The 144,179-nt window shown below is 40.0% G+C and overlaps 6 protein-coding genes across 11 annotated transcripts; 2 read left to right on the plus strand and 4 right to left on the minus strand.

Moving 5' to 3' along the window:
- Window positions 1-7,024: 7,024 nt before the first annotated feature.
- LOC131952993 (epididymal secretory glutathione peroxidase) lies at window positions 7,025-18,168 on the minus strand. Its single transcript, XM_059315969.1, has 5 exons — window positions 18,007-18,168; window positions 16,458-16,604; window positions 15,628-15,872; window positions 7,524-7,787; window positions 7,025-7,492 (listed from the first exon to the last, which is right to left on the minus strand). The coding sequence occupies exons 3-5, from the start codon at window positions 15,847-15,849 to the stop codon at window positions 7,472-7,474; spliced, it is 507 nt and encodes a 168-aa protein (XP_059171952.1). The 5' UTR covers window positions 15,850-15,872; window positions 16,458-16,604; window positions 18,007-18,168; the 3' UTR covers window positions 7,025-7,471.
- An 896-nt stretch (window positions 18,169-19,064) lies between these two features.
- LOC131952987 (epididymal secretory glutathione peroxidase-like) lies at window positions 19,065-23,100 on the plus strand. The gene is made up of 4 exons (XM_059315961.1): window positions 19,065-19,214; window positions 20,819-20,965; window positions 21,631-21,875; window positions 22,646-23,100. The coding sequence occupies exons 1-4, from the start codon at window positions 19,145-19,147 to the stop codon at window positions 22,901-22,903; spliced, it is 720 nt and encodes a 239-aa protein (XP_059171944.1). The 5' UTR covers window positions 19,065-19,144; the 3' UTR covers window positions 22,904-23,100.
- A 4,149-nt stretch (window positions 23,101-27,249) lies between these two features.
- LOC131952977 (huntingtin-interacting protein 1) lies at window positions 27,250-81,146 on the minus strand. 3 transcript variants are annotated; one of them, XM_059315943.1, is made up of 31 exons: window positions 80,879-81,146; window positions 71,248-71,311; window positions 66,682-66,824; window positions 66,439-66,495; window positions 64,812-64,892; window positions 64,621-64,697; window positions 64,453-64,514; window positions 63,643-63,783; window positions 59,302-59,359; window positions 58,828-58,903; window positions 58,565-58,699; window positions 58,341-58,384; window positions 57,530-57,695; window positions 57,336-57,414; window positions 57,127-57,215; window positions 56,435-56,503; window positions 54,658-54,702; window positions 46,993-47,212; window positions 46,083-46,268; window positions 44,699-44,788; window positions 42,329-42,415; window positions 41,964-42,137; window positions 41,558-41,736; window positions 39,284-39,373; window positions 39,111-39,173; window positions 37,829-37,929; window positions 37,509-37,738; window positions 36,254-36,315; window positions 34,255-34,368; window positions 32,509-32,577; window positions 27,250-29,947 (listed from the first exon to the last, which is right to left on the minus strand). In XM_059315943.1, the coding sequence occupies exons 1-30, from the start codon at window positions 80,963-80,965 to the stop codon at window positions 32,524-32,526; spliced, it is 3,123 nt and encodes a 1,040-aa protein (XP_059171926.1). In that variant the 5' UTR covers window positions 80,966-81,146; the 3' UTR covers window positions 27,250-29,947; window positions 32,509-32,523. The 3 variants fall into 3 exon arrangements, with proteins under 3 accessions (XP_059171926.1, XP_059171923.1, XP_059171925.1); XM_059315940.1 differs by lacking the exon at window positions 54,658-54,702 and adding an exon at window positions 54,905-55,042; XM_059315942.1 differs by lacking the exons at window positions 32,509-32,577; window positions 54,658-54,702 and adding an exon at window positions 54,905-55,042.
- Window positions 81,147-82,569: 1,423 nt separating this feature from the next.
- On the minus strand, window positions 82,570-93,296 carry LOC131952978 (pescadillo homolog). Its single transcript, XM_059315944.1, has 14 exons — window positions 93,158-93,296; window positions 90,074-90,153; window positions 89,471-89,624; window positions 89,131-89,240; window positions 88,720-88,847; window positions 87,050-87,093; window positions 86,722-86,811; window positions 86,448-86,564; window positions 85,185-85,343; window positions 84,814-84,947; window positions 84,580-84,705; window positions 83,829-84,082; window positions 83,562-83,635; window positions 82,570-83,106 (listed from the first exon to the last, which is right to left on the minus strand). Exons 1-14 carry the CDS (start codon window positions 93,179-93,181, stop codon window positions 82,867-82,869), a joined length of 1,734 nt encoding a protein of 577 aa, XP_059171927.1. The 5' UTR covers window positions 93,182-93,296; the 3' UTR covers window positions 82,570-82,866.
- A 27,721-nt stretch (window positions 93,297-121,017) lies between these two features.
- LOC131952983 (mitogen-activated protein kinase 1) lies at window positions 121,018-133,201 on the plus strand. Of its 2 annotated transcripts, XM_059315951.1 has the most exons (12): window positions 121,018-121,198; window positions 123,367-123,493; window positions 124,268-124,282; window positions 125,422-125,477; window positions 127,502-127,691; window positions 127,909-128,041; window positions 128,129-128,200; window positions 129,316-129,395; window positions 129,476-129,554; window positions 130,996-131,105; window positions 131,677-131,810; window positions 132,063-133,201. In XM_059315951.1, exons 1-11 carry the CDS (start codon window positions 121,065-121,067, stop codon window positions 131,791-131,793), a joined length of 1,113 nt encoding a protein of 370 aa, XP_059171934.1. In that variant the 5' UTR covers window positions 121,018-121,064; the 3' UTR covers window positions 131,794-131,810; window positions 132,063-133,201. The 2 variants fall into 2 exon arrangements, with proteins under 2 accessions (XP_059171934.1, XP_059171935.1); XM_059315952.1 differs by lacking the exon at window positions 124,268-124,282.
- Window positions 133,202-134,711: 1,510 nt separating this feature from the next.
- On the minus strand, window positions 134,712-137,885 carry LOC131952979 (uncharacterized). Of its 3 annotated transcripts, none has more exons than XM_059315947.1 (5): window positions 137,855-137,885; window positions 137,122-137,232; window positions 136,674-136,863; window positions 136,462-136,541; window positions 134,712-136,174 (listed from the first exon to the last, which is right to left on the minus strand). In XM_059315947.1, the coding sequence occupies exons 2-5, from the start codon at window positions 137,198-137,200 to the stop codon at window positions 135,078-135,080; spliced, it is 1,446 nt and encodes a 481-aa protein (XP_059171930.1). In that variant the 5' UTR covers window positions 137,201-137,232; window positions 137,855-137,885; the 3' UTR covers window positions 134,712-135,077. The 3 variants fall into 3 exon arrangements, with proteins under 3 accessions (XP_059171930.1, XP_059171928.1, XP_059171929.1); XM_059315945.1 differs by lacking the exon at window positions 137,855-137,885 and adding an exon at window positions 137,778-137,847; XM_059315946.1 differs by lacking the exon at window positions 137,855-137,885 and adding an exon at window positions 137,831-137,844.
- Window positions 137,886-144,179: the final 6,294 nt, after the last annotated feature.

Genomic DNA, 144,179 nt, shown 5'->3' on the forward strand with positions numbered 1-144,179 from the left:
TATGTTTTGGGGGGGGGGGGGGGGGGGGGGGGTAGGTCATGTATATTTTGCCCAATACATTTTATTTAAGGAGGGGTAAACAATTCAGCTGAAGTTGGTTGGATGTGGACGTTTTTCTAGAACTGACATTAAGACCTACATCATTGATGGTAATATTGTCACTCCTTTCAAATCTACATTAACAACTTGAATTCAGATTGGCCACTACAAACTGCTAATGATCTGATCACTTGTGTCCATGGCTCACTGTGGGGTTCATCTATCATTCAATTATTTTAACCACCCCCACCTTAAAAAACATGACGTCACACTGCTTAAAAGTATTAAAACATCTTCACCATATCAATACTCGTACTTTGCAGATATGTCTACCACATCAATCTCTGTGGTGCATTCGGTTAGCAGTTCAGCTGTTAACCGAAAGGTTGGTGGTTTGAGCCCACCCAGGGACGTTTTTTTTTTGTTTGTTTCAAATCGTGTCCAGACCCATATCTAATGTGTAGGTCACCAAAATAGGACCTGGTCTCACATATCTAATGTGTAGGTCACCAAAATAGGACCTGGTCTCACATATCTAATGTGTAGGTCACCAATCTGGTCTCACATATCTAATGTGTAGGTCACCAAGATAGGACCTGGTCTCACATATCTAATGTGTAGGTCACCAAGATAGGACCTGGTCTCACATATCTAATGTGTAGGTCACCAAAATAGGACCTGGTCTCACATATCTAATGTGTAGGTCACCAAGATAGGACCTGGTCTCACATATCTAATGTGTAGGTCACCAAGATAGGACCTGGTCTCACATATCTAATGTGCAGGTCACCAAGGTAGGACCTGGTCTCACATATCTAATGTGTAGGTCACCAAGGTAGGACCTGGTCTCACATATCTAATGTGTAGGTTACCAAGATAGGACCTGGTCTCACATATCTAATGTGTAGGTCACCAAGATAGGACCTGGTCTCACATATCTAATGTGCAGGTCACCAAGGTAGGACCTGGTCTCACATATCTAATGTGTAGGTCACCAAGGTAGGACCTGGTCTCACATATCTAATGTGTAGGTCACCAAGATAGGACCTGGTCTCACATATCTAATGTGTAGGTTACCAAGGTAGGACCTGGTCTCACATATCTAATGTGTAGGTCACCAAGATAGGACCTGGTCTCACATATCTAATGTGTAGGTCACCAAGATAGGACCTGGTCTCACATATCTAATGTGTAGGTCACCAAGATAGGACCTGGTCTCACATATCTAATGTGCAGGTCACCAAGGTAGGACCTGGTCTCACATATCTAATGTGTAGGTCACCAAGGTAGGACCTGGTCTCACATATCTAATGTGTAGGTCACCAACCTGGTCTCACATATCTAATGTGTAGGTCACCAAGGTAGGACCTGGTCTCACATATCTAATGTGTAGGTCACCAAGGTAGGACCTGGTCTCACATATCTAATGTGTAGGTCACCAAGATAGGACCTGGTCTCACATATCTAATGTGTAGGTCACCAAGATAGGACCTGGTCTCACATATCTAATGTGTAGGTCACCAAGGTAGGACCTGGTCTCACATATCTAATGTGTAGGTCACCAAGATAGGACCTGGTCTCACATATCTAATGTGTAGGTCACCAAGACAGGACCTGGTCTCACATATCTAATGTGTAGGTCACCAACCTGGTCTCACATATCTAATGTGTAGGTCACCAAGGTAGGACCTGGTCTCACATATCTAATGTGTAGGTCACCAAGATAGGACCTGGTCTCACATATCTAATGTGTAGGTCACCAAGATAGGACCTGGTCTCACATATCTAATGTGTAGGTCACCAAGATAGGACCTGGTCTCACATATCTAATGTGTAGGTCACCAAGATAGGACCTGGTCTCACATATCTAATGTGTAGGTCACCAATGTAGGACCTGGTCTCACATATCTAATGTGTAGGTCACCAAGATAGGACCTGGTCTCACATATCTAATGTGTAGGTCACCAAGATAGGACCTGGTCTCACATATCTAATGTGTAGGTCACCAAGGTAGGACCTGGTCTCACATATCTAATGTGTAGGTCACCAACCTGGTCTCACATATCTAATGTGTAGGTCACCAAGATAGGTCTCACATATCTAATGTGTAGGTCACCAAGGTAGGACCTGGTCTCACATATCTAATGTGTAGGTCACCAAGATAGGACCTGGTCTCACATATCTAATGTGTAGGTCACCAACCTGGTCTCACATATCTAATGTGTAGGTCACCAAGGTAGGACCTGGTCTCACATATCCCACTTTGAAGAACTAGAACGCTTGACCTTCGTTTTGTTTTACCGTGGCCTTGGGAATGGCTGTAGACTTTCTTGGGGGGGGGGAGATCTCCCAAAGAGATTCCTGGAAGAAATACTGCCCGCCCCCCCCCCCCCCCTTTTTTTACACCTTTTCTCTTTGTATTTGTTTTAAGGACAAAGTATTTTATTAGCTAAGAAGTGCTTTGATTTATTTAATTAACCAATGACATTGCGCAGTGCGGTGCGCACTGATGCAAGCAAATATTTTGTGTCAACAGTTAGCCGTCATGATGCAGATTGTGTTTGTTACTAATGATACCCAGCACTAAAGTCTAGTTCAAATATTGGATCAGTGCCTTCACTAAAGTCTAGTTCAAATATTGGATCAGTGCCTTCACTAAAGTCTAGTTCAAATATTGGATCAGTGCCTTCACTAAAGTCTAGTTCAAATATTGGATCAGTGCCTTCACTAAAGTCTAGTTCAAATATTGGATCAGTGCCTTCACTAAAGTCTAGTTCGAGTACTTGAATCTGTGGAGTCACTGAGATCAATTCTGATCACATTACGAGAACAGGTAGGTCTAGGTCTAGTTGCTTGACATCTCTAAATAAATCTATCTAGTTATTTATAAGTATTAGGTTATTCCCAGCCCAGGTTCAATTGATCGTTCAGTTTCAAGTTTGAGTCTTGATGTTAAGCGTGGTCAGACATTCAGATGGTATAGGATGGGTGTGGTCAGACATTCAGACATAGAACCGCTGAGATATTTAAAAATCAACTCTGGTTTTATCCTAAAATAGAGCTGGCTAATTGTTCGAGCTGGCTAATTGTTAAAGCTGGCTAATTGTTAAAGCTGGCTAATTGTTAAAGCTGGCTAATTGTTACAGCTGGCTAATTGTTACAGCTGGCTAATTGTTACAGCTGGCTAATTGTTAGGCTGGCTAATTGTTACAGCTGGCTAATTGTTAGGGCTGGCTAATTGTTAGGGCTGGCTAATTGTTCGGGCTGGCTAATTGTTAGGGCTGGCTAATTGTTAAAGCTGGCTAATTGTTAGGGCTGGCTAATTGTTAGGCTGGCTAATTGTTAGGCTGGCTAATTGTTAAAGCTGGCTAATTGTTAAAGCTGGCTAATTGTTAAAGCTGGCTAATTGTTAGGCTGGCTAATTGTTAAAGCTGGCTAATTGTTAGGGCTGGCTAATTGTTAAAGCTGGCTAATTGTTAGGGCTGGCTAATTGTTAAAGCTGGCTAATTGTTAGGGCTGGCTAATTGTTAAAGCTGGCTAATTGTTACAGCTGGCTAATTGTTAGGCTGGCTAATTGTTAAAGCTGGCTAATTGTTAGGCTGGCTAATTGTTACAGCTGGCTAATTGTTAGGGCTGGCTAATTGTTAGGGCTGGCTAATTGTTAGGGCTGGCTAATTGTTAGGGCTGGCTAATTGTTAGGGCTGGCTAATTGTTAGGCTGGCTAATTGTTAAAGCTGGCTAATTGTTAAAGCTGGCTAATTGTTAGGCTGGCTAATTGTTAAAGCTGGCTAATTGTTAGGCTGGCTAATTGTTAGGGCTGGCTAATTGTTAGGGCTGGCTAATTGTTAGAGCTGGCTAATTGTTAGGGCTGGCTAATTGTTAACGATGACAATGTTTGTGTTGAAGACATGACCATCTGCTTACGTGTGACGTCACAGGTATGACCTAAGCCCCTCAGCATGGCCTCCAGTTCCAACGTGACGTCACCACAGCCGAGCGAGGACAAGCGCCAGCCGGCCAGCGACCCAGAGCTGCCCCAGACCTCCATCTCACGAGCCCAGGTTTCGAACCCCAACCACTCCGTCGACGGCGCTGATGGTGACGTCAAGCAGAAGACAGCCCACGCCTCGACCAGCGAGGATGATACCAAGTGAGCTCAGCATGTAGCCTTCAGTGGCTACCTGTAGTGGCTACCTGTGTCCTAGGGGCTACATGAGGCCTATAGTGGCTACATGTAGTATCTGATCTCCCCTGTTGTATGTTTTAAGTGATTGTTTCCGTGTAGCCTGTTGACGTCACACCCCTAAAGGGGGGGGGGGCGCTTCGGAATTTTGTGGCGTAACGAGGGGGAAAAATGGGGCGGGGGGAGTGTGACGACACAGTTTTTCAAATTATAAAACGTCATGTTACAAAATGTATTCTCGCTGATGTGTTGAGCTGTAATTATTTTAGAAAGAAATCCATATTTAAATACAAACAATTAATGCAATTATAAGGTGGGGGGGGGACTGGCTTTGTGTGACGCTAGTGTTGGGGTAGGGGGTCAAAATGTGTCCAAAAAATGCGTGACGTCGTTTATGGTTGACTCCATAGAGTGTGCTTCATGGGATGGTCCCTCCTTCCCCCCCCCCCCCCCCCACCCCTTCACCCGGTATTTGTACACAGTACACGTTGTATGTTGTTTTAGTACATCACAGTACACGTTGTATGTTGTTTTAGTACATCACAGTAAACGTTGTGTGTTGTTTTAGTACATCACAGTAAACGTTGTATGGTGTTTTAGTACATCACAGTAAACGTTGTATGTTGTTTTAGTACATCACAGTAAACGTTGTATTTTGTTTTAGTACATCACAGTAAACGTTGTATTTTGTTTTAGTACATCACAGTAAACGTTGTGTGTTGCTTTAGTACATCACAGTAAACGTTGTATGTTGTTTTAGTACATGACAGTAAACGTTGTATGTTGTTTTAGTACATCACAGTAAACGTTATATGTTGTTTTAGTATATATGTTGTTTTAGTACATGACAGTAAACGTTGTATGTTGTTTTAGTACATCACAGTAAACGTTATATGTTGTTTTAGTATATATGTTGTTTTAGTACATGACAGTAAACGTTGTATGTTGTTTTAGTACATCACAGTAAACGTTATATGTTGTTTTAGTAGATCACAGTACACGTTGTATGTTGTTTTAGTACATCACAGTAAACGTTATATGTTGTTTTAGTAGATCACAGTAAACGTTGTATGTTATTTTAGTACATCACAGTAAACGTTGTATGTTGTTTTAGTACATCACAGTAAACGTTATATGTTGTTTTAGTATATATGTTGTTTTAGTACATGACAGTAAACGTTGTATGTTGTTTTAGTACATCACAGTAAACGTTATATGTTGTTTTAGTAGATCACAGTAAACGTTGTATGTTATTTTAGTACATCACAGTAAACGTTGTATGTTATTTTAGTACATCACAGTAAACGTTATATGTTGTTTTAGTATATATGTTGTTTTAGTACATGACAGTAAACGTTGTATGTTGTTTTAGTACATCACAGTAAACGTTATATGTTGTTTTAGTAGATCACAGTACACGTTGTATGTTATTTTAGTAGATCACAGCACACGTTGTATGTTGTTTTAGTACATCACAGTACACGTTGTATGTTGTTTTAGTAGATCACAGTTGTATGTTGTTTTAGTACATCACAGTAAACGTCGTATGTTGTTTTAGTACATCACAGTAAACGTTGTATGTTGTTTTAGTACATGACAGTAAACGTTATATGTTGTTTTAGTATATATGTTGTTTTAGTACATGACAGTAAACGTTGTATGTTGTTTTAGTACATGACAGTAAACGTTGTATGTTGTTTTAGTACATCACAGTAAACGTTATATGTTGTTTTAGTATATATGTTGTTTTAGTACATGACAGTAAACGTTGTATGTTGTTTTAGTACATGACAGTAAACGTTGTATGTTGTTTTAGTACATCACAGTAAACGTTATATGTTGTTTTAGTAGATCACAGCACACGTTGTATGTTATTTTAGTAGATCACAGCACACGTTGTATGTTATTTTAGTACATCACAGAATAAACAAAACAATGTCTTCCCCCCCCCCCCCCCAGACACCTACACCGCTGTACTGGCTGTATCGACTTTACACTCAAGTGACGCCCGCACCAGCCAGTGTTTATTGATGACAGTTATTAAAAGTTGATTCTTCATACATCGAGTGACTGTCCTGTACGTTTGGAGTGCTGTCCCTTTGTATCGAGATGTAGGGCTGTTGATGTTATTTTGGTGTTTGAGTTTACATTTTGTAAAAATTATGTTAAACATTTCTAACAAGAAGCCATTGAATCCACCAAAAAAGACAGACCGGTATTATATGAGATGTTGTAAATAGCCAATGAATTGAAAATATTTCTTCAACAGCAGATGCTTTGACCGCTATGTCACATGTAGCCTATATGCGACCTAGGACAGAATAGCACATTTAGCTTTGTCTTTAAGTGCACTGAAAAGCTTGAGACATTACACAGATTCTTTCTACGTGTTTTATTTACAACTTTTTAGTTTCTTAGAATTGTAAGAGAAAAATAAAAGGAGGTCGACTTAAGTTTATAAAACAATAAGTACCATCTCTTATTTCATTTCCGATCGCTATTAATTCTAGAATTAAGTTGACGCTTCTCTCTCTCTACAAGAATCATTTCTCCATCGAGAGTTCTAGCATAACCCTGACCTCCATCAAGAGTTCTAGCATAACCTTGACATCCATCACGATTTCTAGCATGACCTTGGCCTCCATAGAAAGTTAGCATAACCTTGACCTCCATCGAGAGTTCTAGCATAAACTTGACCTCCATCGAGAGTTCTAGCATAACCTTGACCTCCATCGAGAGTTCTAGCATAACCTTGACGTAGGTGCTGAATTGATATGGACATTTGAAAGGAACCAACTCCAGTTGGAATGGGTCAAAATTTATTAAACTGTGACTTGTAAAAACCGAGCTTATAATATAAGTATAAGCTTGTTATGTATATTTTATATCATTTTTTATTTAAGCCAAACATAATAAAATTCACAGTTAAAACAAAAATTCACACAAAATACAATTCGTTTAATCTAGCGTAGCTCTATTTATAGTATCCGCCAATCAAAACTTGCAACACAAAAGACCAAACGCACTAAAGGTCAAATGTATCTCGAGTACAGTTCAGACATGGCGGTTTCTGTGGAGAGTTTACACGCCATGTCGTCATCAAGATTTCAGATACTATGAATAGATGTCACGTGACTGTAGCTTTGCTCTAAACAACAGAATGTTTTGTTCTGACCTGTCTGATAAAATTCATTTTTCGTGTTGTCTTAAGTACTGGTATTCGGTGTAGGGAGGGGGGAGGGGTGGGGGTTACCGTGAGGAGCCTGCACGAGCCATCACGCGCTGGTCAACATCCTGCACTAGCCATCACGCGCTGGTCAACATCCTGCAGGAGCCGGGAGAGCCGCCGACGCTGAGCCGTCAAGTCAACGACTGGCTCAAACAGAGCTGTCAGAACTTCCTCAATGTCTAATGGCTCGACTTCCGGTCTGAATCGAAAGAGAGGCACGCCGGTTGGTGATAGAATAAATTTCTCAAAGTTCCAAACGAGGTCACTTATTTTGATTGGCTGCCAGAAGCTCTCTCGTGGGTTGAAGACTCCAGCGGAGGGGGGCGGGCAGGCATCCTGGGGATGGAGGACACATTGCTGTAGTCTGTGTGGTGATGTAGTGTGGGGTATGGTGTGGTGTGTGGTGATCTGGTGTGGTGTGTGGTGATGTAGTGTGGTGTGTGGTGATCTGGTGTGTGGTGATCTGGTGTGGTGTGTGGTGATCTGGTGTGGTGTGTGGTGATCTGGTGTGTGGTGATCTGGTGTGGTGTGTGGTGATCTGGTGTGGTGTGTGGTGATCTGGTGTGGTGTGTGGTAATGTAGTGTGGGGTATGATCTGGTGTGGTGTGTGGTGATCTGGTGTGTGGTGATCTGGTGTGTGGTGATCTGGTGTGGTGTGTGGTGATCTGGTGTGGTGTGTGGTGATCTGGTGTGGTGTGTGGTGATGTAGTGTGGTGTGTGGTGATCTGGTCTGGGTGTGTGGTGATCTGGTGTGGTGTGTGGTGATCTGGTGTGGTATGTGGTGATCTGGTCTGGGTGTGTGGTGATCTGGTGTGTGGTGATCTGGTGTGGTGTGTGGTGATCTGGTGTGGTGTGTGGTGATCTGGTGTGTGGGATCTAGTGTGGTGTGTGGTGATCTGGTGTGTGGTGATCTGGTGTGGTGTGTGGTGATCTGGTGTGGTGTGTGGTGATGTAGTGTGGTGTGTGGTGATCTGGTGTGGTGTGTGGTGATCTGGTGTGTGGTGATCTGGTGTGGTGTGTGGTGATCTGGTGTGGTGTATGGTGATCTGGTGTGTGGTGATGTAGTGTGTGGTGATCTGGTGTGGTGTGTGGTGATCTGGTGTGGTGTGTGGTGATCTGGTGTGGGGTGGTGTGGTATGTGGTGATGTGGTGTGGTGTGTGGTGATCTGGTGTGGTGTGGTGTATGGTGATCTGGTGTGGTGTGTGGTGATCTGGTGTGGGGTGATCTGGTGTGGTGTGTGGTGATCTGGTGTGGTGTGTGGTGATCTGGTGTGGTGTGTGGTGATCTGGTGTGGGGTGGTGTGGTATGTGGTGATCTGGTGTGGTGTGGTGATCTGGTGTGGTGTGGTGTATGGTGATCTGGTGTGGTGTGTGGTGATCTGGTGTGGGGTGGTGTGGTATGTGGTGGTGTGGTGTGGTGTGGTGTATGGTGATCTGGTGTGGTATGTGGTGATCTGGTGTGGTGTGGTGTGTGGTGATCTGGTGTGGTGTGGTGTATGGTGATCTGGTGTGGTGTGTGGTGATCTGGTGTGGGGTGGTGTGGTATGTGGTGATCTGGTGTGGTGATCTGGTGTGAGGTGTGATGTGTTGTGATCTGGTCTGGGTGTGTGGTGATCTGGTGTGGTGTGTGGTGATCTGGTGTGGGGTGGTGTGGTATGTGGTGATCTGGTGTGGTGATCTGGTGTGGGGTGTGATGTGTTGTGATCTGGTCTGGGTGTGTGGTGATCTGGTGTGGTGTGTGGTGATCTAGTGTAGGGTGTGGTGAGTGGTGTGTGGTGATCTGGTGTGGGCTGTGATCTGGTGTGGTGTGTGGTGATCTGGTGTGGTGTGTGGTGATCTGGTGTGGGGTGGTGTGGTATGTGGTGATCTGGTGTGGTGTGTGGTGATCTGGTGTGGGGTGTGATGTGTTGTGATCTGGTCTGGGTGTGTGGTGATCTGGTGTGGGGTGTGGTGATCTAGTGTAGGGTGTGGTGAGTGGTGTGTGGTGATCTGGTGTGGTGTGTGGTGATCTAGTGTAGGGTGTGGTGAGTGGTGTGTGGTGATCTGGTGTAGGGTGTGGTGATCTGGTGTGGTGTGTGGTGATCTGGTGTGGTGTGTGGTGAGTGGTGTGTGGTGATCTGGTGTGGGGTGTGGTGATCTGGTGTGGGGTGGTGTGGTATGTGGTGATCTGGTGTGGTGTGGTGTGTGGTGATCTGGTGTGGTGTGGTGTATGGTGATCTGGTGTTGTATGTGGTGATCTGGTGTGGTGTGTGGTGATCTGGTGTGGTGTATGGTGATCTGGTGTGGTGTGTGGCGATCTGGTGTGGGGTGGTGTGGTATGTGGTGATCTGGTGTGGTGTGTGGTGATCTGGTGTGGGGTGTGATGTGTTGTGATCTGGTCTGGGTGTGTGGTGATCTGGTGTGGTGTGTGGTGATCTAGTGTAGGGTGTGGTGATTGGAGATCTGGTGTGGGGTGTGATCTGGTGTGGTGTGTGGTGATCTGGTGTGGTGTGTGGTGATCTGGTGTGGGGTGGTGTGGTATGTGGTGATCTGGTGTGGTGTGTGGTGATCTGGTGTGGGGTGTGATGTGTTGTAATATGGTCTGGGTGTGTGGTGATCTGGTGTGCTGTGTGGTGATCTAGTGTAGGGTGTGGTGAGTGGTGTGTGGTGATCTGGTGTGGTGTGTGGTGATCTAGTGTAGGGTGTGGTGAGTGGTGTGTGGTGATCTGGTGTAGGGTGTGGTGATCTGGTGTAGGGTGTGGTGATCTGGTGTGGGGTGTGGTGATCTAGTGTGGTGTGTGGTGATCTGGTGTGTGGTGATCTGGTGTGGTGTGTGGTGATCTGGTGTGGTGTGTGGTGATGTAGTGTGGTGTGTGGTGATCTGGTGTGGTGTGTGGTGATCTGGTGTGTGGTGATCTGGTGTGGTGTGTGGTGATCTGGTGTGGTGTATGGTGATCTGGTGTGTGGTGATGTAGTGTGTGGTGATCTGGTGTGGTGTGTGGTGATCTGGTGTGGTGTGTGGTGATCTGGTGTGGGGTGGTGTGGTATGTGGTGATGTGGTGTGGTGTGTGGTGATCTGGTGTGGTGTGGTGTATGGTGATCTGGTGTGGTGTGTGGTGATCTGGTGTGGGGTGATCTGGTGTGGTGTGTGGTGATCTGGTGTGGTGTGTGGTGATCTGGTGTGGTGTGTGGTGATCTGGTGTGGGGTGGTGTGGTATGTGGTGATCTGGTGTGGTGTGGTGTGTGGTGATCTGGTGTGGTGTGGTGTATGGTGATCTGGTGTGGTGTGTGGTGATCTGGTGTGGGGTGGTGTGGTATGTGGTGGTGTGGTGTGGTGTGGTGTATGGTGATCTGGTGTGGTATGTGGTGATCTGGTGTGGTGTGGTGTGTGGTGATCTGGTGTGGTGTGGTGTATGGTGATCTGGTGTGGTGTGTGGTGATCTGGTGTGGGGTGGTGTGGTATGTGGTGATCTGGTGTGGTGATCTGGTGTGAGGTGTGATGTGTTGTGATCTGGTCTGGGTGTGTGGTGATCTGGTGTGGTGTGTGGTGATCTGGTGTGGGGTGGTGTGGTATGTGGTGATCTGGTGTGGTGATCTGGTGTGGGGTGTGATGTGTTGTGATCTGGTCTGGGTGTGTGGTGATCTGGTGTGGTGTGTGGTGATCTAGTGTAGGGTGTGGTGAGTGGTGTGTGGTGATCTGGTGTGGGCTGTGATCTGGTGTGGTGTGTGGTGATCTGGTGTGGTGTGTGGTGATCTGGTGTGGGGTGGTGTGGTATGTGGTGATCTGGTGTGGTGTGTGGTGATCTGGTGTGGGGTGTGATGTGTTATGATCTGGTCTGGGTGTGTGGTGATCTGGTGTGGGGTGTGGTGATCTAGTGTAGGGTGTGGTGAGTGGTGTGTGGTGATCTGGTGTGGTGTGTGGTGATCTAGTGTAGGGTGTGGTGAGTGGTGTGTGGTGATCTGGTGTAGGGTGTGGTGATCTGGTGTGGTGTGTGGTGATCTGGTGTGGTGTGTGGTGAGTGGTGTGTGGTGATCTGGTGTGGGGTGTGGTGATCTGGTGTGGGGTGGTGTGGTATGTGGTGATCTGGTGTGGTGTGGTGTGTGGTGATCTGGTGTGGTGTGGTGTATGGTGATCTGGTGTTGTATGTGGTGATCTGGTGTGGTGTGTGGTGATCTGGTGTGGTGTATGGTGATCTGGTGTGGTGTGTGGCGATCTGGTGTGGGGTGGTGTGGTATGTGGTGATCTGGTGTGGTGTGTGGTGATCTGGTGTGGGGTGTGATGTGTTGTGATCTGGTCTGGGTGTGTGGTGATCTGGTGTGGTGTGTGGTGATCTAGTGTAGGGTGTGGTGATTGGAGATCTGGTGTGGGGTGTGATCTGGTGTGGTGTGTGGTGATCTGGTGTGGTGTGTGGTGATCTGGTGTGGGGTGGTGTGGTATGTGGTGATCTGGTGTGGTGTGTGGTGATCTGGTGTGGGGTGTGATGTGTTGTAATATGGTCTGGGTGTGTGGTGATCTGGTGTGCTGTGTGGTGATCTAGTGTAGGGTGTGGTGAGTGGTGTGTGGTGATCTGGTGTGGTGTGTGGTGATCTAGTGTAGGGTGTGGTGAGTGGTGTGTGGTGATCTGGTGTAGGGTGTGGTGATCTGGTGTAGGGTGTGGTGATCTGGTGTGGGGTGTGGTGATCTGGTGTGGTGTGTGGTGATCTGGTGTAGGGTGTGGTGATCTAGTGTAGGGTGTGGTGAGTGGTGTGTGGTGATCTGGTGTAGGGTGTGGTGATCTGGTGTGGGGTGTGGTGATCTGGTGTAGGGTGTGATCTGGTGTAGGGTGTGGTGATCTGGTGTGGGGTGTGGTGATCTGGTGTAGGGTGTGGTGATCTGGTGTAGGGTGTGGTGATCTGGTGTAGGGTGTGGTGATCTGGTGTGGGGTGTGGTGATCTGGTGTAGGGTGTGGTGATCTGGTGTAGGGTGTGGTGATCTGGTGTGGTGATCTGGTGTAGGGTGTGGTGATCTGGTGTAGGGTGTGGTGAGTGGTGTGTGGTGATCTGGTGTAGGGTGTGGTGATCTGGTGTAGGGTGTGGTGATCTGGTGTAGGGTGTGGTGAGTGGTGTGTGGTGATCTGGTGTGGGGTTTGGTGATCTGGTGTAGGGTGTGGTGATCTGGTGTAGGGTGTGGTGATCTGGTGTAGGGTGTGGTGATCTGGTGTAGGGTGTGGTGATCTGGTGTAGTGTGTGGTGATCTGGTGTAGGGTGTGGTGATCTGGTGTAGGGTGTGGTGATCTGGTGTAGGGTGTGGTGAGTGGTGTGTGGTGATCTGGTGTGGGGTTTGGTGATCTGGTGTAGGGTGTGGTGATCTGGTGTAGGGTGTGGTGATCTGGTGTAGGGTGTGGTGATCTGGTGTAGGGTGTGGTGATCTGGTGTAGGGTGTGGTGATCTGGTGTAGGGTGTGGTGATCTGGTGTAGGGTGTGGTGATCTGGTGTAGGGTGTGGTGATCTGGTGTAGGGTGTGGTGATCTGGTGTAGGGTGTGGTGAGTGGTGTGTGGTGATCTGGTGTGGGGTTTGGTGATCTGGTGTGGGGTGTGGTGATCTGGTGTGGGGTGTGGTGATCTGGTGTAGGGTGTGGTGATCTGGTGTAGGGTGTGGTGATCTGGTGTAGGGTGTGGTGATCTGGTGTAGGGTGTGGTGATCTGGTGTAGGGTGTGGTGATCTGGTGTAGGGTGTGGTGATCTGGTGTAGGGTGTGGTGATCTGGTGTAGGGTGTGGTGATCTGGTGTAGGGTGTGGTGATCTGGTGTGGGGTGTGGTGATCTGGTGTAGGGTGTGGTGATCTGGTGTAGGGTGTGGTGAGTGGTGTGTGGTGATCTGGTGTGGGGTTTGGTGATCTGGTGTAGGGTGTGGTGAGTGGTGTGTGGTGATCTGGTGTGGGGTTTGGTGATCTGGTGTAGGGTGTGGTGATCTGGTGTAGGGTGTGGTGATCTGGTGTAGGGTGTGGTGATCTGGTGTAGGGTGTGGTGATCTGGTGTAGGGTTTGGTGATCTGGTGTAGGGTGTGGTGAGTGGTGTGTGGTGATCTGGTGTGGGGTGTGGTGATCTGGTGTGGTGTGTGGTGATCTGGTGTGGTGTGTGGTGATCTGGTGTAGGGTGTGATCTGGTGTGGGGTGTGGTGATCTGGTGTAGGGTGTGGTGATCTGGTGTAGGGTGTGGTGAGTGGTGTGTGGTGATCTGGTGTGGGGTGTGGTGATCTGGTGTGGTGTGTGGTGATCTGGTGTGGTGTGTGGTGATCTGGTGTAGGGTGTGATCTGGTGTGGGGTGTGGTGATCTGGTGTAGGGTGTGGTGATCTGGTGTAGGGTGTGGTGATCTGGTGTAGGGTGTGGTGATCTGGTGTAGGGTGTGGTGATCTGGTGTAGGGTGTGGTGAGTGGTGTTTGGTGATCTGGTGTGGGGTTTGGTGATCTGGTGTAGGGTGTGGTGAGTGGTGTGTGGTGATCTGGTGTGGGGTTTGGTGATCTGGTGTAGGGTGTGGTGATCTGGTGTAGGGTGTGGTGATCTGGTGTAGGGTGTGGTGATCTGGTGTAGGGTGTGGTGATCTGGTGTAGGGTTTGGTGATCTGGTGTAGGGTGTGGTGAGTGGTGTGTGGTGATCTGGTGTGGGGTGTGGTGATCTGGTGTGGTGTGTGGTGATCTGGTGTGGTGTGTGGTGATCTGGTGTAGGGTGTGATCTGGTGTGGGGTGTGGTGATCTGGTGTGGGGTGTGGTGATCTGGTGTAGGGTGTGGTGAGTGGTGTGTGGTGATCTGGTGTGGGGTGTGGTGATCTGGTGTGGTGTGTGGTGATCTGGTGTGGGGTGTGGTGATCTGGTGTAGGGTGTGGTGAGTGGTGTGTGGTGATCTGGTGTAGGGTGTGGTGATCTGGTGTAGGGTGTGGTGATCTGGTGTGGGGTGTGGTGATCTGGTGTAGGGTGTGGTGATCTGGTGTGGTGTGGTGATCTGGTGTAGGGTGTGGTGATCTGGTGTAGGGTGTGGTGATCTGGTGTGGTTGTGGTGATCTGGTGTGGTGTGTGGTGATCAGGGTTTCTTCCAGACTTTTTTCTCCGGGGGGGGGGGGCGGCACTTGAAATTTTCGGGGGGGGAGGGGCGGTAGACTTTCTTCGGGGGGGGGGGGGGGGCGGACACTGTAAAAAGTATATATTTTCTATATACATTATATAAATTTCATTTCGTTCGGGGGGGGGGGGGCGGAAACTCTGGTGGTGATCTGGTGTGGTGATCTGGTGTGGTGTGTGGTGATCAGGTCGACCCTCAGCCTTTAATTAAGGACGACCCCAGCCTTTAATTAAGGACGACCCCAGCCTTTAATTAAGACGACCCCCAGCCAGCCTTTAATTAAGGACGACCCCAGCCTTTAATTAAGGACAACCCCCACCCAGCTTTTAATTAAGGACGACCCCCAGCCTTTAAGGACGACCCCCAGCCTTTAAGGACGACCCCCAGCCTTTAATTAAGGACGACCCCCAGCCTTTAATTAAGGACGACCCCCAGCCTTTAATTAAGGACGACCCCAGCCTTTAATTAAGGACGACCCCCAGCCTTTAATTAAGGACGACCCCAGCCTTTAAGGACGACCCCCAGCCTTTAAGGACGACCCCCAGCCTTTAAGGACGACCCCAGCCTTTAAGGACGACCCCCAGCCTTTAAGGACGACCCCCAGCCTTTAATTAAGGACGACCCCAGCCTTTAATTAAGACGACCCCCAGCCAGCCTTTAATTAAGGACGACCCCAGCCTTTAATTAAGGACGACCCCAGCCTTTAATTAAGGACGACCCCAGCCTTTAATTAAGGACGACCCCAGCCTTTAATTAAGGACGACCCCAGCCTTTAATTAAGACGACCCCCAGCCAGCCTTTAATTAAGACGACCCCCAGCCTTTAATTAAGGACGACCCCAGCCTTTAATTAAGACGACCCCCAGCCTTTAATTAAGGACGACCCCCAGCCTTTAATTAAGACGACCCCCAGCCAGCCTTTAATTAAGACGACCCCCAGCCTTTAATTAAGGACGACCCCAGCCTTTAATTAAGGACGACCCCCAGCCTTTAAGGACGACCCCAGCCTTTAAGGACGACCCCCAGCCTTTAAGGACGACCCCCAGCCTTTAAGGACGACCCCAGCCTTTAAGGACGACCCCCAGCCTAGACTGAGCAACTGACCTTTAGAAACGTGTATAACGGCATTTGATTGGCCCCGTTGACGTCTGCTTTAGCCATGAGCTGAAGGTCACGGTGTGGGGTGAAGCCACCCCCGGGCCGCACAAAGTGAAGGCCGTTGAGAATCTCCGTGGCGTTGGCCCCAGGCTCCTGGTGGCCGAACTGGTCACATGGGATGGCCAGGACGGTCAGTTTGGTGGCGTGGTGGCCGAGTAGTGCGTTCATCTGGTGGTACTGGTGGGTGTGTTCTAGAACAGAGGTTGGTGGGGTGGGGGGGGGGGGGGGGTGAGATCATTGTTTCGCGTGGAACAAAGGGGTCAGTTTTTAAGACGTGTTTTGCTTATATCTTAGCCATCCTCGTGTTGTGTAGGCTCCTGTGTCAGCTATACTAGTACTTAGTGTGTAGTGGATCTACTACAGACATTGAGCTATACACAGCCGGCGTGTAAACTAATTTGTGCTCAATTTTCCATTAGCTCTTTCCCCGGTCTTCTAATTAATTAGCCTGGCACACACCATAATTGAAATCTGGTAGCAGTTAATTGCAGTTAATTACCTTTTCGCATTTTGTTACGTCATGTTGACACGACTGTGTAGCTATTGAAGCCCCAACCACTACTGAACACACACCTGAACACACACCTGAACACACACCTGAACACACACCAAAAAACACTTGAACACCAAAACACACCACTCAAGACACACATGAACACATCTGAAGACACACATGAACACACATCTGAAGACACATGAACACGCATCAGAAGACACACATGAACACACATCTGAAAACACACATGAACACACACATGAACACACGAACGACCTACTTCAGTAAGTTGCCACATTGATGACCATGGTCAACCTTTGTGACGTCACATCCCCCAAATACATCTCCTGACCTTTGTTGATGTCTTGGACGACAAAGTCACGTGCAGTCGTGTCGTCTGCCGTTGAGCAGGTGGAGTAGTAGTGGCCTGGATCATACGGGGATCACGTGGTGTCACGTCATAGACAAGGGGATAAAAGGTGATTCGTATTCAGTTAATTAAGTACACATGAGTTACATACACATTAACTAAGTACACACGAATTACGTATACTTTAACTAAGTACACACGAATTACGTATACATTAACTAAGTACACACGAATTAAGTACACATTAACTAAGTACATCTACTTATGTAAGGACATGGTGTAAGAGTGAAGCCGAAGTGAACTTTGAACTTATATTTTGCATTCACAAATGTTTACAGTCACTTTTTACCTTCTCGTATACGAAGTATAGAGAAAGTAGTGTAATCGTGCAAAGAAAATATTTTTGCAAATCGCTACGTTTTACACCTCCCTGAGTCGGAAAAATATAATTTTGCTATCTTGTCCATATGTCTGTGTGTATGTGTGTCTGTGAGCACGCAGCTACGTTGATGACATTTCATATGCAAGTATTATATCAAATTTCTAGTTCTGTATCAACTTTTCAGCAATTTCCGCACTTATGAACTTATTTTACTTTCAATTTTTCAATAGTACTTGAGTACTGTTTCGGATAGATAAATGAAATTTCACTTGTAAGTAAAAGATCTAATTCTCTGCCTTTTTTGAAATTTGAAAAAATTCCGTTGACCGGAAATAGTAATTTACGCTATTTCCGATTTCTAATAAAACGCATGTGAATTTACAAAGTACTAATAATATTACGCACTATTATATGCAGATTTTTTTTGGCGTTCACTTAATGCGCAATTCTTTTTTCTAAGAGATTCTATTCTATTTTAAAAAGTTTAAATAATAAAAAATGAATTAAAAATCATGTCAATATCCCGAGGTCCATCCCCTGTAGTGTTATAAAAGAGTATTCGAGAAAGTTTAGGGGAGATCACTCCCGGTTTATTTAGTATCTATCCTTCGGAAACGAAAATAGTGACAAAGATAATTTTTTAAAATGCATTAAAACGTTTAATAACAAGCTTTTATGTGATCATGCACTAAAGAAGATAAAATAAATGATTTTCTTTAATATATATAACAATACACTATTATTTTGAAAGTTTGTTTCCCAATCTAAAAAAATACTGTGTGGTTCGCACACATAGACAAGGGACGTGCAACCGACACTCGCGCGCAGCGCGGGGCGCTCTGCTAGTATTTATTAAGAATTTCGGAGTCAAGGGCCTATATGGCGCATAACAAGTTGACATGTAATACTTAATTGTGTAGAAACTAAGAAGAAGATTAAGCATATGTTCATAAAATAAAATGGTGAAGCAAACACACACCCAACCCCAAGGGAGACTAACATATGGTGAACTAACTGGTCCATAAACAGACAAGCGGCACACGACAGACACACAACAAGCACACAGCCAACCTTTACCTCCGTGTACGTCTGCTACAAGGGTTGCGGCCAACCACAGGATGCCCAGCAGGTCAAGCTGACCTACGCTGCTCCAACCCATCGTTTGATATCACACGACGAATGTATGGCTGGCTTCAGTCGCCTGCTTATATACCCTCACACTCTCTCACACACGCAAACACACATACACAGCATGCGCGCGCACCAGGCGACGAGTGAGTCCTCTAATAAACGACGTCACACTTAGTCCCGCTGGATTGTCACCCACAATACATTGCTCGCCTAAGGTCAAGGCCGTGTATGATAACAACAAAAGTGACCTCAACAATGCTGTTTAATCCCAAATAACGAAACAATATATGCTATTTATAGTATCAGCCGAGAGGTCAAGGCCATTTGGAGACCGTACCAGAGCTAATAAAAAACAAATCAATGTCTGTGGTACAAAACGTGCCACCACAGACAGTCGGTCGATAATAATAAACCAGTCTCTCATTAGCAGAAAAACAACACGCTCATGATCACTAAAGGAAGAAAAGTTTGTGTGTATATATATATATATATATATATATATACACACCAATGTCTTGTCTGAAGCCGCCTCAGGTTGTAAACATAAATAATTTGGAGTTCGCGTCACCAAAAATGTAGTTGATAGTTTTGTGCAGCACTTACATGTGTTAAGAAAGATGAATATCGCCCCCCCCCCCGCGCGATTAATTGATTTGCTGATTCTGCATGGCACCACACCACACAATCCAATCACGGTAGAGTTAATTACTGGCTAGACGTTAATTAGCTGTGATGACACTGATGATGTCAGCTGGGCATTTGTCGAGGGCGTCACTAGTAAGTCTTGGCTGAAATTGTCTAAAACCTACCAGTGCTACTTGCTATCTTGACATCATTCGATCTCTGTCTGTCTGTCTGTATATATGTATGTATGTATGTATGCATGTATGTATGTATGTATGTATGTATGTATGCTCGCCCCAGCATGAAGTACACATATAACTCCAGACGGCCGGATCTCCGCCTCTGAAACGAAAAGTCAGATGTTATAAAAAAAACCACAAGTCCAATTTGTAATTCGGTGTTTGACAGATGATCTGTGCTGTACGCTGTGTCGGATGAGGGACTGACCAGCGGTCACACCATGACAAGTGACAGATGTTCTATCTTGTCGGCATTCCTGCTCGCAGTCTCGTTGGTCACTTCACGTGCAGGTAAACAACGTTCATTGTCTAGGTCAACACAGTACTTTGGCCATGTACTCTAGGCCAACACAGTACTTTGGCCATGTGCTGTAGGCCAACACAGTACTTTGGCCATGTGCTGTAGGCCAACACAGTACTTTGGCCATGTGCTCTAGGTCAACACAGTACTTTGGCCATGTGCTCTAGGCCAACACAGTACTTTGGCCATGTCCTCTAGGTCAACACAGTACTTTGGCCATGTGCTGTAGGCCAACACAGTACTTTGGCCATGTGCTGTAGGCCAACACAGTACTTTGGCCATGTGCTGTAGGCCAACACAGTACTTTGGCCATGTGCTCTAGGTCAACACAGTACTTTGGCCATGTGGTCTAGGTCAACACAGTACTTTGGCCATGTGCTCTAGGCCAACACAGTACTTTGGCCATGTGCTGTAGGCCAACACAGTACTTTGGCCATGTGCTGTAGGCCAACACAGTACTTTGGCCATGTGCTCTAGGCCAACACAGTACTTTGGCCATGTGCTGTAGGCCAACACAGTACTTTCACCATGTGCTCTAGGTCAACACAGTACTTTGGCCATGTGCTCTAGGCCAACACAGTACTTTGGCCATGTGCTCTAGGCCAACACAGTACTTTGGCCATGTGCTCTAGGCCAACACAGTACTTTGGCCATGTGCTCTAGGCCAACACAGTACTTTGGCCATGTGCTCTAGGCCAACACAGTACTTTGGCCATGTGCTCTAGGCCAACACAGTACTTTGGCCATGTGCTGTAGGCCAACATAGTACTTTGGCCATGTGCTCTAGGCTAACACAGTACTTTGGCCATGTGCTCTAGGCCAACACAGTACTTTGGCCATGTGCTCTAGGCCAACACAGTACTTTGGCCATGTGCTGTAGGCCAACATAGTACTTTGGCCATGTGCTCTAGGTCAACACAGTACTTTGGCCATGTGCTGTAGGCCAACATAGTACTTTGGCCATGTGCTCTAGGTCAACACAGTACTTTGGCCATGTGCTGTAGGCCAACATAGTACTTTAGCCATTGGCATGTTGCCGGGAACCACTAACATTGTCATGTTGCAGGGAACCACTAACACTAACATTGTCATGTTGCAGGGAACCACTAACATTGTCATGTTGCAGGGAACCACTAACATTGTCATGTTGCAGGGAACCACTAACATTGTCATGTTGCAGGGAACCACTAACATTGTCATGTTGCAGGGAACCACTAACATTGTCATGTTGCAGGGAACCACTAACATTGTCATGTTGCAGGGAACCACTAACATTGTCATGTTGCAGGGAACCACTAACATTAACACTGTCATGTTGCAGGGAACCACTAACATTGTCATGTTGCAGGGAACCACTAACATTGTCATGTTGCAGGGAACCACTAACATTGTCATGTTGCAGGGAACCACTAACATTGTCATGTTGCAGGGAACCACTAACAGTAACATTGTCATGTTGCAGGGAACCACTAACAGTAACATTGTCATGTTGCAGGGAACCACTAACAGTAACATTGTCATGTTGCAGGGAACCACTAACACTAACATTGTCATGTTGCAGGGAACCACTAACAATAACATTGTCATGTTGCAGGGAACCACTACACAGAATGTACATCGGCTGCAGGTTCCACTGCTCACAACTTCACCTTTTTAGACACGCACGGCAGGACGTTGAGACGTGTGGATGACGTCATCGGAGCGAAGCTTGGTCTAGTGGTCAATGTGGCCTCATTCTGTCGTAAGTTTGATATCCTTCTTGCAGTTTAGATTTTTGTTCGCAGGTTTGACCGTTTAGTCCTGCAGGTTTGACCTTTAGTCCTGCATGTTTGACCTTTAGTCCTACAGGTTTGACCTTTAGTCCTGCATGTTTGACCTTTTTGTCCTGCAGGTTTGACCTTTTAGTCCTGCAGGTTTGACCTTTAGTCCTGCATGTTTGACCTTTTTGTCCTGCAGGTTTGGCCTTTAGTCCTGCAGGTTTGACCTTTTTGTCCTGCAGGTTTGACCTTTAGTCCTGCAGGTTTGACCTTTAGTCCTGCATGTTTGACCTTTTTGTCCTGCAGGTTTGGCCTTTAGTCCTGCAGGTTTGACCTTTTTGTCCTGCAGGTTTGACCTTTTTGTCCTGCATGTTTGACCTTTAGTCCTGCATGTTTGACCTTTAGTCCTGCAGGTTTGACTTTGTCCTGCAGGTTTGACATTTTTGTCCTGCATGTTTGACCGTTTAGTCCTGCAGGTTTGACCTTTAGTCCTGCAGGTTTGACCTTAATGTCCTGCAGGTTTGAACTTTATGCCCTGCATGTTTGACCGTTTAGTCCTGCATGTTTGACCTTTATGTCCTGCAGGTTTGACCTTTAGTCCTGCATGTTTGACCTTTAGTCCTGCATGTTTGACCGTTTTGTCCCGCAGGTTTGACCAGGCAGTACTGGGAGTTGAACCAGATGTTAGAAGCCTTGAGTCAGGACCTGGCCGTCCTGGCCTTTCCCTGCAACCAATTCGGTCACCAGGAGCCCGGGGTCAACGGCACGGAGGTCATGAACACGCTGACCCATGTCCGACCCGGACACGGGTTCGTCCCCCACCCGAGTCTGTTCATCGCCAACAGGGTGGACGTCAACGGGCGACACGAGCTTCCGCTGTTCAGGTTCCTGAAGGTGAGTACTTCAATTAGCTAGCGACTTGTGGCATAGACCAGGGGTCGGCAACCTGCGGCTCGCGAGCGGCATGCGGCTCTTTTGATATCAAGATGCGGCTCTCCAGCTCCTTGAACAAATACTAATAATCTTAATAAAAAAATAAAATATTTGAAATAAAAAAATGTTAGTGGCTCTTTAAAACCAGGGAAATTTTGAAAATTGTAACTTTTGGCTCTTCCGCTTCAAGAGGTTGCCGACCCCTGGCATAGACACATCAGTACTTCCGCCATATTGAAGAGAAAGCATAATACTAAGTACTGGATAAGTTTCCAGGTATTTTTAGATCAGAAGAGTACTCTACCATGCTAAAAATTTGAGGAATTGCCCAGAACCCAGTTCGATGGCAAGGCGTGGTTGCGTCCCTATGCTCCACACAGGAATGATGGCCGTTTTATAAAACAATGTACATGTATAAGTCAGAGGCGTGGCAACCCTTCCCGGGGACAAACTTTTCGATTTGCACCCCTCCTCAACCTTTCAATTTATTTTTCCAACCCATTTCGGCGCCCAGGGACATATGTCCCCCCCCCCTAACTGGTATAAGTTATAACTGATGTATTCTCTACCTCCCCCTCCCCCTAAACTAAGCAGGTAACCTCCACATTCTTACCAAGACTAGTACTCTACTATGCAAAGTTCTTGTGCAATTGATTTTGAAAACCGGTTAAATATCTACATACACACATATGCAATCATGGCTATATTATTACTGTGACCACTCCATCTAGGCATCGTGCCCAGCCCCCAGCAAGACAGCGTACAACAAGACAGAAAGCTCCTGGGACCCCATCAAGTTAAACGACGTGTCGTGGAATTTTGAAAAGTTCATCATCTCCCGCCAGGGAGCGCCCCTCTACAGGTTCCGGCCAGATGTGCGTCCCGCTGACCTCGCCCCGATTGTCGCCATATTAGCGGGGGGCGCTGCTGCTGAGGACCAGAAGCTGGAGCCCCTACTTCGTGACCTTGACCGGAAGTACGATAGTTAGTCGGACAGACATGAAGTGCTCAAGGTTACGAGACTTAAGGTCTTAGATGTGTGAAGACGATTACAGCAAACAGCCCAATGGCATTAACATTCGATGTGCACTAGTCTAGAACCTAAAAGACATGGGCGCTTTCATCAAAATCTGCAAGCAATTGAATGAATTAAGACTAACTCTTTTAAAATAAATTTTTAAGAAAGTACATGTTTCTCGGCTATGCTTACAATTACAATATGATTTACAAGTGTCCACTGTATGTAATGGCGTGATACCATGTCCCTCAAGTTGACTATAAAAAATGAATGAAGTAAGTTCAGCTGTGTTGGTGCCATTTGAACTACAACACAGGCTTGCACTACTTGCAGCTTTAGTGTGTACAACAAGCTTAATTAAAACATAACTTTCTCGAATATTCTTTTACGGGGGTGGCAATTTTTACATAAAAATTAATATATAGGCCTACAACTTTTTAAAACAGAGTCTCGTAAAAAAAAAAAAAGAATTGCGCACCAAGTGAACAGCAAACTATGTGTATATAGTTAGTACTATATAGTTTAATTGTGCGGAACATTAGTATTTTATATATTCATATACGTTTTTTGAGAAATCGGAAATAGCGGGAAGTACTCCTTACGGTCACCGAAAATTACTCAAAATTTTAAAGGAAACATAATTAGATCTTTTACTTTTACGTGAAATTTCGTCTATCAGAAAGGGTACTAAAGTTATAGTCTACTATAAGCCAGGGGTGGGAGCCTGTCTCAGCATGTGAGAGGGGAGACTTAAGGGAGAGAACAAAGTTTAACACCTGCTACACAGAGTGCATCCCCATCAAACTAATGAAACCTGGGGGACAGGGGTAATGTATGGCATCAACCACACAGATCAATCAGAACACACAAGTTGATCTCAATGATAGGCTGTGGAAAAAAAACAATCGTAGTTGCACCAAATCTTTAGAGAAGTGACACCCTCCCATACAAATATATGAAGAACAGAACAATCAGTAGCGTACGCAGGGGGAGCGGCCGCTCCCCCTCTGGCAATTTTCAGCAAAGTGGCGCCTTTTTGGAAACTTTTTAAACTCAAAGTTTTAAACAAAAATTGTTAAAAAATATTTTTGGTCGGCACATCTATGTAAATCACAAGATTTCTTTTCATGCAGCAATTAAGCATTATTGTACTAGTCTAGTAGTGTCTACGTTTACAACACGTATTAACAGCTGCATCAGTTTGCCATTCTAAAAATAACCATTACGATGCATTGAAATTTTTAAATATCCTCTACCGGTAGTACCAATTGGCAAGAGGGGTGTTAAGTTTAAGGCAACTGTATAATTTATTTGCTTACGAATAAATGCATTAGAAAATGTTATACATAAAACTTCACACATAATTACTTTATATATACAGTTTGAATCGTGTGATTAATTTTTTGAAAATTACAATACAGAAAAAAACAACTGATGTGGCACCTCTATTTAAATTTACTTATGGACGAACTGCGTAGCGGTGGAGATATTTTGACACGGTCAACGTCATCACGATGAAGTAGTAGTATTCTTACAGTTTGGGCGATAGTGATTACGATTACAAATTATATGAAACAGTTACAACCCCTCTCCCCCATGGACCCCTCTGTAAAACAAAATATTGTCATAATACCACTGCTACTTATTTAAATCTATTTCTGAATCAGTATACATGTGTAATAAATATGTATGTTTAGAACAGTCATCTAAAAACTGACGCTATGTTCACTCAGAGTTGGTTATCTCCCCCCCCCCCCCCCCACAACCCACCAACACAGTTGTGTAGAGCGACATTAATGTCACACCTAGGTATACATTGGGTGGGATAATTGACCTAAAGTGACCGGACAGTAAAAAGGTGTGTGGTTAATACAGTGATCTAACCCATTCCTATCACTATGTTAAAAAATAATCTTTAAGGAACACAAAGAAGCAGTAGTAAATTAAAAAATATATTATCTGAACTAAAAGACCGATATTTAGTTAAATGTAGGCTGTTATTCCAAATGTTTATCTTTTTTATCGAAAAGCGTGGTTTTATACCAACTCTGATTTCAAAAACTTTCATTATGCTGTAATACTTTAGCATTTATGATGACGATATATTAAATTCTGATTATAGACAAAAACATTTTGTTTATACGAATAGCGTTAAATAATTTCATTACATTCTAAAGTAATTATTTATTTGTTTTGACATTTATAATTAAATGTGTAGATATTATATTTATATTTAGAGAGTAATTATTTCCGCTATTTCACTTGTCTTAAATAATTTCCCAGGAATTATTATGTAAGAATTTTTTTTACAAGAATTACAAAACAGATTGTGTTACGTTCATTGTTTTTAATTGTAGTGTGTGTATATTTTGTTTGCTTTTTTGTTTAGATTGATACAATGTTTGTTTTGTCGGCCTACATTGTGTGTTTTTTCCCCACGTTTTCTTTAACTTGCTTTCTCTGTTTGTCTTTCCAATCAAATCTTGCGATCGAAATTTCTGGCACTTCCCAGTTAGCTAGCGCGCTGAAATTTTCAGGGAAGCTTTCTTTTGGATGACCATAGAATATTCAATTGTTATTATTACTAAATTGATCAATGGAAACATTTTAGACCGCTATATAATCTATATATATAATTCTCCTCTGCGAGCCATTAGAAAAAAAGCGAGCGACGCGTAGCTCGCCTCTCTCTTGCCGCGCGCAGTGAAGCGAACGATCCCACGTCGCGACAGGCTTAGGGGCAGATAATTTAGTTTGAACCGACTTTAAACTTACAGGAGGTAACTATTACCACTGGTGGCCAGTTTGGGGGAGACGATATGGTCGAGTGGTTGGGCACACGATTGCTATCCCACTCGACACGGGTTCAAATCTATGTGTTCTAGTCAGTAACCAGCCCTCGTCCTAACCGCTATCAACTAACCTCTGACAATCATTCACTTGCGATTGAGACCGAAGAAGAAAGGGTCTCTCGTTTTTTACGAGTTGTCTTTTTACGAGTTGTCTTCATTTACCCAAAAAAAGTGAAAAGATAAAATCGATAGCAAGATTTCAATGCAAACAAACAAAGACTAAAAAGTAGAAAATAATAATCATTAAAAAAGTTTTTAAAAAACCCACGTTTTCTGATTGAACTAAAAAGTAGAAAATAAATACTATACATCACAATAATGCAAGCGATCACTCTACTATAAGCGATGAAAAACGTGGGGCGCCGTGATTTTCTTACAGTTTCTAATACTGTTGACTCTCTACAAGCTCCCTAATAAAAGTCAATAGTATTATCTAATCAATAGTAATATAACTTTTACTTCGGCGCCCCACGTTTTTCATCGCTTATAGTAGAGTGATCGCTTGCATTATTGTGATGTATAGTATTTATTTTCTACTTTTTAGTTCAATCAGAAAACGTGGGTTTTTAAAACTTTTTTAATGATTATTATTTTCTTATTTCTTCAGAGTGCTACTTTCAATTTATTTTACATCAAAGCGAAGTAATGACATACAGCTAGTAATTATATATATATATATATATATATATATATATATATATATATAAAATACACGTATATAGTATATAGAACGTGTTAAAAATTCGGCGCCTTATTTTTGCTCTTTTCGCTCCCCCTACAACGAAAACCTGGATACGCCTCTGAGAACAATCGGTGATATTGCCAAACCAAGGCAGATATGGCAGTCTGGTCGCATATAATATTGCCAGAGGGTTCGATATGACACACAATCCTCTGTTGAGTAAATATGAGATGCAACCAAGCAAGCACCACATCCTAATCGATGTGCTTTAATGTAGTTCTTACATGAGGAAAATATGTTTACATCAGAGAGAGAGCGCAATAATAAATACAAAATCATTTCAAGTCTGCTACAAAATTACATTTAACATTAACGGTTTCAGACACACAAAACTTGAAACATGCGTAACTCTCCCTCACACCTGCATTCACCTATCTATAAATAGTTACACTACATTAATTGACAAATAAAAGTCTAAAATTGACATTAATGCAACATGTTCATAAAGTTCTGCACACATTTGTTGCAACATGTCCATAAAGTTATGTCACAGAACGTAAGCCACACCAACAAAATAAAAATCCATTGCTATAGTTGTAGTTTACCAAACTGCATTAACACATAGATCAGTCTGCCACTTATTTCCACACTATTTCATTATTCTGAAAAAACCTTATGCAACAACTTTTAGATCGGTCTGCCACTTTATCTTTATAGGGCTGGTAAGTAGGTCACCAACCAGTTCTACCGCTCAATAAAAACTGCATGAGCCATAGAACTGGTTGGTGACCTACCAGCCCTATAACAATTACAGCAACCTATCTTAAGCTAATTACAAGATCCAAATGGCAAACTGTAGGACGCAGAGAACAGGCTGTACTGTATGTGGCCAAAACACAACAGGCTGTACTGTATGTGGCCAAAACACAACAGGCTGTACTGTATGTGGCCAAAACACAACAGGCTGTACTGTATGTGGCCAAAACACAACAGGCTGTACTGTATGTGGCCAAAACACAACAGGCTGTACTGTATGTGGCCACAACACAACAGGCTGTACTGTATGTGGCCACAACAAAACAGGCTGTACTGTATGTGGCCACAACAAAACAGGCTGTACTGTATGTGGCCACAACAAAACAGGCTGTACTGTATGTGGCCACAACAAAACAGGCTGTACTGTATGTGGCCACAACACAACAGGCTGTACTGTATGTGGCCACAACACAACAGGCTGTACTGTATGTGGCCACAACACAACAGGCTGTACTGTATGTGGCCACAACACAACAGGCTGTATGTGGCCACACATAATGCATCACTTCTTATAAGGAAAGAGAAGGTTTACACTAGAAAAAAAGACATAAATGAAATAAAATGATTTACTTATGACAACCTGCTAACCACCAATCACAATACTATTGCAAAGTGTTGATATGGCAGAAACAAACAAACCCTAACCCTGTAGATGTTACACCTATCTAGATGGTATATAGAGAAATATTGAACAAGAATTCTGTACTCAATATTTAGTATAAATGTAATGTCATATTCAGCAATGTAACATTTAGCAAGACATATTCAGCAATGTCATATTTAGTTATGACATATTGTCTTTATCTTTCGTCCTAGTACAACACTTCACAAATAAAGTAATTTTAACAGACGCAAAATGGGCACATTCACTCCACTATAAACACAATTATTGCTAGGAAATCAATGACTGTAATTCCTTCATAAATATGTGGTACATAAAATAATTTAAACAAAACCAGGCAAATAGCACTATATGCTCATAAAAAAAAAATAAAGCACAATTTTTAAAGCTGAGATATTTATCTAGAGTACCTGCCAAACAATAAGACTTGCTGTAGATCTGAGTGTGATCACTTACAGCAGGCTACAACAACAATTTTTTTTTTTTTTTGGAGCTAAAGCATTCTTTTCCCAGATTAGGTATGTGAGTAAAGCCAACTATTCATAGGCATAAATCTTAGCTACTTGTTAAATCTATTTGGTTATGTATGCTAGAGAAATCTGGCCATATAGACGGTATTTGGTAAGAATAAAAACACTTGGTTATAAAAATCTGGTTTCAATGGGTGATGTACAAGTGGTTAAAGCTGACAAGATGTGATCATGGGCAGATGGGGCTAATCTCAATGGATGCTATTCTCCTCCCCCCCCCTCCCACATCACTGAGTACTAATTGTGGACTAGAATTTTTTCCATGTAGTTACATATAACAGGGCAGTGACAAATAAATATACCTAGCTAGTCAGATTTCATGCCGTGTGTACACGTAGCACAAGGTGAGACCAACGGCAGTCCTTATCTAAACCTTAGCCATGAATCAGATGTTCTTCTAAAACAGGGGTCTCCAAACTATGGCCCGCGGGCCGGATGCGGCCCGCGAAGTCCTCTCATCCGGCCCGCGGAGATCTTTTTGTCCAAGGAAAAATCGTTTGTTGGCGATTGCTGAGGAACTTTCCCCAGAAAAATCAAAGACATACGAGGAAGAAACTGGCCCCCGAACTGAAATTTGATAGTTAAATCGGCCCTCGGACTGAAAAGTTTGGAGACCCCTGTTCTAAAATATTATGGCCCTACATTTTATAATGTTCTTTATGTTGTCAACTCATTTATTGATATCTTGGCACTTCATTCAAATGACTTGCTAAAATGTGCAGAATTTGGAATGGACCAAACCTTTCTTCTAACTCATGACAATTTTTCTATCTGACTTGAAACCTTTCCTCTAAATCATGACAATTTTTCTATCTGACTTAAAACCTTTCTTCTAACTCATGACAATTTTTCTATCTGACTTAAAACCTTTCTTCTAACTCATGACTATTACCAATCTGACTTTTGTACCTGATTGGCCAATAAATGAATGTTTGTATTAGACCCAGCAGCTGTGTCCCAACAAAAGTGTTAGACCCAGCAACTGTGTCCCAACACAAAGTGTTAGACCCAGCAACTGTGTCCCAAGACAAAGTGTTAGACCCAGCAACTGTGTCCCAAGACAAAGTGTTAGACCCAGCAACTGTGTCCCAAGACAAAGTGTTAGACCCAGCAACTTACCATTTGTTTACATGATGAAGACATCTAACAGAAGATGTCAATGATACAATGTTCCCTACAACCAAATACATGAAAACAACCACCGTATGTTGATGAATAAATACTGGTTTAACACAAACTGCCATACAAACTACACGATACACGGTTTAACCTAAAATAACAGTTCAACAACTCCATACATTCTTTATACAAGGTGCTACAAAAACTGGCCTAAGGCTATCCTATACATTTCATGTGGTGCACCTTTGACCCACACCCCCCATAGTGTAGCACATTTGTGTCTATCAGTAAACAAGGTGGACTTATCAGAATGTCCAGTCTGTGATGTATCAAATGGGACACATGCTCGTGAGTTCAATACAAACTTGCTGCTTCTAGTGGCCCATCATCTTTTCTGTCAAATAAAAAGCACAGATTGGTTTCATTACATCAAACATTTTTTTCTCATTATGATAAATACATTCATCTCATTTTTTAATATAAGAGATTTTCACAGTTACATGGGGATTGTAGAAAACCAAGTTACAATTAACTAATTATTACACATTATAGCAATTTTAATTAGGTGTTTCCTATCACTGATAAATGACATCAATTTATATGAGAGAGTTATCTTTTCTTTACAGCTGACTGTGTACGTAATACTCCAGTGTAGACAAGTTCTAGGAATGAAACCACAACATGCATCAAGGCAGTCCTCAAGCACAACTTAGAATACAATGATCAAATACTTGTGTGGACCACTAGTTACATGCTCAACATCTAGCTTGCATAGCTGAACACAATGTACACACAGCACACCCACAAAGCTATTCAACACAGACAGCTGTGTAGCCCACACACTTAACCAGTCAAACAGAAGCAATAGGTTAGCCAACACACACCACAATAAATACATCAGCCAACTATACATGTTTGGCTGAGACCATAATAAATACATCAGCCAACTATACATGTTTGGCTGAGACCATAATAAATACATCAGCCAACTATACATGTTTGGCTGAGACCATAATAAATACATCAGCCAACTATACATGTTTGGCTGAGACCATAATAAATACATCAGCCAACTATACATGTTCGGCTGAGACCATTATAAATACATCAGCCAACTGTACATGTTTGGCTGAGACCATAATAAATACATCAGCCAACTATACATGTTTGGCTGAGACCATTATAAATACATCAGCCAACTATACATGTTTGGCTGAGACCATTATAAATACATCAGCCAACTATACATGTTTGGCTGAGACCATAATAAATACATCAGCCAACTATACATGTTTGGCTGAGATCATAATAAATACATCAGCCAACTATACATGTTTGGCTGATCAATGGGACCACACAAGACGGAGACCACAAACATGTGGTCAAAAAGATGCAGGTCAAAGGTTACCAAACATGTAAACAGAGAGTAGACAAACATAAACTGGAGAACACAGGACCAGGTCAAAGGTTACCAAACATGTAAACATAGAGTAGACAAACATAAACTGGAGAACACAGGACCAGGTCAAAGGTTACCAAACATGTAAACATAGAGGAGACAAACATAAACTAGAGAACACAGGACCAGGTCAAAGGTTACCAAACATGTAAACATAGAGTAGACAAACATAAACTGGAGAACACAGGACCAGGTCAAAGGTTACCAAACATGTAAACATAGAGTAGACAAACATAAACTGGAGAACACAGGACCAGGTCAAAGGTTACCAAACATGTAAACATAGAGTAGACAAACATAAACTGGAGAACACAGGACCAGGTCAAAGGTTACCAAACATGTAAACATAGAGTAGACAAACATAAACTGGAGAACACAGGACCAGGTCAAAGGTTACCAAACATGTAAACATAGAGTAGACAAACATAAACTGGAGAACACAGGACCAGGTCAAAGGTTACCAAACATGTAAACATAGAGTAGACAAACATAAACTGGAGAACACAGGACCAGGTCAAAGGTTACCAAACATGTGAGCAGAGAAAGACATAGATGACAGCCACTGTATCAAACAAAATACTAAGTGCATCACATGCCAACTCATGACCTCCCCAGCTACTGCTGTTTATTAAAGAACCAATCAAGAAACATTTTTTAAAGAAAAAAATGTTAAATATTTGAACAGTTAGTGAAACTATTGTGTTAATTTCTTCAGAACCATATCATTTGACACTAAATAATTAACGAGAACACAAGAAACTAAAGCTGAAAAAATTATATTCTAAGGTCTCAGGGGACACAATGTGGTGTGACAGTGCTGGTGAATCTACAGTGGATTAGCTAGGCCAAAAGTTCTAAATAAGGCCAGTAATTCATACCCAAGGTCATTAAGTCTATACAGCAAGAAAATAACTAAGCTTGATGTTGCACACATGACAATTCCTTGTGATATAAACAATGCAAATGGTTGCTGAGAAAAATCTAAAATTCATCTATTAAACTAGGCTCAGACAACTGAAATCTTATGATCTTGTAATCAGTACAAACAGCCATAGAAAAAATGTTTGCACTTAATTTAACATTAAACATTTTGCACTAAAAATGGCATTTTCTAAAACATGTTAGTCATAAACTGAAAAAAAAACCAACTCGGGTGTTTAGTAACCAAACACATTTTTAACACAACTTCTAGTACTACTCAAAAATAAGCCAGACTGTATTAGGGGATTTAACAGTTAGAAACCAAAGTTTGTGTATCTAATGGTACAATTAACACATAATGTGTCTTCAACTGATATTATCTAGCAGGCAAACAAGTATCAAGGTTTCAACATTTCATTTAAAAAATAAGATACCATCAGAAAGAAAAAAAAACTTTCTTTAGCAAGGCTATGAAACCATTCTTTGAATGCACCATCAACTAAAGCTAGAGTGTAACAAACGATGTAAAAAAAAATGGAGTTACAATAACAAAAATGAACAAGAGAAGTGGTTACATGTGTGTGAGTCAGCTAACTGGCATCCCCAGCACTTGATACATCCAGGCCAGTGATCAGCTCTCCAAACTAACAAGATCAACACTTGATTAGAAGCTGCCTTACACACTTCATCAGCTAATCTTTTACTCATTCTATTCTAGATACTTTGATCAGCCAATCATTTACTCATTCTAATCTAGATGTTTTTGTTACAACAATAAAATATATTAAAAATGTTAAGTGGTCATCACAATATTTGGCTGAAAGTTGATTGAAATCTTGTGCATACGCTGTGTTTACATCTTAGATCCAACCTACTTGTAAAGTTGTGTGACCATCACATACTATACCAACCTACCTGATACAAACAACATACCTGTAAAGTTGATGCTCTACCAACCTACCTGTAAAGTGGATGCTATACCAACCTACCTGATACAAACAACCTACGTGTAAAGTTGTGTGACCATCACATACTATACCAACCTACCTGATACAAACAACCTACCTGTTAAGTTGATGCTCTACCAACCTACCTGTAAAGTGGATGCTATACCAACCTACCTGTAAAGTTGATGCTATACCAACCTACCTGTAAAGTGGATGCTATACCAACCTACCTGATACAAACAACCTACCTGTTAAGTTGATGCTCTACCAACCTACCTGTAAAGTGGATGCTATACCAACCTACTTGTAAAGTTGATGCTATACCAACCTACCTGATACAAACAACCTACGTGTAAAGTTGTGTGACCATCACATACTATACCAACCTACCTGATACAAACAACCTACCTGTTAAGTTGATGCTCTACCAACCTACCTGTAAAGTGGATGCTATACCAACCTACCTGTAAAGTTGATGCTATACCAACCTACCTGTAAAGTGGATGCTATACCAACCTACCTGATACAAACAACCTACCTGTTAAGTTGATGCTCTACCAACCTACCTGTAAAGTGGATGCTATACCAACCTACTTGTAAAGTTGATGCTATACCAACCTACCTGTAAAGTGGATGCTATACCAACCTACCTGATACAAACAACCTACCTGTAAAGTTGATGTTCTACCAACGTACCTTATACAAACAACCTACTTGTAAAGTTGATGCTATACCAACCTACCTGTAAAGTGATGTTCTACCAACGTACCTTATACAAACAACCTACTTGTAAAGTTGATGCTATACCAACCTACCTGTAAAGTTGATGTTCTACCAACGTACCTGATACAAACAACCTACCTGTAAAGTTGATGCTCTACCAACCTACCTGTAAAGTTGTGTGACCACCACATACTATACCAACGTACCTGATACAAACAAGCTACCTGTAAAGTTGATGCTCTACCAACCTACCTGTAAAGTTGTGTGACCACCACATACTATACCAACGTACCTGATACAAACAAGCTACCTGTAAAGTTGATGCTCTACCAACCTACCTGTAAAGTTGTGTGACCACCACATACTATACCAACGTACCTGATACAAACAAGCTACCTGTAAAGTTGATGCTCTACCAACCTACCTGTAAAGTTGTGTGACCACCACATACTATACCAACGTACCTGATACAAACAACCTACCTGTAAAGTTGATGCTCTACCAACCTACCTGTAAAGTTGTGTGACCACCACATACTATACCAACGTACCTGATACAAACAAGCTACCTGTAAAGTTGTGTGACCACCACATACTATACCAACGTACCTGATACAAACAAGCTACCTGTAAAGTTGTTATACCAACGTACCTGATCAACCTCCCAGCCCTCAGCCTCACCAGCTAAACTGTAATGTTGTTTCCTTAACTCTCCCAACTTCTTTCTTTCTTTTTCTAGATTAGATTCAAGCTCCATCACTCTGATCTAGAAAAAAAAGTTTGATTTCTCCACTCTACATGGGTAGCTAATAAACTTTTATCCCAAATGGGAATAACACTAAACTAATAGCTGGTAGCAATGCATTATGTTTACAATAGCTGGAAATGTATCAACTCCTACATCCTACAGCACCCTCAGACAGACATCCCACAGCACCCCCAGACAGACATCCTACAGCACCCCCAGACAGACATCCTACAGCATCCCCAGACAGACATCCTACAGCACCCTCAGACAGACATCCCACAGCACCCCCAGACAGACATCCCACAGCACCCCCAGACAGACATCCTACAGCACCCCCAGACAGACATCCTACAGCACCCCCAGACATCCTACAGCACCCCCAGACAGACATCCTACAGCACCCCCAGACAGACATCCTACAGCACCCCCAGACAGACATCCCACAGCACCCCCAGACAGACATCCTACAGCACCCCCAGACAGACATCCTACAGCATCCCAGACAGACATCCTACAGCATCCCCAGACAGACATCCTACAGCACCCCCAGACAGACATCCTACAGCACCCCAGACAGACATCCTACAGCATCCCAGACAGACATCCTACAGCATCCCCAGACAGACATCCTACAGCACCCCCAGACATCCCACAGCAACCCCAGACAGACATCCTACAGCACCCCCAGACAGACATCCTACAGCGACCCCAGACAGACATCCTACAGCTCCCCCAGACAGACATCCCACAGCACCCCCAGACAGACATCCCACAGCACCCCCAGACAGACATCCCACAGCATCCCAGACAGACATCCTACAGCATCCCCAGACAGACATCCCACAGCAACCCCAGACAGACATCCCACAGCACCCCAGACAGACATCCTACAGCACCCCCAGACAGACATCCTACAGCACCCCCAGACAGACATCCTACAGCAACCCCAGACAGACATCCTACAGCACCCCAGACAGACATCCTACAGCAACCCCAGACAGACATCCTACAGCACCCCCAGACAGACATCCCACAGCACCCCCAGACAGACATCCTACAGCACCCTCAGACAGACATCCTACAGCACCCCCAGACAGACATCCTACAGCACCCCCAGACAGACATCCTACAGCACCCCCAGACAGACATCCTACAGCACCCCCAGACAGACATCCTACAGCACCCCCAGACATCCTACAGCACCCCCAGACAGACATCCTACAGCACCCCCAGACAGACATCCTACAGCACCCCCAGACAGACATCCTACAGCACCCCCAGACAGACATCCTACAGCACCCCCAGACAGACATCCTACAGCACCCCCAGACAGACATCCTACAGCACCCCCAGACAGACATCCTACAGCACCCCCAGACAGACATCCTACAGCACCCCCAGACAGACATCCTACAGCACCCCCAGACAGACATCCTACAGCACCCCCAGACAGACATCCTACAGCACCCCCAGACAGACATCCTACAGCACCCCCAGACAGACATCCTACAGCACCCCCAGACAGACATCCTACAGCACCCCCAGACAGACATCCTACAGCACCCCCAGACAGACATCCTACAGCACCCCCAGACAGACATCCTACAGCACCCCCAGACAGACATCCTACAGCACCCCCAGACAGACATCCTACAGCACCCCCAGACAGACATCCTACAGCACCCCCAGACAGACATCCCACAGCACCCCCAGACAGACATCCTACAGCACCCCCAGACAGACATCCCACAGCACCCCCAGACAGACATCCTACAGCACCCCCAGACAGACATCCCACAGCACCCCCAGACAGACATCCTACAGCACCCCCAGACATCCTACAGCACCCCCAGACATCCTACACATGTAATTTAGCCTGTATGGATGAGTGATCTGATCTAACCTGGCACTGCATCTCTGTCTTCTTGATCTGGTGAAGGGACATTGAGGAGAAGTCCATCAGATCTGAAAGAGACACAAACACAGGGAGATTACATACAAGGTGCTAGCTAGATCTGAAAGAGACACAAACACAGGGTGATTACATACAAGGTGCTAGCTAGACGTTCCCTGTTAACCTATGGTCACTTTCTCTACCACTAAACCATCATTTTCACCTGGTTATATTTTTTTAAAACTTGACCAAATGTTACATTCAGAGTTTCTATCAGGCAAGTCATAAGGGAGCCTTGCCCCCCGCAGAATGTCTACCACCCCAATAACGTCACATAATTAATATAGAAATACTTTAACCACCCCTACCCCCCGGGAGAGACCTATGGCAAACTTTAAAGCAACAGCAAATAGAGACAGATATCAAGGCCCGAAAATGGGGATGTATCGGACACACATTAAGAAAGGAAAAAGAAAACATCGCAAAACATGCTTTGGAATGGAATCCCCAGGGAAAAAGAAGGGTGGGCCAGCCAAGGAAGACATGGGGAAGAACGGTTGAAGAACAGGCGAAAACAGCTGGGCTCACATGGGCACAGATAAAGGGGGCAGCCCAAAACTGAGTCCGATGGAGATGTGTGGTTGCAGCCCCTTGCTCCCCAGGGGCCACAAAGGAATGATGATGACCCCCCGGGGAGAAAAATGTGTGAAAGAAACCCTGGTCGCATTTGTAGATCATACACACTAAAGGTAGACACTACTTCTATTACCAGGGAGGCCTGACACTGGTAAATGTATATATTTTCTATATAAATTGTATTTCGTTCAAGTATTGATGACATCATTATTATTCATTTTGTCGGCATTGGCTTTTTAATCCAATGTTTACTCTAGAATCAATGACGTCATTTTTTTGTGTGTACATTTTCTGGCTTTAGAACTGAAAATATTTTGCTTCATTTTCTGATTGACTAGGGAAGTTTTTATTTTGCTTGCGTTTTCTCTAGAGCGTTCCTGATGGATGGACAGACAGAATAGCGAAACTATCATAGTTATGCAAAAATATATTGAAAAATGTCCTACCTAAACACAAGATAAGAAACAGAGAAAGTTGTGTTAAGTGCCTAGTGTACCAGCACAGAACTACAGCCAGATAAGCTCATTCTTTCAGTGTAAAATGTTTTCTTAAAATGGTGCTTCCTCAAAGTTATCAAAGAAAAAGTTAAAATGATCTATTTAAATAGATGAGAGCTAAAATGACCTACTTTGGTCTTCTACAATCTCAGCAGCAGCCTTGGCTGATGCCACAACATTTCCAGTGGCCTGGTTAACTCCCTTAGAGGCAGAAGACAACTGGGCCAACAGCTTGCTGTCCCTGTCAGCCTTGACCTTAGAAGACACAACAAGCTGTGCCGTACTGGCAGCTATTTCGTGGGCACAAGCCATGATCTCCTCAAACTTGCCCTTGCCACTCACCACTCTATCTGCTGTGTCCCTGGTAGAAAAGAAATTTAAAAAAAAACTTGCAGATGACTTGATGGTACAATCATACAAAGGGGACATGAGCCAAGTTAGGATGACTTACAGTAAAGTGGTAGCTCCCCAACCAACAGCTTTAGCAGCAGACAGCAAGCCTTCTGTCCACCTGTGATTTTTCTTGTAGAAATCTGTGGCTGATGCTGTCCCCTGGGGAGAAGATAACTCATAAGTACAAATGATTCATGTCATTCACTTGATTAACTAGAAATGAGTACAAATAATTCTTGAGACCTAATATTGTTAAATTATATAAAAATAATTATGAAATAATTTACTTGACACACAAATGGTTTGATATATTGAATAATTTCTCCGTGCTACATATCTTTTTTATAGATATAAATTATTAATATCTGTTAGCTCATTTTCTATACTATTTCTTTATGCAAAGGATAAAGAAAATGAATGCAAATCTATTTTCTAAAAGATATTTAAGATATTAAAAAATATGTTAAAAAATAAAATAAATGAAAGTTGTATTAAAAATTAATATTCTCTAAAATCAATATTGGTTAACACAATTTACAACATTCTTTGGCGTTATCTGGTAAAATAATTCCTGCTGTAGACTAGTAACAGTGACTAGGATAAAAATATTTCAGTTGACCAGTGGTTTGACTGAGCTAAATTAGTTCAACTTTTTTAGCAACTAAAAATGCTGGAAATTAAACTGGTCAGGCGAAATTTGAAATATTTCAATGAAAATGTGTACAGCTACAGAAGCTGGAATTAAAATGAGTCTACCAAGGCTAAAAAATATTGTATGTGAAATAGGATTAGCTTTACTACAATGCAATAATTAAAAGTGACATAAGATTATTCAAGCCATGTAATTCTTAATGTTACTCTTTCTAAATCCCAATAGACGGCATACTAAATTTATGAAGTCACATTATTCTATTTTTTAAAATGAAATGCCTCCATCCCTACCACTCATTCTCAACAATTTACCCTAAATATATTTAATTAAATTTTTATTAGCGAAGTATAAAATAAAACAGAACAATTTGCTTCTAAATAATGTGGCTATTGGGTGGCTTAGGAAGAAAGGAATGAGAGGTAAGGAAATACAAACTTACAGCAGTCTGTGGGGAACAAATATCTTTCAATTAGTAACATGGTAACAATTTTTTTAATAATTTTATTTTTCTTTCATGTCAAAGCAACATCAAACTCAAAAGAATATCTTTAAAATCATATGGTTTTCAATAATTTCTGTTTTTGTCTTCTGACTTTGGGTAAAGTAAGGTTTATGATGTTAGTTTCGATCAATTTGACCATCCATCATTATGAGCTGTTAGAATAGAAACAATGACTGTTCTACTCACCCTACCACAAGAAACTATTTCCTTTTGTAGATCTCTGGACTTTTCTACTAGAACCTTGATAGCCTGGAGACAAACAAAATATTTTACAGTGGATAAAAATTTTTTACACTCATCTCTGGTAGATGATATACTTGAATCACATCAGTCTATGAAAAGTGCTGGGTTTATGTTACCTTCATGAGTTCTGTACAAGACCCCAGAATATTCTCATTCACCTCCAGGTTGACACCTGTCTTGTCTTCCCTTGTTTTGTGGAGCATATCCTACAACATAGTTTTAAGTGTAGATCAAAACTAATTTTAACCAGTTAGTTGTGTGCTAGTGCTGTCATTAAACAACTGTAACCAGTTAGTTATGTGCTAGTGCTGTCATTAAACAACTGTAACCAGTTAAGTTAGTTGTGTGCTAGTGCTGTCATTAAACAACTGTAACCAGTTAGTTGTGTGCTAGTGCTGTCATTAGACAACTGTAACCAGTTAGTTGTGTGCTAGTGCTGTCATTAAACAACTGTAACCAGTTAGTTATGTGCTAGTGCTGTCATTAAACAACTGTAACCAGTTAGTTGTGTGCTAGTGCTGTCATTAAACAACTGTAACCTGTTAAGTTAGTTATGTGCTAGTGCTGTCATTAAACAACTGTAACCAGTTAGTTGTGTGCTAGTGCTGTCATTAAACAACTGTAACCAGTTAAGTTAGTTGTGTGCTAGTGCTGTCATTAAACAACTGTAACCTGTTAGTTGTGTGCTAGTGCTGTCATTAAACAACTGTAACCAGTTAGTTATGTGCTAGTGCTGTCATTAAACAACTGTAACCAGTTAGTTGTGTGCTAGTGTTGTCATTAAACAACTGTAACCAGTTACTTATGTGCTAGTTCTGTCATTAAACAACTGTAACCAGTTAGTTGTGTGCTAGTGTTGTCATTAAACAACTGTAACTTGTTAGTTGTGTGCTAGTGTTGTTATTAAACAACTGTAACCTGTTAGTTGTGTGCTAGTGCTGTCATTAAACAACTGTAACCAGTTAGTTGTGTGCTAGTGCTGTCATTAAACAACTGTAACCAGTTAGTTGTGTGCTAGTGCTGTCATTAAACAACTGTAACCTGTTAGTTATGTGCTAGTGCTGTCATTAAACAACTGTAACCAGTTAGTTGTGTGCTAGTGCTGTCATTAAACAACTGTAACCTGTTAAGTTAGTTATGTGCTAGTGCTGTCATTAAACAACTGTAACCAGTTAGTTGTGTGCTAGTGCTGTCATTAAACAACTGTAACCTGTTAGTTGTGTGCTAGTGCTGTCATTAAACAACTGTAACCTGTTAGTTGTGTGCTAGTGCTGTCATTAAACAACTGTAACCAGTTAGTTATGTGCTAGTGCTGTCATTAAACAACTGTAACCAGTTAGTTGTGTGCTAGTGTTGTCATTAAACAACTGTAACCAGTTACTTATGTGCTAGTGCTGTCATTAAACAACTGTAACCAGTTAGTTGTGTGCTAGTGTTGTCATTAAACAACTGTAACTTGTTAGTTGTGTGCTAGTGTTGTTATTAAACAACTGTAACCTGTTAGTTGTGTGCTAGTGCTGTCATTAAACAACTGTAACCAGTTAGTTGTGTGCTAGTGCTGTCATTAAACAACTGTAACCAGTTAGTTGTGTGCTAGTGCTGTCATTAAACAACTGTAACCTGTTAGTTATGTGCTAGTGCTGTCATTAAACAACTGTAACCAGTTAGTTGTGTGCTAGTGCTGTCATTAAACAACTGTAACCTGTTAAGTTAGTTATGTGCTAGTGCTGTCATTAAACAACTGTAACCAGTTAGTTGTGTGCTAGTGCTGTCATTAAACAACTGTAACTTGTTAGTTGTGTGCTAGTGCTGTCATTAAACAACTGTAACCAGTTAGTTGTGTGCTAGTGCTGTCATTAAACAACTGTAACCAGTTAGTTGTGTGCTAGTGCTGTCATTTAACAACTGTAACCTGTTAGTTGTGTGCTAGTGCTGTCATTAAACAACTGTAACCTGTTAGTTGTGTGCTAGTGCTGTCATTAAACAACTGTAACCAGTTAGTTGTGTGCTAGTGCTGTCATTTAACAACTGTAACCAGTTAAGTTAGTTGTGTGCTAGTGCTGTCATTAAACAACTGTAACCTGTTAGTTGTGTGCTAGTGCTGTCATTAAACAACTGTAACCTGTTAGTTGTGTGCTAGTGCTGTCATTAAACAACTGTAACCAGTTAAGTTAGTTGTGTGCTAGTGCTGTCATTAAACAACTGTAACCTGTTAGTTGTGTGCTAGTGCTGTCATTAAACAACTGTAACCAGTTAGTTGTGTGCTAGTGCTGTCATTTAACAACTGTAAACTGTTAAGTTAGTTATGTGCTAGTGCTGTCATTAAACAACTGTAACCAGTTAAGTTAGTTATGTGCTAGTGCTGTCATTAAACAAGTGTAACCAGTTACTTGAATCTTAGCAGCTGCTGCCTCAATAGCCGCAGTCATCCCTTGCATCTCATTCTCCAGCATATCTCCTATCTCTTCAGCCTTCACATCCTCCATCTTAGGCACAAGCTCCTCTGCCAGTTTGATCAGATGCTCCAGACTATCCCTGGCCACTTTGGCAGCACCTTCCACATGACCTTCTATTGAGTGCATACATAAAGGATGCTAAGTTTATTTACATGTAGGATGGTAAGTTTTATCCATCCTTTTTTTACCATGTCTATTCTATCCGTTTAAAAGAGAAATTATTTTTTTAACATTTTATAAAGTAAATAGCAATTTAGAATGGAATAAGATATAAAAGATGATGTATCACAGTTTAGAAAAGAAATGTTAAAACCAAATTTTACAAAGACTTTAATCTGACCTGAGTCCACAGCTTGCAGTAGTGCTATACCCAGTTGACCTGAGTGCCTGCAGGCATTGGACAGCTCCTCTCCTGGTTCTATCTGGGCAGCATGGGAGGTTGCAAACCCATGGACGACACAGTCAGACAGATGGTGAGCAAATTCTGTGATGGAACTTACTAGTGCATCCAGATCTGTACAACGAGATTTGTTTATAGCTGTACCAGAGCAGAGGAACAAGTTTACATCTACAAGGTTTGTGATTTCACTGTCTCTCTCCTATCACATGAAAACTGTAGGGGGGATGATTTGACCAAGGAGACATAAGTGATTACACTCCCATCACATGAAAACTGTGTGGGAGGGGGGGGGGGACAGATGTTACCTGCTGTGTCCAGCCTGTAGGCAGCTGCTGAAGATTCCAGGCAAGACAGACGAGACAAGACAGGAGCTGCTCTAGAGATGAGGTACTCTGTTGAGAGAAACATAACTACAGACTTGGCACATCAACCACAGACATGGCACATCAACCACAGGCATGGCACATCAACCACAGGCATGGCACATCAACCACAGGCATGGCACATCAACCACAGACTTGGCACATCAACCACAGACATGGCACATCAACCACAGACATGGCACATCAACCACAGACATGGCACATCAACCACAGACATGGCACATCAACTACAGACAAGGCACATCAACCACAGACATGGCACATCAACCACAGACATGGCACATCTACTACTGACACTGCACATCAACCACAGACATGGCACATCAACCACAGACATGGCACATCAACTACAGACAAGGCACATCAACCACAGACATGGCACATCTACTACTGACACTGCACATCAACCACAGACATGGCACATCAACCACAGGCATGGCACATCAACCACAGACATGGCACATCAACCACAGACATGGCACATCTACTACTGACACTGCACATCAACCACAGACATGGCACATCAACCACAGACATGGCACATCAACCAGACATGGCACATCAACCAGACATGGCACATCAATCACAGACATGGCACATCAACCACAGACATGGCACATCAACCACAGACATGGCACATCTACTACTGACACTGCACATCAACCACAGACATGGCACATCAACCACAGACATGGCACATCTACTACTGACACTGCACATCAACCACAGACATGGCACATCAACCACAGACATGGCACATCAACCAGACATGGCACATCAATCACAGACATGGCACATCAACTACAGACATGGCACATCAACCACAGACATGGCACATCTACTACTGACACTGCACATCAACCACAGACATGGCACATCAACCACAGACATGGCACATCTACTACTGACACTGCACATCAACCACAGACATGGCACATCAACCACAGACATGGCACATCTACTACTGACACTGCACATCAACCACAGACATGGCACATCAACCACAGACATGGCACATCAACCAGACATGGCACATCAATCACAGACATGGCACATCAACTACAGACATGGCACATCAACCACAGACATGGCACATCTACTACTGACACTGCACATCAACCACAGACATGGCACATCAACCACAGACATGGCACATCAACCAGACATGGCACATCAATCACAGACATGGCACATCAACCACAGACATGGCACATCAACCACAGACATGGCACATCAACCAGAGACATGGCACATCAACCACAGACTTGGCACATCAACCACAGACATGGCACATCAACCACAGACATGGCACATCAACCACAGACATGGCACATCAACCACAGACATGGCACATCTACTACTGACACTGCAAATCAACCACAGACATGGCACATCAACCACAGACATGGCACATCAACCACAGACATGGCACATCAACCACAGACATGGCACATCTACTACTGACACTGCACCAACCACAGACATGGCACATCAACCACAGACATGGCACATCAACCACAGACATGGCACATCAACCACAGACATGGCACATCAACCAGACATGGCACATCAATCACAGACATGGCACATCAACCACAGACATGGCACATCAACCACAGACATGGCACATCAACCACAGACATGGCACATCAACCACAGACATGGCACATCAACCAGACATGGCACATCAACCACTGACACGACACATCAACCACAGACATGGCATATCAACCACAGACATGGCACATCAACCACTGACACGACACATCAACCACAGACATGGCATATCAACCACAGACATGGCACATCAACCACAGACATGGCACATCAACCACAGACATGGCACATCAACCACAGACATGGCACATCAACCACAGACATGGCACATCAACCACAGACATGGCACATCAACCACAGACATGGCACATCAACCACAGACATGGCACATCAACCACAGACATGGCACATCAACTACATACATGGCACATCAACCACAGACATAGCACATCCACCACAGACATGGCACATCTTCTACAGACATGGCACATCAACCACAGACATGGCACATCAACCAGACATGTTATATCAACATAAAAGACCATATGGTCACAAATAAATGGTACACAATGGTTTTTATTTTAATCTGGGGCTGTGCCTGCAGAATATCAATAAGGTGTCTAAAAATTTTGTGGCAACAAGGAGACATACACCAATGTAAAGGGTTGGTCTAAATCTTAACTAGACCAGGTTAGGGGTAATTTATGCAGCTGAAATATTAATTTAAAAACCAACCTGCTGTACAAGTACTTGAGGCATGAGTTGGGTTATCTCCCTGCTCCAGGGCATCTTGGATCATCACACTTGCTTCTTGGACACTACGACCTGTGCAGGTAAGAAAATGTTATATGGTTAGGTTTGATGTATCTGTTTGGGGTATTGCTTGTAAACATGAGTAAGATCAGAGCAGCGTCCCATTTGTTTACATGTTTTATTTTGTATGAAATGTACACTGATACAATAGTAGCATAGGAACTAGTGGGTAGAGACATGTTTGGTAGTTATAAAATGGTACGATAAATTAGTAGCTGCGCCCATTCTAAGCCTGTCACATATGGTATTCATCTAAACAAAGAACCAAAAAAGTTCTATAGTCTTTGTTCCTAATTCACTAAAATTCAAATTGTTTACAAGTTTGTATATTTATTTGTTTGTTTGTCTGTTCCATTATATGAGAGCACCTCCACCATGAGTAAAACTGCAAAATGCATATCTATGTAGAGAATGTTCCCCAAATTTTATTCACAAGTTTATTTAAAGACAATAATGAATTTATTGACATTTTCATTTGTAGAAACGCAACTTTAATTATAAAGTTCAGGGCAAATACTTTATTTTCACAAAAATTTAAAACTTTCACAGTGACGTCACTTGAAATTAATATGAGTCTATCAAAATGAAGCAAAACTTATACTGATAAACTAGAATTAAGGCTAAACCAAAATTAATTAGTTAAAAAGAAAAACAGGAATAAAAACAAATTAGATGATAGTGTAATAGTCACCATGTAGGTGGTATAGGTTCAAAACACATCATGTCAATGTTAAATGTTTTAATTTTCCCTCAAAGAAAATGCAAAGAGGGAAATCACAACACACGCGATTGGTTCTAATTCATTATTATTAGTTTGACATTAGCCTTAATAATTTTTTTATTTATTATTCAAATGAGGTTCGAGCTCAGAAAACATAGAATAAAACTGATGTTTTTAAAAGACAAAAACATGTCAGCTGAGGTGTGACTACTTTTAAGATGTGAATGAAAAAGTTGCCGTTCAGACTTTCACCTGTTTCTATGACCTCAGCATATGAGCAGGTAGTGTGGTCAGACCAATGCTCAACCAATATTGGTTTTTAAAAGACAAAAACATGTCTGGGGTGTGACACCTTTTTAAATGTGGATTCAGGCTTTTATGTGGGAAGGGGGAGAGGAAGATAAAAATCATAAAACAAACGTGACATCATTTATCTGTGATGACCCCTGGTGCCCATACTTCACAAGAAAAAAGTAAATACCAGGCCACTGTCTAACTAGACAGACAGCTACTTGTCATTCACAGATAGAACACTGACAAAAACCCATAACCAGCAACCTGACCATTGCCCAACTGGCCACTCACTTATAATCTGTCTCCTCAGTCTGTCCATAGCTGCCTTAGAACTTTCCTCCAACTCTTTCTTCTGTGTCTCCAGCTGCTCACACCTACTGGTCAGTGTGGTTACCTGCTTGTCCAGCTCTGCTTGCAGCCTGTCTCTGTCTGCCTCTGTCTCTGCCAGTTTGCTCTGAGCTTCTGTTAATCTTTCACCTTTATTCAGAAATGAAAGATTTCTTTTTTTAACTATTTACTGTCCGGGCAAAAAAAATGGCTTTCATTTCCCATAAGGTGAAACAAAATGAATGACACAATGACACATTGTTCAACAATATGTTGAGAAAAATATTTTCAGCAACTTTAAAAATTTCAAACAAAAAGCATTAAACTAAAAATATTCTTAGCTTATTATACCTAATACCATAATAATTTACAAGTAATAATAATATCTAACCTAGAAAACCTTTTTTTTAAAAATCCGCACCTTAATTATATACTTGATATTAAAAATACTTTACAATGCTAGAGACAAGATTCAGCATAGGCAGTAAAGCTAGATTTATATTTGCATCACTATATTAGTTAAATTATAGTCTAATTAAACAACAGGCATTTACAGTCATTTTAAAATTTGTTAATTAAAAATTATATTGCCCAGAATTAAAACACTTTTTTTTAACTTAAATAAAAAACCATCTTAGAAAATTAATAGTTTGTGAATGAACAACAGCAAAAGCATGTTAAGATAATAATTTATATGTGCATCTTCTTAATCCCATTACCAGCTAGACTTCTGTTACTAGATCTACATTTGAATAAATGTACTATACATTATCTGGATGTTACTGGGCAGTAGCATGAAAAAACCTTTATTTAAGGGTTAAACAGTCTCCATTAGGGAGAAAGTTTGTGACAAGAACATTAAAGGAGCACCCACCAAGTCTAGCCTCAATATTGTCCTTCTCTGTCCTGACTTGCTCCAGCTGCATCTTGAGTGTGTCGTTGCTCTCTGTGAGTTCTTGCTCCTTCTCCTGGGCCTGTTCCTTGGTTTCCTGCAGCTCCTGACTCACTGTGTGCAGCTCACTGCTCCTGGCGTCAAGGTCTGACTCCAGCTGACTCTTGGCTTCTTCCAACACACGGATCCTGGCCTCCAGGTCCTAGTACATGCAAGGAATCATCTTCACATCACACACTACAAACTATTCAATCTATTAACTTCACATCACACACTACAAACTATTCAAGGAATCTATCATCTTTACATCACACTACAAACTATTCAATCTATTATCTTTACATCACACACTACAAACTATTCAATCTATCATCTTTACATCACACACTACAAACTATTCAATCTATCATCTTTACATCACACACTACAAACTATTCAATCTATCATCTTCACATCACACACTACAAACTATTCAATCTATCATCTTCACATCACACACTACAAACTATTCAATCTATCATCTTCACATCACACACTACAAACTATTCAATCTATCATCTTCACATCACACACTACAAACTATTCAATCTATCATCTTTACATCACACACTACAAACTATTCAATCTATCATCTTCACATCACACACTACAAACTATTCAATCTATTATCTTCACATCACACACTACAAACTATTCAATCTATTATCTTCACATCACACACTACAAACTATTCAATCTATTATCTTTACATCACACACTACAAACTATTCAATCTATCATCTTTACATCACACACTACAAACTATTCAATCTATCATCTTCACATCACACACTACAAACTATTCAATCTATCATCTTTACATCACACACTACAAACTATTCAATCTATCATCTTTACATCACACACTACAAACTATTCAATCTATCATCTTCACATCACACACTACAAACTATTCAATCTATCATCTTTACATCACACACTACAAACTATTCAATCTATCATCTTCACATCACACACTACAAACTATTCAATCTATCATCTTTACATCACACACTACAAACTATTCAATCTATCATCTTTACATCACACACTACAAACTATTCAATCTATCATCTTCACATCACACACTACAAACTATTCAATCTATCATCTTTACATCACACACTACAAACTATTCAATCTATCATCTTTACATCACACACTACAAACTATTCAATCTATCATCTTCACATCACACACTACAAACTATTCAATCTATCATCTTTACATCACACACTACAAACTATTCAATCTATCATCTTTACATCACACACTACAAACTATTCAATCTATCATCTTCACATCACACACTACAAACTATTCAATCTATCATCTTCACATCACACACTACAAACTATTCAATCTATCATCTTCACATCACACACTACAAACTATTCAATCTATCATCTTCACATCACACACTACAAACTATTTAAGGAATCTGTTATCTTTACATCACACACTACAAACTATTTAAATCAATCTATCATCTTTACATCACACACTACAAACTATTCAAGGAATCTATCATCTTTACATCACACACTACAAACTATTTAAATCAATCTATCATCTTTACATCACACACTACAAACTATTCAAGGAATCTATCATCTTTACATCACACACTACAAACTATTCAATCTATCATCTTTACATCACACTACAAACTATTCAATCTATTATCTTTACATCACACACTACAAACTATTTAAATCAATCTATCATCTTTACATCACACACTACAAACTATTCAATCTATCATATTTACATCACACACTACAAACTATTCAATCTATCATCTTTACATCACACACTACAAACTATTCAAGGAATCTATCATCTTTACATCACACACTACAAACTATTCAAGGAATCTATCATCTTTACATCACACACTACAAACTATTCAATCTATCATCTTTACATCACACACTACAAACTATTCAAGGAATCTATCATCTTTACATCACACTACAAACTATTTAAATCAATCTATCATCTTTACATCACACACTACAAACTATTCAAGGAATCTATCATCTTTACATCACACAATACAACCCATTCAAGGAATCTATTATCTTTACATCACACACTACAAACTATTCAATCTATCATCTTTACATCACACACTACAAACTATTCAATCTATCATCTTTACATCACACACTACAAACTATTCAAGGAATCTATCATCTTTACATCACACAATACAACCCATTCAAGGAATCTATTATCTTTACATCACACACTACAAACTATTCAATGAATCTATCATCTTTACATCACACACTACAAACTATTCAATGAATCTATCATCTTTACATCACACACTTCAAACTATTCAAGGAATCTATCATCTTTACATCACACAATACAAACCATTCAAGGAATCTATTATCTTTACATCACACACTACAAACTATTCAATGAATCTATTATCTGTCAAAATTTTAAAAACATTCATTCACAGCATATTTAAGTTATACTAGAATACCCGTCATCCGTTGGATAACTGTGGGTTTCGGGGGTCATCCATAAAAAAACATCACGTCTGTCACTCAGAGGCATAGCGAGCCTTCCCGGCGCCCGGGGACAAACTTTTCGATTTTAACCCCCCCCCCCCCCAAGATTTCGATTTTCAACCCCCCCCCCCCCACTCAAACTTTCGATTTGAACCCCCCTCAACCTTTCAATTTATTTTTCCAAACCATTTTGGCGCCCCAACATATGTCCCCCCCGCCCCCCCTCCACCTCCCCCCCGCCTCCCCCCCCCCCCCGCCTCCCCTCCCGCCCCCCCCCCCCTCCTCGCTACGCTACTGCAGTGTCACTTATCGTCACAAAAACAGACCCCACATTCAAAAATATGTTTCTTATCTTTTAAAAACACCGAAAACACCGATTTCGGACTATCCCTTCATATACTGACGTCACATGTGACCTACTCAACTCTACTTCACCTGCCCAGTGTCCCGCCAAGTCTCAGACAACATGTTTTTATCGTTTAAAAAACGATTCCAGCCGAGCATGTCTCTGACCACACTATCCTTTCATATGCTTAGGACAAAGAAACAGATGAACTAGGTATTCTAAATGAAATTTTCATAATGAAATTAAATAAAATTTAACACTTCCACCTGATAGGGATTGCTTTCATCAGAACAGAAACACCAAATTTATTGATGTATGTCCATTTTTAAAAAAGTTATGAATTTTTTAAAACTCGAAAAATGTGTTCGCTTTTCGAGCAGTAAAGGGTCTATTTGAGACCCCTACTAACTTCTAAAATTACTAAGTTAGAACTCTCAAATTTCTTGCACACACAGCCAGTAATACAAATAGCAAACCCAATTTTTTTCAAGGTTGTCAGACAGATATAAATGGAAAATTTATTCACTTAAAAATGAGCCAAAGCACAATTTTACCAAAGTACGAAAAGGGAGACAAAAAGTCAATTTACAGTCATTTTTAAAAAATCATATAAAATCAACTAATTAAGCCACATTGATAATATAAATGTTCTAAGAAAGGAAATTCAAAGCATGTTAATATGAAATAAGCAGGTAAAGAATTAATAAAGAAAGTAATTAGCGAGACCAGATTCTGCAAGGTCAGTTTATAAAAAATAGAAATTTCACCCTTTTTCAAAAAATGATTAAAAAATATTAAAGTAAGGTATCTTAATAAATTTTACACCATCTTAAAGCACATGATGTTCTTAATATATAATAAACACAGAAACATAAAATAATCATTCTGCAAAACAATATAAAGCATCCTTCCTTAACGCCCAAAATCAAGAATTTTCATTACCTAACATCTTGCAAAAAGTCTCCTTACTTTTAAGAAAGTAATATAAATTGTGTAGGAAACATGTTAGCATTACTTTGTTATAAAAAATTAAATAACTATACTATTACTTTACTTATATACTTACTAAGAAGAAATTTCATGCCTTTTAAACACTGATGAAGTAAGATAACTAATTAAACTAAAATTCTTTATAAATGATCCTAACTGTTAGCTTTGTGATGTTCATCTAGTTTTGTTACTCTGCTCCCTAATCATGACATGCTTAGCCTAAATTTACTTGTTATCAGTAAATTTATTTCTTCTAGTTAGTTATTGATCAATGTCAACTTCTGGAAATGTCTAGGTCCTAACTTATACAATTATCAGAAATCTTAGAGCAGGTTCAAAAAGACAGGTCAATATCCTGATTGGGAAAGTTCTCTATGAGGTTGGGTAGCATTGTAATTAATAGTCAATATCTTGGTTGAGTTAGTCTTCTTCTTCAAGGTTTGGAGTAGCATTGTAATAAATTATTGTGAACTGGCAGCACACATCAAATTATGGAAACTAGTAAGGGATCTTTCCATTGGTCCAGAGTATAGAAAATGTCTGTGAATAAAAACAATTAATTAGCAATTCCAATATACAGACTTATATAGTAGGTCTGTATATCTTTATACCTACTTAGATATCAATCATGTAACATTACATCATTATAACTAATAAGCAAAGTGAAGAAAATACTAACATCTGACATATGGTTTCCTTCAAAAGTATTCAGTAGTCCTGTTGGTGCTTACACAAACAATACACATTTTTGACAGGCCTTTCAGTTTCCCCTTTCTTTTGCTAATATCTTGCTCTGTAAATAGAATAATATTAAAAGTAAGGCTGCTCAATGCTTTTTTTTAGATATTAAATGCAAACACTTTAGATAGTTCTACTACTAAATATTAACATGAAAGCAATAGTGAATCTAACTAATCTAAGTAGATCTAGAAACAATTTTGGGTTAAACTATTATGGAAGGGGGGCTACATTTTATTTTAATGTCGTCAGTTCAATAAACCTAGAGATAAGAAACATTAACGATCGTAGTATTCTAAAATTTAATGTAATTACTGCAATTATATAGAATAGTTAACTATTAAACTAGGAAAAACAAAATAAACAATGCTCCAATAAATTGAAAGTATGCTGTTAACCCTGCGTAATATAATAGTTGAATCCAACATTACGAGAAGGCAAAAAAAAAAAATGGCCGACAAGCGGCTTGAAATATCGACAATATATTGATAGTTTAATCGGTCGATGTTAGTAATTAATAAAATTCACGAATACAAATTAAATTCTATCACTCTTTTAAACATCTTTTTGATTTAATTGTGCATTCCTTTTTTATTTTGGTAATCGTAAATTAAATACAAAGAACTTTTAAAAAGGTCTAGATAATTTTTTGGTAAATGTTTTTTTAAGCGTGTAGCAATTACCGATAAGTGGACACTAAAATGCAAATGGTTTAAAGCAGCAGTTTATTATAAATAAAATGAATATAGCTAATAATTTATAAAGCACTTAACTTACCTAGACATTGTTTAAAATCCATGGTAATCCGCGAATAAACACAAAATCCTGCTTTGAACTTGAGCGGGGTGTTCCGTGACATTACGCAAAACTAGATTTAAGCCGGCAAAAGTTAGCGCGGGTCATCACGATACGTATGCGTTCGTTTTTATTTCTGCGATCCGATACCATACATAAAGTGTTAATTAAATTATAACATTTTTATAGTAAATTGGACGCCCGATCTGAATATATAATTTTGCCGGCTGTAAAATATTTTTTTCGTGTAAAAAAATAATTTGAAACTTTTAAATCTATTATTTTTAGCATTAAATTATATTTTACAGCGGGCAAAGTCATATCATCTTAAAGGGCGTCCATTCTACTTTCTATATTAGTTTTCAGTGTAATCGTATGTATTATGGTATCGGATCTCCGAGCGTTGGCGCAACCCGACCAAATTTTTTTGCGCGCAGTGCGTTTTTTTCGGCTCATTTAGAATACCTAGATGAACTCTACTTCACCTGCCCTGTATCCTGCCAAGTTCAGATAGGCAACTTTATCATTCACATCTAAAAAAAAAAAATTGAAAAAAAATATCATTGACATATTGGTCTAGAACCTGTGCCACCCACATGAGAGCGGGCTACGCTACCAACTTAGCTATTTACTCGTGACGTCACAAATGAATTTTTATACTATACTTTTGAGTCTGCGCGCATAGATCTAGATCTAACCCTAGTAGTAGATCTAGTAACTTTCAAATTAAATTTAATCTTAAATTAGCCAAACAAAGATTTATATAAAATAATTAAGGCCTGAAATAGATTCTAGATGTATTAAGGCCTGAAATAGATTCTAGATGTAGAATTTACATTAAGTCTAGATCTAGAATTTACAAGGAGTCTAGTAGTGACCTAGATCTAGGCTAGATCTAGAATAGGCTAGATTCATAACTTTCATTCGACAGCTGATCTTTAGATCTAGAGAAATTTATCGTAAAACTAAATGAAAAAGACAGTTGAAAATTGATATAAGTGTTGGAACGTAATAAATACAGCAAACGGACGTATTGTTTAAGTTATAGCCGGCAGAAAATTAGCTTTGTAACGCGTTAAACTTTTGAATGGGTCACAAAGTTTATGATGGAGTCCGCCATTTTTATTGTACCAAAAAAGTAAACACATCAAGGGACGTCACTATCCCCACAAAAATTATTCAAAGTATTAACATTTTTAAAAAAATACGGTTAATTTAACTATGAATAAATCAATAAATTAATTAACGTCTTTAAATAAATGTGTGATTAACAGTCTGTCTTAAAACAAAAATTGTTCTCTACCTACATACTATTTTACAGCTTTCCACGATGAGTGCAACCATGCGAGATAGTCAATCAGGCAAACAAACAAACAAACAAAAAAAGAAATAAATATTCAAACATGTAAACAAACTTGACTTTTAGTAGTATATATAGATTCCACTGTACTAAGAGACGGATATTTGGACAGACTGGTGGAGTATCCTGCATTGGGTCAAGACATCTCTTTTTGCTACACAGTAGCATCAGCTTGATGGATGCCACAAACTAGATTCACTTTTAACCTAACAACTGAATGACCTACCTGTATGAAAAAGCTCACATGACAATTTACTGACCTACCTGACTGACAAAGCTCACCTGACAACTGAATGACCTACCTGTATGAAAAAGCTCACATGAAGAATTGACTGACCTAAAATCTGACATAGCTCACTTGACAATTGACTGACCCACCTGACTGACAAAGCTCACCTGACAATTGACTGACCTACCTGACTGACAAAGCTCACTTGACAATTGACTGACCTACCTGACTGACAAAGCTCACTTGACAATTGACTGACCTACCTGTCTGACATAGCTCACTTGACAATTGACTGACCTACCTGACTGACAAAGCTCACCTGACAATTGACTGACCTACCTGACTGACAAAGCTCACCTGACAATTGACTGACCTAAAATCTGACATAGCTCACTTGACAATTGACTGACCTACCTGACTGACTAAGCTCACTTGACAATTGACTAACCTACCTGACTGACAAAGCTCACCTGACAATTGACTGACCTACCTGACTGACATAGCTCACTTGACAATTTACTAACCTACCTGACTGACAAAGCTCACCTGACAATTGACTGACCTACCTGACTGACAAAGCTCACCTGACAATTGACTGACCTACCTGACTGACAAAGCTCACCTGACACTGCTGCCAGCCATCATAAAATCCTTCGAGACTTGAAGCCTGATAGAAATCAATCAGCTGATCACTTACTCAAGTCAAAGGTCACATGCTACATGCCAAAAACATGTGAGTTACATGCCAGATGGGTCGTCATGCTCCACAAGGGTTGTCACACTACACTCAAACATGTACCTGGCCTGCCCTTCATCAGTGCAACTAGTTTCATGTGTGCACCTGTGTGCTCTACAAGAGTGTCCCTAACCTCTTTTTGTTTCTCCAGCTTGGAGTTGAAGCTGCTAACTTCTGCTAGCTGTTGTGAGATGTCATTGGCTGATTTCTGCAGGTTGTCCTGGACCATTTTTTTCTCATCAACCATCCGGTTCAACTCCAGCTGGTTCTCCTGCACACACGAGGAGTGGGGGTGTCAAACACAGGGGGGGGTCACACACAGGGGGGTCACACAGAGTTGAGAGAGAGAGGGGTCACAAAGGTGAGAGGGGGGTCACTCAAAGGTGAGAGAAAGAAGGGTCACAAACAAGTCAAAGACATGCACAAAATACCAGGGAAGAAAAAGAAAAAAAAAAGAAGTAAAAAAAAAATGAACCAAGTGGTTATTAGTGAAGTTGAAAAGATGTGAAAGTCTACAAGAGCCAATCTATAGTTTATAGTATATGAAACTATTTCAAAGAGCAAACATGCCAATGATATCAATGTTGACATCAAATGTCACAGCTTCAGACATTAATATCTGTCAATGGACATGGTTTTGCCTACACATAACAAAACTGTTTCAGTCATAATCTTTATGACTTTATGTATCATAAAAATTAACTTAACCCATAGACAAAAACCTAATGATTGTGTTCTAAAATTACTATAAACATAGTAAAACGTGGTGCTATATTTTTTTAATAAAAAAAATAATTAAAATGTATGATGAAGTTACAAAAATTGTAATGCTTTTTTTTTACAAATAATAATCTGATAAGTTCCGCATAATTATATTTGATAGCATTTATAATTGTTTCCACAAATCCTTAAAACACTTTAACAAAGTAACATGAAATAGCTAACCCTAACTACGTACAGGTTAAATTTGAACAGCATCAATGTTGGGGTGTACTATGGTAGATGCATGCAAACAAAAAGCACTGTAGCCTACAATGGAGCTGAGATAACTGGACTAGGAAACCAAAATTAACACAAATAAACACCTCAATTAAATTGATCATAATTTTTAAAGATTAAAAGCCTGGGTAGCTGGCCCTTTTAATATTAACTTTTTAATTCTTTCCCTAGATTTTAACAGAGGCAGAATCTGCAACTGTTTCAACAGAAGTGTAAATAGGAGTGTAAAATTATGGAGAAAGTTGTACAGACTGACAGGCCTGATGCAGAGGCGTAGCGATGGGGGGGGGGGGGGGGGGGGCAATGTGTCCTCAGGCGCTGACCTTAGGGGGTGCAAATCAAAAGTCTGAGGGGGGGGGGGGGGGATGCAAATCGAAAAGTTGAGGGGGGGAGGGGTTGCAGATCAAAAGTTTGAGGGGGGTGCCAAATAGAAAGTTTGTCCCCGGGCGCCGAGAAGGGTCGCTACGCCTCTGCCCTGATGTTAAATCAACAAGCTGAGAGATATAACTTAATGACAATACCAATGACAAGTTTTTTTTTTATTTCTATGAGGCAATAGCTAACAATTAGGTTCAAAATAGCATGTTTAGTCTAAAGGCCAAATTAACTTAATTCAAAACCTAGACATTTTGGCTATAACAGATTTAAAGATATCAAAACTTACCTTTAGAATTTGATCTTTCTCTTCAGCTGTTTTCTTTTCAGCAGCCAATTGCTTGGTTAGGCTATCATGCTAAAATCAAGCAGTAAAAGAATTTTCAACTAAACATAGAAGATACCCTTTAACAAAGTAACTGACCATCTAAATTAATTTTTCAGTGTCTGCAAAACAGGGTGCGTGTGTGGTTTGTGATGTACGACAGTGAGGAGATGGTGGGGTGGAATCTGCTTAAAAATGTGACACACTAAAACAAAATTCTCCCAAGCATTAAAATTTTATGGTTTTTCTAAGACTTTTTAGGTGCAAGTTAGACATTTCAAGCCCAGTGTAGAGGGAAAAATGTATTAACAAAAACCTAAAAAATTAAAAATGTGTCAGTGAACATTTTTTTCTCAGTTATTGGTGGGAAAGCTTTTATTTTATTTTGAGATGTCAGTAGAACAAATGTTCTTTTTTATTTTGAGAAGATGTCAGTAGAACAAATGTTTTTTTTATTTTGAGAAGATGTCAGTAGAACAAATGTTTTTATTATTTTGAGAAGATGTCAGTAGAACAAATATTTTTTCTATGCAAATTTTAATGGAACCAAAAAAAAAAAAAATGACTTAAAAAAAAAAGCATCCAGCAGAAGTGTTACTTCACGGAGGCAAAACTTGAAGAAAACAAAAATGTTTATCAGCATCAATTAAGCTTACATTTCGTAACAATGAAACATGCTCCTCTCTAAGCTTGCTGTAGATTTCTTTCATTTTCTGGAACTTTTCTTGATTTGCTTTAGCATGCTCTGAGTAAAAAAAAAAATTAACGTAAATTAATTTGTTATAGCTAGCTTAAAGAATGACACGATCACAAATCACTGACCACCAAAAAAACTGATGTAAACTTAGGATTGTAGAATTCTTACTTTCTGCTTCAGGCAACTTGGATGCAGCCAGGGCATCAGCTTTTAGCTGTTCAATGTCTTTCTTAAGGCCCTCGTTTTCCTGTGTGGTGGGAGAAAACAATGGATGACAACTGAGACAAGTACAACAATAGAGTACCTTCTACCTGGGAGGGAATTGTCTCAGTGCAGAGCAAGCAAATAAAAGTAAGACTAACCTTGAGTGACTTGTTGGCTGAGAGCCTGAGCTCAGAGAGAATCTTCTCCAGCTTGCTGATCTCATCATTGAGCCCTGAGATGATCCTCTGGTCCTCCACCCTTAGACGGTTCAACTCATCTCTCAGCTGCTGGATCTCTCGCCTCAGTCGTTCTATCAGGAAGTCCCTGTTTACACACAATTTTTATTCTATCAGGAAGTCCCTGTTTACACACAATTTTTATTCTATCAGGAAGTCCCTGTTTACACACACAATTTTTATTCTATCAGGAAGTCCCTGTTTACACACACAATTTTTATTCTATCAGGAAGTCCCTGTTTACACACACAATTTTTATTCTATCAGGAAGTCCCTGTTTACACACACAATTTTTATTCTATCAGGAAGTCCCTGTTTACACACACAATTTTTATTCTATCAGGAAGTCCCTGTTTACACACACAATTTTTATTCTATCAGGAAGTCCCTGTTTACACACACAATTTTTATTCTATCAGGAAGTCCCTGTTTACACACACAGGTTTATTCTATCAGCAAGTCCCTGTTTACACACACAATTTGTATTCTATCAGGAAATCTCTGTTTACACACAGTTTTTAGTCTATCATTACTAATTTCACACTACAACAGCAGAGATGACACTGACCCATTATCTACATCCACCCATTGATTACATCCACCCATTGATTACATCCACCCATTGTTTACATCCAGCCTTGATTACATCCACCCATCAAATTCCATCCATCCTTTGATAACCCCTAGCCATTTCCTCCAGCACTTTGATTCCACCCGCCCTTTGATTACTTACCGCTCATCAGGTTCTGGAGGTCGACTAGCCACTTCAGGGACCTGCTGAAAGAGGACAACAAACAAAAAATAAACAAAGGTAAATCCAATTAAATTTTCCCCCTCAACAACTACATTCAATTTATGAATGGTTTTAAGTTTTAGCGAGCAGGATTTGTAATAGTTTTTGTACAACATGAATTGAAGGAAAGTATTGCCAGTTTGTTTTAAGCAATGTGAACTGACCTCAGGTATTGACATGTCAATCAAGTTATCAACAGAATCTGTGTCAGCATCTGGCTCAGGCTCCACCTCTTTCACCACGGCTGCAGGTTTGATGTGTTTTGTAAAGTCTGATGCTATCAGAAAGTTTGGGGGGTTCTGGAACAAATTAGGTGTTTGGCCCAGTTAGGTGGACACAAGTCTTGTCAGCCTAATCATTCTACAAGTACTCAGTGCCTAATGCCATTTCTAAAGACTAAGTTATCAGACTTCTTTTGTGCCCCTACCTCAGGTAGAGCTGGTACTTGGACTAGATGTTTAAAATATTGGAGGTTACTGCACTTGAAGTAGAACTCTTTCAACCTAGAAATCAATTAACAACATTTTCTTCAATTAGAAACAAGTTAGTGTCACACATATAATGGTCCATAGGGCAGGTGAACCAGAGTTTGTACGTTTCATGTTTGAATGGATAGTGTGGTCAGCACTATGCCCAGTCACCTTTTCTTTCACTTACATGAGTCAGGTACCTATCAGAGCTTGGTGGACTGTGACATTGTACAGACGATCTGGAGATCTGAACTTAAGACTTTTGGGTTAGCAATCAAACACTCTATCATTCAACCACACCATCCCATTTCACTATACACTGATTTAATCAATGGTTATTTATAGATACACTTGATTTTTTTGATTAACTTAAGATCTGAATTTAAAAATTTGATTCCATATATTGAAGTACATTTAAGAAATGCCCTTACTTTTTATAACACTGTAGAAACCTATCCCTGTGCCCAGACAGAGTGTCAGGTGGCAGGCCTGAAGAAAAAAACAATGGTTCCATCAAAACAGATTTTACTGCTCTTTTAACACTCAACAAAGCATTTTAGTACATTTTAGTCATTGCCTGAAATACTGTTTGAACCGGTTCAATGTAACTTAAACCAAACCTAAATGAGTGACACACTGTTGTTTTATGTACGCTTAGACCAAACAGAATACAATAAAGAATGTTTTACTACGTACACATAGACCAAACAGAATACATTAAAGCAATATTTTACTATGTAGACATGGACCAAAACTAGTTGAATAAAGCACGGTTTACTGATCTAGGGAAGGTTTGGATATATTAAAAACCATTTGGGGTAGGATAATTTAGCCATCCTAGATACCACTTTATATAAATAAAAAATGGAAAAGAAATTCTCATGCAAAACTAGAGGCAGGAGAGAGAACACTACCCATGCTAAAACAAAACAAAAAATCTAGCCTACAACAGAAATATAAATGAATTGATTAACCTCTTTTTATAATTTTTTAAAAATCTTTAAAAATAACAGAAATTGTAATATTCAATACCTGCTCTTTTTGGTAAATTTCATAAAATGTGTTTTTAAAACTAACCAAAACAAATGTTAAAACTAGTAGATTATTAGGGATTTTAACATTAAAATATTATCACTAATTGTGTTATACATTAAACAGCATATCATGGGTTGTTACTAATTAGTTAACCTATGTAAAATTGTGATTGTAAATAGAAATGTCTTGGGGCTGATAAAATAAAGAGTTTAGTATGTTAGACCAGCACCAAAAGCAGGGGTTTTCTCCAGTTACTTACTAGTAGGGGGCACTGAAATGTACAGAGTGCCAGTTAGTGCAACTGCTTTTACATGTCATGTTTGAATATTATAGGACACAGCACAAAACTCTCTGCTCATGTCTATACAGGGAACAGCTTATGTCAAATCAGTGTACTTTGGTCTAAGTGCACTATGTCAAAGTGTACTTAGGTCTAAGTGCACCATGTCAAAGTGTACTTTGGTCTAAGTGCACCATGTCAAAGTGTACTTTGGTCTAAGTGCACCATGTCAAAGTGTACTTGGGACTAAGTGCACCATGTCAAAGTGTACTTTGGTCTAAGTGCACCATGTCAAAGTGTACTTGGGACTAAGTGCACCATGTTAAAGTGAACTTGGGTCTAAGTGCACCATGTCAAAGTGTACTTTGGTCTAAGTGCACCATGTCAAAGTGAACTTGGGACTAAGTGCACCATGTCAAAGTGAACTTGGGTCTAAGTGCACCATGTCAAAGTGTACTTAGGTCTAAGTGCACCATGTCACAGTGTATTTGGGTCTAAGTGCACCATGTCAAAGTGTACTTGGAACTAAGTGCACTATGTCAAAGTGCACTTGGGTCTAAGTGCATTTTTTTGTCAAAGTGTACTTTGGTAATACAGCAGATGATTATACTTGAAGTATGACAAGACCTACCACCAATAGAGTTGATAATGTATAATCTTATGTTAGTGCCAGTTATCAAAGAAAAAGGGATGCACACCAAGACCATATATCTTCTTTTATTTCATCATTCTTACAAATGTTGGACATTAGAGTTGTTTAAACTTGACACTGTAGTGATGGGAAAACTTGTTTCTAACAGGTTTTTATCTTAAATGTAAAGGGGGGAGTCGTGCGTGGACTATTTTAAAATAAAAAATTATCTGTTTATATACACAAAGAAAGATTTTTTAAACTTCCTTTTGATTTGAGATGTGGTGTGAGGAGGGATGTATAAAATCAGTACAAGTGTGCTTCAGTCTGCTATTTCTATCATATTATGATAACAGTGCTTTATCACTATAAGCTTATCAATCCAAAAAGTGTAGAAAGCAGAAACTACTTTAATTGTCAAGCTGTGGTTTTAAACATCTTTGTATAGTTTTTGTTGCAAGTATTTAAAGATATAAACTAAAAAACATCTAAAATATTAATTCTTTTTATGTGCAACACTTTTGAAACAAGTTTGGTTGCTAAAACAGCATTCCTCTCATGACATGCATCAATCACCCACTCCATCTTACAGATAAACATGGGGAAACTACAAACTGTAACTCACTAGAGTGGAGGTCAATCACCCACTCCATCTTACAGATGACAAACATGGGGAAACTACAAACTGTAACTCACTAGAGTGGAGGTCAATCACCCACTCCATCTTACAGATGACAAACATGGGGAAACTACAAACTGTAACTCACTAGAGTGGAGGTCAATCACCCACTCCATCTTACAGATGACAAACATGGGGAAACTACAAACTGTAACTTACTAGAGTGGAGGTCAATCACCCACTCCATCTTACAGATGACAAACATGGGGAAACTACAAACTGTAACTCACTAGAGTGGAGGTCAATCACCCACTCCATCTTACAGATGACAAACATGGGGAAACTACAAACTGTAACTCACTAGAGTGGAGGTCAATCACCCACTCCATCTTACAGATGACAAACATGGGGAAACTACAAACTGTAACTCACTAGAGTGGAGGTCAATCACCCACTCCATCTTACAGATGACAAACATGGGGAAACTACAAACTGTAACTCACTAGAGTGGAGGTCAATCACCCACTCCATCTTACAGATGACAAACATGGGGAAACTACAAACTGTAACTCACTAGAGTGGAGGTCAATCACCCACTCCATCTTACAGATGACAAACATGGGGAAACTACAAACTGTAACTCACTAGAGTGGAGGTCAATCACCCACTCCATCTTACAGATGACAAACATGGGGAAACTACAAACTGTAACTCACTAGAGTGGAGGTCAATCACCCACTCCATCTTACAGATGACAAACATGGGGAAACTACAAACTGTAACTCACTAGAGTGGAGGTCAATCACCCACTCCATCTTACAGATGACAAACATGGCGAAACTACAAACTGTAACTCACTAGAGTGGAGGTCAATCACCCACTCCATCTTACAGATGACAAACATGGGGAAACTACAAACTGTAACTCACTAGAGTGGAGGTCAATCACCCACTCCATCTTACAGATGACAAACATGGGGAAACTACAAACTGTAACTTACTAGAGTGGAGGTCAATCACCCACTCCATCTTACAGATGACAAACATGGGGAAACTACAAACTGTAACTCACTAGAGTGGAGGTCAATCACCCACTCCATCTTACAGATGACAAACATGGGGAAACTACAAACTGTAACTCACTAGAGTGGAGGTCAATCACCCAATCCATCTTACAGATGACAAACATGGGGAAACTACAAACTGTAACTTACTAGAGTGGAGGTCAATCACCCACTCCATCTTACAGATGACAAACATGGGGAAACTACAAACTGTAACTTACTAGAGTGGAGGTCAATCACCCACTCCATCTTACAGATGACAAACATGGGGAAACTACAAACTGTAACTCACTAGAGTGGAGGTCAATCACCCACTCCATCTTACAGATGACAAACATGGCGAAACTACAAACTGTAACTCACTAGAGTGGAGGTCAATCACCCACTCCATCTTACAGATGACAAACATGGGGAAACTACAAACTGTAACTTACTAGAGTGGAGGTCAATCACCCACTCCATCTTACAGATGACAAACATGGGGAAACTACAAACTGTAACTCACTAGAGTGGAGGTCAATCACCCACTCCATCTTACAGATGACAAACATGGGGAAACTACAAACTGTAACTCACTAGAGTGGAGGTCAATCACCCAATCCATCTTACAGATGACAAACATGGGGAAACTACAAACTGTAACTTACTAGAGTGGAGGTCAATCACCCACTCCATCTTACAGATGACAAACATGGGGAAACTACAAACTGTAACTTACTAGAGTGGAGGTCAATCACCCACTCCATCTTACAGATGACAAACATGGGGAAACTACAAACTGTAACTCACTAGAGTGGAGGTCAATCACCCACTCCATCTTACAGATGACAAACATGGGGAAACTACAAACTGTAACTCACTAGAGTGGAGGTCAATCACCCACTCCATCTTACAGATGACAAACATGGGGAAACTACAAACTGTAACTCACTAGAGTGGAGGTCAATCACCCACTCCATCTTACAGATGACAAACATGGGGAAACTACAAACTGTAACTCACTAGAGTGGAGGTCAATCACCCACTCCATCTTACAGATGACAAACATGGGGAAACTACAAACTGTAACTCACTAGAGTGGAGGTCAATCACCCACTCCATCTTACAGATGACAAACATGGGGAAACTACAAACTGTAACTTACTAGAGTGGAGGTGAAATAGAGATTTGACCAGGTAGTCGTAGAGTTGACAGGAGTCCAGGATACACAGGATGAGAGGAGCCAGCCTGCACTGTCCTGATGAGGTCATGGAGTTGGCGCGAGACATGTCTAGTGACCCAAAAACTGCAGGGAAAACAAAAGTTTGACAACATGTACATACTTACTATGTACCAAATATAATGTGGCACAACATAAATTAACCTTTGTACCAAATACAATATGGCACAACATAAATTAACGTATGTACCAAACACAATATGGCACAACATAAATTAACCTTGAAAAAAGTTTGAAGTAGTGACAAAACAGTTAGTGACAAAACAGTTACATGTCTACATTAAACAATGTAACTGGAAAAATGAGGACCCAACCAGAAATAGTCTCAAAATTATTTGAAAGGCCCCTTAAATATTTTAAAATTTTAATGAACAATGTTACTAAGATTAATATAGTTATAAAACTTTGACTATTTGATTTATGTTGGACTTACTTAAAAAAAAAGTATTTAATTAAAATCTTTATTGTCAAAGTTTAGAAAACCAATTACTATCAACAATAATGATGCAAGGATTAACATCAACTGGTTGATGTCCATCTAGCATCATTGACTTGTTTTAGAACATGGAAAACTTCCATTGCTCCTATCAAGATCATTGTAACATGTCTGGTGATATTTCTCAGCCCAAGGTATCATATGGTCAAAATATGGAGAGGTGTGAGGGGGTGTCTAATATACACAAGTACTTGTCTTCTCTTTAAACATCAACAAACAAAGCTGAATTCTAGACAAACCTGAATGTTGTAGTGAGAGAATCTCATCCATGTAATCTAACATATCTATAGAAAATTCAAAGCTGCAAATAGAACAAAGTGGATCATTATAACATCTTCATAATCAAACCTATCTAAGATTCAAATGAAATAGATTTTAAAATCTGCAAGGTTCTGAATATTACTTACTAGTTATTGACATCTGCCCCACATATTTTGTAATACTGTTCATCAGTCATCATCAGATTGCCAGGAATGCCAGGAAACTGATACAAGACCAAATTTAAAAGTTACAACAACTACTAATGAAGGTAAGCTAACAAAAGGTTTTCAAACTTTTTAAATAAACAATGTGGCAAAAGTTATGACATTGTTTTTACCTTTCTGTGAAATTTAAACTTCTGGATGATAAGCCTGCAGTAGCCTGATATCAACTTCCCATAACCTTCTTTAAGGTGGCCCTGAAAGTTAGTTACATACACAAGCTATACATACATTTTTAACAATTTTAATAGGGCCCTTAATTTAGTTATATACAAGAAGTAACAACAAATGTATAACAACTTTTCATAAACTAGTGGCCCTAGAAATTAGTTTTTTGTACAGTGATCATTAATTAAACTGTTTTTTGTGTAGATGAATTGTACAACATTTTAAAGATCAGCTGTACAGCAACATTTTAAAGATCAACTGTACAGCAACATTTTAAAGATCAACTGTACAACAACATTTTAAAGATCAACTGTACAGCAACATTTTAAAGATCAACTGTACAGCAACATGTTAAAGATCAACTGTACAGCAACATTTTAAAGATCAACTGTACAGCAACATTTTAAAGATCAACTGTACAGTAACATTTTAAAGATCAACTGTACAGCAACATTTTGAAGATCAACTGTACAGCAACATTTTAATGATCAACTGTACAGCAACATTTTAATGATCAACTGTACAGCAACATTTTAAAGATCAACTGTACAGCAACATTTTAAAGATCAACTGTACAGCAACATTTTAAAGATCAACTCTACAGTAACATTTTAAAGATCAACTGTACAGCAACATTTTAAAGAAGGCATAGATTTTTATTGCCATCTGTGGCCTCCAGATTAGAGACTACAGACTGGCCAATATTGAATGGCTGTAAATCATGTCAGTCTTTCTTTCACTTCCCCAGTCTCACATACAATCTTGTATTCAACATTCACTTCTCCAGTCTCACATACAATCTTGTATTCAACATTCACTTCCCCAGTCTCACATACAATCATCCGACACTGTGGTGTCACCAAATCTGTACAGGTGGGGGTGTCACCTAGAGTAAATGTAATAACCCACCCCGTGAACAAAACATTTATTTTATTAAAGATTTGTTAACACTTTCCTAACATGTTAAAGTCTTGAGTTCAGATGAGTTCGACTGTTTCAGAACTTTCATCTGTTTTTTTTTAACAAATTCAACATTGACAGTTGAAAATGCACATTTTAGTATATTTAGATTAGGCTACTTGAACTTTTCTAGATAATGTGGGTCCATACGGTAGATCCTTGGTTCAATAGCATTTGGCAAGTCCAATAGATCTTAACAAGCAATAGAGGTCCTAACAGTTGTACGACAAACAAAGCCATATCAAAACAACATGTCTTTTCACAGAAATTCTTCAGGCAATCCACCAATTTATTTAACTGTGGCTAGTAACTGCAGTCTGGTTATCTCAACCTCTTACAGGGATCAATCAGTATATGTTACCACCACAACTAATGCTTTATCTCAATCTCTTACAGGGATCAATCAGTATGTGTTACCACCACAATGATTGCTTTTAGATTAAAAATTTCTAATCAAATATATTCTAATATGTTTTTAAGAGTGATGGGACAAATGATCTCAAGACAAATTATTCCAGAAAAAAACATCTTTGGACAAAATATCTCAGGATAAAAGATGATATGGATTATTTGTCATGAAACAGTTTTCAGATATCAGCCCATACATTGACTTACCCATAACTTTCCTAAGTCTCGGATTTGATTTGCATATTTCACTGAATCAGGAACAACCTTTAAGTGCAAAAATAAAACATGAGAGAACCTTAGCTTTTATTGAGGCTTGCATAATCACATCTTTAAATATGTTTAAACAGAATATTATATTTAATATGTAACTGTTGTTGACATTTTACATGTAATTGTTCTTGATAAAATAAACCATAAAACACATGGGTGAATGTAAGAAGGTGTACTCACGTTAGCATGGCCATCTCTCATGAGCTTGTGTATAACTTGTAAGAACTTCCAGGCCACTATAGGGTTAGCCTGTACAGGCATCTTGGAGGCGATGGACCAGAACATGTTGCCCCCCTGGTCTTGGAAAGTTCCAAGTATAGCACCTGTAGGGCATGGTTAAGGTTGGCACTTCTCTAAAAACTTTTTAGCCATTACACCCCTACAGAATTGTATTAATTATATAGTTAAGTACAGTAGTTTCTGTAAGTAACTTTGACTATGTACAGAGAGATAATATGTGACTCAGTCTTACTAATTGAGATTTTGAGACTTAAATTAATAAGAAATAATATTAATTTAGAAAATTAGAATATACTATGTTGTAATATTTAGATCTACTATGCTGAATATTAAACATGTATTTTTTAAAAATAAATTCTACTGCAAGCTATCTTCATTTGCAGTCAAATATTAATTCCTTCATACTTTGCAGAGAGTAAACTGTATTAGAGAACCCTTCAACCCCCTTACTATATGATATTACTATCGGCCTGAGTCTTGCAATGTAGGGCTAACAGTTGGAAATGCAGCAAAAAGATGAAAATCTACAACTCCAGTAGCATTTGTTTCTACAGCAATATCCAAAGAACAGGGTTGGCAGTATGCCATCTAGATGATCTAGATATCGAATGCTGATCTAGATATCGAATGCTAGCCTAGATTCAGTCATGCCAATCAATACTTTCTAGTTTTTATAGTAAATAGTAGACACCTAGATCTAATTTTAATAATGTTATTAATTTATGAAATTTAATTATTATTATTAGATCTAAATGTTGATTAATGGAGGCCACTTAGTTGACAAGAATGGTTCTATGATTATATCATATTGTCATATTGTTGACATGAATAAAAAAAATTTTTTTTTTTTATTTGACTTCATAGCAGCCGTAAAATTAATAGTGATTGAAAATGAGATCAATATCACCTAAAAGTATTCTTAGTCTACCTAGCTACTAACTAGATCTAGAAAGTCTAGATAGTAGATCTATATCTAGATCTAGATGTAGATACTAGATAGGCCCAAGATTCTAGCTAGGGCAGGTATTGCTATTCCCCATCATTGGGCATTAAGATTAAGTTATAGAAAGAATCTATTATTTTATAAGTAAGTTAGTTAAAGTAACTAAGATGCTGAGATATTACTTATTATTAGATTTAATAGTAATGTTACTAGATCTACTAACTAGATCTAGGAATCTAGATCTAGAACTAGAGTTAGATTCTTCTAGTCAATCTAGTGATTCTAGTCACCTAGATTTAGATCTAGATTCTAGATTTAGATCTAGAAATCTAGAATCTAGATCTAGACTAGTCACTTCACTAGGCTAGTATTACGTTATTAAACACCTCAACAGCAGCCCACATATTGCAAAGATGTAACAACATCTACAAATGTTCATTAGTAGACCAACTTATCTCTACTTAATTATGCATTTAGATCATTTAGGATTTAGATCTAGGACAAGCTTCGTCAACAATACAAGCATGATTCACCTCTTCCCTTCCACTTTTGACGGTAGGCCTTAGCAGACGTCAGACCTTAAGTTACTTATAGTACTCTCCCCTAGTAGGCCTCGTTTGTATCAGAAAATGAATCCCTGTAGCCTGAGTTGGGTGTAGATCAGATTTTAAAAAAAAAAGGTGTAACAAAGATTTGTGCTACATTAATATCAATAAAACGTTTCATTTCTTTTCGTTGAGCGAAAGACTATTTCAAACGGGCTGGTGATTCATTCCGAATTTATCTATACCTAGCTAGATCTAGATCTAGATCTATATAATGCTTCACAGCTGTCGTGATTATGCTTTGGTGTGCATAAATCAATATCCGATGGTGTCTACTTTTTACGAGAGAGAGAGAGAGAGAGAGAGAGAGAGAGAGAGAGAGAGAAGACCGAGAGCAAACAATGATTGTATCATTCCTTCAAATGATACTATCTGCTTGTACTGGTTTAACAATGGAACCACAGACAATCAACAAGTATCAATGTCCTAGATCAGCTGAGTCTCAAACAATATAGCATAGCCCTAGGCCTAAGCCACAGCAAGCGAGTAGACAAGATCGTGTTAGCTCTAATTGTCATTACATACGTCAACGTTTTTGTGGTTTGCTTTAGTTTTACCATCAAACTTTCAAATGTTTTCTACACGCGACATAAAACTGCTGAATGGGGGATTAACTTTACAACAAATATTCATGTGATGAATAACCGCTCAAGAGATAGATCTAGGCCTAATTAGCCGAAACGTGACGGATGAGATGCGCATGTCCTCAATTGCGCATGTCATCAATAGTTAGGTCAGCGGGACGCCTTCAAATCTCACCCAAGCTGTAGGCCTAGGCCTAAACATTGGGCAGCAGCATTACGGATACATTACAAATTGAAACTTTCTTTTCAATAATAAGAGAGCGATATGGTCTAACGGCAATGGTGGCCGCCGAGTTTGATGAGTTGGGTTCGATTATTATTGTTGACATGGATTAAAAACACGGGTTGTTTTCAGTGTTTCTTCCAGACTTTTTTCTCCGGGGGGGGGGGGGGGGGGGGGGGGGGCACTTGAAATTTTCGGGGGGGGGGGGGGGGGGAGGGCGGTAAACTTTCTTCGGGGGGGGGGGGCGGACACTGTTAAAAGTATATATTTTCTATATAAATTATATAAATTTCATTTCGTTCGGGGGGGGGGGGGGGGGGGTGGTAAAAAATTTTCCTTCGCCCCCCCCCCCCCCCGAACGAAATGAAATTTTTTTCCTTAGATTTTGCCATCAAATCGGCCGTAAAAAAAATATTTTTAAAATTAATCCTGAATCAATGTTATAAAAGTTGCAGATCCAGAGAAGAAAACTGAAAAAGAATTTTTTGAGTTTAAAGCTTCATTTCTATTTATTTTCATCAAGCCTAAGTTACAAACCGAAGTTCACTTTCGTAAGACAAATTGATAGGCTTTACAGTAACTGCGTGATCAATATTCTGATAACCCCACTTTATAGTCATTTGTTCTCACAAATTAGCCAGTTTTAAATAGTTTTTAAAAAAATATGAGTAAAAAAAAACATGACCTAGACGTCTAGTTCTGATATTCTTGTTTTCATTTTCTGTGATAATATTCTAATCAATATAGATCTAGTAACCATTCTAACGATTTTAAACTTAGGTAACTAAGAGGAGGCTGATTTCACGGGTGGGGGGGGGGTGTAGCGTAGGGGTTGGGGGAAAGGAGGGGGTGGTTATCGTCCTTAAGGCCTACTGATAGTGTTTTAAAGCAAATATTTTCAGCATTGGTACTGTCGAAATTCACAAATTACTGAAAAGTAGAAAATAAAACAACTAAATAGCGGCATATGATACGCCGCGGGTCGGCTCGTATACTAATAATCGTTATTTCTGCGTATTATTCAACGATACCGATCTAATTTTAAAATGGACAATTAGTGTTTAATGCAAGCTTGTCATTTGTACATTTTTTTTCTAATCGCTGAGAATATCGAGCAGAACATAATATAAGTAAGCAAAACGTGAATTGCTTAATTTAATATTGTTGTGAACTTACTCAAAATATGATAAACTATAGAACATTATATATTGCGTGCTACTAAAATATTTCATTATTTTTTTAAAAAGCATGCAGGATAAAAACAAAATATACAAAAAAAAAAATAACTTGATCGAGACAACAGCTAACTAAGCCCACCCATTATGCCCGCTGTGTATTTGTATGGCGAGAAATCTAGGAGATGACTCAATGACACATTTCTGCTGAACGGTCAATCGCATCACAACACCCCTTAAAAAACTAACCCACCGTATAATTGAAAATCATTCACATCATCGTAGCCATTTAAAAACAAACGCGTTTTTTTCACAAATTATTTTCTAGGCAATCGATCAAATTTGATAAATAAAATTAGTTTTTAATCGTTTTTAAGTAATCTTGAATAATTATGAAATTTAAAATCTTAGGCGACACCATAGTCACAAGTCATGCGTGACTCGGGTAGCGTACAAAATACACATGAGTGGGTTTGTTGATCTACATGACGAAACAACAAGAGTGTGGAGAAATAGGATGTTGTGAGAGGTTACTAGCCTGCACAATAACACGTGACCCCAACATTCCCACAACAATAACACGTGACCCCAACATTCCCACAACAATAACACGTGACCCCAACATTCCCACAACAATAACACGTGACCCCAACATTCCCACAACAATAACACGTGACCCCAACATTGCCACAACAATAACACGTGACCCCAACATTCCCTGGCCACCACTGACTTTTATATATATATATATATATATTTATATATATATATATATATATATATATATATATATATATATATATATATATATATATATATATACACATATATTTCTACGAATATATATATATATATACACATATATTTCTACGAGCGGCAACGCTATTGAAAAGCGGCCAGACAGAGAATAATGGGGGGCGAGACTGACGGCACATAAGTAGCTGACCAGGGGTCAGAGAGTAGAACAAAAGGATACTCCTGGCATGTTTCTCCTTGACTGGTGTCTCCTGGTTGTTGATAGCCTTGGTCAGGGCCACGGTCTGTGGAGAAAAAAACCTCATTACAGTGGTGTCTCCTGGTTGTTGATAGCCTTGGTCAGGGCCACGGTCTGTGGAGAAAAAAACCTCATTACAGACTTGTACAGTAACATCTACAACAACATCAACAGACATGTACAGTAACATCTACAACAACATCAACAGACATGTACAGTAACATCTACAACAACATCAACAGACATGTACAGTAACATCTACAACAACATCAACAGACATGTACAGTAACATCTACAACAACATCAACAGACATGTACAGTAACATCTACAACAACATCAACAGACATGTACAGTAACATCTACAACAACATCAACAGACATGTACAGTAACATCTACAACAACATCAACAGACATGTACAGTAACATCTACAACAACATCAACAGACATGTACAGTAACATCTACAACAACATCAACAGACATGTACAGTAACATCTACAACAACATCAACAGACATGTACAGTAACATCTACAACAACATCAACAGACATGTACAGTAACATCTACAACAACATCAACAGACATGTACAGTAACATCTACAACAACATCAACAGACATGTACAGTAACATCTACAACAACATCAACAGACATGTACAGTAACATCTACAACAACATCAACAGACATGTACAGTAACATCTACAACAACATCAACAGACATGTACAGTAACATCTACAACAACATCAACAGACATGTACAGTAACATCTACAACAACATCAACAGACATGTACAGTAACATCTACAACAACATCAACAGACATGTACAGTAACATCTACAACAACATCAACAGACATGTACAGTAACATCTACAACAACATCAACAGACATGTACAGTAACATCTACAACAACATCAACAGACATGTACAGTAACATCTACAACAACATCAACAGACATGTACAGTAACATCTACAACAACATCAACAGACATGTACAGTAACATCTACAACAACATCAACAGACATGTACAGTAACATCTACAACAACATCAACAGACATATACAGTAACATCTACAACAGCATCAACAGACATGTACAGTAACATCTACAACAACATCAACAGACATGTACAGTAACATCTACAACAACATCAACAGACATGTACAGTAACATCTACAACAACATCAACAGACATGTACAGTAACATCTACAACAACATCAACAGACATGTACAGTAACATCTACAACAACATCAACAGACATGTACAGTAACATCTACAACAACATCAACAGACATGTACAGTAACATCTACAACAACATCAACAGACATGTACAGTAACATCTACAACAACATCAACAGACATGTACAGTAACATCTACAACAACATCAACAGACATGTACAGTAACATCTACAACAACATAAACAGACATGTACAGTAACATCTACAACAACATCAACAGACATGTACAGTAACATCTACAACAACATCAACAGACATGTACAGTAACATCTACAACAACATCAACAGACATGTACAGTAACATCTACAACAACATCAACAGACTTGTACAGTAACATCTACAACAACATCAACAGACATGTACAGTAACATCTACAACAACATCAACAGACATGTACAGTAACATCTACAACAACATCAACAGACATGTACAGTAACATCTACAACAACATCAACAGACATGTACAGTAACATCTACAACAACATCAACAGACATGTACAGTAACATCTACAACAACATCAACAGACATGTACAGTAACATCTACAACAACATCAACAGACATGTACAGTAACATCTACAACAACATCAACAGACATGTACAGTAACATCTACAACAACATCAACAGACATGTACAGTAACATCTACAACAACATCAACAGACATGTACAGTAACATCTACAACAACATCAACAGACATGTACAGTAACATCTACAACAACATCAACAGACATGTACAGTAACATCTACAACAACATAAACAGACATGTACAGTAACATCTACAACAACATCAACAGACATATACAGTAACATCTACAACAGCATCAACAGACATGTACAGTAACATCTACAACAACATCAACAGACATGTACAGTAACATCTACAACAACATCAACAGACATGTACAGTAACATCTACAACAACATCAACAGACATGTACAGTAACATCTACAACAACATCAACAGACATGTACAGTAACATCTACAACAACATCAACAGACATGTACAGTAACATCTACAACAACATCAACAGACATGTACAGTAACATCTACAACAACATCAACAGACATGTACAGTAACATCTACAACAACATCAACAGACATGTACAGTAACATCTACAACAACATCAACAGACATGTACAGTAACATCTACAACAACATAAACAGACATGTACAGTAACATCTACAACAACATCAACAGACATATACAGTAACATCTACAACAGCATCAACAGACATGTACAGTAACATCTACAACAACATCAACAGACATGTACAGTAACATCTACAACAACATCAACAGACATGTACAGTAACATCTACAACAACATCAACAGACATGTACAGTAACATCTACAACAACATCAACAGACATGTACAGTAACATCTACAACAACATCAACAGACATGTACAGTAACATCTACAACAACATCAACAGACATGTACAGTAACATCTACAACAACATCAACAGACATGTACAGTAACATCTACAACAACATCAACAGACATGTACAGTAACATCTACAACAACATCAACAGACATGTACAGTAACATCTACAACAACATCAACAGACATGTACAGTAACATCTACAACAACATCAACAGACATGTACAGTAACATCTACAACAACATCAACAGACATGTACAGTAACATCTACAACAACATCAACAGACATGTACAGTAACATCTACAACAACATCAACAGACATGTACAGTAACATCTACAACAACATCAACAGACATGTACAGTAACATCTACATCAACATCAACAGACATGTACAGTAACATCTACATCAACATCAACAGACATGTACAGTAACATCTACAACAACATAAACAGACATGTACAGTAACATCTACAACAACATCAACAGACATGTACAGTAACATCTACAACAACATCAACAGACATGTACAGTAACATCTACAACAACATAAACAGACATGTACAGTAACATCTACATCAACATCAACAGACATGTACAGTAACATCTACATCAACATCAACAGACATGTACAGTAACATCTACAACAACATCAACAGACATGTACAGTAACATCTACAACAACATAAACAGACATGTACAGTAACATCTACAACAACATCAACAGACATGTACAGTAACATCTACAACAACATCAACAGACATGTACAGTAACATCTACAACAACATCAACAGACATGTACAGTAACATCTACAACAACATCAACAGACATGTACAGTAACATCTACATCAACATCAACAGACATGTACAGTAACATCTACAACAACATCAACAGACATGTACAGTAACATCTACAACAACATCAACAGACTTGTACAGTAACATCTACAACAACATCAACAGACATGTACAGTAACATCTACAACAACATCAACAGACATGTACAGTAACATCTACAACAACATCAACATACATGTACAGTAACATCTACAACAACATCAACAGACATGTACAGTAACATCTACATCAACATCAACAGACATGTACAGTAACATCTACAACAACATCAACAGACATGTACAGTAACATCTACAACAACATCAACAGACATGTACAGTAACATCTACAACAACATCAACAGACATGTACAGTAACATCTACAACAACATCAACAGACATGTACAGTAACATCTACAACAACATCAACAGACATGTACAGTAACATCTACAACAACATCAACAGACATGTACAGTAACATCTACAACAACATCAACAGACATGTACAGTAACATCTACAACAACATCAACAGACATGTACAGTAACATCTACAACAACATCAACGGACATGTACAGTAACATCTACAACAACATCAACAGACATGTACAGTAACATCTACAACAACATCAACAGACATGTACAGTAACATCTACAACAACATCAACAGACATGTACAGTAACATCTACAACAACATCAACTAGAGTAGCATCTAGAACATCAACATAGTCAGATGTTTTGTTGGGGCCCACACAGAAACCCCATGATGTTTAGGTGGGGCCCACAGAGGAGAGAAATTCCATGATGTTTTGGTGGGGCCCACACAGAAACCCCATGATGTTTAGGTGGGGCCCACAGAGGAGAGAAATTCCATGATGTTTTGTTGGGGCCCACACAGAAACCCCATGATGTTTAGGTGGGGCCCACAGAGGAGAGAAATTCCATGATGTTTTGTTGGGGCCCACACAGAAACCCCATGATGTTTAGGTGGGGCCCACAGAGGAGAGAAATTCCATGATGTTTTGGTGGGGCCCACACAGAAACCCCATGATGTTTTGGTGGAGCCCACACAGAAACCCCATGATGTTTTTTTGGGGCCCACACAGAAACCCCATGATGTTTTGGTGGGGCCCACACAGAAATCCCATGATGTTTTGGTGGAGAGCACCAGATTGTATGAGCTAGCGAGCTACACCTGATGACGTCACGTATACCTGGGCGTTCCTGTACATTTGAGCACTACACACACACACACACACACACACACACATATATATATATATATATATATATATATATATATATATATATATATATATATATATATATATATATATATATATATATATATATATATATATATATATATATATATATATATATATATATATATAAATATATATATATACACACAAGAGAGAGAAAACATGGAACACAGAACTGTTTACTGCCGATGACTTCTCAATGACGGCATATCTTAGTGTTAAGTTACCAGACCAGACGATAAGGTATGCTGGTCATTGTGTAGGAAAAAAAAACAGGATAGATTAGTCTCTTGTTGACGGGACCATACAGGTGAGTTGGGTGGCCGGCACGTCGCTACAGGTGAGTTGGACGGCCGGCTACAGGTGAGTTGGACGGCCGGCTACAGGTGAGTTGGGTGGCCGGCACGTCGCTACAGGTGAGTTGGACGGCCGGCTACAGGTGAGTTGGGTGGCCGGCACGCCGCTACAGGTGAGTTGGGTGGCCGGCACGCCGCTACAGGTGAGTTGGGTGGCCGGCACGCCGCTACAGGTGAGTTGGGTGACCGGCTACAGGTGAGTTGGGTGGCCGGCACGCCGCTACAGGTGAGTTGGGTGGCCGGCTACAGGTGAGTTGGGTGGCCGGCACGCCGCTACAGGTGAGTTGGGTGGCCGGCTACAGGTGAGTTGGGTGGCCGGCACGCCGCTACAGGTGAGTTGGGTGGCCGGCACGACGCTACAGGTGAGTTGGGTGGCCGGCTACAGGTGAGTTGGGTGGCCGGCACGCCGCTACAGGTGAGTTGGGTGGCCGGCACGCCGCTACAGGTGAGTTGGGTGGCCGCTACAGGTGAGTTGGGTGGCCGGCACGTCGCTACAGGTGAGTTGGGTGACCGGCACGCCGCTACAGGTGAGTTGGGTGGCCGCTACAGGTGAGTTGGGTGGCCGGCACGCCGCTACAGGTGAGTTGGGTGGCCGGCACGCCGCTACAGGTGAGTTGGGTGGCCGCTACAGGTGAGTTGGGTGGCCGCTACAGGTGAGTTGGGTGGCCGGCACGCCGCTACAGGTGAGTTGGGTGGCCGGCACGCCGCTACAGGTGAGTTGGGTGACCGGCACGACGCTACAGGTGCGTTGGGTGGCCGCTACAGGTGAGTTGGGTGGCTGGCACGACGCTACAGGTGAGTTGGGTGGCCGGCACGCCGCTACAGGTGAGTTGGGTGACCGGCACGACGCTACAGGTGAGTTGGGTGGCCGGCACGCCGCTACAGGTGAGTTGGGTGACCGCTACAGGTGAGTTGGGTGGCCGGCACGCCGCTACAGGTGAGTTGGGTGGCCGGCACGACGCTACAGGTGAGTTGGGTGGCCGCTACAGGTGAGTTGGGTGGCCGCTACAGGTGAGTTGGGTGGCCGGCACGACGCTACAGGTGAGTTGGGTGGCCGGCAAGCCGCTACAGGTGAGTTGGGTGGCCGGCACGACGCTACAGGTGAGTTGGGTGGCCGGCACGCCGCTACAGGTGAGTTGGGTGGCCGGCACGACGCTACAGGTGAGTTGGGTGGCCGCTACAGGTGAGTTGGGTGGCCGGCACGTCGCTACAGGTGAGTTGGGAGTTGGGTGGCCGCTACAGGTGAGTTGGGTGGCCGGCACGACGCTACAGGTGAGTTGGGTGACCGGCACGACGCTACAGGTGAGTTGGGTGGCCGGCACGCCGCTACAGGTGAGTTGGGTGACCGCTACAGGTGAGTTGGGTGGCCGGCACGCCGCTACAGGTGAGTTGGGTGGCCGGCACGACGCTACAGGTGAGTTGGGTGGCCGCTACAGGTGAGTTGGGTGACCGGCACGACGCTACAGGTGAGTTGGGTGGCCGGCACGACGCTACGGGTGAGTTGGGTGGCCGCTACAGGTGAGTTGGGTGGCCGGCACGACGCTACAGGTGAGTTGGGTGGCCGCTTCAGGTGAGTTGGGTGATCGGCACGCCGCTACAGGTGAGTTGGGTGGCCGGCACGCCGCTACAGGTGAGTTGGGTGGCCGCTACCGGTGAGTTGGGTGGCCGGTGTCATTTTACAGTCTGTATGGTGTCTGTCAATGGTGTCACACTTCAGTCTGTATGGTGTCACACTACAGTCTGTATGGTGTCACACTAAAGTCTGTACGGTGTCACACTACAGTCTGTATGGTGTCTGTCAATGGTGTCACACTACAGTCTGAATGGTGTCACACTACAGTCTGTATGGTGTCTGTCAATGGTGTCACACTTCAGTCTGTATGGTGTCACACTACAGTCTGAATGGTGTCTGTCAATGGTGTCACACTACAGTCTGTATGGTGTCACACTACTAGGAGGTGGGGTCAATTTTTGTGACAACCCGTGACATGGTATTCAAGGAGGGGAGGGGGTGGAATATAATTTCTGAAACCAAAATTTGGTTGTTTCCAGTTTTAAATTTTGTTTTAGCTAGAAAAATTTCCAGACAAAAGTCCAGTGTGTTGAGGGGGAAGGGGCTCGGCTGGTGACGTCATTTGGTTGTTAGACGTTAGCCACGATGGGGAGGTTGAGGTAAAATATTATCCATCGAAAGTATGACGTCATTAACAGACGGCCCTCCTTGAAGTCAGAGGAGATGAAAAATAGACTGCATTAAACTGTAACATGACCGTCAAAAACGTGTTAGAATTTAAATTACACCGCACTCCCTACGGATTTATAATGGGCGAGTGGGGGGGGGGGGCACTTGCTGGCGAGAGCAGCCGGTATGGGCAGCAGACAGCTGGTCGACGAGCAACTGCTGCTTCCGGTGGCCTTGAACTGACTCTAAAATTGTCAGACACAAAGGGCGGTCACATGTCCAGACACCACGACATTTTTGTGTTGAGGAAACAGAGAAATAGCCGTCTGTTTTCTTGAGACATTCTTTGCCCGAGTCTAGTGCGTCCCACTCACTCAGGCTGTCTAGCAGGTCTTCAACACACATGTCTTCACGTGTGTTTGTTTACACACACCTGTCGTCTTTACAGGCGTTTAAACATAATAATACTTATATTCTTTAAGTGTATTTAATTTAAACACATGTGGTCTTTACAATTACATGTGTTTTCATGCTACCTTTCCTTTATTTACTTCAGTAAAAAATATTTCAAACGGCTTAATTTACATAAATGTCAAATTTTTAATTGTTGCAATTTGTCAAACACTGATAAACTCATCATATTATACTAATGGAAACCAATTTTTTTTTGTATTTAAGAACTGAATGATATTTCAATAGTTTTGAAGTTACTATTTAGATTTCAATCCATACAAGCAGAATATGAATGTGTGAAGTGGGGTTTAAGTTGTTTGAACAGACATATTAAGTGGTAGAGACTAGATGAGCAACAAACTAAAATGGACACTTCCGCAATCATGAGCTAGACTATGTAGCCCTACTATAGAATGGCCATAGTTTTAGTTATTCTTATAATTATAGTTTGACTTATAGCCATAGTTTTAGTTATTCTTATAATTATAGTTTGACTTACAGCCATAGTTTTAGTTATTCTTATAATTATAGTTTGACTTACAGCCATAGTTTTGAATGGCATAGGCATAGTTTTATTTTTTCTTAGAGTTTGACTTACAGTAGTTATATTCCTATAGTCCTAGTTGGTTCTAATAAAAACACCAGCAGGACATAACAGTACCACATCAATCACTCAATGTTTTTATCTGTGTTGCTGCCGTTTCATTAGAATAAGGGTAGCAATAGTGATGTTTTAATAGGTTATATGTTTGACTAAGTCAAGACTAGATCTAATTATTATTAATCTACCTAGATCTAAATATTGATTGACTGAACTAGATCTAGAGTCTAGATCTAGATTCTAGCTCTAAAAAAAGTGGTAATCTATCGTTTTAGGTACGTAAAATCGCCTGCGACTAGTAATGTGAAAAACAGGTGACTCCTTAAATTTTAATAATTATTTCACATTTTGAGGAGGGTTTATGTTTTGAAAAATACAAAAAAGTTGTTTTTTTTCATTTATTTACCTGTTTTTAAACAACTGAATTAAAACTTTTCAGTAATAAATGAAGATTAGCGATGTTTCCAACAGATGCAACCATGCTCATTTAATATAGCAGCCATCTTGTTTATTTATTTTTTATTGGAGACTTATAGCGCAAGATTCAGGGGAAGCCACTCTAACTTACAGATGGCCGCTTTTTATATAGCAAATCCTGCTCGCAAACACTGCTGTTTAAAGTTAATTTCTTGCCTATATTTATATATTTAGCCGTTGATTTAGGTTTATTATTCATTTATCTATATATTTGACACAAATATATCACAATATAGTAATTCAATATACTTCTATTAAAGCCTTGACAATGAGGTAACTGTTTCGTACATTACTAGCCGCTGGCGATTTTACAAACTTATCACGATAAATTACCAAAAAAGTGACTTTTAAATTAAAATTCTAACTAACTAAAGTCTTACTAATGGAATGACTCTATTCTAGACTAGAGTCCGTCTAGATTAGTCTAGATCTAGATTCTAGAATAAAGATCTAATCATTCTAATGAGTCGAATGACTATTGAAATCACTTAGTCTGCTTACTCTTGTTAGTTAGACCTTAGTTTAATTAATACAATTATTATTAATTAATTGTTAAACTTAGCTTACTTAGGCTACTAGTAAAGTACTAGTACTTAGGCCTTGGGCCTATTTTAAATGAAAGCCTCTATCTAGGCCCTAGGGCCTATTTGTTTTAAATTAGATTCTCACTCTAGAAATCTAGATACAAATTTAAAAAAAAAACCAGTCTTATAAAAAAAATTTCTTAAAGATCTAGATCTATTAAAATTATTAACAATCATTAGAAAACAACTGTCAAAGAACGAAACCGACTGACCTGTCTTTTTTCGAAGTTTTCTCTTTCAATATCCAATGAAGTTTTTCCTCTCTGACTAACAACTTTAGGAAGATGTATAGATGACATATTGTGCCACTAGATCTAATAATTATAATCCGAAAAAGAAAAAAAAAAAGAAACACAAAACAAGTCCTACGACTCTGTACTCTATAGTCAATAAGATCCTCTGTTATTTAGACACTTGTTTGAGGAAACGATGCCATATTTCTAAGTTTCGTTTATTATGATTTTCCGCAGTTCGCTTACTGCCCCCTACATGAACAAGGGAAGTCACTCTACGCAATGTAGGATGATCGCGTTTTATTATAATTATTACATTCTATGGCCCACATAAAAATTTGTTTTATGTTTAAAAAACTATTGATCGATAGGCCTAATCAATAATTAACATTACTATTTGTGACATTAAAAAGACTAATCATTCAACACGTATTAATATTAGATCTAGTATTCACTATCCAAGAATCAACAAAAGAAATAAATCTAGGCCTGACTTTTTTTTACTGTTAAGTGTTAAAGGTATATTATATACGAGCCGACCCGCGGCGTATGATACGCCGCTATTTTGTTGTTTTATTTTCTACTTTTCAGTAATTCATAATTTGTCAATTCGACAGTACCAACGCTGCCACTGAAAATATTTGCTTTAAAACACTATCAGTAGGTCGTTAAGGACCATAACCCCGAACCCCCCTCTTACCCCTACCCCCCCCCCCCCCCCGTGAAAGTAAATTCCTCTTAGTCACCTCCCCTAAGTTTAAAATCGTTTCAAACTAAATTATCTGCCCTAATAGCCGTCACTAAACCCGGCTCTACGATTGTAAACAATTAGCGTGAACCACAGCTCACCAGACCATGTAGGGGTGGGGGTGGTAGTGAACGCGCTTACAGCTTGGTGTTTTCTATTGTCTCCAAGAAGAGAATTATATATATATTAGATTTTCTATATAAATTCCATTTCGTGCGGGGGGGGGGGGGGGGGGTAGAGTCTCCTCCTTCCCCCCTCCCCCGAAAAGATAATTGGAAGAAATTCTGTTTGGTATACAAATTTTGTGTTATTTATATGAATTTAATTTTACATTTGTAATTAGTAATAAGAAGGCCATTTTCATCATCTATATCGCTTACATATGGTAAATAAAATTGAAGCAAACTATTGCTAAGTCAGAGTTCATAGGTCTAGATCTGGCTCATTTCAAGGAGTCTAAACTAGTCTAAAGGAAAACATTATGTTAAAAGTAGTTTGAAAACAAAGTTTTTGTATGCTTTTATTCACTACCAGCTCTCCCAGTCTTATTTCTTACAAAACCAGTTGTGTAATTATTCTAACACAAATTGGATTTAGTTCAAAGAATAAAATAATGTGAAAAAAAAATTGGGAGAGTTGAGAGAAACTGAGTAAAAATGAGTCTATTTAAAACATTTGACCACGCCTCTAAACATGCTTGCATGTTTGTTTTTCCATGAGGTTATTAAAAAGATTTCTGCTCTAGCATAAATACTCCACCACGCTTTCAGAATTATGCAGTTTAACAATTTTTTTTTCATGGAAAGTTTATTGTGCATTTAAACACTCAAGTCACTGTACATGTTAGTCACAACTGGGGTCCTACTTTACTAAGCACCATTATAGTTGATTTAAAGAACACAAAAACCAGTAACAAAATTAGTGACATTGATAATTTTATTATCATGTGTGTAAGAGGCATTAAAAATCTGAGTGTACAGTAACAATTGACAACAAATGCAGCACTTGAAAATCTAGTTTCATCTTCCAGCTTTATCAGAACCAGTATCTTTATCAGAATATCAGCAATATGTTATACACATTCCAACTTTTTAATTTACCAATAAATTAGAAATAAGACAAACCTGCTAATACTATCTCTGTCATTTTTCAGAATACTTGCTGCTATTTGAACCATATGATTAGCCAGATTCACTATATAAATAACAGACACCCCGTTCTAAACCAATTTCTTCTTTTTATTTTTTTTCTGATTTTTCAATATTTCTTTTTTCTCTTGCAATTTCTTGGCTTCCTGTTGATTCTTCTTGCGAGAGGTCATGATCTTATTGTAGAGACGCTTGTGTTTTTTAGGAATCATCATCTCAGCCAGCCTTCTCTCCTCTGCTTGTTGGTGCTCAAGTAATTTGTGCTTGTCCACTTTTTCTACAGCACCTGCCGTCACAGCCATTTTGGACACCTGTAAATACAAGCAGGACATTTCATGTACACAAGTAAATACAAGCAGGACATTTCATGTACACAAGTAAATACAAGCAGGACATTTTATGTACACAAGCAAATACAAGCAGGACATTTTATGTACACAAGTAAATACAAGCAGGACATTTCATGTACACAAGTAAATACAAGCAGGACATTTCATGTACACAAGTAAATACAAGCAGGACATTTCATGTACACAAGGGTTCATTTTCAGGAGGGAATAATACAAGATATGTTCAAGTATTTTGCTTAAAATATATTTTTAAATATTGAGAAATAATGTATAAACAATAAAAAATTAAATTTGGCAACTAAAGCATCAAAACTGTGTCAACATGATAAACAGATAAACAAACACATCAGTAAACACGTGTCTATCAATGTGCTATGACACAAATCTCAAGAGTTGAGGACTAGGCTGAGGCTCACCTTAACCTTCTTTGACTCGGTGCTGTCTTCTTCAACTCTCTTTCTTTTCTTGCCTGAAATGGTTTCTGTTAACTCTGAAAATGTTATTTTTTGGAAAAAGAAAATAATGCTTGTTCTATAAGGATTGGCAATATTCATGAACATACATTTTGCTTGAAATTTTGTTTTACGGTTACAGTGAAATATTAACTTCCACCACAATCTTCAAAGTGAAGATGTTGACACTGAACTACTGAATGTCTAGCAGCAACTAAAAAAATAACCTACCAGGTTCCTCTTCTGAGCTATCTCCCATATCCTCTTCATCTTCATCAGATGATTCTTCCTCGTCTTCATCCAACTCCTCACCTCTAATCCTCTTTAGGAACTTAACTTTGTCTTCAGGTACATATTCTCCCTCTTTCTCTTCTACAAATGGAGATAAGTGTGGGGGGCATGGGATCCCAGGAAAGTAATCTTTAGCAGGCAGCAGTGTCCGAGCATTTACACAGTCAAACACCCATTGAGGCTGTACATAAGTTCTGGAAAAGTAAAACACCACAACAAACTACATGAAAAGAATATACCACAGAAAAGTAAAACACCACAACAAACTACATGAAAAGAACATACCACAGAAAAGTAAAACACCACAACAAACTACATGAAAAGAATATACCACAGAAAAGTAAAACACCACAACAAACTACATGAAAAGAATATACCACAGAAAAGTAAAACACCACATCAAACTACATGAAAAGAACATACCACAGAAAAGTAAAACACCACAACAAACTACATGAAAAGAATATACCACAGAAAAGTAAAACACCACAACAAACTACATGAAAAGAATATACCACAGAAAAGTAAAACACCACATCAAACTACATGAAAAGAATATACCACAGAAAAGTAAAACAGCACATCAAAGTACATGAAAAGAATATACCACAGAAAAGTAAAACACCACATCAAACTACATGAACATAAGAATGAGAAAGCATTTAAGAAAATTGATAGTGTCAATGTGTACCTATCAAGTCTTTGATCTGTAACTGCTGGTCTGTCCACTATTTGATGGGTTATGCTGTTGTCAGATTCTTCAAAAGTTGAACCAGGACCTATTGTAAAATCCCAGGAGACTGAACCACTGCATGCCCTGAGCAAATCATACAAGAGCCACAAATGAAGCTCATTAAACATTATTTACACATATATCAATTTATCCACATATAATAGAATTGACTAGGATGAAGTAAAATCTTACCTGATGACAAAAGTGAGTTCATCCCTGGGAACTTCTCGATTGAGGAAAAACTTGAGACCTTTGAATAAATTTTGTAACCTCAGGACACTCTTGGCCTCCAGCTTAGATTTCTCAATAAAGTCTGGATCTTCAGCCTGTGGAGGAGGGGAAAACAGGACTAGAAACTAGACTACCATAATCTAAGATAGTGGTGGATGATGCAAGGCCCAATAAGATAAGCACATCAGGTAGATTCAAGGGGCAATAGACATCTACATCCAACATCAGAAAACACAAACATCTGCAACATCAGAAAACACAACCATCTGCAACATCAACACAAACATCTGCAACATCAGAAAACACAAACATCTGCAGGTTTTAACACTCACATTGATGGCATTCATGGCTTCCACCTCTGGATCCTCATCATCATCATCAACAGATTCACCTGTAGTTCTGATTGGCAGGGCTAAACTGGCCAGGTGTTCATCTACCCTGTCTACTTCCAGGCAATGATCTGTATCAAACTGTAAGGGTTGTTCTAATAACTGAAAACAAGAAATATAATTTATCAACTGTAAGGGTTGTTCTAATAACTGAAAACAAGAAATATTTTATCAACTGTAAGTGTTGTTCTAATAACTGAAAACAAGAAATATTTTATCAACTGTAAGTGTTGTTCTAATAACTGCAAACAAGAAATATTTTATCAGTCTGCCCGTTTGAGCAATGATCTGTATCAAACTGTAAGTGTTGTTCTAATAACTGAAAACAAGAAATATTTTATCAACTGTAAGTGTTGTTCTAATAACTGCAAACAAGAAATATTTTATCAGTCTGCCCATTTGAGCAATGATCTGTATCAAACTGTAAGGGTTGTTCTAATAACTGAAAACAAGAAATATTTTATCAGTCTGCCCATTTGAGCAATGATCTGTATCAAACTGTAAGGGTTGTTCTAATAACTGAAAACAAGAAATATTTTATCAACTGTAAGTGTTGTTCTAATAACTGCAAACAAGAAATATTTTATCAGTCTGCCCATTCGAAAAAGTATCATTTACAAGAAATAGGTGTAAAATGAGAGCCACAGTGACCTCCAATGTGTACTTACTAACTTGTGTAGGGTAGACTAGATGACTATCACTGAATAACTTGATATTTATGTGACCAAGAAGATCCCATGTGTACTGACTAACTTGTGTAGGGTAGACTAGATGACTATCACTGAATAACTTGATATTTATGTGACCAAGAAGATCCCATGTGTACTTACTAACTTGTGTAGGGTAGACTAGATGACTATCACTGAATAACTTGATATTTATGTGACCAAGAAGATCCCATGTGTACTTACTTGTGGAGGATAGACTAGAGCAGGGGTCTCCAAACTTTTCAGTCCGAGGGCCGCATTAACTATCAAATTTCAGTTCGGGGGCCAGTTTCTTCCAGGCATGTCTTTGATTTTTCTGGGCAAAGTTCCTCAGCCATAACAACCAAACGATTTTTGCTTGGACAAAAAGATCTCCGCGGGCCGGATGAGGGCACTTTGCGGGCCGCATCCGGCCCGCAGTTTGGAGACCCCTGGACTAGATGACTATCACTGAATAACTTGATATTTATGTGACCAAGAAGATCCCATGTGTACTTACTTGTGGAGGATAGACTAGATGACTATCACTGAATAACTTGATATTTATGTGACCAAGAAGAACACAATAGTACTCAGCAAAAGTCTGCATAATTTTGTAATCAACATCATGAGGAGGCTGAAACAAACAGATCACATTGTCAAGTATTTATCTTGGAGAAATGGTTTAACTATTGCAATGTGGTAACATGAGTGTTAAAATAATTCTGCATATTGTACATTCATCATGTAGAGGACAACAGAGAGTTCACTTATCAATAACATGACCCACATACCTCATAGCCTCTTTTATGGGAAACCACCCATGTAATAGTTTCTCCTTTAATGTCTGCTTGATAATAAATACCTTTAATGGACACAAACACCTGGGAAAAATGAATCTTTATCAAAGAAGGAAGGGATTTTATACAAGACAAAATGTAGTTGAACCTACACCAGAGCAGGGTGGTCAGTTGGTAGGTACTGGCTCAAAAGCTACTTTGTTTCTTGTTGGTTGCTGAGTAAATTTTTAAATGACTAACTTATTGAAAACTAGATATTAAACACACAAACTAGACAAATGAAAATAAGAATCAAAATGACAAAACCTAAATCAAGACTTACCTTTCTAAGTGCCTTAGCTGCTATCACAAAATGATGGAATTCAACTGAAACAACCAAATGTATGGAATTCAACAGAATGAACAGGCACCACATAACAAAAGGAATTCATACACCATATTGTCTAAATTCTACATGTCAAGAGCATTTCTTCTGCGATATATAGCCTTTTTAATAACTTCATCTGCTTCTCAAAAAAGACAATGATCAGACACCTAACAAGTACACATTTTCTTTACGAACATAACAAGGCATCTTGTATTACTTGATACTACCTTGGAAATTTTAAGAATGAATTTCCATCTTAAAACCCCATGGTGTTTAATCTGATGAAATTCAAACAAATACTTTAGATATTAGAAGCAATGATGATGCAGAAAAAGTACTTCTTTTATGAGCTAACTTTTTAGAAATGTTTGCAATTTAACCAACAATTGGAATAATACAGTCACATTTCTGACAATTTAAACAGTGACTAATTTGGTCTGCCCTACCACTTCACAGAGTCAGCAGTAATGTCAGTAGTGGAGTCAACTAAATGTACCCTGTGTAAGCCTCATTGTTTTAAAAAAAACCATAAGTCAGTAGTGGAGTCAACTAAATGTACCCTGTGTTAGCCTCATTGTTTTAAAAAAAACCATAAGTCAGTAGTGGAGTCAACTAAATGTACCCTGTGTTAGCCCCATTGTTTTAAAAAAACCATAAGTCAGTAGTGGAGTCAACTAAATGTACCCTGTGTTAGCCCCATTGTTTTAAAAAAAAAACCATAAGTCAGTAGTGCAGTCAATTAAATGTACCCTGTGTAAGCCTCGTTTTAAAAAAAAAACCATAAGTCAGTAGTGGAGTCAACTAAATGTACCCTGTGTTAGCCCCATTGTTTTAAAAAAAAAACCATAAGTCAGTAGTGCAGTCAATTAAATGTACCCTGTGTAAGCCTCATTGTTTTAAAAAAAAAACCATAAGTCAGTAGTGGAGTCAACTAAATGTACCCTGTGTAAGCCTCATTGTTTTAAAAAAAAAACCATAAGTCAGTAGTGGAGTCAACTAAATGTACCCTGTGTAAGCCTCGTTTTAAAAAAAAAACCATAAGTCAGTAGTGGAGTCAACTAAATGTACCCTGTGTAAGCCTCATTGTTTTAAAAAAAACCATAAGTCAGTAGTGGAGTCAACTAAATGTACCCTGTGTTAGCCCCATTGTTTTAAAAAAACCATAAGTCAGTAGTGGAGTCAACTAAATGTACCCTGTGTTAGCCCCATTGTTTTAAAAAAAAAACCATAAGTCAGTAGTGCAGTCAATTAAATGTACCCTGTGTAAGCCTCGTTTTAAAAAAAAAACCATAAGTCAGTAGTGGAGTCAACTAAATGTACCCTGTGTAAGCCTCATTGTTTTAAAAAAAAACCATAAGTCAGTAGTGGAGTCAATTAAATGTACCCTGTGTAAGCCTCATTGTTTTAAAAAAAAAACCATAAGTCAGTAGTGGAGTCAACTAAATGTACCCTGTGTAAGCCTCATTGTTTTAAAAAAAAAAACCATAAGTCAGTAGTGGAGTCAACTAAATGTACCCTGTGTAAGCCTCATTGTTTTAAAAAAAAAACCATAAGTCAGTAGTGGAGTCAATTAAATGTACCCTGTGTAAGCCTCATTGTTAAAAAAAAACCATAAAGAAATGAACCTGTTCTCTTGCGACAAAGTTGTACCATTTCTACAAAGACCTTCTTAGAGTGGGGAAATGTTGCAAACACACAACAGAGGTTCAAGCAGTCGTCAAGATCTCGCAGGGCATCAATAAATGATGGATATCTACAAATCAAAGCAAAGTACAAGTTCAAACTCAATAAAACAAGTCAACTGACACAAAACACGGCTATGAACACACCTTTCTTTTATAACAGACTTTAAGCTATACACAGGTTTGTTACGACATAAAACAAGGCTATGAACATACTGTTCTTTTATAACAGACTTTAAGCTATACACCGGTTTGTTACGACATAAAACAAGGCTATGAACATACCGTTCTTTTATAACAGACTTTAAGCTATACACAGGTTTATTATGACATAAAACAAGGCTATGAACATACCTTTCTTTTATAACAGACTTTAAGCTATACACTGGTTTGTTGTCACGAAGAAGGCTCTCAGCAAATTTGTTTTTTTTGGCCACAGCTTTCTTCAACTTCCTGACGTAATGCTGTGTACACAGAAAGTTTGGCATGAGATCAGAACATTATTTGCTGGTAATGCTGTGTACACAGAAAGTTTGGCATGAGATCAGAACATTATTTGCTGGTAAGGCTATTTAAAATATAATTAAAAAACATTTGTAAATTGAACATTCTACATCTGTTATGCAATAAAAAGGAAGCCAACAAGCAAAACACATCGTAAATCTACTTGTGTATATTTAAAATCAGAACTTACCTTAGTTTCCCTGAACTTGCTTATAAGTTGATCATGTGAAAGAAACTGGATATCCTTTAGATTATAATAGGTCTTTAACGCAGTGCTGCCCTTGTTTACTTTCTTCCTATGCAGGGGTTCAACTGGGTAAATTCCCTTGAATATGCACAGTGTTCTGCAAAAATGACAAGTTATACAAACGTACCAGATTGTTTTCAAAAACATTAAGATTTTTGCCCTTCCATTGTTTTCATTTCAGATTTTTTTTTAAAAAACTATAGAAACCTATTGTAGTTAGATATTTTGTTAACATGTAAAAGTGAGTCAATGATTTTAAAAACAATATGTACCTATTTATTCCCTTCAATTACTTGGTTCATAATTAAGTCAACATCACACAAAACTAAAAAATATTAGCTTTAAAAACTGTTTAGTTGCTCAAGATCCTAACTTTAAATCAACATTTATCTCTTATTATCTCCAGTCTTCTAGATTTGAAAACATTTGACATGGCTCCGAATCAAGTTACAAGATTGACCTTTACACCCAGATAGAACAAAGAAGTAACAACTGAAGTAGTTTTCATAAAATGAACATATAATCAAATTAATAGTTAAACCACACCTGAAGTCTGCCAAATTAAGCTGAAGCTTTTTGAGAGCTTTATTTCTTGATATGAATGCCGTGGCTGCTCCCCTTTCAAACTGGAATAATTTGAAAACAATATTTATAGTTATTATAAACATGTTTCTACAAATAAAAACAAACCTGACGTTGAGAAAAGTACTGACACACAAATGTGACGTTTAGACAAGTAGGCACAAATTTGATGTGTTTGTATATAGTGTGGTATTGCTAGGAGATATAGTCATGTGAGCAAATAAAGCAATTTTACTAACTTTGGTAGTATAGACTATACTAGATTAAAATATTTGCCTGACAAACTAGTAGGGTCAAATTGGAAACAAGTATATGTTTGTTGTTGGCTGGTAACAAAATTAAACTAAGAATCATAAATAGTCCTATTTGCTCAGAATGCTTGAGATTTATGTGATATTTAGGCCTAATTGTTTGCTTAACAGTATCAGTCTAGTTGAAGTTCCACTTCCGGTTATTGGAAATCGCTCAAAAGTTTATACGAATCTACGATTTTGATAAAATACTTATATATAAAATTTCATCAACCTAGCTGTAATTTAATGGTACTCAAGTAATCGTATTTACAGACACACACACATACACACAGAGACGTACTGACAAGATTGCAAGACTATGTTTTTCCGACTTAGGGAGTGGGAGCTGTTGCAAATCTCGATTATTTTTTTTGCACGATTACAAGACTTACTCTATACTTCGTATATACAAGAAAGTGGGAGATTCAGGGGAAGCCACTCTATTTTACAGATGGCTGCTGTTTATATAATTATATAAATAATTAAATATAGATCTCTAGGCCTATAGCAAATCTTGCTCGCAAACACTTCTGTTTAAAAAGTTAGTTTCTGGCCTATAGTGATTTTTTAGCCATTGATTTTGGTTTATTTATTCAGTTATCTAGGCCTATAATGCCCTACAATAATTTTTAAAAAGTGTGACACAAATATATCACAATACTTAGGCTAATTCCTTAACAATGGGCAACATTTTTTTTACATTTCATTACATTAGGGTTGTCGGCATCCGCCGAGTTCGCGGTAAAAACATGACCCGAAATCGCCCATTACTTTCTGATACCGGACCCACGAGATTTGGTTTTGCATACTAATAAGTTTTTAATTTATGGTAATTAATTAAGTTTAAAAGGTCATTTCCTAAGGTTAATTAAAAAGAAGAGTGGTTATCCCTTAGTTTTAATGGCTTTGCGACCTGATTGCATGCTGTCTCTGCTTTGGTCTTCCCTCTGTATCAAGGTTAGTTTCAAATACGTTGGAATCTCGATTTTTTAAAAGATTCCTCTAGATGAGAGTAGATTACTGATCAGACATATCTTAAGTAATTGGAAATGAAATTTGTTTTTGGATATTTTGACTCCGACATTAGTTATACCCCTCCGAACGTAGTCACTGTATGTAGGTCACGCTGCCACCATTGTTATATTTTTTCATCCCGATCTTCCTGCCTTTAAATTTGATCAACTAATAACAGCATTCTTATGGCATGTGCAAACAAATCTAATTTTTTATTTCAAAATATATTTACATACCCATCTTTAATTTTTTCAGCTCTAGTTCTAGTTTTGCAGAATATGTTTTTCCTAAAAATCCAATTTTGTCAGACTAGACTCTAGACTGACGAGAGTCAGACCTAGATCTAGGTTACCTGTCTGTTGCTATACACTAGCATTGTGCTAACTGTAATTTTAAGTATTCAAGTTCTACTTACCCTTAGATATAGTTATATGCTGAAAATCAGAATCCATACACGATTCACACATAAAAACATTGATCTGATAACTTCATTTCACTTATTACAAAATGGCTTTTATATGGACTCTACTTCACCTGCCCAAAATAACAAGGCAGTTATAGACACATTACAGTGTTCAAGTCATTTACTTTAGATTTCTGACTATGGAGTTCTTTCATTCACTGTATTTATATAAAATATTGCTTTAGAAACATTTTCATATTTGCGCAGCAGTTTTATAACAAAATGGCTTAAAGATGGACTCTACTTCACCTGCCCAAAATAATGAGGCAATTATATGCACATAACAGTGTTCAAGTCATTTACTTTAGATTTCTAACTTTGTAGTTCTTTCATTTGCTGTATTTATATAAAATATGGCTTTAGAAACATTTTCATATTAGCGCAGCACAGTTTTTTGGGGTTATGGGAGGAAGCCAACACAAAAATATAAGTTCTGTATTATTTTTATTAATTTCAACAGCATTTACAAGTTCTATATATCATTCTAGTTAAACTCTGCAAATATGAACAAAATACAACTACAAGTAAAATAACTATGCTCAATTTATTCAGGTATACCATGACTTGTCACAATTGGCCAATGCTAAAGCAAGGGGATTCCACCCCTCACAAAAAAATTCGCAAAAAAAAAACTATTTGAGCTAGACAAAAAATCTTTTTTGTTTTGTTTTCATTTTGTTGAGCTCTACAAGAATATGTAATTTTTATTTTTATATGATGATTAGTGTTTTTTTACCTAAATCCCTAATTACATTACAAGTACAAGACATCTGGATCTAGAATCTAGATTAGATCTAGATTCTAGCCGCGGCCAATTTACGCACAGTGAAAGCGATAAATTGCCAAAACAATTTGGATCAGTTCAGTTCAGTGATGAAAATGATTCAGTAAACTAGAGAATCTAGAACTAGAATCTAGATTTCTAGTCAACAAAACAGTTCGCGTTTACTACTGGAGAAGGCAGGCTGGACAGGCGGAGTTTGATGACACTTAGAAGAGATCTAGAATCTAGATCTGTTAATGATTTAGTCATCCCAGTTTTGTATTAAAAATGTCACCAATAAACAAAGTAGCTCATTATTTACGATGACAGGCAAGGATTTTGTTAATAATACATTTTCAACCGTGTAGGCTACTGTAGGCCGTGTAAGCGGGTAAGCGAGCATCGCTTCCATCCATTTCACGTTAAATTAAAAATAAAATAGTTTACTCAAGCAAACCATATTTAGGATCTGAATAAGTATTGATCTGACAGCTAGGCTTATTCTTTTATTTTACCTTCTTTTTCTTCGTTCCACCCATTCTTTAATTTAGATCTTAAACCTAGATTTCTGGACAACAGTGATAGCGAATGCACAGAGCACGATTGATGAACAACCGAGGTAACAAACGTGCTTCCGCTGAAAATGAAAACAAGAATGTCATCCTAGTTACCAAAAGCTTCTAAACATTGGACAACTGTTTTTACTTTCTCGTATATAGATCTAGAGAAAGTCTTGTAATCGTGCAAAAAAAAAAAAAAAATCGAGATTTTTACAAATCTCGACGTTTTACACCTCACTGATACGGAAAAACATAATTTTGCAAACTTGTCCGTATGTCTGTGTGTCTGTCTGTGTGTAAACACGATAACTTGATTACCGTTACAGTTACAGCTAGGTTGATGAAATTTCATATATAAGTATTTTATCAAAATCGTAGATCCGTTTCAACTTTTGAGCTATTTCCGATAACCGGAAGTGGTACTTTTTCTACTTTGAATTTTTCAAAAGCCTATAATTTTAGTACTATTTCAGATAGATAAATGAAATTTCACATGTAAGTAAAAGATCTAATTTTCTACCTTCTGTTAAATTTTGAGTAATTTCCGTTGACCGGAAGTACTAATTTACGCTATTTCCGATTTCTCAAAAAACGCATGTAAATTTATAAAGTACTAATAATATTGCCCATTATTATGCACTTTTTTTATTTGGCGTTCACTTGATGTGCAATTCTTTTGTCTACGAGATTTAATTCTATTTTTAAAATTTTAAGTATTTAAAATGGATTAAAAATCATGTCTATAGCCCGAATTTCCATCCCCTGTTGTTTTATATAAGAATATTCCAGAAAGTTTAGGGGAGATCACTCCCGGTGTATTTAATCAAATTATTATTGTACCTTCATATTGGTTGATTAGGCATATACAATATACTGTAATATGAACTTTGATTTCAATTAATTATTTTAGCAAACGGTTTTCTAACAGCGTCTTCTTAGATATCTTCGCAGTCACACGGCTGATGGAACTAAGTTAGTTAAATGACTAAAATTAAAAAAAAAATTCACGTCAAGGCTTTTGGTTTCAGCAATCAGCAAGTGAAGTTTCATTAGTTGTTTTTTTAAATATCATAACTCGGGAGTTGTGTGGACGAACCCATGTGCTGTGTTGACTAAAGTAAGAGTAAGATAAGCATTAGGCTCAAGTGGTATTAACCAAATTAATTGGCAATCATCACTTAAGTTTTCTCTGATTATCAAGCTCGGGGATCGGGTCAAGCAAGTCGTCGCGAGCGGCTATAAATAACCTCAGCGTCGTTCTGTGATTACTAGATGAGTTGGACCGTGCGTGGAGCAGCTGTTTATTGAACGAGTCTCTTATTAACGACTTGCACGAATTTCTCTCGTCAAACCTACATCCATGCAGATAAACCACGCTCAGATACCATAACATAACTATCATCTTCCCCCTTCCACTAACTCCTATAAACGTCTGTGTCCTGTGTCTATTTGTCTGAACATCATGTTTAGTTTATGGCTTGGTAATGGTACTTATCGGAACATCACGTTTGTGTCTCGGTTCTTGACTAAACGTCACGTTTGTGTCTATTTGTTCGAACATCACGTTTGTGCCTACTTGTCTAAACGTCACGTTTGTGTCTACTTGACTAAACGTCACGTTTGTGTCTACTTAACTAAACGCCACGTTTGTGTCTACTTGTCTGAACGTCACGTTTGTGTCTATTTGTAGAAACATGTTTATAATAACAACAAGTGATTTTTAAATATGTGGAACATAAAACCATCTAGACTCTAGATGGTTTTATGTTCCAGATATTTAAAAATCTAACTCTAGATTCTTGAGTCTTTAAAATACTAGACCTTCTTGTATGCTGCAGACATGTATTGGGTCGTCGAGTGCATGTCGCACACCACCAGTTAGGTTAATATCCCTTTGAATTAATTTCTCTACATTTTGTTTTAATCTCCTACATAGGCCATGCATTTTTTGAACGTCAATCATTTCTGTAGTTAATTTGGGGCTACTCGATCTGTCTCTAAGGGTGGCCGTTTGGCTACTTAGAGTAACAAAAGTAAATAGTTAAAAAATGTTTGTATGGGGAGGGGGTGTTAGCTGTACATGCAAGTTTTATAACACGCTTAAATATTAATCTTCATGTATAGAGCTTGATCTAGATCTCTGTGCCATGTTTTCAAGAGTCGCCATTGTATGCCGTACAGTTTTGTTGAACATTGCCTAGAAACCAACTTAGTGATGCAGCTGTTACTAAAAATAGCATGTCTCCTGACCTGATGGAAAGTGTACACAGCGGGCTGAGAACAAGAGCGATCTAACCTCACTCATTTTTCTCTGCTATTTATATCACTTTTATTTTCAGACTCCAATTATGAAGAAGTCGTTTGACGGATCGATACCGCGACATGGAACGCTCTGAATATCTCCACAGCGAATCTCGCAGCAACATGCAGAGAATACGGCAGGAATCGATTCGAACAAATAACTTATTGCGTAAAATTGTATTGAAATAAATGTATCACCCAACAGCTATGTGTACGACTAAATAGAGGGGTGTGTGGGGTTGGGTTGGGGTGTCAACAACGGAAAATACAGCTTGACATTCAACGGGCACATTTCAATAACAAAAAGAGAATTATGTACATTAATTGATAGCTTTATATCGGTTTACGAAACTTAATGAGTTAATAGCTATAGATGACATGCAAGTAAATAAATAGCATGAACTAACCCAATGGGCTAATTTTTTCTTCTATTTCTATCATCATAGTTTTTAGTGGCCAGATTTGGCATATCGAGAGAATCATTTAATTGACTCTTAAACAAAGCAATGTCATATTTTCTGCTCCAAAAGAGTTAAATTCTCAAACGAGTCGCCAAAACACCCAAACAAATACTATATTATGATAGTACGTTCAGCCAAGGGACAAATGTGTACATGGGTGGACTGGTCTGCTTGTCTAACGGGAAAAAAATCACGGTGATTTCCTCGGAATGTTGCTGTAATAATCCTATAAGATAAGTGTTCAGATATTTAAATTATAATTTGTTGGTATTTCTCCATTTTACAATGGTCGTTACTTCTTACCAAGGCGTAAAGTTCAGGAATCGATGGACAAAAAAAGGCACACTGAAAATTTTAATTTAGGGTTGGGGGCCCCTTTTAAAATTTCCCTGGCCCCCTGGACACGCCAGTCTACCATGGAGCTCTTGTCACAGAAATTATTGTCAACATCACGTGGGCTGCCGTCCTAAATTGCACGGAGCGTGTGTTTATTTTACATTTTAAAAACAAATATACAAGTTCAAATACAACTGGCTCGCCCCGACCCAATTATCAGCAATTAAAGTCTTGTAGTTGTGTGCTGACTAGGCCCACGTACTGCGGTGATAAACTAGTCTTGTAGTTGTGTGCTGACTAGGCACACGTACTGCGGGGCTCGCCGGAGACGTTCGGGAATTTCTTTTTTAAATGTGATTAGTAGCGTCACAAGGCGGGGGTGGAGGTGGGGTGTGGGCAGCACCACGTGACAGCATCCAAGGGGGCGCCACCAAAAGTCAAATAAATTTAACGAGAAAGTCTACCAGCGAGTTTAAAAACTCAACTGTTATATTGGTTATGTACATCATTAGTCATTTGCCAGGGGGGGGGGCATATCACACACTAGTATAGGCTGCACATCACATCACACACTAGAAAAATCTGCACACCACATCACACACTAGTATAGATATCACATCACACACTAGTAAAGGCCGCACATCACACACAAGTATAGGGTACACATTTCCTGTAGCAAAATATGGGTCATATATAAACGACATAACTCATTTTAAAATATATTCATCCTCGTCCATCCTGAGTAACATTGTCACAAAAATCCAGAATCCCTACCTCAAGAGGACCTCACAGATTAGCCCTGTATTGTCACAAAAATCCAGAACCCCTACCTCAAAAGGACCTCACAGATTAGCCTTGTATTGTCACAAAAATCCAGAACCCCTACCTCAAGAGGACCTCACAGATTAGCCCTGTATTGTCACAAAAATCCAGAACCCCTACCTCAAAAGGACCTCACAGATTAGCCCTGTATTGTCACAAATATCCAGAATCCCTACCTCAAAAGGACCTCACAGATTAGCCTTGTAGTATTGTCACAAAAATCCAGAACCCCTACCTCAAGAGGACCTCACAGATTAGCCCTGTATTGTCACAAAAATCCAGAACCCCTACCTCAAAAGGACCTCACAGATTAGCCTTGTATTGTCACAAAAATCCAGAATCCCTACCTCAAAAGGACCTCACAGATTAGCCTTGTATTGTCACAAAAATCCAGAACCCCTACCTCAAAAGGACCTCACAGATTAGCCTTGTATTGTCACAAAAATCCAGAACCCCTACCTCAAAAGGACCTCACAGATTAGCCCTGTATTGTCACAAAAATCCAGAACCCCTACCTCAAAAGGACCTCACAGATTAGCCTTGTATTGTCATAAAAATCCAGAACCCCCTTGCCTTGTCACACGTCGTTTAAAAAATCTGAAATTCCCCCAATACCCTAAGAGTGTGACGACTCCCCCCCCCCACACGAGTTTCTTCCAGGCAACTCTTCGGGGGGGGGGGGTCCTCCCCACCCCCCAGAGGAAAATATTTCACTTCTGCGTGTCAAGCTCACCTGACATTTACCGGCGCATTGTGGGACACTCCCCCTCCCCTCCCCATGCCATTATTTCCTGTTACGTTGACTCCACCCAGTCAAGCTCAGCAATTATTCCGCCTTCCATAGATACCACTAGTGCATCTCACTACACGAGACCTGGGTAAACTACTTCACGGGACTACTTTTTGGACAACGCCATCATGAAACTCTGTGGTTCCGGGTTCGATTAATTGGTATGTAACGTCAGAAAACAATGGTGATGACGTAATAGATCGAAGACACAAGCATTACCATCCACGGAGACAAACTCTAGAAAGATGCTTCATAAAAAAAAAAAGGAAAAAACACACACCCAACAACTCAATTATCGTTACGGTCACGACGCCTTTGCGAGACTACGTTTGCGTAATATAATCGGTCAGACCTCATCCTCCCTACACTTTGTGTATGGCGGTCATACAGCCATGTTTATTTTAGGCCTATAGAATAAATCACCAGCCAAATATAGGAACAGATGAAAACAACCAATCAATAATGCCCGTCTATGTTCAGTGAAAAAACACGTTGTCAAGCAGCTGAATTATTCGCCTTAGCAACGCGTCACTGATAATTATTTTGTAATTAGCCAATGAGGTAATTTCTGGTTGGTTGGGAAACAGATGTAAACAAATGAATTCTTACTTTTTAAAATAAATAAATAGATACATTAAAAAAATAAATAAATAGATACATAAGAAATAAACACACACACCTCTCCTCTCTCTCTATATATATACATACATATATATATATATATATATATATATATATATATATATATATATATATATATATATATGTAACGAGACTATTTGCCTGTAGTGCCAAATGTTAACGAGTTCTGCTCGACAACGCCAAATGTTACCGAGTCTAACCACTCATTCTACACAACATCGACCACAGTATAGATACTCGAAGATGCAGGTTCGCTATTGATCCTTTTATTACATGAATCAAAGAAATGCTTCACAATAATATAATAAATCAAAAGGAATGCTTCACAATAATAGTCTGAATCAACTGACCCCCAACAGTCCTCACTAGTCTTCACATAACTGAATGCACATGTCTATCGTCCTTCTTAACACAATACGGCTAACCCGTTCAATAACCAACTTGATACTGCCTCACTGACTGACTGATCGAGAGAGAGAGCGAGAGACCGAGAGACTGCGAGCTCAGCCGTCGCCTTCCTATATATCCCCTTCGTATTCGTAATCGTATTCGGTTCTATCATAATCGTAATCGTAATCGATTCTAATCGTTGCATCAGAATGTTAATTACGCCGCTTCTGTCGTACAGTCCGATTTAATAAGCCATCTGCATCCTGTCACATCAAAGTTGACAGACCGTATTGCGTTCTTATCGTATCGCTTCCCAAGATACTACGCCTTGGCTTTCTGATCGTTATCAGCCAACACCTGCGTTATTGCATCAGTCGTGTCAAAGTTGACAGCGCTGTACTGCGTTCTTATGTCTCTGGTAACTTCCCCTAGTTACATCCACCCCTGCCTTTTTTTGTGTGTTATCAACCACAAACAACGCTTGGCAGGTGCAGTCCTTCAAAGTCAATCGCACCACCGTAAAAAAAAATGTATTGTTCCACTCACTGTCAATGTCGTCACATTCGTATAAGATTGACAGTTATCCCTATTTCACATATCAAATGTGTCTACATCATCTTCCTCAGACACAAAACAGTTCTAGAATTCACATCCACCCTTTTTCGTTTGGTGCCTTCACCAGTTCACTTTTATGACTTTTTGAACAGTCTGTTCTCATACCAGCGCGACCATGAAAGAATTGATGGTTGCTGACAAAAAATTTCGTATTCTTTCTGTTTCTCAAACTTCTCCGCGGACCACTTATCTGATGGTCTACTGTCTCTCTGCTTCTGGGAGGAACGGGATCCTCTTCGTTGCCGTTATCCTCCACTTGTGTATCGCTGTTGTTCTGTTGATGGTGACATGGTTCCGGGATGGGTATGTGAATTTCCGTTATAGTTTCCGGTTCCCTAATTGTCTTGGGTTTCCTTGTGTGTAACTGCTCTTCTTGACTATGACAATATTTCTTTAATTGAGCAATATTCGCCCACCGATCCGGTTTGGCGTGATCGATGGGTCTTATCTTAAAGGGGCCACCTGCTACTTTAGGCATCTCCACGACTTGCCATATCTCCTGTCCCCAGAGGTCGTGGATTTTGTTTCTGCCTAACGGGTGGCTACGCAGTAATACCCTGTCGTTCAGTTTGAGTGGCGGGTCCTTTGTCTGTACCGGCGGTTCCCTTCGCCGTGCTTCATGTTCTAGTCTTTCCTGTACTACCCTGTACATTTCTCTAATTCGTCTCATATGTTCATTCACATATTCCAGTGCAGTGTATGAGCCAGTCATACTCTCCTTTTTTCCTAGGAACAAGTCAAGGGGGAGTCGAGCCTCCCGTCCGAACAGCAACATGTGTGGCGAAAGGCCGGTTGTGGCATGGGGGGTGCAGTTGTATAGATATACCAACTCTGGGAGAAAATCAGGCCAACGTTTTTTCTGTTCAGGTTCTAGAGTACGCAGCAAATCATGCATGCTGCGGTTGAACCGCTCGCACTGTCCGTTTCCTTTCGGATTAAATGTGGTTGTTCTAGATTTGTTGATCCCGTAGTGGCTGCACAGTTGGTTAATTACTTCTGACTCAAAGGCCCTTCCTTGGTCAGAGTGTAATTGTCTTGGTATGCCATATTTGATGAACCAATGTTCTATTAAGACCTTTGCCACTGTTTTGGCAGTCTGATCTCGTGTGGGCACCGCCACAGTCCATTTGGTGAATACATCAGTCATTACCAACACATGTTCCGTCCCATCCGATGATTGCTCCAACGACGTAAAGTCCATAGCCACAATCTCTAGTGGTTTTGTCGCTAGTAGGTGTCCTGATGGCTGTCTCATTTTGACAACTGGCATTTTCGCATGCTGACACCTCACACAAGCCTCACAATGGCGTTTGACCTCCATTTCCATATTGGGCCAGTAACACCTCCGTCGTAATATTTTGTGCGTCCTGTCCTGACCCTGGTGTCCTGCCCTGTCATGTGCCAACCTTAGCACTTCTTCTCGTAATTGTCCAGGCACCACCACCTGGTGTATTGTCCCATCAATTTGGTCATGAATTCTCCGCATGAGAACACCATCCTTTATACTGAGACGGTCCCACTGACTCAGTATTTTCTTTGTTTCTCGACCAAATTGTTCTCTTTCCCTTCTTCCTGGGAATTTTTGTTCCTGGACGTGTTTCAACAGCGGCTGTAAGCCACTATCCGTTCTCTGGGCATCTCTTATCTCTTTGTGATTAAGGCAATTAAAATCACTAATGTCCATATGTCCGGGCTCTGTGGATATGTGCTCCACCCCGGTCTGTCCGTTTTGCATCACTTGCACCCCGTGAGGGATATCTGTTGACGCTCTGACCTCACATATTCCTGTCAGCGTTTCTTCCTCATCGCCCGGTCTCTCGTACGGATTCCTTGATAAAGCGTCCGCATTGCCATTGGACCGCCCCGGGCGATATTTTATCTCCAGGTCAAAGAGTGCCAATTCTGCTGCCCATCGCTGTTCGATGGATCCCAACTTTGCTGTCTTTAGGTGACTCAAGGGGTTATTGTCAGTGTATACCACACATTTAGCACCTAATAGATAGTCCCTGAATTTTTCAGTCACAGCCCATTTTAATGTCAAAAGTTCTAGTTTCATGGCGCTGTAATTTGTCATGTTCTTCTCTGATTCCTTCAGAGCTCGACTGGCATACGCAATAACCCTGAAACCTTGCTTTTGTTGTTGTGATAGCACAGCTCCCAGACCTTTAGAGCTGGCGTCAATTTCTAGCCGAAATGGTTTGTCAAAGTCCACGTATCCTAATATCGGCGTCTCTGTCAAAGCCTTTTTCAAGAGCTTAAACGAGTTCAGGCATTCATCAGTCCATAATTCACCTATCAGTTGTGTTTTACCTTTCTTTTTCTCCTTACTGTGTTTCTTTGTCATTTTGTTTACCAAGTCATGCAACGGTGCGGCAATTTTTGCAAAACCAGGTACAAATTTTCTATAATAGGAAGCAAAGCCCAAGAATGATCTGACCTCTACTGTAGTTGTTGGCTGTTTCCATTCTTTAACAGCTGCAATTTTATCTGGGTCAGTGGCGATGCCATCCGACGAAATCACATAACCCAAAAAATGTACCGATTTCAGACCGAAGCCGCATTTGTCTGGGTTCAGCTTTACTCCTATCTCCCTAAGACGGAGAAACACTTGTTCTAATCTTTTTAGATGGTCCTCCCAAGTTTTTGAGTAAACCAGTATATCATCCAAGTACACCAACATTATTTGAAATAGAAAGTCACTCATAGCACTCTGCATTACTCGCTGGAATGTAGCAGGCGCATTAGTTAGACCAAACGGCATACGGGTCCACTCGTACAGTCCCAGTGGAGAAATAAATGCAGTCTTATGTTGATCGTTGGGGTGCATGGCCACTTGGTGGTAGCCGCTAGCCAAATCTAAGGTAGAAAAAAATCTTGCTCCCCCCAACGCATCAAGACATTCATCAATACGAGGCAAGGGGAATGCATCCCTTCTTGTGATATTGTTCAATTTCCGGTAATCACAACACAGTCTTATCTCCCCCGACTTCTTTTTTACCACTACTATCGGTGCCGCATACGGGCTCGTGCTGGTTGTAATAATTCCCTTTTTTAGTAGATCGTTCAGGTGTGCTTTCACCGCCGAGTAGTGACTTGGTGGTAATCTTCGATAAGGTTGCGCCACCGGCTTGTCTTGTAGTAAGGGTATCTGGTGTTTTATTACTTCCGTGTAACCCAAATCACCCTCGTACGAGGCAAATATATCCCTGTACCTATTCAGCAATTTATTTAGTTTTGGGTCCTCAGTTTCCGGGAATGTATATGATCGGCCATCCTCTTTCTTCACCTCGGCCGTCACATTGACCGACCTAATTGTTACTTCATTACTGCTGGTATTGCTCAGTTCGATGCACTGTGCCGACCTTAGTACCTCGACGTTCTGTGGTACTCCTACCAGAGTATTAGGCGGTATAAAAATTTCCTCATCCAAAACATTTGCCACTAATCCTTGAACTAGTCCCTTCTCCGCTGATGTGTATGTCCGCAGTAACACGACGCCTGCCCTCAGTGCGGCGCCACATGGTTCTATCATCACATCACCATTCACGCTTCTATCACCAATTTGTAATGTGATTGCCTTGACCGTGTTTGCCGGGACTGATATCCTTCCTCTGGTCTTGGCAAACCTGGCCAACTTGGATCCCCGACCTGGTGTGGTCGATCCGACAATATTTGTAAGAAATTCTGGCAACTGGCCAAGAATATTCATGCCCAACAGGCAAGGTATATTTGACACATTTGTCTCTAGGTTGTGTTTCGTAACGAACACCCCAACCTGCTTCAACCTATGTCCCGCCACCACGACATCCGCCAGAAAATAACCACAGTATGGAATGGTTAGTCCATTAGCTGCCGTCAGGCGCATGCACGTGTCAGACCTCAACCTATGGTCTTTTCCTTTCATCCATTTGGTGTAAAAATTTTCCGTAATTGTCGTCACCTGGGAGCCTGTATCCACAATTGCCTTCACCGCGATGTCCCCAATCGTAATCACCATTTCGGGACAGACTCCCATCATTTTGTTTCTTGGGCCATAACCTCGCCCCTCTGTAGCCTGGCCCTGCCTTACAGAGGACGACCGTTTCCCTGACAGTACCGTGCCATATGTCCGGGTTGTGAACAGGACAAGCAAATTGGTCGACCGTCAGCCGTCCACCGGAGCGATGGACCGGCGGGTCGCGGCCGTCCAACCTGTCTCTGTTTTGTCCCGTTCTTTTCCTGATTCTCAGCTGTTGACCTGCTTTCTAACCTCTCCAATCGTTGGTCAACCTTATCCAGGTGGGCCAACAGTTGAGCCATCATGGTTTCCACCGTGCCGGTCCCTGTGGGTGGGAATTGTTTCTGTTCCGGCACAGAGACTTTGTCCACCGAACAGTTCGATTGGTCCTCATCCTCGGACCTGCGGATCGCTGAGTTCCTGACCTGAAGGAAGGTCAACTGCGGGTCTTTGTGGACCTCCTCTTTCAACTCTCTCCTTAAGATCGGGGTTGCTAGCCCCTCGATGAAATGGTCCCTCAGTAGGCGTACATCAATGTCAGGTGTTTTGCCCTTTACCGAATCAAAGGCCCTGTTCATTCGGTGTGAATACTCCATCACACTCTCCGCCATTCTCTGCTTTAAGCCTACGAACCCCGATAGCAGTTGCGATCCCGACCGTCTCTCCCCAAAGGTCTCCATAATTAGATCCAGCACCTTATCTGGATCTGATTGGATGGTTTTATCGTGGCATTTGACCTATGCCCTAACCGTCTCTCCTATACTGCCCATCAGCAGTCTTAATCTTTCCTCTGGTGACATGTATCTCGAGGCCCAGGCCGCTTTGACCTCTTCACTGAACCTGTTGGTTAAAGCTGGATCACCGTCCCCGTAAAATTTGTTAATATGGGACTCTCTGGGCAGGACCACAATATGGGTCTGCTTCTCGTCCAGAGTAGACATTTTATTCCTTGAGTAACAAAAAAAAGAGTTCTTTCTTACCGTGTGTGTATGAAAAATTTTCCTCGTTCCTCAATTTTCACTGTTCCTGAATGTCCGAATTCACACACACACGAAACACAGTTATGAACAAGGTTGACTATGGGTGCCTAAAGCGGCAAGTCTAGTTGAATTCATCCTGTCCGCAGCGCCAAATGTAACGAGACTATTTGCCTGTAGTGCCAAATGTTAACGAGTTCTGCTCGACAACGCCAAATGTTACCGAGTCTAACCACTCATTCTACACAACATCGACCACAGTATAGATACTCGAAGATGCAGGTTCGCTATTGATCCTTTTATTACATGAATCAAAGAAATGCTTCACAATAATATAATAAATCAAAAGGAATGCTTCACAATAATAGTCTGAATCAACTGACCCCCAACAGTCCTCACTAGTCTTCACATAACTGAATGCACATGTCTATCGTCCTTCTTAACACAATACGGCTAACCCGTTCAATAACCAACTTGATACTGCCTCACTGACTGACTGATCGAGAGAGAGAGCGAGAGACCGAGAGACTGCGAGCTCAGCCGTCGCCTTCCTATATATCCCCTTCGTATTCGTAATCGTATTCGGTTCTATCATAATCGTAATCGTAATCGATTCTAATCGTTGCATCAGAATGTTAATTACGCCGCTTCTGTCGTACAGTCCGATTTAATAAGCCATCTGCATCCTGTCACATCAAAGTTGACAGACCGTATTGCGTTCTTATCGTATCGCTTCCCAAGATACTACGCCTTGGCTTTCTGATCGTTATCAGCCAACACCTGCGTTATTGCATCAGTCGTGTCAAAGTTGACAGCGCTGTACTGCGTTCTTATGTCTCTGGTAACTTCCCCTAGTTACATATATATATATATATATATATATATATATATATATATATATATATCCCGAGTCTATCCCACTGCTAGACAACGCCAAATGTAACGAGTCTATCTGCTTGTAGTGCCAAATGTTAACGAGTGTATAGATACTCGAAGATGCAGGTTTACCATTGATCCTTTTATTACATGAATCAAAAGAAATGCTTCACAATAATATAATGAATCAACTGACCCCCAACCGTCCTCACTAGTCTTCACATAACCGAATGCACATGTCTATCGTCCCTATTAACACAATACGTCTACAACGTTCAGTAACCAACTTGATACTGCCACACTTCTACTCCTTCGTTCTCAGCTGTCGCCTTCCTATATATCCCTTCGTATTCGTAATCGGATTCGTAATCGGATTCGTACTCGTATTCGTACTCGTATTCTAATCGTTGCATCAGAATGTTAATTACGCCGCTTCTGTCATACAGTCCGATTAATAAGCCATCTGCACTGTTACGTCAGCCTGTGAACTGCGCAGCGGCTTTGTGATCATTATCAGCCTAACACCTGCACTATTGCGTTGTTATCGTCTCTGGTAACTACACCTAGTTACATCCACCGCCGCCTTTTTTTTGTGTGTTTTCAACCACAAACAACGCTTGGTAGGTGCACTTCTTAAATGTCAATCGCACCATCGTAAAAAAATTTATTGTTCCATTCACTGTCAATGTCGTCACATTCGTAAAAGATTGACAGTTATCCCTATTTCACATATCAAATGTGTCTACATCATATTCCTCAGACACAAGGCAGTTCTAGAATTCACATCCACCTTTTTTCGTTTGGTGCCTTCACCAGTTCACTTTTATAACTTTTTGAACAGTCTGTTCTCATACCAGCGCGACCATGAAAGAATTGATGGTTGCTGACGAAAAATTTCGTATTCTTTCTGTTTCTCAAACTTCTCCGCGGACCACTTATCTGATGGTCTACTGTCTCTCTGCTTCTGGGAGGATCGGGATTCTCATTGTTGCCGTTATCCTCCACATGTGTATCGCTGTTGTTCTGTTGATGGTGACATGGTTCCGGGATGGGTATGAGAATTTCCGTTGTAGTTTCCGGTTCCCTAATTGTCTTAGGTTTCTTTGTGTGTAAATGCTCCTCTTGCCGATGCCAATATTTCTTTAATTGAGCAATATTCGCCCACCGATCCGGTTTGGTGTGATTGGTGGGTCTTATCTTAAAGGGGCCACCGGCTATTTTAGGCATCTCCACGACTTGCCATATCTCCTGTCCCCAGAGGTCGTGGATTTTGTTTCTGCCTAACGGGTGGCTACGCAGTAATACCCTGTCGTTCAGTTTGAGTGGCGGGTCCTTTGTCTGTACCGGCGGTTCCCTTCGCCGTGCTTCATGTTCTAGTCTTTCCTGTACCACCCTGTACATTTCTCTAATTCGTCTCATATGTTCATTCACATATTCTAGTGTGGTGTATGAGCCAGTCATACTCTCCTTTTTTCCTAGGAACAAGTCAAGAGGGAGTCGAGCCTCCCGTCCGAACAGTAACATGTGTGGCGAAAAGCCGGTTGTGGCATGGGGGGTGCAGTTGTATAGATATACCAACTCTGGGAGAAAATCAGGCCAACGTTTTTTCTGTTCAGGTTCTAGCGTACGCAGCAAATCATGCATGCTCCGGTTGAACCGCTCGCACTGTCCGTTTCCTTTCGGATTAAATGTGGTTGTTCTAGATTTGTTGATCCCGTAGTGGCTGCACAGTTGGTTAATTACTTCTGACTCGAAGGCCCTTCCTTGGTCAGAGTGTAATTGTCTTGGTATGCCATATTTGATGAACCAATGTTCTATTAAGACCTTTGCCACTGTTTTGGCCGTCTGATCTCGTGTGGGCACCGCAACAGTCCATTTGGTGAATACATCAGTCATTACCAACACATGTTCCGTCCCATCCGATGATTGCTCCAACGACGTAAAGTCCATAGCCACAATCTCTAGTGGTTTTGTCGCCAGTAGGTGTCCTGATGGCTGTCTCATTTTAACAACTGGCATTTTCGCATGCTGACACCTCACACAAGCCTCACAATGGCGTTTGACCTCCATCTCCATATTGGGCCAGTAACACCTCCGTCGTAATATTTTGTGCGTCCTGTCCTGACCCTAGTGTCCTGCCCTGTCATGTGCCAACCTTAGCACTTCTTCTCGTAACTGTCCAGGCACCACCACCTGGTGTATTGTCCCATCTATTTGGTCATGAATTCTCCGCATGAGAACACCATCCTTTATACTGAGACGGTCCCACTGACTCAGTAGTTTCTTTGTTTCCCGACCAAACTGTTCTCTTTCCCTTCTTCTTGGGAATTTTTGTTCCTGGACGTGTTTCAACAGCGGCTGTAAGCCACTATCCGTTCTCTGGGCATCTCTTATCTCTTTGTGATTAAGGCAATTAAAATCACTAATGTCCATATGTCCGGGCTCTGTGGATATGTGCTCCACCCCGGTCTGCCCGTTTTGCATCACTTGCACCCCGTGAGGGATATCTGTTGACGCTCTGACCTCACATATTCCTGTCAGCGTTTCTTCCTCATCGCCCGGTCTCTCGTAAGGATTCCTTGATAAGGCGTCCGCATTGCCATTGGACCGCCCCGGGCGATATTTTATCTCCAGGTCAAAGAGTGCCAATTCTGCTGCCCATCGCTGTTCGATGGATCCCAACTTTGCTGTCTTTAGGTGACTGAGGGGGTTATTGTCAGTGTATACCACACATTTAGCACCTAATAGATAGTCCCTGAATTTTTCAGTCACAGCCCATTTTAATGTCAAAAGTTCTAGTTTCATGGCGCTGTAATTTGTCATGTTCTTCTCTGATTCCTTCAGAGCTCGACTGGCATACGCAATAACCCTGAAACCTTGCTTTTGTTGTTGTGATAGTACAGCTCCCAGACCTTTAGAGCTGGCGTCAATTTTTAGCCGAAATGGTTTGTCAAAGTCTGCGTATCCTAATATCGGCGCCTCTGTCAAAGCCTTTTTCAGTAGCTTAAACGAGTTCAGGCATTCCTCAGTCCATAATTCACCTATCCGTTGTGTTTTGCCTTTCTTTTTCTCCTTACTGTGTTTCTTTGTCATTTTGTTTACCAAGTCATGCAACGGTGCGGCAATTTTTGCAAAACCAGGTACAAATTTTCTATAATAGGAAGCAAAGCCCAAGAATGATCTGACCTCTACTGTAGTTGTTGGCTGTTTCCATTCTTTAACAGCTGCAATTTTATCTGGGTCAGTGGCGATGCCATCCGACGAAATCACATAACCCAAAAAACGTACCGATTTCAGACCGAAGCAGCATTTGTCTGGGTTCAGCTTTACTCCTATGTCTCTAAGACGGAGAAACACTTGTTCTAATCTTTCTAGATGGTCCTCCCAAGTTTTTGAGTAAACTAGTATATCATCCAAGTACACCAACATTATTTGAAATAGAAAGTCACTCATAGCACTCTGCATTACTCGCTGGAATGTAGCAGGCGCATTAGTTAGACCAAACGGCATACGGGTCCACTCGTACAATCCCAGTGGAGAAATAAATGCAGTGCTATGTTGATCGTTGGGGTGCATGGCCACTTGGTGGTAGCCACTGGCCAAATCCAAGGTAGAAAAAAATCTTGCTCCCCCCAACGCATCAAGACATTCATCAATACGAGGCAAGGGGAATGCATCCCTTCTTGTGATATTGTTCAATTTCCGGTAATCACAACACAGTCTTATCTCCCCTGACTTCTTTTTTACCACTACTATCGGTGCCGCATACGGGCTCGTGCTGGTTGTAATAATTCCCTTTTTTAGTAGATCGTTCAGGTGTGCTTTCACCGCAGAGTAGTGACTTGGTGGTAATCTTCGATAAGGTTGCGCCACAGGCTTGTCTTGTAGTAAGGGTATCTGGTGTTTTATTACTTCCGTGTAACCCAAATCACCCTCGTACGAGGCAAATATATCCCTGTACTTATTCAGTAATTCATTTAATTTTGGGTCCTCAGTTTCCGGGAATGTATATGATCGGCCATCCTCTTTCTTCACCTCGGCCGTCACATTGACCGACCTAATTGTTACTTCATTACTGCTGGTATTGATCAGTTCGATGCACTGTGCCGACTTTTGTACCTCGACGTTCTGTGGTACTCCTACCAGAGTGTTAGGCGGTATAAAAATTTCCTCATCCAATACATTTGCCACTAATCCTTGAACTAGTCCATTTTCCGCTGATGTGTATGTCCTCAGTAACACGACGCCTGCCCTCAGTGCGGCGCCACATGGTTCTATCATCACATCACCATTCACGCTTCTGTCACCAATTTGTAATGTGATTGCCTTGACCGTGTTTGCCGGGACTGATGTCCTTCCCCTGGTCTTGGCAAACCTGGCCAACTTGGATCCCCGACCTGGTGTGGTCGATCCGACAATATTTGTAAGAAATTCTGGCAAGTGGCCAAGAATATTCATGCCCAACAGGCAAGGTATCTTTGACACATTTGTCTCTAGGTTGTGTTTCGTCACGAACACCCCAACCTGCTTCAACCTCTGTCCCGCTACCACGACATCCGCCAGAAAATAACCACAGTATGGAATGGTTAATCCATTAGCTGCCGTCAGGCGCATGCTTGTGTCACACCTTAACCTATGGTCTTTTTCTTTCATCCATTTGGTGTAAAATTGTTCCGTAATTGTCGTCACCTGGGAGCCTGTATCCACAATTGCCTTCACCGCGATGTCCCCGATCGTAATCACCATCTCGGGACAGACTCCCATCATTTTGTTTCTTGAGCCATAACCTCGCCCCTCTGTAGCCTGACCCTGCCTTACAGAGGACGACCGTTTCCCTGACAGTACCGTGCCATATGTCCTGGTTGTGAGCAGGACAGGCAGATAGGTCTACCGTCAGCTGTCCACTGGAGTGATGGCTTGGCAGGTCGCGGCTGTCTAACCTGTCTATGTTTTGTCCCGTTTTTACCCTGATTCTCTGCTGTTGACCTGCTTTCTAACCTCTCCAATCGTTGGTCAACCTTATCCAGGTGGGCCAACAGTTGAGCCATCATGGTTTCCATCGTGCCGGTCCCTGTGGGTGGGGATTGTTTCTGTTCCGGCACAGAGACTTTGTCTACCGAACAGTTCGATTGGTCCTCATCCTCGGACCTGCGGATCGCTGAGTTCCTGACCTGAAGGAAGGTCAACTGTGGGTCTTTGTAGACCTCTTCTTTCAACTCTCTCCTTAAGATCGGGGTTGCTAGCCCCTCGATGAAATGGTCCCTCAGTAGGCGCACATCAATGTCAGGTGTTTTGCCCTTTACCGAATCAAAGGCCCTGTTCATTCGGTGTGAATACTCCATCACACTCTCCGCCATTCTCTGCTTTAAGCCTACGAACCCCGATAGCAGTCGCGATCCCGACCGTCTCTCCCCAAAGGTCTCCATAATTAGATCCAGCACCTTATCTGGATCTGATTGGATGGTTTTATCGTGCCATTTGACCTCTGCCCTAACCGTCTCCCCTATACTGCCCATCAGCAGTCTTAATCTTTCCTCTGGTGACATGTCTCTCGAGGCCCAGGCCGCTTTGACCTCTTCACTGAACCTGTTGGTTAAAGTTGGATCACCGTCCCCGTAAAATTTGTTAATGTGGGACTCTCTGGGCAGGACCACAATATGGGTCAGCTTCTCGTCCAGAGTAGACATTCTAATTTTACTTTGAGTAGAAAAAAAAAGACCTTTCCTACCGTGTATGTGTGAATAATTTTCCTCGTTCCTCAATTTTCACTGTTCCTGAATGTCCGAATTCACACACACGAAACACAGTTATGAACTAGGTTGACTATGGGTGCCTAAAGCGGCAAGTCTAATTGAATCATCCTGCCAGCATCGCCAAATGTAACCGATGTCTAGTTTCATCTTCTGCTCGACCACGCCAAATGTAACCTTCCCGAGTCTATCCCACTGCTAGACAACGCCAAATGTAACGAGTCTATCTGCTTGTAGTGCCAAATGTTAACGAGTGTATTTACTCATTCTACACAACATCGACCACAATATAGATACTCGAAGATGCAGGTTTACCATTGATCCTTTTATTACATGAATCAAAAGAAATGCTTCACAATAATATAATGAATCAACTGACCCCCAACCGTCCTCACTAGTCTTCACATAACCGAATGCACATGTCTATCGTCCCTATTAACACAATACGTCTACAACGTTCAGTAACCAACTTGATACTGCCACACTTCTACTCCTTCGTTCTCAGCTGTCGCCTTCCTATATATCCCTTCGTATTCGTAATCGGATTCGTAATCGGATTCGTACTCGTATTCGTACTCGTATTCTAATCGTTGCATCAGAATGTTAATTACGCCGCTTCTGTCATACAGTCCGATTAATAAGCCATCTGCACTGTTACGTCAGCCTGTGAACTGCGCAGCGGCTTTGTGATCATTATCAGCCTAACACCTGCACTATTGCGTTGTTATCGTCTCTGGTAACTACACCTAGTTACATATATATATATATATATATATATATATATATATATATATATATATATATATATATATATATATATATATGTGACGAGCGAACATTTATCCTGCCGACAACGCCAATTGTAACGAGCCAACAGTTACCATGCTCGCAACGCCACATGTAATGAGACCTAATTGCCTGTAGTGCCACGTGTTAACGAGTTTAACCACTCATTCTAGACAACATTGACCACAGTATAGATACTCAAGATGCAGGTTCGCTATTGATCCTTTATTACATGAATCAAGAAATGCTTCATAATAACACAATAAATCAACAGGAATGCTTCTCAATAATAGTCTGAATCAACTGACCCCTAACAGTCCTTCACTAGGCTTTATATAACTGAATCCACATGTCTATAATCCTCCTTAACACAATACGGCTAACCCGTTCTATAACCGACTTGACATAGTCACACAGACTGACTGATCTAAGCGAGCGATGAAGATGGAAGAGAGCTCGCTGAAACGGGAAGAGAGAGAGAACGAGTCCTGCCGTGCCCTCCTATTTATGCCTTGTATCCGTACTCGTCTCTGTACTTGTATTCCTCCGTAATCGATACTTGTACTCGATCTCCGACCACCAGTTGCGTAGTTCAAACGTACAGACCGTAAAATAACATCTGCGTCCTATCCATCAAAGTTGACAGGCCGTCTGAATACCGTTTCCCAAAATAGCACGCGCCGGCTTTGAGGTTGTTATCAGCCCGACCCAATAAGCCACCTGCTATGTTGCGTCAGACTAATACCGCGTCTCAGCCTCTCGTTCGTTATCATTTGTAACTGGTAGTTAGGCCTACCCCAGTTACATCCACCCCTGCTTTTTTTGTGTGTTTTCAACCACAAACAACGCCTGGCAGGTGCACTCCTCCAAAGTCAATCGCACAGTCGTAAAAAAAAAATCTATTGTTCCACTCACTGTCCACGACGTTCCATTCGTATACGATTGACAGTTCTACCTATTTCACATATCAACTGTGTCTACATCATCTTCCTGAGACACAAAACAGTTCTAGAATTCACATATCAACTGTGTCTACATCATCTTCCTGAGACACAAAACAGTTCTAGAATTCACATCCACCCTTTCCATTTGGTGCCCTCACCAGTTCACTTCTATAGCTCTTTGAACAGTCTGTTCTCATACCAGCACGACCATGAAAGACTTGATGGTTGCTGACAAAAAAAATCGTATTCCTTCTGTTCCTTAAACTTCTCCGCGGACCACTTATCTGATGGTCTACTGTCTCTCTGCTTCTGGAGGGACCGGGATCCTCATTGTTGCCGGTATCCTCCCCTTGCGTATCGCTGTTGTTCTGTTGATGGTGATATGGTTCCGGAATGGGTATGTGAATTTCCGTTATAACTTCCGGTTCCCTAATTGTCTTGGGTTTCTCTGTGTGTAACTGCTCTTCTTGCCTATTCCAATATTTCTTTAATTGAGCAATATTCGCCCACCGATCCGGTTTGGCGTGATCGATGGGTCTTATCTTAAAGGGGCCACCTGCTACTTTAGGCATCTCCACGACTTGCCATATCTCCTGTCCCCAGAGATCGTGGATTTTGTTTCTGCCTAACGGGTGGCTACGCAGTAATACCCTGTCATTCAGTTTGAGTGGCGGGTCCTTCGTCTGTATCGGCGGTTCCCTTCGCCGAGATTCATGTTCTAGTCTTTCCTGTACTACCCTGTACATTTCTCTAATTCTTCTCATATGTTCATTCACATATTCCAGTGCGGTGTATGAGCCAGTCATACTCTCCCTTTTTCCTAGGAACAAATCAAGAGGGAGTCGAGCCTCTCGTCCGAACAGCAACATGTATGGCGAAAAGCCGGTTGTGGCATGTGGTGTGCAGTTGTATAGATATACCAACTCTGGGAGAAAATCAGGCCAACGTTTTTTCTGTTCAGGTTCTAGCGTACGCAGCAAATCATGCATGCTGCGGTTGAACCGTTCACACTGTCCGTTTCCTTTCGGATTAAATGTGGTTGTTCTAGATTTGTTGATCCCGTAGTGGTTGCACAGTTGGTTAATTACTTCTGACTCGAAAGCCCTTCCTTGGTCAGAGTGTAATTGTCTTGGTATGCCATATTTGATGAACCAATGTTGTAATAAGACCTTTGCCACTGTTTTGGCGGTCTGATCTCGCGTGGGCACCGCCACCGTCCATTTGGTGAATACATCAGTCATTACCAACACATGTTCCGTCCCATCCGATGATTGCTCCAACGACGTAAAGTCCATAGCCACAATCTCTAGTGGTTTTGTCGCTAGTAGGTGTCCTGATGGCTGTCTCATTTTGACAACTGGCATTTTCGCATGCTGACACCTCACACAAGCCTCACAATGGCGTTTGACCTCCATTTCCATATTGGGCCAGTAACACCTCCGTCGTAATATTTTGTGGGTTCTGTCCTGACCCTGGTGTCCTGCCCTGTCATGTGCCAACCTTAGCACTTCTCCTCGTAATTGTCCCGGCACCACCACCTGGTGTATTGTGCCATCAATTTGGTCATGAATTCTCCGCATGAGAACACCATCCTCTATACTGAGACGGTCCCACTGACTCAGTATTTTCTTTGTTTCTCGACCAAATTGTTCTCTTTCCCTTCTTCCTGGGAATTTTTGTTCCTGGACGTATTTCAATAGCGGTTGTAAGCCACTATCCGTTCTCTGGGCATCTCTTATCTTTTTGTGATTAAGGCAATTAAAATCACTACTGTCCATATGTTCGGGCTCTGTGGATATGTGCTCCACCCCGGTCTGCCCGTTCTGCATCACTTGTACCCCATGAGGGATATCTGTTGACGCTCTGACCTCACATATTCCTGTCAGCGTTTCTTCCTCATCACCCGGTTTCTCGTAAGGATTCCTTGATAAAGCGTCCGCATTGCCATTGGACCGCCCCGGGCGATATTTTATCTCCAGGTCAAAGAGTGCCAATTCTGCTGCCCATCGCTGTTCGATGGATCCCAACTTTGCTGTCTTTAGGTGACTCAAGGGGTTATTGTCAGTGTATACCACACATTTAGCACCTAATAGATAGTCCCTGAATTTCTCAGTCACAGCCCATTTTAATGTCAAAAGTTCTAGTTTCATGGCGCTGTAATTTGTCATGTTCTTCTCTGATCCCTTCAGAGCTCGACTGGCATAAGCAATAACCCTGAAACCTTGCTTTTGTTGTTGTGATAGCACAGCTCCCAGACCTTTGGAGCTGGCGTCAATTTCTAGCCGAAATGGTTTGTCAAAGTCTGCGTATCCCAATATCGGCGCCTCTGTCAAAGCCTTTTTCAATAGCTTAAACGAGTTCAGGCATTCATCAGTCCATAATTCACCTATCAGTTGTGTTTTACCTTTCTTTTTCTCCTTACTGTGTTTCTTTGTCATTTTGTTTACCAAGTCATGCAATGGTGCGGCAATTTTTGCAAAACCCGGCACAAATTTTCTATAATAGGAAGCAAAGCCCAAGAATGACCTGACCTCTACCGTAGTTGTTGGTTGTTTCCATTCTTTAACAGCTGCAATTTTATCTGGGTCAGTGGCGATGCCATCCGACGAAATCACGTAACCCAAAAAATGTACCGATTTCAACCCAAAGCAGCATTTGTCTGGGTTCAGCCTTACTCCTATCTCCCTAAGACGGAGAAACACTTGTTCTAATCTTTTTAGATGGTCCTCCCAAGTTTTTGAGTAAACTAGAATATCATCCAAATACACCAACATTATTTGAAATAGAAAGTCACTCATAGCACTCTGCATTACTCGCTGGAATGTAGCAGGTGCATTAGTTAGACCAAACGGCATACGGGTCCACTCGTACAGTCCCAGTGGAGAAATAAATGCAGTTTTATGTTGATCGTTGGGGTGCATGGCCACTTGGTGGTAGCCACTGGCCAAATCCAAGGTAGAAAAAAATCTTGCTCCCCCCAACGCATCAAGACATTCATCAATACGAGGCAAGGGGAATGCATCCCTTCTTGTGATATTGTTCAATTTCCGGTAATCACAACACAGTCTTATCTCCCCTGACTTCTTTTTTACCACTACAATCGGTGCCGCATACGGGCTTGTACTAGTTGTAATAATTCCCTTTTCTAGTAGATCATTCAGGTGTGCCTTCACCGCCGAGTAGTGACTCGGTGGTAATCTTCGATAAGGTTGCGCCACCGGCTTGTCTTGTAGTAAGGGTATCTGGTGTTTGATTACTTCCGTGTACCCCAAATCACCCTCATACGAGGCAAATACATCCCTGTATTTATTCAGTAATTCATTTAATTTTGGGTCTTCAGTTTCCGGGAATATATATGATCGGCCATCCTTTTTCTTCACCTCGGCCGTCACATTGACCGACCTAATTGTTACTTCATTACTACTGGTATTGATCAGTTCGATGCACTGTGCCGACCTTTGTACCTCGACGTTCTGTGGTACTCCTACCAGAGTGTTAGGCGGTATAAAAATTTCCTCATCCAAAACATTAGCTACCAACCCTTGAACTAGTCCGTTTTCCGCTGATGTGTATGTCCGCAGTAACACGACGCCTGCCCTCAGTGCGGCGCCACATGGTTCTATCATCACATCACCATTCACGCTTCTATCACCAATTTGTAATGTGATTGCCTTGACCGTGTTTGCCGGGACTGCTGTCCTTCCTCTGGTCTTGGCAAACCTGGCCAACTTGGATCCCCGACCTGGTGTGGTCGATCCGACAATATTTGTAAGAAATTCTGGCAACTGGCCAAGAATATTCATGCCCAACAGGCAAGGTATATTTGACACATTTGTCTCTAGGTTGTGTTTCGTAACGAACACCCCAACCTGCTTCAACCTATGTCCTGCCACCACGACATCCGCCAGAAAATAACCACAGTATGGAATGGTTAGTCCATTAGCTGCCGTCAGGCGCATGCCTGTGTCAGACCTCAACCTATGGTCTTTTCCTTTCATCCATTTGGTGTAAAAATTTTCCGTGATTGTCGTCACCTGGGAGCCTGTATCCACAATTGCCTTCACCGCGATGTCCCCAATCGTAATCACCATTTCGGGACAGACTCCCATCATTTTGCTTCTTGGGCCATAACCTCGCCCCTCTGTAGCTTGGCCCTGCCTTACAGAGGACGACCGTTTCCCTGGCAGTACCGTGCCATATGTCCGGGTTGTGAACAAGACAAACAAATTGGTCGACCGTCTGCCGTCCATTGGAGTGATGGCTTGGCAGGACGCGGCCGTCCAACCCGTCCCTGTTTTGTACCGTTCTTTTCCTGATTCTCAGCTGTTGACCTGCTTTCCAACCACTTCAAGCGTTGGTCAACCTTCTCTAGGTGGGCCAACAGTTGAGCCATCATGGTCTCCATCGTGTCGGCCCCTGTGGGTGGGGATTGTCTCTGTTCAGGCACAGAGACTTTGTCCACCGAACAGTTCGATTGGTCCTCATCCTCGGACCTGCGGATCGCTGAGTTCCTGACCTGAAGGAAGGTCAACTGCTGGTCTCTGTGGACCTCCTCCTTCAACTCTCTCCTTAAGATCGGGGTTGCTAGCCCCTCGATGAAATGGTCCCTCAGTAGGCGTACATCAATGTCCGGTGATTTGCCCTTTACCAAATCAAAGGCCCTGTTCATCCTGTGTGAGTACTCCATCACACTCTCCGCCATTCTCTGCTTTAAGCCCACGAATCCCGATAGCAGTTGCACTCCCGACCGTCTCTCCCCAAAGGTCTCCATAATCAGATCTAGCACCTTATCTGGATCTGATTGGACGGTCCTATCGTGGCACTTAACCTCTGCCCTAACCGTTTCACCTATACTGCCCATCAGCAGTCTTAATCTTTCCTCTGGTGACATATGTCTCGAGGCCCAGGCCGCTTTGACCTCTTCACTGAACCTGTTGGTTAAAGTTGGATCTCCGTCCCCGTAAAATTTGTTAATATGGGACTCTCTGGGTAGGACCACTATATGGGTCTGCTTCTCGTCCAGAGTAGACATTTTCTTCCTTAAGTACTAAAAAAAAGAGTTCTTTCTTACCGTGTGTGTATGAAAAATTTTTCCTCGTTCCTCAATTTTCACAGTTCCTGAATGTCCGAATTCACACACACACTAAACACAGTTATGCACAAGGTTGACTATAGGTGCCTTAAACGGCAAGTCTAGTTGAATTCATCCTGATCGCAGCGCCAATTGTGACGAGCGAACATTTATCCTGCCGACAACGCCAATTGTAACGAGCCAACAGTTACCATGCTCGCAACGCCACATGTAATGAGACCTAATTGCCTGTAGTGCCACGTGTTAACGAGTTCAACCACTCATTCTAGACAACATTGACCACAGTATAGATACTCAAGATGCAGGTTCGCTATTGATCCTTTATTACATGAATCAAGAAATGCTTCATAATAACACAATAAATCAACAGGAATGCTTCTCAATAATAGTCTGAATCAACTGACCCCTAACAGTCCTTCACTAGGCTTTATATAACTGAATCCACATGTCTATAATCCTCCTTAACACAATACGGCTAACCCGTTCTATAACCGACTTGACATAGTCACACAGACTGACTGATCTAAGCGAGCGATGAAGATGGAAGAGAGCTCGCTGAAACGGGAAGAGAGAGAGAACGAGTCCTGCCGTGCCCTCCTATTTATGCCTTGTATCCGTACTCGTCTCTGTACTTGTATTCCTCCGTAATCGATACTTGTACTCGATCTCCGACCACCAGTTGCGTAGTTCAAACGTACAGACCGTAAAATAACATCTGCGTCCTATCCATCAAAGTTGACAGGCCGTCTGAATACCGTTTCCCAAAATAGCACGCGCCGGCTTTGAGGTTGTTATCAGCCCGACCCAATAAGCCACCTGCTATGTTGCGTCAGACTAATACCGCGTCTCAGCCTCTCGTTCGTTATCATTTGTAACTGGTAGTTAGGCCTACCCCAGTTACATATATATATATATATATATATATATATATATATATATATATATATATATGTGTGTGTGTGTGTGTGTGTGTGTGTGTGTGTGTGTGTGTGTGTGTGTGTGTTTGAAAAGAAAAAACACTGTAGTGATCAAATGTACATGAACGCCCTGGTTTACGTGACGTCATCAGGTGTATCTCGTTAGCTCGTAAAATCTGGTGCTTTCCGCCAAAACATCATGGGATTTCTGTGTGGGCCCCACCAAAACATCATGGGATTTCTGTGTGGGCCCCACCAAAACATCATGGGATTTCTGTAAGGGCCCCACCAAAACATCATGGCATTTCTGTGTGGGCCCCACCAAAACATCATGGCATTTCTGTGTGGGCCCCACCAAAACATCAAGGATTTCTGTGGTGTATAATTGAAATGGAAATAGTTTCAACATTTTGGATTTAGGTACATGGACACCGATGGCTGATTCTGTGTCTCTATGACAGCGCTTCAGTGTCAGACGTGTCAGATGGTAAGTTGTGGCCAGACTTGTCAGATGGTAAGTTGCGGCCACACAATGTAACCCACTTGGCCAGACTTGTGAGATGGTAAGTTGTGGCCACACAATGTAACCCACTTGGCCAGACTTGTGAGATGGTAAGTTGTGGCCACACAATGTAACCCACTTGGCCAGACTTGTCAGATGGTAAGTTGCGGCCACACAATGTAACCCACTTGGCCAGACTTGCCAGATGGTAAGTTGCGGCCAGACAATTGGTAAGTTGTGGCCACACAATGTAACCCACTTGGCCAGACTTGTCAGATGGTAAGTTGCGGCCACACAATGTAGTCCACTTGGCCAGACTTGCCAGATGGTAAGTTGTGGCCACACAATTGGTAAGTTGTGGCCACACAATGTAACCCACTTGGCCAGACTTGTCAGATGGTAAGTTGCGGCCACACAATGTAGTCCAATTGGCCAGACTTGCCAGATAAAAAAGTTGCGGCCACTGGCTGACCACTCACGGTAGGCTCAACTTCCATCTTTACTCCACACGACTGTCATGTTTACTCCACACGACTGTCATGGTCTCATGATATTAGCACAGATTAGTTGACGTCACCAGATCACCTGGCTAACTGACGTTACAAGATCACCTTGGGGGTCATCCATAAATGACGTCACGCTTTTTTGACGATTTTTACCTCCCCCCCCCTCCCCTCCGTCACACGTCGTCACAAAAAGCCAGACCCCCTCCCCCTAAAATGACGTCACACTTCAACCTACAACCCCCCTCAAAATTGCAGTTAAATTAAAAAAAAACATCGATATTTTTCCAAAATCTTGTCTAAACTATTACAATTTATTGAAACAGTTATCTAAAACGCGAAATAACGTCTAAAATTCGTTTTCTAACATTGCTTTTTTATAATGCTAAAATGTGACGTCGCAACATCTGACCCCCCCCCCCTCCCCCTCATCACACATCGTCACAAAATTACGGACCCCCCCCTCCCCCCTACGAGTGTGACGTCATTTATGGATGACCCCTTGCCTATTGATGTCACCACATGGTCAATTGGTGACCCAGATCACCTGGTCAATTTTCACGACCCATAATAATCTAAATCAAAAATATGATTATACCATTCGTATTCAATACATGTGATATGACAAAGATAGACGACAGAGGTGAAGGTCATATGATCTCTGTTGCCATGGCGCATGAAAGTGTCATCAGGATTAATTAGTGCATTTAATTGGAGCTGCTATATAAATCCAGCCGTAAATCGACAGCATCCTAATTTGTGTGTACGTTCTTACATTGTTTAAAAGGCACCTTCTTAAATCTTATGACCTAGATCTAAATTACGTCTGTTAAAATCAGAAATTTAATTTAGCCAAGCTACTTTTTTTCTTCTAAGGGGTGAAAAAAAAACATTAAAAAACCAACGTTTTATTTCTTCCTTGCTTTAAAATAGACACACAGCTGAATAAAAATCAAGCGTCAAGGTCATAGTACCACTTTGCCGTCTACCTGGTGTGTTCAATCCTCAAGCAGAATATCTGATTGGGCTGAGTTAAGAAATGATATGTCTCCGTAGATTTGAGAGAATCGCGAGCCGTTAAGAATATGACGTAAACGAGTCTGTCACGTGATCGCAACCCATCGATAGGTTCACTAAGACTGTCAGTGCGTCACTTTCAAGATGGCGGCACAGGGATCTCAGTCCAAGACTGGAGGAAAAAATCCCGGAGAATTAGTTAGGGGACAGACCTTTGAAGTCGGCCCAAGATATACGAATTTGACGTACATTGGAGAAGGAGCATACGGAATGGTCGTGTAAGTTGAGTGCTTTTATCGACATGTATTTAAATAGATTCAGGCTTCCGCGTTCCTTTTCTATGACCGATGTCGACCCGGTGACGTCCCCTTTCTTTGGCTTGTTCTGCTAGAAAAATCATTTGAGCCCACCATCTGTAAACAAAAATACAAAATACGTTGATATAAAGTATAAACCAAGTATCATTGTTTACATTTAATATATTTTAGGCACTCCAAACATACATTTGTTATTAGTCTACAAATAAGACTCACGTTGAAGAAGATAAAATTGACAAAAAAAAGTGGACTGCCTTCATTTTTTTTTTCAATCATTCTAGATTTCCAGACTTAACTAAGAGTTAAGACTTTTATTAATAGTTCACTAGATCTAGAATAATCTAGATCTAATTACTAATTTGAAATTTACTAAATTTAATTTAGTTAATATCGTTTTAGGTACTTGAAATTGGCCGAGACTTGAATCTAGATCTAGTAATGTGAAAAAAAAGAGACTCATTAAATTTTAGTAGGCCAACATTTTTTCACCTTTTTAAGTAATTTAAGAGGATTTATTCTAGATTCTAGATCTGAATATGTTTTGAAAGCTACACAAGTGACAAATGTTTCAAAGTTTCTTTCATGTAGATTCTACCTGTTTTAAAATAGTTGTATTAAAACTTTTTAGTATGTAGGCCCTAATAAATAAAGACGAGAAATGTTTTCTTCAGATGCAACCAAGCTCATTTACTTTAGCAGTCATCTTAAGTTTTTTTTTTGGTAAAATTATAGTTAGAGATTCAGGGGAAACCACTCTAATTTACAGATGGCCGCTGTTAATAGAGCAAATCTTTCTCCCACACTGCAGTTTAAAGTTGATCTCTTGCCTATATTATTATTGATATATTAAGACATTGTTTTTGGTTTATTATTCAGTTATCTCTAATATTTGACACAAATATATCACAATGTAATTCTATTAAAGCCTTAACATTAACAATGAGGACACTTTTTTTCACATTATTAGCCTCGGCCGATATGAGTGAATGCTACATTATAGCCATGTAGGAAAATTGTTACTATGTTAGTATTTTTAAGTGGCATATCATTTTCTGTCCTTATAATTTGCTTCCACTGTTGTACATCCGTATTTTAAATTTGAAATATTAAAACAACCAGGTGTACCATTAGTAAAAACCTGGGTTGATATTTACGAATTAATGCCCTGCTGAATCTCCAACCAATCATCATAATTCCTAGTGGTCTTCAATCTACTAGAGAAGTCCAGAAGAGGTTTCAATGCTTCAATTGCACCACAAGCTTTGTTAAAATCCCAAAATAAAACCTCCCTTACATAAGCCATGCTACTTAACAAAGAGTTATGTTGCATAAATGTTCCTTCATTACACAAAAGTTAGATTTTCTGCAATTTTCAAATCAGTTATTTCAAAACTATTATTATCGATATTTATCTAAGTGATCAGTTAAAATTTTGTTTTAATTGATAAAATAGTGCTTGTTATTTTTATGTGGTAGACTTGAACATAAGTTTTTGTACTTTTAAGCTTTGTCTGCATTTTTTGGTTGTATAAATGATGCCTAATTAATTAACTAAATGTGCTAGCTATATTACAAAAGCCTGCAAGTTGTATTAGTTCTATGGCTATTAGTCAATTTCTTAATAAATCTACCCAATCTAAAGCAAGTATAAGTCTGGTTAGGGCCAGAACATGTTGGAAGCCTCTTATACTTTGTTGCTAAAGTCTGGTTAGGGCCAGAACATGTTTGATTCCTAAATGTTGGAAGCCTCTTATACTTTGTTGCTAAAGTCTGGTTAGGGCCAGAACATGTTTGATTCCTAAATGTTGGAAGCCTCTTATACTTTGTTGCTAAAGTCTGGTTATTTTATTTTTCTGTTTGTAGACAATCATGTCAGACTTAGCAGCCGTAAGTAAGCAGCATTTTCACTGTCAGGCACCAACAGAGGCTGAGGTCAACTGGGGCAAAAGTTTGCAACATTTGATGTGCTGCAGTTGTTGTCAGTTCAGATCATTTCTAGGTTATAGGAAGTCATTGATGTTATGACACACTTGGGACAAAAGTCTGCAACATTTGATGTGCTGCAGTAGTTGTCAGTTCAGATTATTGCTAGGTTATAGGAGTACACTGAAGTTGCTTTTCAATTGCAGGTCAGCTACAGACAATCACACAAAACAGAAAGTTGCCATTAAAAAGATCTCACCCTTTGAACATCAAACTTACTGTCAGAGAACGTTGAGAGAGATCAAGATCTTGACACGGTTTAAACATGAAAATGTAAGTATTCACACATTACTTTCTTGTTGCTATGGCCTCAGTTTGGTTTGGATTTGACCAGCTTTTTAAGATGGTGTTGAGGTTTTAAAACCTTTAATATACATGTTTAAAAAGTATCTATGTTTAGAGTTCTACAATACATATTTGTTTTGTTTTTTAAAATGCTAAGTTTGCTGTTGGATTATTTTAAAATAGTAACTCTGTGTTGTTTTTACATTACCCCTAACAAATGTTCAACCTTCTAATATTATCTTTGCTGTTAAGCCAGATTATTTTAAGTTGGTTAAATATTTTTTATATTATTTTGCTTCCACTGTAAAATATTTTGGGTATCATATAACTTTGAGCATGGGCATGAAACCCATTAAAAACCAGTTGAATGCTTTTTTTATGTTGCGCAAACTTTGACATTTTTTTTTATTGAAGAGTTCAGATGAAAGTTTACAGAAATCTTAGGATAATATGGATTATTTCATAATCAAATTCCATTTTTAAAATTACCTGACATATAAAAGTTGGTGTTGTTTAGGTTTTTTTGGTCAAGATTAAGGTTCTATAGAACTGAATTATGTAAAAAAAATTCAGAAATATGAAATGATTTGTCCTTGTTAAATTTTTGTAAAAGGCCATGGTTAAAGTGTGTGTTTTAAATGTTTGTGATTTTCAGTCTACTCATATTTAAAAGTTCAAATATTTTCAATGATTTATCTTTGGCATCTGAACTCTTCAGTTGGTTTTAATTTTTCTTTTTATCCTTTTTTTCCCCTCCTACAGTTTCAACATGAAAATGTAAGTTTATTTCTCTTCATGTTACCCACATCACTCACACACTAGGCTGCTCAACTTTAGCAATATTTGCTTCTTGCTTATTCACTTGACCTAGCATTGGTCAGTAGATTTTAACCACTACATCATCATGAACATGTCTTAAATGATTAAACAATTACCTTAGACCATGTCTAGTGGAGGTTTATCAAAGTTTGAATACCAACGGAATAAATATCTAGGTGATAATTACTAAAGCTAATAATGATTCATTAAGTACATTGCTTCTAACAAATGCTTTCTAAGAATGTTAAAAAAAAAATCTCAACACGAAAAATATAAAATTTAGCATGTATATTACTTATGGCTAATTAACCCTTTTTTCTTTGCATACAGTAAACAAATGAATTTTTTTTTAGTGTATGAAATGTTTTAAGCTATTATGGTATATCTGTTGGTTTTTGTTTAAACAGAAAGAGAAAGAATAGTTAAATATAAGTGTGTGTGTATTAGCTGAATGATCTTGGTGCAGTATTTAAGTTAAATAGATATGTATGTGTGGTACCTTCATTTGATAGGTGCAACTTTTGTTTGAATAGATATGTATGTGTGGTACCTCCATTTGATGGGTACAACTTTTGTTTGAATAGATATGTATGTGTGGTACCTCCATTTGATAGGTGCAACTTTTGTTTGAATAGATATGTATGTGTGGTACCTCCATTTGATGGGTGCAACTTTTGTTTGAATAGATATGTATGTGTGGTACCTCCATTTGATAGGTGCAACTTTTGTTTGAATAGATATGTATGTGTGGTACCTCCATTTGGTGGGTGCAACTTTTGTTTGAATAGATATGTATGTGTGGTACCTCCATTTGATGGGTGCAACTTTTGTTTGAATAGATATGTATGTGTGGTACCTCCATTTGATGGGTGCAACTTTTGTTTGAATAGATATGTATGTGTGGTACCTCCATTTGATGGGTGCAACTTTTGTTTGAATAGATATGTATGTGTGGTACCTCCATTTGATGGGTGCAACTTTTGTTTGAATAGATAGGTATGTGTGGTACCTCCATTTGGTGGGTGCAACTTTTGTTTGAATAGATATGTATGTGTGGTACCTTCATTTGATGGGTGCAACTTTTGTTTCTATTTCAGATCATAGACATTAGAGACATCTTGCGTGCTCCTACAGTAGAAGAGATGAAAGATGTGTATCTTTTGGGTCAATACAAAATGTTTAGTTAGTGGGTCAATACAAAATGTTTAGTTAGTGGGTCAATACAAAATGTTTAGTTAGTGGGTCAACACAAAATGTTTAGTTAGTAGCCACTAGTACTTTAAAGCAGCTAAAAGTAAACAACAGAGTTAAATTATTTTTTTTTACACACTACCTGATTTCATCATAATTTAAATCAAATACTTTTATAAATAGAAAGTTGATCAGTGAACATCCACTTGTTTAGAAGAGTAGATGTCCAGAGCAATAGAAAGTAGATCATTAGCTAACATCCACTTGTTTAGAAGAGTAGGTCTAGCCACAGAAAGTAGATCATTAGCTAACATCCACTTGTTTAGAAGAGTAGATGTCTAGAGCCACAGAAAGTAGATCATTAGCTAACATCCACTTGTTTAGAAGAGTAGATGTCCAGAGCAATAGAAAGTAGATCATTAGCTAACATCCACTTGTTTAGAAGAGTAGGTCAATAGCCACAGAAAGTAGATCATTAGCTAACATCCACTTGTTTAGAAGAGTAGGTCAATAGCCACAGAAAGTAGATCATTAGCTAACATCCACTTGTTTAGAAGAGTAGATGTCTAGAGCCACAGAAAGTAGATCATTAGCTAACATCCACTTGTTTAGAAGAGTAGGTCTAGCCACAGAAAGTAGATCATTAGCTAACATCCACTTGTTTAGAAGAGTAGATGTCTAGAGCCACAGAAAGTAGATCATTAGCTAACATCCACTTGTTTAGAAGAGTAGATGTCTAGAGCAATAGAAAGTAGATCATTAGCTAACATCCACTTGTTTAGAAGAGTAGATGTCCAGAGCAATAGAAAGTAGATCATTAGCTAACATCCACTTGTTTAGAAGAGTAGATGTCAATAGCCACAGAAAGTAGATCATTAGCTAACATCCACTTGTTTAGAAGAGTAGGTCAATAGCCACAGAAAGTAGATCATTAGCTAACATCCACTTGTTTAGAAGAGTAGGTCAATAGCCACAGAAAGTAGATCATTAGCTAACATCCACTTGTTTAGAAGAGTAGGTCAATAGCCACAGAAAGTAGATCATTAGCTAACATCCACTTGTTTAGAAGAGTAGGTTAATAGCCACAGAAAGTAGATCATTAGCTAACATCCACTTGTTTAGAAGAGTAGGTCAATAGCCACAGAAAGTAGATCATTAGCTAACATCCACTTGTTTAGAAGAGTAGGTCAATAGCCACAGAAAGTAGATCATTAGCTAACATCCACTTGTTTAGAAGAGTAGATGTCTAGAGCCACAGAAAGTAGATCATTAGCTAACATCCACTTGTTTAGAAGAGTAGATGTCTAGAGCCACAGAAAGTAGATCATTAGCTAACATCCACTTGTTTAGAAGAGTAGGTCAATAGCCACAGAAAGTAGATCATTAGCTAACATCCACTTGTTTAGAAGAGTAGGTCAATAGCCACAGAAAGTAGATCATTAGCTAACATCCACTTGTTTAGAAGAGTAGATGTCTAGAGCAATAGAAAGTAGATCATTAGCTAACATCCACTTGTTTAGAAGAGTAGGTCAATAGCCACAGAAAGTAGATCATTAGCTAACATCCACTTGTTTAGAAGAGTAGGTCAATAGCCACAGAAAGTAGATCATTAGCTAACATCCACTTGTTTAGAAGAGTAGGTCAATAGCCACAGAAAGTAGATCATTAGCTAACATCCACTTGTTTAGAAGAGTAGGTCAATAGCCACAGAAAGTAGATCATTAGCTAACATCCACTTGTTTAGAAGAGTAGATGTCTAGAGCCACAGAAAGTAGATCATTAGCTAACATCCACTTGTTTAGAAGAGTAGATGTCCAGAGCCACAGAAAGTAGATCATTAGCTAACATCCACTTGTTTAGAAGAGTAGATGTCTAGAGCCACAGAAAGTAGATCATTAGCTAACATCCACTTGTTTAGAAGAGTAGGTCAATAGCCACAGAAAGTAGATCATTAGCTAACATAACTTGTTCCTTGACTGAGCTCAGTTACATAGTACAATGTCTGATGGAGACTGACATGTACAAACTTTTAAAGACACAACAGTTAAGCAATGACCATGTCTGCTACTTCCTGTACCAGATCCTCCGAGGCTTGAAATACATCCACTCTGCTAATGTACTGCACCGGGATCTCAAGCCAAGCAACCTACTTCTCAATACTACGTGTGATCTCAAGGTACCTCCTCTCTTGTATTGGTTTTAACCTACTTCTCAACACTACATGTCATCTCAAGACTATTTTACTTTTCACTACAACAAAAAACTCCCATCCACTTGTATACTATCTATATGAGAAGAATAGACCGTGTTAAACAAATCCAACTTGTATACTAATTGTATGAGAAGAATAGACCATGTTAAACATCTTATGTGATGTCTTGTTGTCTCAACAGATCTGTGATTTTGGTCTGGCTAGAGTAGCTGACCCTGACCACGACCACACTGGCTTTCTGACTGAGTACGTGGCCACCAGATGGTACAGGGCACCAGAGATCATGCTCAACTCTAAGGGCTACACTAAGTCAAGTATCCTTTGACTGGTTTAGTTTATTTATCTTACACAACCATACTTCTAATGAAAGCCAATTGTTTTTTTCCTTAACAAAGCTACAGTTGATGTTTGGTCTGTAGGCTGTATCCTGGCAGAGATGTTGGCTAATCGTCCATTATTTCCTGGCAAACATTGTATCCTTTTTGGTGTCATACCAGTTGAGTTGGGATAGACAACAAACTAAGGAAGATACTGAAGGGATTCAACAGAGCAAAACTTGTGATAAATTGCTCTACACTGATTCTAGTGTGGTGGGTCAAGCTAACTAGAAGTAAAACAAGCTGATCCATGTGGGGGTGGTAGGGATATGCCTAGAGAAAGAGAGGGGGCTGCTAGGCGTGCTTACAGCTTGGTGTTTTCTATGGTCTCTATGAAGAGAATTATATATATAGATACCTTTTTGTATCCATTAGTCCCTTCATTAGAGGTATCACAGTTGTGATTTTGAGGTCAGCTGTTGCCCCTCACAGTTGTGATTGTGGGGTCAGCTGTTGCCTCTCACAGTTGTGATTGTGGGGTCAGCTGTTGCCTCTCACAGTTGTGATTGTGGGGTCAGCTGTTGCCTCTCACAGTTGTGATTGTGGGGTCAGCTGTTGCCTCTCACAGTTGTGATTGTGGGGTCAGCTGTTGCCTCTCACAGTTGTGATTGTGGGGTCAGCTGTTGCCTCTCACAGTTGTGATTGTGGGGTCAGCTGTTGCCTCTCACAGTTGTGATTGTGGGGTCAGCTGTTGCCTCTCACAGTTGTGATTGTGGGGTCAGCTGTTGCCTCTCACAGTTGTGATTGTGGGGTCAGCTGTTGCCTCTCACAGTTGTGATTGTGGGGTCAGCTGTTGCCTCTCACAGTTGTGACACAATCAGCGCCATGCACTCATATCTTCAACTTAGCAGTTGTGTATTCTACTACTGAACCATGCTTTTCCTCTAGAGCTACTACATGCTTAAGCTCATTCAAAAACTTTGAAAAACCTACAACATTGGCCCTTGGTGTCAAAGTACTTTTTGTCACATTCTCTCCCCCCCCCCCCCGCAGAAGAGTGAGTCTTACATTAAAAAAATGAATCTATAGTAAATACTGCAATTAGATTAAAAATTGTAACGCTCTCCTATTTTGATCCAAGTAAAGTAATGTATAGTTGTACCTCAAATGAAAGCTTATTTTCATAGTTAAACTGCATTATTAAGTTTGAGGTGGTAGACTTTTGTCTTGTAAACCAAAGTTTGCTTGAAATGTCTTAACCAGCTGTTTAGACCTGGACCAGCTGAACCACATACTTGGTGTCCTGGGTTCACCTAGCCAAGATGACTTACAGTGTATCATCAATGACAAGGTGACTAGCCCCTTCTTTTTTCACATTGACTAGTCAACCTAGCTGCTTTTGCTGTAACCCAACCTGTCTTTTGGTTTCAGGCAAGGGGATACATCCAGTCTCTACCTTACAAGCCCAAGGTTCCATGGCAAAAGTTGTTCCCTAATGCAGATGTCAAAGGTGAGTTGATACCCTCCTACACTTGGCTACCTGTGCTTTATTAGAATGGTCTGTGGTCTTGCCTTGATCATTGGAAGTCTGGTCTTGCATGGAAGATATCTCTATTAATATGAAAGCTACATCTAGATCTACTCTTTATTTTTCAAGAAAAATGGTCTAAAAGTTTAAATCATAAAATAATTATGCAAGGGAATGTTTATACTTATTTAAAAAATGATCTGGGTGTGGGTAAAATGCAAGACAAGAAAGGGCGAGACATAGCTGCTGTGGAATTATGGGTAAAAATAGCAAGACATAATTTATCGAAGCATGTTGTTTGAGATGTGTGAGAAGAAAAGTTTTTACTGAACAACTAGATCTAGGCTCATTAAGATAAATCACGGATCGTATGATTTTAAAAACTTTTTCTACTAGATATTATCTAAATCTAGATTTAAAAAAAAAATGCAACAAGACACATGCTAATTCTAAACATCGTCACTTGTGCCATCTGCCTCTCACGTTTTCTTGTGAGCTGGGAAAAAAATCCTGCCACGATCGAGGGGTCACTGAGTTCACATTGGTTTAGATATCTGTACCCATAGTATAGGCCTATAGCATACGTCATACTACTCATAGCAAGAGCAATTCCTATTATCGCCTTACATGCTGAGTTTACATGCTGAATTTCGCGCTGTTTTTTTTTTTAATTAGTCAATTTCTTTGAAATAAAAAGTAGATTGCGCAACTAACGTCGCCCATTGTCATCATTACGCTATTAAGTTTTGTGTTAATATAAAATTGGTCTTATTTAAATTGTATTAAAAATGTAAAGAAATACTGAAAGTTACTGACAGTATCCAATTATTACGGAAAAATCTATGCTCATCTTACGGGGTAGGCATCCCTGTACATGTGGGTAGAGGTGCTAGCCCCCATACCTGGCTACCTAAGGGTAGAAGTGCTAGCCCCCATACCTGGCTACCTAAGGGTAGAGGTGCTAGACCCCACACCTGGCTACCTAAGGGTAGAGGTGCTAGCCCCCATAACTGGCTACCTAAGGGTAGAGGAGTTGGCCCCCGTACCAGGCTACCTGTGAGTAGAGGTGCTAGCCCCCATACCTGGCTACCTGTGAGTAGAGGTGCTAGCCCCCATACCTGGCTACCTGTGAGTAGAGGTGCTAGCCCCCATACCTGGCTACCTGTGAGTAGAGGTGCTAGCCCCCATACCTGGCTACCTGTGAGTAGAGGTGCTAGCCCCCATAAATGGCTACCTAAGGGTAGAGGAGTTGGCCCCCGTACCAGGCTACCTGTGAGTAGAGGAGCTATTCTCATACCTGGCTACCTGTGGGTAGAGGTGCTAGCCCCCATACCTGGCTACCTAAGGGTAGAGGAGTTGGCCTCCGTACCAGGCTACCTGTGCTACACAAGAGTAATAGACTGCTTTTGTTTCACTTCAACAGCCCTTGACCTTCTAGAGAAAATGTTGACATTTAACCCTAACAAGAGGATAACAGTGGAGCAAGCACTTGCACATCCATACTTGGAACAATACTATGACCCTGCTGATGAGGTGAGCACTACTTGTGTGTACATGTGTGGTAGGTTGGTGGTAGCTGTGTGTACATGTGAGGTAGGTTGGTGATAGCTTTGTGTACATGTGTGGTAGGTTGGTGGTAGCTGTGTGTACATGTGTGGTAGGTTGGTGATAGCTGTGTGTACATGTGTGGTAGGTAGGTTGGTGGTAGCTTTGTGTACATGTGTGGTAGGTAGGTTGGTGGTAGCTGTGTATATGCATGGTAGGTTGGTGGTAGCTGTGTGTAAGTGTGGTAGGTTGGTGGTAGCTGTGTGTACATGTGTAGTAGGTTGGTGATAGCTTTGTGTACATGTGTGGTAGGTTGGTGATAGTTTTGTGTACATGTGTGGTAGCTGTATGTACATGTGTGGTAGGTTGGTGATAGCTTTGTGTACATGCGTGGTAGCTGTATGTACATGTGTGGTAGGTTGGTGATAGCTTTGTGTACATGCGTGGTAGCTGTATGTACATGTGTGGTAGCTGTGTGTACATGTGTGGTAGGTTGGTGATAGCTTTGTGTACATGTGTGGTAGCTGTATGTACATGTGTACATGTAACCACTCTACAGCCAGTAGCAGAAGAGCCATTCACATTTGAAATGGAGCTGGATGATTTACCTAAAGAAAGGCTTAAAGAGCTCATTTTCCAAGAAACAGTCCAGATTGGTGTCAGAAACAGAGAATGACTTCTCACTCCAGCCAGGTAGGCAAGTTATTTAAATCTTGGGTACAGGTGTACTGTAAATATAGATTTTAGTTGTTTATTGAGGTTTCTAACGGTGATTGGAATAATTGTGGTTGTAGTTTGATTTGGAATAATTGTGGCTGTAAATATGTTTGATTGTGATTGGAATAATTGTAGCTGTAAATAGATTGTGATTGAAATAATTGTAGCTGTAAATAGTTTGATTATGATTGGAATAATTGTAGCTGTAGATGATTTGTTTCTCCCCAGTGTAAAGAGTTGAGTGTGTGTAGCTTGAGCTGGTGACTGTACATATCACTGTCAATGGTAGGCCAGAGCCCAGCCATGTGTAGCCTCCATCAGATGTACACCAGCAAGACTTGTTGAAGACAGGCTCATGTTTTGTTTGATGTGGTTCTATAGTTCATGTGCTAAAAGTTCACTCCTTTACCCATGCTGCCAACATGCGCTCTTGGTAGAAACATATCTATTCTCTCTTTCCTTCTAGAGCAAGTCTTTAGAAGGGAGGCTACAATTTTCCCCATCTTGTACAAATTTAGGTCTGAAAATTCCAAGGCTATTTATCTCTCAATAACTAGGTATGCATGCATATACCCAGCAGATGAACACACTGCTGGATTAGATTTGAAGCACACATTTTATAAGGCCAAATGTTGCTTTGGATGATTAGTTTTTCATGACCAGTTTTGACTAGCAATTGCTTCAATAATTTACTCTTTGTTCAACATTTTATTGCTGTTTCCAAACTCTCATTCAATGTGGACGTTTTTTTAAATAGTTAAACTTTGCACAATACATTCTTTGTAAAATAAGATGACTTTAAATGTTAGTTTTGATGAAAATACATTTTGTTAATAATTACCTCAGTTTTTTACAACTGTATGTAGACTATACATAATTATTTACAAACATTGACATTTGTTCTGTTAAAGAACATTTTGTTCATAATTACATAGCAGAAGGACTATCTGGCCAAAATTTATTTGAATCATGTATTTTTTATTTTAGGGCATTGGGTTGTTTTATTTTTTGATAGAAAAATGATTCTGTTAATAGTTTATTTGTTGAATAGAATACTTTTGACACAACTTTTGTTACAAGCACCAAAACTTAGTTTATCTCAGTGCCATATTCTATACATAGGATTTGTTTCACAAGGCTATTTAAGAACTAGTAGAAGTTAGGGGAGACCACCCAAGTATAAGATTCCTCTACATAATCAAAGTGCCAAGCCCACACTTATCTCCCTAAATTGTGGCACACATGTAATGTCTTCTTCTATAGAATCTTTGTTGCCATAAGTAGTAACACATCTTTATTTACAAGTTACATTTCTCTACTTTTTGCAAGCTTTACAATTTTTGCTGGAAATTAAAAAATAAATTAAATTTAAAAAATAGTTACAGTTGCAATGTATTTCACCAGTTGAATGTAGGATTGTTTCCTACCACTGTTGTTTCTCTATAGGTTTTTTTAAAAAAAATAAACCTACAACTACTTAGCTCCAGTGACATTTCTAGTCACTGGATGCATAGCTTGACAAACTCAACCAGTGCTGGCTAGCAGGACTGGCTGACGTGATGAACCCTTGGTTTGAGTTACTTGAAGTAACTGCCTGTTGTTTTATTAGTTCTGTGATTATCTTTTGGTGGTGCCCAGCCAGAAAAATCATTTATTTTTGTATTCATAATTTAATCGTCCCCCTTTTTGTGTTTATCAGTGATGTAGATATTCTAAACAAGTGTATATTCATTACCCTCATTCATTTCATCTAGATATTCATAACTTGTCTCCTAAACATCTGAGTGTTTTGCTTTCTACCAGTTCAGGTTGCTTTTTCATATCTCTCCATACAAAAATACACATGCATAAACCATCAATATTTTCCCCTATTTGGTGTAATCTGTAAATGAAACATGTATACAATTTATATCCCAAAACTGAAAAAAAAAAGTGTTGTGCTTACTGTTTGCTGATATGGTGCGCATTGACAGCCTGTGACAGGATGTGTAGAGCATGACTGGTGGTGTTTTTATTTCTTACATTTTTTTACTTAATTACTATAGACCAATTTAGTGTTCTGGCTGCTTGTGTCACTTACAAATCTTTTACTACTTCATTTACATAAAAAAAATATTAAGGTGATTTTTCTCAAGTAAAGATTTCTAAATTTGATTTTTTGTATCTGAGAATATTTTTATTCTATTGATGTATGAAGCATTCCGCAACCAAGCCATAATTTATAAATGTGCCATTAAAATTTTCTCAGTCCTTCTCCCACACTGGCATAGGAGTTCCTTGACTTTGTTATTGAATAAATACTCTAGTATAGTGCTGCATTACTTGTAACATTGCTTCATTAGAAATTGTATGCTTTTGTACATATTTTTTAAAAGTATAGTCACATTTAAATGACATAACTGGAACTGTTAAGTGTTCACATACTTAACCGACTTAGTGTCATTTAAGGTCGTATTACTGTAACAATTTTGTCATTTCAAATTTTTTTTTTTAGTTAAATGTAATGTATGCTAGTGACTAACTGAATGCTAAATGCTGGGCTGTGAATAAATGACAAATGCTTTGCTGTATGTCCTTTTTTTTTACTCAAGCTTTTAGTTTGATACATTTTGTAGGCAGGGTCTCTTTACCCAAATACCTTTAAAAAAAAATTTTCTCGCTCTCAAAATTCACAGTAATTTCTCACTGTAATACAATAGAAGTTCCAAATTCCAGCAGACTAATGTATTAGTAATGGCCATTGGTTGTAGCATGAGAGTTTTTCTGTGTAAGCTGCAGGTGTTACCAGCTTAATGTTGTATTACTTCTGTCTGTCATTTGATACAAATAACATGGACTCATTTTACATTACCGCCATTGCTTTACATTTCAGCCACAAATCTTTATATATTCTTTTTATTGTGTTCAACACCAAGAATAAAATTTAATATCAATTATTCCAATTTATGGCTTGCTTTTGGATTTGATGAACTAAGTAGGATACTTTAATTCAAATCATATCAATTGGTTCACTGGTAAACCATATTAACCATGTGAGCTAGAGGAAAATAAAGTATTGAGTGGCAGTCTATGAACTTTGACCCAGACTCCAGCACATTTCCTTAGATCAATTTAGAATTTGAACAGATGCCAGCCACACCTGAATAAACCTTCTCTAGTTGCTGTTGCTATGATGGCACCATTTGCTTCTCTCAGCACCAGTGTGGCCTAGGTTTCCTCTGGCTTCCAGCTATTGTGCTGCTCCTAGCCTTCTTCCATTCTCTCAGCTGATGCTGTTTCTGTCAAGTTCAACTTGGAAAAGGCAGGTTCCTGGCTGACTTGATCAGGGGAGAGGCTGATTGCTGCCACTGATTGATTTGTAACCAGCTCCTGAGCTTTGGGCTCAGTGCCTAGAGCAGTGGCACCATGCTCACCTGGGCTCACTGTTGCCTGCACAGGTGAGCTAGAGGATTGTGGACAGGTGTCAGGTGACATGTTTGTGCTGGAACCACTGGCAGTAATGTGACTGACAGTGACAGTACTGTGACTGACAGTGGCAGTACATTGAGAAGGTGGGGGTGATGTGGAGGCTACACTCTGAGGTACTGATGTAGCAGCCTCTGTTAGTGGCAGGGCAGAATTTGAGTCACCACTTGGTGGTGAAGCAGATTTTACATCACCAGTTGGTGGTACAGCATTGTTTGTGTCACCACTTGGTTGTGGGGTATTTTTTGTGTCACCTGTTGAAAGTGGTATGCTGGTTATGTCACCAGTAGATGGTAGACAACTGCTTGTGTTATCAGTCAATGGGGTGGTGTTTGTGTCACCAGTGGGTAGGGCAGTCGTGTCACCAGCATCCAATGTCACCACAGTGGTAGCCAGTTGAGTAGGGGAAGATCGTGAAGAGGATGTCACACAGCTGACATTGGATGCCATCTTTATATCTGTGGATGTCACAGCATTTGATGGCTCATTATTTAGTACACCATCACTGGCTGATGCCCCTTTGTTTAGTGCAACATCACTGGCTGATGCCCCTTTGTTCAGAGGAACATCATTGGCTGATGCCCCTTTGTTCAGTGCAACATCATTGGCTGATGCCCCTTTGTTCAGTGCAACATCACTGGCTGAAGTGTTGGCTGGACTCTCTGATACATCACCACCCAAAGCATTCAGCTGTCTTGAGACAGTTGCTTTAGGTCTCTGAGACATGAAAGGTCTGGACCTGCCAGTTGGAGTCCCTGAGGCTTTCCTTTTGGCTTCCTTCTCTGCTGTCCGCTGCAGGTGCTGTTTGAACAAAGAGTCCATGATATTGTCCATCTTGGCAACTCTTTTTTCTGTGCGGGGAGTGCGGGTTAGACCTGAAATAAATTTCAAACAAACATTCACTTTACTTAGCCAACAGAAATAAGATTTCCATGCATAGCTCAAGTGTTAAATAACTATAATTATATATATATATATATATATATATATATATATATATATATATATATATATATATATATATATATATACATCTTTCTGTGCACCAGCAAATACCAAAGTAAATGCAAGTTTGTAAAATGACAAAAAAAAATGTTTAAATCTAGATGCAAAACTTTAGGTGAATTAATTGCAAAAAAAAAAGGGTAACAATGAAATGTACCTGGTGTAGTTCTTGGTGTCAGCTTAGAGTTCATATCTGCTCCAAATTCATCAAAATCAAAAGCACTCACTTCAGGGGCTCTGGGGAAAAAAAGAAAAGTGAGGTCAACATAAGTAAGTACCACAACTTTCAAAGAAGTACAGGTCCCACAAAGCAGTACAGGTCCCACAAAGAAGTACATAATTCCCACAAAACATACTCTAGATTCTCACCTCAGTTTTTCCTCTTTACTATCAGCTTCACGTCTATCAACTCTATCGCTGGACTGGTCCTCCTGAGTTACATTTTTCTCTGGTGCTCGTCGCCCAGGGCACTTCCAAATCAATGGCAGGGGCCCGCCATTAGCCTGTTGTAGCTTCTCAAACACAGCTAAAATATCCGTGGGGTTTGGGTGCCATAGGCCTAAAATATATTTAAAACAACTAGTATTAGCCTGGGGAACAGTTATTACAGGTGTATAAACAAAGTATTCATCTGCCTCTAAATTTTACTTTAAAATCCAACAAGTAGAGCTAAGAATTAAGGAAGATTATATATCAGTCAGCACCAAATGATTTTTATTGGCAAAAAAATGGATTCTAAGTTCTACTGTTGCTGCAACTTTCTAAAAGTAAAATGAAACCAACCACAAGGTAATCATGTTATTTTGGCTCAATTTACCATTTTCTAGAATGAAGTTGAAATTTCCTTTATCAGGCTCATCAGTTTTTAAGCTATCTGTCTTTGGATTCTCCTCCATTGAAATAATTTCCAAAATTTGAAAAATATAGGCTGTAAGTGCAGTATTAATTTCAAAAGTCAGATAAGGAAAAAATATAGATCTAGAGGTCTAGCTAGGCCTTCTGAAATAAAAAAGTTAAAACCTTTATTTAGGCCTAAAAAAATTAGTTATTAACTTATTATTAGTTATGTTATTAGGCCTCTAGATTCTATTTATTATAAAATCTAGATCTAGATCTAGTCTAGACTGCATCTGACTAGTCACTACTTTTAGTTTTAGTCACTAGAATCTAATCTAGATTTAGATATCTATTAAAATTATTATAAATCTATTCTATAGGCCTACTAGATTATATAAATACTAGATCTATGTCTATAGACTATGAGATACATCTACTCTAGAATTCTAGAGATCCTTAGCTTAGCTGCGGCTTAGCAGCTTTTAGATTCTAAATCTAGAATCTAGATCTGTAGATCAGAGTACAATAGATCTAGAATCTAGGATCTAGATTAGATTAGATTAGATCTAGATCTTATTCTAGATTTCTAGATCTAGATCTAGATTTAGAATCTGGATCCAAGACAATCTAACTAACTTAAGTCATCAAGTGTCATTAAGTTCAAGTTGACATGTTAAAAATTTCAGCGCTATTAGTTAGATTAGTATTACGACCTAATAAATTTGAATAGATCTAAAAGGTAAACTCTATAACCGCCAGTTACCAAATATCACCGACAAATCTCAAACTTTTAAACTATTTATAGATTCTAGATTCACATACAATTCTCATTTTTGTTGCATTCGACTGTTTTCGGATTTAGATCTAGCTTTCGTCCCATTTTTTTAGAAGAATTCTCAGATTTAGTGTACTTGCTAAGTGAGTACCTTCTCAATTTATGAAGTTGAAAGCCAACCCATAGACCTTGATCTATATTGATATTCTCATACGTAGTGTTGTAGCAGCAAAGTGAGAATTACTCCCGGTGGCGTAACGAGGTCGGGTGTCACCTAGTGCGGCATTTAATGGTGTCACCCTCCCAGAGGCATAGCGACCCTTCCCGACGCCCGGGGACAAACTTTCAATTTGGCGCGCTCTCTGGATCAACCTTTCAATTTTCGATTTGCACCCCCCCCCCTGAAACTTTCGATTTCGGTTTGCACCCCCCCCCCCCATTTCGGGCACTTCTAACTGACAGATTCGGTTCAAAATTGGCACGTGGGTCAAGACATGAAGACAACACAAAATAACATTAAATTTGACTTAATTGGATGCCTAATTAATTTTTTTATGAATTAATTTTACTTTTGTCCAAATTAGTAGGCTGTCTTATTCAACTATTCCGCATTATCATGTTTATTATAGTAATTTAAATAGTAGTGTATAATTTATTTTCTACTTTTTAGTGCTTTATTACATAAAAGCTTGTTATTAAAACGTTTTTTATGAAATGTTTTTAGTACTTTACATGTTTTTATTTACAACAGATTTACATGACTAAAAACCATTGCGCACCTATTGAACGTGATTACGCGCTTTTGCCGAGATGAAGCGTGTGGATAGAACTGCCTACTAATCTGGTCAAAATGTTAATTAATTAATAAAAAATTATTCAGGCGACCAATTAAGTCAAATTTAATGTCACGATACATTGTCTTCATGTCTTGATCCACGTACCAATTACGAACCGTATCTGTCAGTTAAAAGTGCCTGCAATTTCGCTCGGCCGTTTCGATCTAGACAGATAGACAGACAGAGGAAGTGATTTAAGTAAAAGCTTGTAATGGACGCCAGCGAGAAAAGTCTCAAAGGTATTTGAGAGGTCCATAAATTAATTTAAAAATCATGTACGGTGTAGTTACAATTAATATGGTTATAAAATCCTGCCTGTCTGGTTTTTTTCGGACTTTACTAAAAATTGGATATATTTGATGTTTTTAATATTTTGGTAACTAAATACAAATTAAATAAACCGGGAGTGATCTTCCCTAAACTTTCTCGAATATTCTTATATAAAATAAAAGGGGATGGGAACTCGGGCTATAGACATGATTTTTAATCCATTTTAAATACTTAAAGTTTTAAAAATAGAATAAAATCTTGTAGACAAATTAATTGCACACCAAGTGAACGCCAAATAAAAAAGCGCATAATAGTGCGCAATATTATTAGTACTTTTAAAATTTACATTAGTTTTTTGAGAAATCGGAAGTAGCGTAAAGTACTACTTCCAGTCAACGGAAATTACTCAAAATTTAACAGAAGGTAGAGAATTAGATCTTTTACTTACATGTGAAATTTCATTTATCTATCTGAAATAGTACTCAAGTTATAGGCTTTTGAAAAATTCATAGTAGGAAAAGTACCACTTCCGGTTATCGGAAATCGCTCAAAAGTTGATACGGATCTACGATTTTGATAAAATACTTATATATGAAATTTCATCAACCTAGCTGTAACGGTACTCAAGTTATCGTGTTTACACACGGACAGACAGACAGACAGACAGACAGACAGACAGACAGACAGACAGACACACAGACAGACACACAGACATACGGACAAGATTGCAAAATTATGTTTTTCCGTATCAGTGAGGTGTAAAACGTCGAGATTTGTAAAAATCTCGATTTTTTTTTGCACGATTACAAGACTTTCTCTATACTTCGTATATACGAGAAAGTAAAAAAAAAAAAAGCAAAAACAATTTGCTTTTCACGTGTTATGGCGACATAAACAATGGCATCCTGTTATTCGATAGGCCGGCATAAATTTTATTGTACACATTGTAAGCTAATAAAATAACTATAAAGAAAAGCGTGGGTCACTTTAGTATCTATTGGATACAGTGGCGTAGCGAGATCGGGTGTCACCCGGTGCGGCGCTTAATGGTGTCACCCCCCAAAGGCGCAACGACCCTTCCCGGAGACAAACTTTCAATTTTCGATTTACACCCCGCTCAAACTTTCGATTTGCACCCCCCCCCCCCCTCAAACCTTCGATTTGCACCCCCCCCCCTCAAACTTTCGATTTGTACCCCCCACCTCTTAAAAGGCTATTTAACACTCTAATTAATCACTCTATTAAGTGGAATTATCATTTTTCTCTATATATTTTGCTATTTTTTGCCTTGGTGTCACCCCCTAAATGGTGTCACCCGGTGCGGTCCGCACCCCCCGCACCCCCTCGCTACGCCCCTGATTGGATACCTTTACTAATGTTAAGGACAGTAGCGTACGCAGAGGGGGGGGGGAGCAGGGGGAGCGGCCGCTCCCCCTTTGGCCATTTTCAGCAAAGTTGCGCCTTTTTGGAAACTTTTTAAACTCAAAGTTTTAAACAATGATATTTATTAAAAACATAGTTTTGGTCGGCATAATAATATCTATGTAAATCACAAGATTTCTTTTCATGCAGCATTTAAGCATTAATGTACTAGTCTACTAGTACTAGCAGTGTCTACGTTTACAACACGTATTAACAGCTGCATCAGTTTGCCATTCTAAGAATAACCATTACGATGCATTGCAATGTTTAAAAAACCTCTACGGGTAGTACCACTTGGCAAGAAGGGGGGGGGGGGGTCAGGTTTAAGGCAACTGTATAATATATTTGCTTACGAATAATTGATGAAGTAGTAGTATTCTTACAGTCTGGGCGATAGTGATTACGATTACAAATTATATGAAACAGTTACAGCCCCCCCCCCCCCCTCTCCATGGACCCATCTGTAAAAAAAGTACTGTCATAATACCACTGCTACTTATTTAAATCTATTTCTGTAATATATATTTGTGTAATATATATGTATGTTTTGAACAGTCATCTAAAAACTGACGCTATGTTCACTCTGAGTTGGTTATCTCCCCCCCCCCACACACACACCTCACCACCACAGTTGTGTAGAGCGACATTAATGTCACACCTAGGTATACACTGGGTTGGATAATTGACCTAAAGTGACCGGGCAGTGGTGAATGAAGTTGAACCCACCCCCCTCCCCCCCAACCCACCCCGAACTGATCTGTAGAAAAAACGCGTAATGATGCACCAAAGTACCATGCCGCCAGAAAATTAGCTTTTTAAACGTAAAACTTTGTGAATATTGTTTTTGCAATTATTTTTTTATTCCAGTAAAAAGGTGTGTGATCAATACAGTGATCTAACCCATACCTATCACTATGTTAAAAATGATCTTTAGAGAACACAAAGAAGCAGTAGTTAATTAAAAATATGTGGTCTGAACTAAAAACCGATATATAGCCAATTACAGGCTGTTATTCCGTATGTTTGCTATTATTCCGAAAAGCGTGGTTTTATACCAACTCTGATTTTAAAAACTTTTATTATGCTATAATACTTTAGCATTTATGATGTTGATATATTAAATTCTGATTATAGACAAAAACATTTCGTAAACACGAAAAGTGTTAAATAATTTCATTATATACTAAAGTAATTATTTATTTGTTTTGACATTTATAATTAAATGTGTAGATATATACATATCTATATTAACATAGTGATTATTTCCCCTATTTCACTTGTCTTAAAAAAATATTTCAGGAATTATTATGTAAGAATTTTTTTTTTTACAAGAATTACAAAACAAATTGTGTTACGTTCATTGTTTTTTGTTGTAGCATGTGTATATTTTTTTTTGTTTAGATTGATACAATTTTTGTTTTGTCGGCCTACATAGTGTGTTTTTTCTTATTTCTTCAGAGTGCTACTTTCAATTTATTTGACATCATAGCGAAGTAATGACATACAGCTAGTAATTATATACCAATACACACACACACACACACACACACACACACACACACACATATATATATATATATATATATATATATATATATATATATATATATATATATATATATATATATATATATATGTGATGACGCAAGATTACGTCAGACATGTTTAGCAGATATAGGTTAGCAGAAACAGACTATAGGCCTAGTTGGTTGGTTAGAGAGACCAATGGGCGCACAGGACTGACCGGTCACGTGGGACGGTCAGCTGACCACTGAGGCGTGGGGCAGTAGAGCGATAGGCCAGGAGTTGTTAGGTAGCGGTCAGAGACGGCCGAGGAATGTAGATAGTTAGGTAGATCATGATTAGCTAGCGAGGTAGAAGGTGTTAGATTGTAGAATGTAGAGAACAGTTAGTGTTAGGATTGGTCATGGGAGTGCGTAGTAGTAGGTAGCATGTGGTATGAACAGTCAGTAGTAGAAGTAAATAGTACAGTGTAGATCAGTTAGGTAGAAACTTGAACATATATATCATTTTAATAAAGAACAATTATAGTTGAACTTGAACTGTGTGTTATTGGATTCATTCGTTTCGCATCTTAAAATCCCCACCCTCACAACTGGTGGAGCGCGGGTCGAGGACAGGAAAGACTGTGTATATCGGGTTACTCATGACGGAGTACATCTGGTGTACAGCTTTCTTCAACTCAACACAACAGCGGGTTTCTTCAACCGGAACGAGTGGATTACCAATACAAGGGAACAGTCACCATATTCAAAAAGATAAGTACCTTCCAACATTTTTTTAAACGTTTGGGTTTATACCCGTGCTGGATAGTTTGTACCAGTGGTTTTTCTGCCTTATACATTCTTATGTTACGCCCTGTTGCCTTAGTTTTGTTTACTTTCCTCAACACACACACACATACACAACCATGGAGGCAGAGTTTCAATGCTATAAACATGGCATACCATTAGACAAGAAAGAAGAAGAATTTGAAACATCTTTAGAGAGTAGGTTAGAAAACAAGATAGTCAAGATAGTAAGAAATGTCAAGAACAAAAGCAGAGTTAGCGTTACAATTAGTGAATCGGAGAAACAAATAGATAACACGCAACTGCCCTAGAACATCAACCCCATGACCAAGAATGTGACCCGGACCGCCTCCATAAATGATTTTGAACAACGGACATGATAGTGAAGTCAAGTCGATTTTTTGTGTTGATCTAAGTAGTCGAGAAAATCGGCGTGAAGTCGATATAGTTGAAGTCGAAGTCAGTGTAGTCAATCTGAAGTCAATAGTGTTATTGAAGTCAGTGAAGTATAAGTCAGAACTGAAGTCAAAGAAGTTATTTGAAGTCAGTCAAGTCAGTCAATAAGTTGTTGAAGTCGTAGTTGAGGTCATAGTGACGTAGTTGAAGTCATGTTGCAGTCAAAGAAAAGTCTTTGAAGTTATATTAAAGTCGTTGAAGTCAAAGTTAAAGTCTTTGAAGTTGAAGTAAGGTTAATCTAAGTCAGTCGTTGAAGTCTTTGAAGTCATATTGAAGTCTTTGAAGTCATATTGAAGTAGTTGAAGTCAAGGAAAAGTCTTTGAAGTCTAAGTGAAGACGTTTAAGTCGTCGAAGTTTAAGTCGGTCAGTGAAGTCTTTTAAGTTGAATTGAAGTGAAGTCGTCGAGGTCAAGTTAATCTTCAAAGTGAAGTTAGTCGTCAAGTTGAAGTAATTGAAGTCGTCAAAGTGGAATCAGTCGTTAAATTGAAGTCAGTCACGTTACTGAAGTCAAAGTGAAATAAGTGAAATTACTGAAGTCAGTTAAAGTGAAATAAGTCAGGTTACTGAAGTCATAAGTGAAGTCAGTCATTAAGTCAAGCCAGCCAGTTTTTTGTCAGAAGTCAGATAGTGAGAGCTGCTCCACTATATGATCACGTGTTGAAATGACACGACACACACTCACATGTCTATTCTTTTTGTGAAGCTATTTCTAAGCTCTAGTAGTGTTTACGTCTATTGAGTTTATTAGGCTTTACAGATTGTTGTTAGATTAGAGTGTACTGATTTTTTATTTGGTTATGTTGTAATGTTTTTTTTTAATGTTTGTTATGCCGCCAGACAAATGTTCAGCACGTATAAATTTGGGATTGAGGTTTTAATGGAAGGTACCTCTGTCTGAATACTTGTCTGCGCGGGCACTAAGATGGTCACGTAAAGCCATTGCTCATAATCTCGTAATACAATTTCA

This window comes from Physella acuta, unplaced genomic scaffold (genome assembly GCF_028476545.2).
Source record: "Physella acuta isolate Inbredline_101_S28 unplaced genomic scaffold, ASM2847654v3 ptg000897l, whole genome shotgun sequence".
Lineage (NCBI taxonomy): Eukaryota > Metazoa > Mollusca > Gastropoda > Physidae > Physella > Physella acuta.

What these genes read in the sequence shown, in the direction of transcription:
- LOC131952993 (XM_059315969.1), bottom strand. Translation starts at nt 15,849, where the DNA reads ATGAACGCACTACTCGGCCACCACGCCACCAAACTGACCGTCCTGGCC. An exon ending in CGTTATACACGTTTCTAAAG is followed by an intron (nt 7,788 to 15,627) that starts GTCAGTTGCTCA and finishes CTCCATCCCCAG; the next exon opens with GATGCCTGCCCGCCCCCCTC. An exon ending in TTGACCAGCGCGTGATGGCT is followed by an intron (nt 7,493 to 7,523) that starts AGTGCAGGATGT and finishes CGCGTGATGGCT; the next exon opens with CGTGCAGGCTCCTCACGGTA.
- LOC131952979 (XM_059315945.1), bottom strand. An exon ending in AGTAAAGAGGAAAAACTGAG is followed by an intron (nt 136,542 to 136,673) that starts GTGAGAATCTAG and finishes TTTTTTCCCCAG; the next exon opens with AGCCCCTGAAGTGAGTGCTT. An exon ending in GACACCAAGAACTACACCAG is followed by an intron (nt 136,175 to 136,461) that starts GTACATTTCATT and finishes AATTTATTTCAG; the next exon opens with GTCTAACCCGCACTCCCCGC.
- LOC131952978 (XM_059315944.1), bottom strand. Translation starts at nt 93,181, where the DNA reads ATGGGTGGAACGAAGAAAAAGAAG. An exon ending in GCAAGTTCAGGGAAACTAAG is followed by an intron (nt 89,241 to 89,470) that starts GTAAGTTCTGAT and finishes CTGTGTACACAG; the next exon opens with CATTACGTCAGGAAGTTGAA. An exon ending in CCGAGTCAAAGAAGGTTAAG is followed by an intron (nt 83,107 to 83,561) that starts GTGAGCCTCAGC and finishes TTGTATTTACAG; the next exon opens with GTGTCCAAAATGGCTGTGAC.
- LOC131952977 (XM_059315940.1), bottom strand. Translation starts at nt 80,965, where the DNA reads ATGTCATCTATACATCTTCCTAAAGTTGTTAGTCAGAGAGGAAAAACT. An exon ending in TGAGAGATGGCCATGCTAAC is followed by an intron (nt 66,496 to 66,681) that starts GTGAGTACACCT and finishes TTGCACTTAAAG; the next exon opens with GTTGTTCCTGATTCAGTGAA. An exon ending in TGGGGAGCTACCACTTTACT is followed by an intron (nt 37,739 to 37,828) that starts GTAAGTCATCCT and finishes CTTTTCTACCAG; the next exon opens with GGACACAGCAGATAGAGTGG.
- LOC131952987 (XM_059315961.1), top strand. Translation starts at nt 19,145, where the DNA reads ATGACAAGTGACAGATGTTCTATCTTGTCGGCATTCCTGCTCGCAGTC. An exon ending in GTTGGTCACTTCACGTGCAG is followed by an intron (nt 19,215 to 20,818) that starts GTAAACAACGTT and finishes GTCATGTTGCAG; the next exon opens with GGAACCACTACACAGAATGT. An exon ending in CAATGTGGCCTCATTCTGTC is followed by an intron (nt 20,966 to 21,630) that starts GTAAGTTTGATA and finishes TTTGTCCCGCAG; the next exon opens with GTTTGACCAGGCAGTACTGG.
- LOC131952983 (XM_059315951.1), top strand. Translation starts at nt 121,065, where the DNA reads ATGGCGGCACAGGGATCTCAGTCCAAGACTGGAGGAAAAAATCCCGGA. An exon ending in ATACTACGTGTGATCTCAAG is followed by an intron (nt 127,692 to 127,908) that starts GTACCTCCTCTC and finishes TTGTCTCAACAG; the next exon opens with ATCTGTGATTTTGGTCTGGC. An exon ending in TAAGGGCTACACTAAGTCAA is followed by an intron (nt 128,042 to 128,128) that starts GTATCCTTTGAC and finishes ACAAAGCTACAG; the next exon opens with TTGATGTTTGGTCTGTAGGC.